Source organism: Bufo bufo, chromosome 1 (genome assembly GCF_905171765.1).
Source record: "Bufo bufo chromosome 1, aBufBuf1.1, whole genome shotgun sequence".
Classification (NCBI taxonomy): Eukaryota; Metazoa; Chordata; class Amphibia; order Anura; family Bufonidae; genus Bufo; species Bufo bufo.
The window spans coordinates 333,189,503-333,333,681 of record NC_053389.1 but is presented as its reverse complement, the minus strand read 5'-3'; the positions used below and the strand labels follow the sequence as shown (position 1 = coordinate 333,333,681).

The 144,179-nt window shown below is 42.9% G+C and overlaps 1 protein-coding gene and 1 long non-coding RNA gene across 2 annotated transcripts; one reads left to right on the top strand and one right to left on the bottom strand.

Moving 5' to 3' along the window:
* The first annotated feature begins 27,455 nt into the window (after positions 1-27,455).
* PCBD2 (pterin-4 alpha-carbinolamine dehydratase 2) lies at positions 27,456-142,596 on the top strand. Its single transcript, XM_040415665.1, has 4 exons — positions 27,456-27,663; positions 41,914-42,045; positions 137,677-137,757; positions 142,474-142,596. Exons 1-4 carry the CDS (start codon positions 27,550-27,552, stop codon positions 142,564-142,566), a joined length of 420 nt encoding a protein of 139 aa, XP_040271599.1. The 5' UTR covers positions 27,456-27,549; the 3' UTR covers positions 142,567-142,596.
* LOC120986999 lies at positions 72,990-91,528 on the bottom strand. The gene is made up of 3 exons (XR_005775870.1): positions 91,518-91,528; positions 76,271-76,273; positions 72,990-73,126 (listed from the first exon to the last, which is right to left on the bottom strand). It is a non-coding gene; the product is annotated as an uncharacterized LOC120986999 (long non-coding RNA).
* Positions 142,597-144,179: the final 1,583 nt, after the last annotated feature.

The following is a 144,179-nucleotide window of genomic DNA, read 5'->3' as shown; positions in this document are numbered from 1 at the left end:
GAGAATCTTTGGGATGTGGTGGAACGGGAGCTTCGTGCCCTGGATGTGCATCCCTCAAATCTCCATCAACTGCAAGATGCTATCCTATCAATATGGGCCAACATTTCTAAAGAATGCTATCAGCACCATGTTGAATCAATGCCACGTAGAATTAAAGCAGTTCTGAAGGCAAAAGGGGGTCCAACACTGTATTAGTACAGGGAGTGCAGAATTATTAGGCAAGTTGTATTTTTGAGGATTAATTTTATTATTGAACAACAACCATGTTCTCAATGAACCCAAAAAACTCATTAATATCAAAGCTGAATATTTTTGGAAGTAGTTTTTAGTTTGTTTTTAGTTTTAGCTATTTTAGGGGGATATCTGTGTGTGCAGGTGACTATTACTGTGCATAATTATTAGGCAACTTAACAAAAAACAAATATATACCCATTTCAATTATTTATTTTTACCAGTGAAACCAATATAACATCTCAACATTCACAAATATACATTTCTGACATTCAAAAACAAAACAAAAACAAATCAGTGACCAATATAGCCACCTTTCTTTGCAAGGACACTCAAAAGCCTGCCATCCATGGATTCTGTCAGTGTTTTGATCTGTTCACCATCAACATTGTGTGCAGCAGCAACCACAGCCTCCCAGACACTGTTCAGAGAGGTGTACTGTTTTCCCTCCTTGTAAATCTCACATTTGATGATGGACCACAGGTTCTCAATGGGGTTCAGATCAGGTGAACAAGGAGGCCATGTCATTAGATTTTCTTCTTTTATACCCTTTCTTGCCAGCCACGCTGTGGAGTACTTGGACGCGTGTGATGGAGCATTGTCCTGCATGAAAATCATGTTTTTCTTGAAGGATGCAGACTTCTTCCTGTACCACTGCTTGAAGAAGGTGTCTTCCAGAAACTGGCAGTAGGACTGGGAGTTGAGCTTGACTCCATCCTCAACCCGAAAAGGCCCCACAAGCTCATCTTTGATGATACCAGCCCAAACCAGTACTCCACCTCCACCTTGCTGGCGTCTGAGTCGGACTGGAGCTCTCTGCCCTTTACCAATCCAGCCACGGGCCCATCCATCTGGCCCATCAAGACTCACTCTCATTTCATCAGTCCATAAAACCTTAGAAAAATCAGTCTTGAGATATTTCTTGGCCCAGTCTTGACGTTTCAGCTTGTGTGTCTTGTTCAGTGGTGGTCGTCTTTCAGCCTTTCTTACCTTGGCCATGTCTCTGAGTATTGCACACCTTGTGCTTTTGGGCACTCCAGTGATGTTGCAGCTCTGAAATATGGCCAAACTGGTGGCAAGTGGCATCTTGGCAGCTGCACGCTTGACTTTTCTCAGTTCATGGGCAGTTATTTTGCGCCTTGGTTTTTCCACACGCTTCTTGCGACCCTGTTGACTATTTTGAATGAAACGCTTGATTGTTCGATGATCACGCTTCAGAAGCTTTGCAATTTTAAGAGTGCTGCATCCCTCTGCAAGATATCTCACTATTTTTGACTTTTCTGAGCCTGTCAAGTCCTTCTTTTGACCCATTTTGCCAAAGGAAAGGAAGTTGCCTAATAATTATGCACACCTAATATAGGGTGTTGATGTCATTAGACCACACCCCTTCTCATTACAGAGATGCACATCACCTAATATGCTTAATTGGTAGTAGGCTTTCGAGCCTATACAGCTTGGAGTAAGACAACATGCATAAAGAGGATGATGTGGTCAAAATACTCATTTGCCTAATAATTCTGCACGCAGTGTATGGTGTTCCTAATAATTATTTAGGTGAGTGTATATCGCCCATTCCCTGTATTGGTGATAAAAACTTTTCATTGTATAATTCCTTTAAGTGTGTGTGTGTATGTGTATATATTATATATATATATATATATATATATATATATATTACACACACACATACAGTGGATATAAAGTCTACACACTCCTGTTAAAATGTCAGGTTTCTGTGATGTAAAAAAATGATACAAAGATAAATCATTTCAGAACTTTTTCCACCTTTAATGTGACCTATAAACTGTACAACTCAATTGAAAAATAAACTGAAATCTTTTAGGTAGAGGGAAGAAAAAATATAAAAATAAAATAATATGGTTGCATAAGTGTGTACACCCTTAGGCCTCATGCACACGACCGTATTTTTTCACGGTCCGCAAAACGGGGTTCCGTTGGTCCGTGATCCGTGACCGTTTTTTCGTCCGTGGGTCTTCCTTGATTTTTGGAGGATCCACGGACATGAAAAAAAAGTCGTTTTGGTGTCCGCCTGGCCGTGCGGAGCCAAACGGATCCGTCCTGAATTACAATGCAAGTCAATGGGGATGCATCCGTTGGACGTTGACACAATATGGTGCAATTTCAAACGGATCTGTCCCCCATTGACTTTCAATGTAAAGTCAGGAGTTAATATACCATAGGATCGGAGTTTTCTCCAATCCGATGGTATTTTTTAACTTGAAGCGTCCCCATCACCATGGGAACGCCTCTATGTTAGAATATACCATCGGATTTGAGTTACATCGTGAAACTCAGATCCGAAAGTATATTCTAACACAGAGGCGTTCCCATAGTGATGGGGACGCTTCTAGTTAGAATATACTACGAACTGTGTACATGACTGCCCCCTGCTGCCTGGCAGCACCCGATCTTTTACAGGGGGCTGTGATCAGCACAATTAACCTTCAGGTGCCGCACCTGAAGGGGTTAATTGTGGGTATCATAGCCCCCTGTAAGAGATCAGGGGCTGCCAGGCAGCAGGGGGCAGACCCCCCTCTATTGTAATATCATTGGTGGCCAGTGTGCGGCCTCTGTCGGCCCCCCCTCCCTCCCTTTATTGTAATATCATTGGTGGCCACCGTGCGACCCCCCCCCTCTATTGTAATATCATTGGTGGCCAGTGTGCGGCCTCCCCCGGCCCCCCCTCCCTCCCTTTATTGTAATATCATTGGTGGTCAGCGTGCTCCCCCCCTCCCTCTATTGTAATATCATTGGTGGCCAGTGTGCAGCCCCCCCGGCCCCTCCTCTATTGTATTAATATCATTGGTGGCCAGTGTGCGGCCTCCCCTCTCCACCCCCCCCCCCCCCCGATCATTGGTGGCAGCGGAGAGTTCATACTTACCTGCTGCGCTGTCTGTGACCGGCAGGGAGCTCCTCCTACTGGTAAGTGACAGGTCTGTGCGGCGCATTGCTTAATCAGGGCCGGATTAAGAGCATCATGGATTAAGAGCCTGGTGCTGAGGATTTTGCTGGGCCTTTTTATGGAACTGCACTCAGTGTCTTAATTACATATATATTTTATCGATACTATTAAAGTATTTTGTTCCTGCAACTACCCCTTCATTTGGAGTCTATCTTGGCAACATGGAGGGGGACCACGGGAGGGGGACCCTGAGGGTGGGGGCACCCTCAGGGCACTATAGTGTCAGCAAAACCGCTTTGTTTTCCTGACACTATAGTGATCATTTAACATGACTATGAAGATTACTGTTTTCTAGCGGCTGTGGACTGTGGACTGTGGACAACAGCAGCTAGAAACAGTAATTTTCATAGAGCTGTGTTATGATTTATGGACACAGCACTCAGCATGCTTAGCCAGTCAGATAGAAGGCTGGCTAAGCATGCTGAGAGCTGTGTCTAAATAACATAACACATTAAAGGGATTCTGTCACCAGGTTTCACCCCTGTCAGCTAAAAATATGCTAATGTTCAGGGCGTCTTCACGATTCCTAATGTGGGCTTATAAATGTCATCTGTGGGCTTATTTAGCTAAAAAACAGCTATTACTAACCTGTCAGTCAAACAAATAAGGTGCCCAAGGGGATGTTAATGGATGCAAGGTGCCGGCCGCACCCACCGCCGTTCGTGCCCAGCGCCGCCTTTCCAGACTTCTGCGCCGCCTCCTAATCCTCTGTGCTGCCTCTCGCTCTCCCTCCCTCCCCCCTCCTCCTGTTGTAAGATCTCGCGCATACAGGGGTTGAGCGAAGTGCCGGCGCATGCGCACTTCGCTGTAAGAAGCCAAATGGAGAAGTCCGCACGGGCGCATCAGGCAGAGCCCTGTGCGCAAGTGCGAGATCTTACAGCAGAAGGAGGGGGGGAGGGAGAACAAGAGGCGGCACAATAGATTAGGAGGCGGCGCAGAAGTCTGGAAAGGCGGCACTGGGCACGAACGGCGGCGGGTGTGGCCGGCACCTTGCATCCATTAACATCCCCTTGGGCACCTTATTTGTTTGACTGACAGGTTAGTAATAGCTGTTTTTTAGCTAAATAAGCCCACAGATGACATTTATAAGCCCACATTAGGAATCATGAAGACGCCCTGAACATCAGCATATTTTTAGCTGACAGGGGTGAAACCTGGTGACAGAATCCCTTTAAAGAAAGTACTGTTTCTAGCTGCTGTGGACTAGCAGCTAGAAACAGTAATTTCTTTAATGTGTTATGTTATTTAGACTGAGCTCTCAGCATGCTTAGCCAGTCAGTAATTTTCATAGTGCTGTTATGATTTATGGACACAGCTCTCAGCATGCTTAGCCAGCCTTCTATCTGGCTGTGCTTCTTGAGAGTCACAGTCCACAGGCTCAGAAACAGTCAGATAGAAGGCTGGCTAAGCATGCTGAGAGCTGTGTCCATAAATCATAACAGCACTATGATTGCCCTCCCTTCCAACTGGATGAGTTTATCTGATACCTGCCCTGCTCCAGAAGCTCCTGCTGTCTCGCGGGCTGGTGTTGCTAAGCGCTGTGGGCCGTGTGCTGGTCGAAACTGCTGAGCAGGTTGTACACAGCGCAGTGTGCAGGAGGGATAACCGCGGGCGCACTGAGGTCATATCCAGCGGGCCGGCATTACAGGAACCGCGCCAGCTGCTCTGACGTCCTGCCGCCGGATATCCTGTGACGTACATCCGGCGGCAGGACGTCAGAGCAGCTGGTGCTGTTCCTGTAATGCCGCGGCCCGCCGGATATGACCTCAGTGCGCCCGCGGTTATCCCTCCGGCACGCTGCGCTGTGTACAATAGTGATGGGAAGTTCGGATCTTTCAGATGAATCGGTTCATGAATCGGATCTTCGGTTCACTTGCTGAGTCACTGACTGCTGAGCTGACTCGCAAGTGAACCGAAGACTCTAGGTGCCGGTGTGCATGCGCAGATGCTGTCCATTCGATTCACTTGCTGCTGCTGACTCAGTCGGCTCTTCAGCTCTCTAATGAGTGAGTCAGGATCAGGAAGAGGGATTGATTATAGTGATAGTGAAGGGAAGCTGAGGCTGACGCCGGACAGGAGGACTCAGGACAGGAGTCAGGAGCTGTCACTGTGGTGTGCATTGTTGTCTGTTGTGCATTGTTACCCACAGTGACAACAGTCTGACACTGACAGTAGTACAACAAACCAAGCGAAGTGAAATGTGAATGCACGCACAGGGAAAACTATGTGCTGAATTGATAACAGTATTACAGTAACACAGTCACTGGCTGATAATAAAATAGTCCCCACTTAACGGAATCCATAAAGGAGATGTGAACCCACCCTTAGTTATATAGCTACTGAACGAGATGCCTTTAACATATATATCTCCTGAGAAGCCAATTTGATCCTAAAGGGTTAATTCAACCTGTAATCTAAACTCTGTGTCATCTGTCACTTCTCTTATCTCTCTGCTCCTGTCCCTTAATCTTATCACTGCTGCAACAAAAGCAGCTGAGAGCCACAGCCTCAGTGTAACCTGTTCTAGACTCTGACAGCCTCAGTGTAACCTGTTCTAGACTCTGACTCACAGCCTCAGTGTAACCTGTTCTAGTGACTCACGGTTCTTTTAACTCAAAGAATCGAATGAGTCTCTAACTAATCGGATCTTCAGATTCTTTTAACTTGTGACTCATTCGATTCATTTCTATTCTTAGACTCCCTGCACTACTCAGAGGACTCAGAGCTGCTAGTGCTTGCCTTGCCTCAGCTCTGATTGGTTGGTGGGCGGGGAGGGGAGGGGCTGGCAGAAGCAGCTTCCACTCTAGGATCATATTACGCTCCTCCCGAGTCCCTCCCTCAGGCTCCTCCCTGCTGCCAGCGTGAGGTGAGCGTCTCTGCATTGTCTGTGTGCTATGTGACAGCTGACAACAGAGGACTTTTAGCGCGGGCCGCTCCCGATGGCCTTTTGGCTGGCGGATGGGCCTATTTTATGGTAGGGGCCTGGAGCTGCAGCTCCATCAGCCCCTACGTTAATCCGGCCCTGTGCTTAATGATCTGTCACTTACCAGTAGGAGGAGCTCCCGGCCTGTCACAGACAGCGCAGCAGGTAAGTATGATGCTTCTAATATTGTAATATTGCTAAGTAACCATGGCAACCAGGCCTGCAATAGCGTCCTGGTTGCCATGGTTTCCGATCGCAGCCCCAGCGATTAAACTGGGACTCCGATCGGAACTCTCCGCTGCCACCAATGATCGGGGGGGAGAGAGGGGAGGCCGCACACTGGCCAACAATGATATTAATACAATAGGGGGGGGCCGCACACTGGCCACCAATGATATTACATTAAAGGGAGGGAGGGGGGCCGACGGAGGCCGCACACTGGCCACCAATGATATTACAATAAAGGGAGGGAGGGGGGGCGACAGAGGCCACACACAGGCCACCAATGATATTACAATAGAGGGAGGGAGGGGGGGCCGGGGGAGGCCGCACACTGGCCACCAATGATATTACAATAGAGGGCGGGGGGGGCGCACACTGGCCACCAATGATATTCAAACTGGGGAGGGAGGGGGGTCTGCCCCCTGCTGCCTGGCAGCCCCTGATCTCTTATAGGGGGCTATGATATGCACAATTAACCCACAGTTAACCCACAGTTAATTGTGCGGATCACAGCCCCCTGTAAAAGATCAGGTGCTGCCAGGCAGCAGGGGGCAGTCATGTACACAGTTCGTAGGATATTCTAACTAGAAGCGTCCCTATCACTATGGGAATGCCTCTGTGTTAGAATATACTGTCGGATATGAGTTTTCACGAAGTGAAAACTCATCTCTGAAAAAGATTTTATGCAGACGGATCTTCGGATCCGTCTGTATGAAAGTAACCTACGGCCACGGATCACGGACGCGGATGCCAATCTTGTGTGCATCCGTGTTCTTTCACGGACCCATTGACTTGAATGGGTCCGTGAACCGTTGTCCGTCCAAAAAAAATTGGACAGGTCATATTTTTTTGACGGACAGGAAACACGGATCACGGATGCGGCTGCAAAACGGTGCATTTTCCGATTTTTCCATGGACCCATTGAAAGTCAATGGGTCCGCGAAAAAAACCTGAAAACGGCACAACGGCCACGGATGCACACAACGGTCGTGTGCATGAGGCCTTAAACTAATACTTTGTTCAAGCACCTTTTGATTTTATTACAGCACTCAGTCTGTTTGAGTATGAGTCTAACAGCATGGCACATTTTGACTTAGAAAGATTTGCCCACTCTTCTTTTGCAAAAACACTCCAAATCTGTCAGATTGCGAGGGCATCTCCTGTGCACAGCCCTCTTCAGATCACCCCACAGATTTTCAATCGGATTCAGGTCTGGGCTCTGGCTGGGCCATTCCAAAACTTTAATCTTCTTCTGGTGAAGCCATTCCTTTGCTGATTTGGTTATATGCTTTGGGTCGTTGTCATGCTGGAAGATGAAGTTCCTCTTCATGTTCAGCTTTCTAGCAGAAGTCTGAAGATTTTGTGCCAATATTGACTGGTATTTTGAACTGTTCATAATTCTTAACTAAGGCCCCAGTTCCAGCTGAAGAAAAACAGCCCCAAAGCATGATGCTGCCACCACCATGCTTCACTGTGGGTATGGTGTTCTTTTGGTGATGTGCAGTGTTGTTTTTGCGCCAAACATATCTTTTGGAATTATGGCAAAAAAATGTCAACCTTGGTTTCATCAGACCATAACACCTTTTCCCACATGTCTTTGGGAGACTTCAGATGTGTTTTTGCAAAATGTAGCCTGGCTTGGATGTTTTTCTTCGTAAGAAAAGGCTTTAGTCTTGCCACTCTTCTCCATAGCCCAGACATATGAAGAATACGGGAGATTGTTGTCACATGTACCACACAGCCAGTACTTGCCAGATATTCCTGCAGCTCCTTTAATGTTGCTGTAGGCCTCTTGGTAGCCTCCCAGACCAGTTTTCTTCTCGTCTTTTCATCAATTTTGGAGGGACGTCCAGTTCTTGGTTGATGCGGAGCTTAACGGTATACCCTCAATATGTTCACTTAAATCTCCGTGTAGCTAAAGAAGCAGGTTAATATCCAAGAGACAATTTCCCCAGTGACTGGACGACACACAGTTTGGGAGTCAACTGACTTTACTAGGCATGCGCACCTGGTTTCAAACTGCCAACAGCCTCATTTACATACAATACATAGATTACTATGGTACAAGGAGAAGTGGGGTCAGACAATAGCAAGGGCTGATGGGAGGTTGAGGGGAGACACTGCAGTTAGTTTAAACTGGTCTCCCAGTGTCCCTGAGACAACACCCTGCTGGGGAAACAATGGGACAGGAAAAGGGGGGAGGTGAAGAGGTACAGACAAGAAAGACATTCTGTAAGTGGCTAGGTTTGCCACAATGCTCCCCCAGAACCAAGCCGGCATACACAGTCTGATCCCAACGGATCGGCTTGGGGATGTCCGGAGGAGCGCTCACAGATCACTTTTCAAGTTCAGTTTGTCTGGATAACCCGTCGGCGTTGCCATTTTGCTTCCCAGGGCGGTAGTGGATGGTAAAGTCAAAAGGCTGCAGCGCCAAACTCCAGCGCAGCAGCCGGGCATTGTCTCCTGACACCCTGTTCAGCCACACCAACGGGTTGTGATCTGTGAGTAAGGAAAAGGGTTGTCCATACAAATAGGGCTGCAGCTTTTTAAGGGCCCACACCACGGCCAGGCATTCTTTTTCTATGGCGGCGTAGCTTACTTCCCTTGGTAAAAGTTTTCTGCTTAAGTAAGCCACTGGATGTTCGCTGCCATCTTCTCCGACTTGGCTCAGTACTGCCCCCAATCCAAACATAGAAGCGTCTGTATGGACGAGAAAGTGTTTAGTTGGATCAGGGGCGGCAAGTACAGGTGAATTCACAAGAGCCGTTTTTAGTTACTGGAATGCCTGCTCACACTCTGGGGTCCAGACTACTATCTGAGGGAGATTCTTGCGGGTCAAATCGGTGAGGGGTTTGGCCAGGGTACTGTAGTTGGGTACAAATTTACGGTAGTATCCTGCGGTACCTAGGAATGCCAGTACTTGAGTTTTGGTACGAGGTGTTGGCCATTTGGCTACAGCCTCTACCTTAGCCGGTTCAGGTTTTTGTTGGCCGCTCCCTACCCGGTGTCCTAGGTATTGGACTTCTGCCATCCCTATATGGCACTTACTGGGTTTCAGAGTTAATCCTGCCTCCCTAATACGGTCTAGTATGGCTCCTATGTGGGTCAGGTGTTCAGTCCAGGAGTGGCTGAAGATCGCTATATCATCTAGATAGGCGCAAGCGTACTCCTGGAACCCATCCAATAGCCGATCCACCATCCTCTGAAAAGTAGCCGGAGCGTTTTTCATCCCGAATGGCATGACCTTAAACTGGTACAGGCCAAACGGGGTGACAAACGCCGACTTAGGGATGGCGTCTTCGGCTAGGGGAATCTGCCAATACCCCTTACAAAGATCTATTGTGGTGAGGTATTGGCCCCTGGCCATTTTGTCCAGGAGCTCGTCTATCCGTGGCATAGGGTAGGCATCGGATACGGTCTTATCATTAAGCCTCCGGTAGTCTACGCAGAAGCGGGTAGTCCCATCCCGCTTCGGCACCAGAACTATTGGGGAGGCCCAAGGGCTTTCAGAGTGCTCTATGACTCCTAGTTGTAGCATTTCTTCTATTTCCTTGCGCATATTATCCTTTACGGATTCAGGTATGCGGTGAGGAGGTTGGCGGAGAGGGGTCTGCCCTGGTGTTTCTACTCTGTGGGTGGCTAACGGGGTGTACCCGGGGAGATTAGAAAAAGTGGTTCCTTTTTCCCTTATTAGACTATGAGCCTGCGCCCTTTCCTGGGGACTCAGCCGTTCACCTAACTGAACCTCTTCCAGTTCCTCTTTCTGGCCCTCTTTCTCTAGGAGGTCTGGGAGAGGTAAATTGTCAAAGTCCTCTGCGTCAGAGGCGCAAATAGCGGTCACCTCTTCTATGCGCTCGTAGTAGGGCTTCAGCATGTTCACATGGAGCATGCGTCTGCCCCCTGCTCCAGCGCACGGGCCGATCACATAGGTAGTATCGCAGATTTTCTCCACCACCTTGTATGGGCCCTGCCAGGAGGCCTGCAGCTTGTCATTAGGGACTGGCCGTAGGATTAACACCTTCTGCCCAAACTGAAAGCTGCGGTCCCTGGCCCCCTTATCATACCATCTGTGCTGTCGTTGTTGGGCCGCTAAACTCCAGCACGTATGGGACAAGAGGGGTACCATTCGTAGTTACCCCTCCCTCCCAGTGTTCTCTGATAAGGTCTAAGGGACTCCTCACTCTCCTCCCGAACAATAATTCAAAAGGGGAGAATCCCGTGGATCCTTGGGGTACTTCCCTATAGGCAAAGAGCAAGTGGGGCAAAAACCGTTCCCAGTCTTTTTGAGTGTCTATGAATGTGCGGATCATCTGTTTAAGTGTTCCGTTAAACCGTTCACAGAGCCCGTTGGACTGGGGGTGGTAGGCGGAGTTTAAGATCGGTTTCACCCCACACACTTTCCAGAGTTGGTGGGTGACCTCTGCAGTGAACTGGGTGCCCCTATCCGAAATAATCTCCTGGGGAAATCTCATACGGGAGAATATTCGCATAAGGGCATCGGCTATAGTCTCTGCATGTACGTTGGTCAACGCCACTGCCTCTGAGTATCTAGTGGCGTAGTCCACTACGGTCAAGATGTATTTCTTGCCGGAGGGACTGGGTTTCGCTAGGGGTCCTATTATGTCTACAGCTACTCGACTGAAGGGTTCTTCAATTATGGACAGGGATCTGAGTTTGGCTTTATAGCGATCCCCTCTCTTCCCTACCCTCTGGCAGGTATCGCACGTTTGACAGTATTGTCTAATATCCTTTGAGATACCTGGCCAGAAGAAGTTCTGCGTCAGCCGATGTTTCGTTCGGCTGATTCCTAAATGTCCTGATAATGGTATATCGTGCGCGATGCGCAGCAACTCTTGCCTATACTTTCGGGGTACCACTAACTGCTTAGTGGGCACGGGTATGGACCCTGCTACTACCTTCTCTGCATAGCGGTATATGAGACCTTTGTCCCAAGCATATCTCTCTCCCTCCAACCCTCCTTGGTCCTTATTTATCCTATCTTTATATACCTGCAGGGAGGGATCTAGGGCTACCTCACTGCCAAATTCCAGGGCGGCATCCCAGGGTAGAATAGGAGGGGTGTGTGGCATATTGTTTACCTGAGCATCAGAGTGATCGGCTGGAGCCGTGGTGTGTGCTTGCTGCCGGGTAACAACCGGTTAGGCCTCTTGGATAGTTGGTTGAGGGACAAAAGCAGAGGTGAGCTCCCCCAAGTCGTTGCCCAAAATAACATCAGCGGGCAAATCCTGCATAATTCCCACCTCCACGTTTCCATGCCCTGCCCCCCAATTCAAATGCACCTTGGCAGTGGGAACTTTGTAAATTGCTCCCCCTGCCACCCGTACAGCTACACAGTCTCCGGTGAGGGTGTGCTTAGGCACCAAATGATTTCGGACCAGGGTTAACGTGGCCCCAGAGTCATGTAATCCTTGTATACTCTTCCCCTCCATGTGTACCACCTGGCGGTGCCCCTGGCGGTTGTCTGAGGCAGCTTGTATGGGGTTTACCTCGTGTAGGATCCCCAGAGGCTCTTCTATTGAGGTGACTGTGGATGTTGGGAGCACAGATTCTCTTTGGCAGCAGTGTACTGCAGCCCGATTGGGAGGAGGAGGACCCTGGTGGTTCCAGTTCTGGCGAGGTCGGTTACGTGGGCAGTCTCTCTGGATGGGCCCCTGTTGGTTGCAGGTGTGGCAGCGGATCGGTGGTCGGGTATTGTACCTAGGAGGGTACGTGTTGTGGCTCGTGGCTGGTCGTGGGTGAGCCAAGGTAGTCACTGCTGGCAGAGGGGTGGTAGATCCATACGTGGTCCGGTGTGGTGTGCGTTGATCTCGCCTGGTGTCTTGGAACTCGTCAGCTAGCTTGGCTGCCTCTGATAGGGTACGGGGTTTGCGATCTCGTACCCAATTTTGCAGTTCTGTGGTTAGTCTATTAAAAAACTGCTCCATTACTATTACCTGGAAAATCTCTTCCATAGTGGTGACCCGTGTCGCTTCCATCCACCCCTTGGCGGCTCGCTGTAGTCGGTGTGCCCATTCAGTGTGTGAGTCTTTTGTTTGTTTCTTGATGTCCCGGAATTTGAGTCGGTATGCCTCAGAGGTAATGGCATACCGTGCTAGGATGGCTTGTTTGACTTTGGGATAATTCCTGATGTCTTCGTCTGGGACGGTCCGGTATGCCTCTGCGGCACGGCCTGACAATCTACCTGCCAGCAGGGGTACTTGGTCGGCTGGGCTGATGTCGTGTAGCTGGCACAACCTTTCGAAATCCTGTAGGTATTCGTCAATATCCCTTTCTCCTTCTGTGTAATTTTTAAAAGCTTGGTAGGGAATCTTAGCTTTTCCCTGGGTAGTGCTGGTGGGCGCTGGGGCTCCTTCCCAAGCTCGCTGAATAGCGTTTTGCTTCGCTACAATGTACTCGTGTACATCTGCTATCAGTCTTTCTAGTGTCTCCACGGAGGGGGTGTTTGGGTAAAAAGCTAACCTGCTATTGAGCTCTCTTGTAAATTCCGTTGGCTCTGTCTCCTGTGGAGTTGCCGCAGTGGTCGCTCTGTCCCCCTCCATGAGTTCGGCCACAAGAGTAGCTTTAGTTTTGTTGCTGGCTTTTCTTCCTCTTGCTTCCAATAATTCCTTTAACGTAGTTCGTTTCAATGTTGCATAATTCGTCTCCATTCACCGTTCGTTCGAATGACTGCACATATTCTCGGACTCCAGTATATCCGAATAGCTGTTTCAACAAACTGCTGCTTTGCTGTGCTGCAAGGCTTGTATCCCGCCGCTTGCCACCAATTGTTGCGGAGCTTAACGGTATACCCTCAATATCTTCACTTAAATCTCCGTGTAGCTGAAGAAGCAGGTCAATATCCAAGAGACAATTTCCCCAGTGACTGGACGACACACAGTTTGGGAGTCAACTGACTTTACTAGGCATGCGCACCTGGTTTCAAACTGCCAACAGCCTCATTTACATACAATACATAGATTACTATGGTACAAGGAGAAGTAGGGTCAGACAATAGCAAGGGCTGATGGGAGGTTGAGGGGGGACACTGCAGTTAGTTTAAACTGGTCTCCCAGTGTCCCTGAGACAACGCCCTGCTGGGGAAACAATGGGACAGGAAAAGGGGGGAGGTGAAGAAGTACAGACAAGAAAGACATTCTGTAAGTGGCTAGGTTTGCCACATTGGTAATGTCACTGTTGTGCCATATTTTCTCCACTTGATGATGATTGTCTTCACTGTGTTCCATGGTATATCTTATGCCTTGGAAATTCTTTTGTACCCTTCTCCTGACTGATACCTTTTAACAATGAGATCACTCTGATGCTTTGGAAGCTCGCTGTGGGATGCAACTAAGAAAATTTAATGAAAGACCAACTAGAGCAGCTAAACTTTATTTGGGGTTAATCAGAGGCACTTTAAATGATGGCAGGTGTATGCTGACTCCTATTTAACATGATTTTGAATGTGATTGCTTAATTCTGAACACAGCTACATCCCCAGTTATAAGGGTTATGCAGCCACATTACTTTAGTTATTTTTGTTTTCTTCCCTCCACCTAAAAGATTTCAGTGTGTTTTTCAATTGAGTGGTACAGTTTATAGGTCACATTTAAAGGTGGAAAAAGTTCTGAAATGATTTATCTCATTTTTTTACATCACAGAAACCTGACATTTTCACAGGGGTGTGTAGACTTTTTATATCCACTGTATGTATGTATATATATATATATATATATATATATTCAGTCAGGTCCATAAATATTGGGACTTCGACACAATTCTAATATTTTTAGCTCTATACACCACCACAATGGATTTGAAATGAAACTAACAAGATGTGCTTTAACTGCAGACTGTAAGCTTTAACCGCCTCCGGACCGCCTAACGCAGGATCGCGTTCCGGAGGCGGCAGCCCTGCACAGAGTCACGCATATATGCGTCATCTCGCGAGACGCGAGATTTCCTGTGAACGCGCGCACACAGGCGCGCGCGTTCACAGGATCGGAAGGTAAGCGAGTGGATCTCCAGCCTGCCAGCGGCGATCGTTCGCTGGCAGGCTGGAGATGAATTTTTTTTAACCCCTAACAGGTATATTAGATGCTGTTTTGGTCCTCTGGTGGTCCCTTTTGTTTGGATCGACCACCAGAGGACACAGGCAGCTCAGTAATATGTAGCACCAAACACCACTACACTACACCCCCTCCCCCGTCACTTATTAACCCCTGATCACCCCATATAGACTCCCTGATCACCCCCCTGTCATTGATCACCCCCTTGTAAGGCTCCATTCAGACGTCCGTATAATTTTTACGGATACATGGATCGGATCCGCAAAACACATACAGACGTCTGAATGGAGCCTTACAGGGGGGTGATCACCCCATATAGACTCACTGATCACCCCCCCCTGTCATTGATCACCCCCCTGTAAGGCTCCATTCAGACGTCCGTATGTTTTTTACGGATCCACGGATACATGGATCGGATCCGCAAAACACATACAGACGTCTGAATGGAGCCTTACAGGGGGGTGATCACCCCATATAGACTCCCTGATCACCCCCCTGTCATTGATCACCCCCCTGTAAGGCTCCATTCAGATGTCCGTATGTTTTTTACGGGTCCACGGATACATGGATCGGATCCGCAAAACACATACGGACATCTGAATGGAGCCTTATAGGGGGGTGATCAATGACAGGGGGGTGATCACCCCATATAGACTCCCTGATCACCCCCCTGTCATTGATCACCCCCCTGTCATTGATCACCCCCCTGTAAGGCTCCATTCAGACATTTTTTTGGCCCAAGTTAGCTGAATTTTTTTTTTCTTTCTTACAAAGTCTCATATTCCACTAACTTGTGTCAAAAAATAAAATCTCACATGAACTCACCATACCCCTCACGGAATCCAAATGCGTAAAATGTTTTAGACATTTATATTCCAGACTTCTTCTCACGCTTTAGGACCCCTAGAATGCCAGGACAGTATAAATACCCCACATGTGACCCCATTTCGGAAAGAAGACACCCCAAGGTATTCCGTTAGGGGCATATTGAGTCCATGAAAGATTGAAATTTTTGTCCCAAGTTAGCGGAAAGGGAGACTTTGTGAGAAAAAAAAGAAAAAAATCAATTTCCGCTAACTTGTGCCAAAAAATATAAATTTCTATGAACTCGCCAAGCCCCTTATGAATACCTTGGGGTGTCTTCTTTCCAAAATGGGGTCACATGTGGGGTATTTATACTGCCCTGGCTTTTTAGGGGCCCTAAAGCGTGAGAAGTCTGGGATCCAAATGTCTAAAAATGCCCTCCTAAAAGGAATTTGGGCACCTTTGCGCATCTAGGCTGCAAAAAAGTGTCACACATGTGGTATCGCCGTACTCAGGAGAAGTTGGGCAATGTGTTTTGGGGTGTCATTTTACATATACCCATGCTGGATGAGAGAAATATCTTGGTCAAATGCCAACTTTGTATAAAAAAAATGGGAAAAGTTGTCTTTTGCCAAGATATTTATCTCACCCAGCATGGGTATATGTAAAATGACACCCCAAAACACATTGCCCAACTTCTCCTGAGTACGGCAATACCACATGTGTGACACTTTTTTGCACATTCCAAAGAGCACCTTTAGGATTTCACCGGCCATTTTTTACACATTTTGATTTCAAACTACTTCCCACACATTAGGGCCCCTAAATTGCCAGGGCAGTATAACTACCCCACAAGTGACCCCATTTTGGAAAGAAGACACCCCAAGGTATTTCGTGATGGGCATAGTGAGTTCATCGAAGTTTTTATTTTTTGTCACAAGTTAGTGGAATATGAGACTTTGTAAGGAAAAAAATAAAACAAATAAATCATCATTTTCCGCTAACTTGTGACAAAAAATAAAAAGTTCTATGAACTCACTATGCCCATCAGCGAATACCTTAGGGTGTCTACTTTCCGAAATGGGGTCATTTGTTGGGTGTTTGTACTGTCTGGGCATTGTAGAACCTCAGGAAACATGACAGGTGCTCAGAAAGTCAGAGCTGCTTCAAAAAGCGGAAATTCACATTTTTGTACCATAGTTTTTAACCACTTAAGGACCACAGGTTTATACCCCCCTAAAGACCAGGCCCTTTTTTACAATTCTGCACTACACTACTTTCACCGTTTATTGCTCGGTCATGCAACTTACCACCCAAATGAATTTTACCTCCTTTTCTTCTCACTAATAGAGCTTTCATTTGGTGGTATTTCATTGCTGCTGACATTTTTACTTTTTTTGTTATTAATCGAAATTTAACGATTTTTTTGCAAAAAAATGACATTTTTCACTTTCAGTTGTAAAATTTTGCAAAAAAAACGAGATCCATATAGAAATTTTGCTCTAAATTTATAGTTCTACATGTCTTTGATAAAAAAAAAATGTTTGGGTAAAAAAAAAATGGTTTGGGTAAAAGTTATAGCGTTTACAAACTATGGTACAAAAATGTGAATTTCCGCTTTTTGAAGCAGCTCTGACTTTCTGAGCACCTGTCATGTTTCCTGAGGTTCTACAATGCCCAGACAGTACAAACACAACACAAATGACCCCATTTCGGAAAGTACACACCCTAAGGTATTCGCTGATGGGCATAGTGAGTTCATAGAACTTTTTATTTTTTGTCACAAGTTAGCGGAAAATGATGATTTTTTTTTTTTTTTTTTTCCTTACAAAGTCTCATATTCCACTAACTTGTGACAAAAAATAAAAACTTCTATGAACTCACTATGCCCATCACGAAATACCTTGGGGTCTCTTCTTTCCAAAATGGGGTCACTTGTGGGGTAGTTATACTGCCCTGGCATTCTAGGGGCCCAAATGTGTGGTAAGGAGTTTGAAATCAAATTCTGTAAAAAATGACCTGTGAAATCCGAAAGGTGCTCTTTGGAATATGGGCCCCTTTGCCCACCTAGGCTGCAAAAAGTGTCACACATCTGGTATCTCTGTATTCAGGAGAAGTTGAGGAATGTGTTTTGGGGTGTCTTTTTACATATACCCATGCTGGGTGAGATAAATATCTTGGTCAAATGCCAACTTTGTATAAAAAAATGGGAAAAGTTGTCTTTTGCCAAGATATTTCTCTCACCCAGCATGGGTATATGTAAAATGACACCCCAAAACACATTCCCCACCTTCTCCTGAGTACGGCGATACCAGATGTGTGACACTTTTTTGCAGCCTAGGTGGGCAAAGGGGCCCATATTCCAAAGAGCACCTTTCGGATTTCACAGGTCATTTTTTACAGAATTTGATTTCAAACTCCTTACCACACATTCGGGCCCCTAGAATGCCAGGGCAGTATAACTACCCCACAAGTGACCCCATTTTGGAAAGAAGACACCCCAAGGTATTTCGTGAGGGGCATGGCAAGTTCCTAGAATTTTTTATTTTTTGTCACAAGTTAGTGGAAAATGATGATTATTTTATTTTTTATTTTTTTCATACAAAGTCTCATATTCCACTAACTTGTGACAAAAAATAGAAACTTCCATGAACTCACTATGCCCATCAGCGAATACCTTGGGGTCTCTTCTTTCCAAAATGGGGTCACTTGTGGGGTAGTTATACTGCCCTGGCATTCTAGGGGCCCGAATGTGTGGTAAGGAGTTTGAAATCAAATTCTGTAAAAAATGACCTGTGAAATCCGAAAGGTGCTCTTTGGAATATGGGCCCCTTTGCCCACCTAGGCTGCAAAAAAGTGTCACACATCTGGTATCGCCGTACTCAGGAAAAGTTGAGGAATGTGTTTTGGGGTGTCTTTTTACATATACCCATGCTGGGTGAGATAAATATCTTGGTCAAATGCCAACTTTGTATAAAAAAATGGGAAAAGTTGTCTTTTGCCAAGATATTTCTCTCACCCAGCATGGGTATATGTAAAATGACACCCCAAAACACATTCCCCACCTTCTCCTGAGTACGGGGATACCAGATGTGTGACACTTTTTTGCAGCCTAGGTGGGCAAAGGGGCCCATATTCCAAAGAGCACCTTTCGGATTTCACAGGTCATTTTTTACAGAATTTGATTTCAAACTCCTTACCACACATTTGGGCCCCTAGAATGCCAGGGCAGTATAACTACCCCACAAGTGACCCCATTTTGGAAAGAAGAGACCCCAAGGTATTCGTTGATGGGCATAGTGAGTTCATGGAAGTTTTTATTTTTTGTCACAAGTTAGTGGAATATGAGACTTTGTATGAAAAAAAAACAAAAACAAAAAAAAAACAACAGCATTTTCCACTAACTTGGGACAAAAAATAAAAAATTCTAGGAACTCGCCATGCCCCTCACGGAATACCTTGGGGTGTCTTCTTTCCAAAATGGGGTCACTTGTGGGGTAGTTATACTGCCCTGGCATTTTCCAGGGGCCCTAATGTGTGGTAAGTAGGTAAATGACCTGTGAAATCCTAAAGGTGCTCTTTGGAATATGGGCCCCTTTGCCCACCTAGGCTGCAAAAAAGTGTCACACATGTGGTATCGCCGTATTCAGGAGAAGTTGGGGAATGTGTTTTGGGGTGTCATTTTACATATACCCTTGCTGGGTGAGAGAAATATCTTGGCAAAAGACAACTTTTCCCATTTCTTTTATACAAAGTTGGCATTTGACCAAGATATTTCTCTCACCCAGCATGGGTATATGTAAAATGACACCCCAAAACACATTCCCCAACTTCTCCTGAGTATGGCGATACCAGATGTGTGACACTTTTTTGAAGCCTAGATGCGCAAAGGTGCCCAAATTCCTTTTAGGAGGGCATTTTTAGACATATGGATACCAGACTTCTTCTCACGCTTTGGGGCCCCTAGAATGCCAGGGCAGTATAAATACCCCACATGTGACCCCATTTTGGAAAGAAGACACCCCAAGGTATTCAATGAGGGGCATGGCGAGTTCATCGAAATTTTTTTTTTTTGGCACAAGTTAGCGGAAATTGATATTTTTAATTTTTTTCTCACAAAGTCTCCCGTTCCGCTAACTTGGGACAAAAATTTCAATCTTTCATGGACTCAATATGCCCCTCACGGAATACCTGGGGGTGTCTTCTTTCCGAAATGGGGTCACATGTGGGGTATTTATACTGCCCTGGCATTCTAGGGGCCCTAAAGCGTGAGAAGAAGTCTGGAATATAAATGTCTAAAAAATTTTACGCATTTGGTTTCCGTGAGGGGTATGGTGAGTTCATGTGAGATTTTATTTTTTGACACAAGTTAGTGGAATATGAGACTTTGTAAGAAAAAAAAAAAAATAATTCCGCTAACTTGGGCCAAAAAAATGTCTGAATGGAGCCTTACAGGGGGGTGATCAATGACAGGGGGGTGATCAATGACAGGGGGAGTGATCAATGACAGGGGGGTGATCAATGACAGGGGGGTGATCAATGACAGGGGGGTGATCAATGACAGGGGGGTGATCAATGACAGGGGGGGTGATCAATGACAGGGGGGGTGATCAATGACAGGGGGGTGATCAGGGAGTCTATATGGGGTGATAACCAAAGTCATTGATCACGCCCGTGTAAGGCTTCATTCAGACGTCCGTATGCGTTTTGCGGATCCGATCCATCTATCAGTGGATCCGTAAAAATCATGCGGACGTCTGAATGGAGCTTTACAGGGGGGTAATCAATGACAGGGGGGTGATCAGGGAGTCTATATGGGGTGATCACCACAGTCATTGATCACGCCCCTGTAAGGCTTCATTCAGACGTCCGAATGCGTTTTGCGGATCCGATCCATCTATCAGTGCATCCGTAAAAATCATATGGACATCTGAATGCAGCCTTACAGGGGGGTGATCAATGACAGGGGGGTGATCAGGGAGTCTATATGGGGTGATCACCACAGTCATTGATCATGCCCCTGTAAGGCTTCATTCAGACGTCCGGATGCGTTTTGCGGATCCGATCCATCTATCAGTGCATCCGTAAAAATCATGCGGACATCTGAATGGAGCTTTACAGGGGGGTGATCAGGGAGTCTATATGGGGTGATCACCACAGTCATTGATCATGCCCCTGTAAGGCTTCATTCAGACATCCGGATGCGTTTTGCGGATCCGATCCATCTATCAGTGCATCCGTAAAAATCATGCGGACATCTGAATGGAGCTTTACAGGGGGGTGATCAGGGAGTCTATATGGGGTGATCACCACAGTCATTGATCATGCCCCTGTAAGGCTTCAATCAGACGTCCGGATGCTTTTTGCGGATCCGATCCATCTATCAGTGGATCCGTAAAAATCATGCGGACATCTGAATGGAGCTTTACAGGGGGTTGATCAATGACAGGGGGGTAATCAATGACAGGGGGGTGATCAGGGAGTCTATATGGGGTGATCACCACAGTCATTGATCATGCCCCTGTAAGGCTTCAATCAGACGTCCGGATGCGTTTTGCGGATCCGATCCATCTATCAGTGGATCCGTAAAAATCATGCGGACGTCTGAATGGAGCTTTACAGGGGGGTAATCAATGACAGGGGGGTGATCAGGGAGTCTATATGGGGTGATCACCACAGTCATTGATCACGCCCCTGTAAGGCTTCATTCAGACGTCCGAATGCGTTTTGCGGATCCGATCCATCTATCAGTGCATCCGTAAAAATCATATGGACATCTGAATGAAGCCTTACAGGGGGGTGATCAATGACAGGGGGGTGATCAGGGAGTCTATATGGGGTGATCACCACAGTCATTGATCATGCCCCTGTAAGGCTTCATTCAGACGTCCGGATGCGTTTTGCGGATCCGATCCATCTATCAGTGCATCCGTAAAAATCATGCGGACATCTGAATGGAGCTTTACAGGGGGGTGATCAGGGAGTCTATATGGGGTGATCACCACAGTCATTGATCATGCCCCTGTAAGGCTTCATTCAGACATCCGGATGTGTTTTGCGGATCCGATCCATCTATCAGTGCATCCGTAAAAATCATGCGGACATCTGAATGGAGCTTTACAGGGGGGTGATCAGGGAGTCTATATGGGGTGATCACCACAGTCATTGATCATGCCCCTGTAAGGCTTCAATCAGACGTCCGGATGCTTTTTGCGGATCCGATCCATCTATCAGTGGATCCGTAAAAATCATGCGGACATCTGAATGGAGCTTTACAGGGGGTTGATCAATGACAGGGGGGTAATCAATGACAGGGGGGTGATCAGGGAGTCTATATGGGGTGATCACCACAGTCATTGATCATGCCCCTGTAAGGCTTCAATCAGACGTCCGGATGCGTTTTGCGGATCCGATCCATCTATCAGTGGATCCGTAAAAATCATGCGGACGTCTGAATGGAGCTTTACAGGGGGGTAATCAATGACAGGGGGGTGATCAGGGAGTCTATATGGGGTGATCACCACAGTCATTGATCACGCCCCTGTAAGGCTTCATTCAGACGTCCGTATGCGTTTTGCGGATCCGATCCATCTATCAGTGCATCCGTAAAAATCATATGGACATCTGAATGAAGCCTTACAGGGGCATGATCAATGACAGGGGGGTGATCAGGGAGTCTATATGGGGTGATCACCACAGTCATTGATCATGCCCCTGTAAGGCTTCATTCAGACGTCCGGATGCGTTTTGCGGATCCGATCCATCTATCAGTGCATCCGTAAAAATCATGCGGACATCTGAATGGAGCTTTACAGGGGGGTGATCAGGGAGTCTATATGGGGTGATCACCACAGTCATTGATCATGCCCCTGTAAGGCTTCATTCAGACATCCGGATGCGTTTTGCGGATCCGATCCATCTATCAGTGCATCCGTAAAAATCATGCGGACATCTGAATGGAGCTTTACAGGGGGGTGATCAGGGAGTCTATATGGGGTGATCACCACAGTCATTGATCATGCCCCTGTAAGGCTTCAATCAGACGTCCGGATGCTTTTTGCGGATCCGATCCATCTATCAGTGGATCCGTAAAAATCATGCGGACATCTGAATGGAGCTTTACAGGGGGTTGATCAATGACAGGGGGGTAATCAATGACAGGGGGGTGATCAGGGAGTCTATATGGGGTGATCACCACAGTCATTGATCATGCCCCTGTAAGGCTTCAATCAGACGTCCGGATGCGTTTTGCGGATCCGATCCATCTATCAGTGGATCCGTAAAAATCATGCGGACATCTGAATGGAGCTTTACAGGGGGTTGATCAATGACAGGGGGGTAATCAATGACAGGGGGGTGATCAGGGAGTCTATATGGGGTGATCACCACAGTCATTGATCACGCCCCTGTAAGGCTTCATTCAGACGTCCGGATGCGTTTTGCGGATCCGATCCATCTATCAGTGGATCCGTAAAAATCATGCGGACATCTGAATGGAGCTTTACAGGGGGTTGATCAATGACAGGGGGGTAATCAATGACAGGGGGGTGATCAGGGAGTCTATATGGGGTGATCACCACAGTCATTGATCACGCCCCTGTAAGGCTTCATTCAGACGTCCGGATGCGTTCTGCGGATCCGATCCATCTATCAGTGGATCCGTAAAAATCATGCGGACGTCTGAATGGAGCTTTACAGGGGGGTAATCAATGACAGGGGGGTAATCAATGACAGGGGGGTGATCAGGGAGTCTATATGGGGTGATCAGGGGTGATCAGGGGCTAATAAGGGGTTAATAAGTGACGGGGGGGGGGTGTAGTGTAGTGTAGTGGTGCTTGGTGCTACTTTACTGAGCTACCTGTGTCCTCTGGTGGTCGATCCAAACAAAGGGGACCACCAGAGGACCAGGTAGCAGGTATATTAGACGCTGTTATCAAAACAGCGTCTAATATACCTGTTAGGGGTTAAAAAAAACACATCTCCAGCCTGCCAGCGAACGATCGCCGCTGGCAGGCTGGAGATCAACTCTCTTACCTTCCGTTTCTGTGAGCGCGCGCGCCTGTGTGCGCGCGTTCACAGGAAATCTCGGCTCACGCGAGATGACGCCTATTGGCGTTAGTGTGACCTGGGAGCGCCGCAGAAATGACGCCTTTCGGCGTTAGCGTCACGGTAAGTGGTTAAACGCTATAACTTTTACCCAAACATTTTTTTTTATCAAAGACATGTAGAACAATAAATTTCGAGAAAAATTTATATATGGATGTCGTTTTTTTTGCAAAATTTTACAACTGAAAGTGAAAAATTTCATTTTTTTGCAAAAAAATCGTTAAATTTTGATTAATAACAAAAAAAGTAAAAATGTCAGCAGCAATGAAATACCACCAAATGAAAGCTCTATTAGTGAGAAGAAAAGTAGGTAAAATTCATTTGGGTGGTAAGTTGCATGACCGAGCAATAAACGGTGAAAGTAGTGTAGTGCAGAAGTGTAAAAAGTGGCCTGGTCATTAAGGGTGTTTAAGCTAGGGGGGCTGAAGTGGTTAATTTAAGGGTATTTACATCCAAATCAGGTAAACGGTGTAGGAATTACAACAGTTTGTATATGTGCCTCCCACTTGCTAAGGGACCAAAAGTAATGGGACAATTGGCTTCTCAGCTGTTCCATGGCCAGGTGTGTGTTATTCCCTCATTATCCCAATTACAATAAACAGATAAAAGGTCCAGAGTTCATTTCAAGTGTGCTATTTACATTTGGAATCTGTTGCTATCAACTTTTAAGATAGGATCCAAAGAGCTGTCACTATCAGTGAAGAAAGCCATCATTAGGCTGAAAAAAACAAAACAAAACCATCAAAAAGATAGCAAAAACATTAGGCGTGGCCAAAACAACTGTTTGGAACATTCTTAAAAAGAAGGAATGCATCGGTGAGCTTAGCAACACCAAAATACCAGGAAGACCACGGAAAACAACTGTGGTGGATGACCGAAGAATTCTTTCCCTGGTGAAGAAAACACCCTTCACAACAGTTGGTCAGATCAAGAACACTCTCCAGGAGGTAGGTGTATGTGCGTCAAAGTCAACAATCAAGAGAAGACTTCACCAGAGTGAATACAGAGGGTTCACCACAAGATATAAACCATTGGTGAGCCTCAAAAACAGGAAGGCCAGATTAGAGTTTGCCAAACGACATCTAAAAAAGCCTTCACAGTTCTGGAACAACATTCTATGGACAGATGAGACCAAGATCAACTTGTACCAGAGTGATGGAAAGAGAAGATTATGGAGAAGGAAAGGAACTGCTCATGATCCTAAGCATACCACCTCATCAGTGAAGCATCGTGGTGGTAGTGTCATGGCGTGGGCATGTATGGCTGCCAATGGAACTGGTTCTCTTGTATTTATTGATGATGTGACTGCTGACAAAAGCAGCACGATGAATTCTGAAGTGTTTCGGGCAATATTATCTGCTCATATTCAGCCAAATGCTTCAGAACTCATTGGACGGTGCTTCACAGTGCAGATGGACAATGACCCAAAGCATACTGCAACAGCAACCAAAGAGTTTTTTAAGGGAAAGAATTAGAAGTTATGCAATGGCCAAATCGATCACCTGACCTGAATCCGATTGAGCATGCATTTCACTTGCTGAAGACAAAACTGAAGGGAAAATGCCCCAAGAACAAGCAGGAACTGAAGACAGTTGCAGTAGAGGCCTGGCAGAGCATCACCAGGGATAAAACCCAGCGTCTGGTAATGTCTGTGCGTTCCAGACTTCAGGCTGTAATTGACTGCAAAGGATTTGCAACCAAGTATTAAAAATTGAAAGTTTGATTTATGATTATTATTATGTCCCATTACTTTTGGTCCCTTAACAAGTGGGAGGCACATATGCAAACTGTTGTAATGCCTACACCGTTCGCTCAAATTAAAGCTGACAGTCTGCAGTTAAAGCACATCTTGTTCGTTTAATTTCAAATCCATTGTGGTGGTGTATAGAGCCAAAAATGTTAGAATTGTGTCCATGTCCCAATATTTATATATATACTGCCACCCCACTGGGAATAAACCTGCAGAGGCAAGGACATAATAGTCCTGCCAGAAGTATTTAGGATAGCGCCACATGGTGATTTCAGTCCCTGAAGACCTGATATGGTAGTGGGACAGTCAGATGTTTTTTGCTTGTCCTATGATGCCGTGGATCACTGAAGCTGCCCTTCATTACCCAATTATGCAATTCTATCAGTTTGCATATAGATGAGACAAAATGGTATGGCTAGATGTGTTGTTACTCCAGCATGATTATCTGTTATCTTATATCTTATACAAATAAGAACAGTACATATATTTTAGTTGCTTTCCATTCTCAAGATCTTTGTTTGCTGTCAGTGAATGTAACCGATATTTTTTTTAACCTCCGGTAGGTGAAAACCTCTCCTCACCTAATTATTTCTAGACAACCCTCTGTGAGGTAGACGTATCATCAACAAAAAATGTCTCCTGGCCGGTTTCCTACAATATGTAATTGTAGGTCAGTTGTGCCAACCCAGATTCCAGACTGTTTTAGTGGATTGCTTTCAGAAAACCTTAAGGCTTCGTTCACATCACTGTTCAGCCTTTCTGTTCTCTTACTCCGTTTAGGAGAAGGAGAACGGAAAGGACGGATACGGCACATAACTAAGCCGAACGGTACTGAAGGACCCCATAGATTATAATGGGGTCCGTTAGGTTTCCGCTCAGAGGAAGATTTTTGAAGCGGAGACAAAAGTCCTGCATGCACAACTTTTGTCTCCGCTCCAAAATCATCTTCTGAGCAGAAACCTAACGGACCCCATTATAGTCTATGGGGTCCTTAGGTTTCGTTCGGCTCCTAGACGGAGCAGGAGAACGGAAAGGCTGAACGATGATGTGAACGAAGCCTAAGGCTTGGGTCACGTGACTGATTAGCTGCAGATTTGCCATTGCAGATTTTGTGCGGCAAATCCGCAGCTTTGTTAAGAATTCTCAACCACACACTGCTGCGGTATTGCGGATTTGAAATCTGCAGCATGTCAGTTTATATAGCGGGTTTTACGTGTGGATTTTACCCTTCTCAATGGAGATAGTGAAATCATTGGATGTTTTGTGGTCTGCAAATGGCGGATCCACAAAAGACAAATACCGGCCGTGTGCATTCCACATTTTGCGGAACGGAACATCTGGCCCCAATAGAACAGTCCTATTGTCCATAATGCGGACAATAATAGGACATGTTTTATTTTTTTTGAGAACGAACATGTAGCAATACAGACACAAAATACACACCCAGTTTTTTGCTGCCCCATTGAAGTGAATAGTTCCGCATGAGCCAATACATTTGTGTGAATGAGCCCTAAGAGAGTTAAAGGGGTTGTCTGGTTGATCAGCTGTTTGAGGAGGAGGAGGCAGCGCTCCATGCGCCACTCCCTCATCATTACACTACACTACATCTGTAGCGGCAGCGTAGTGTAATTACAAGCACTTCTTCCGTTCACGTGAATGGAGTGAGTACTTGAATTACACCGCACTTATGTGATTCAAATAGCTGTTTGATGGGGGTGCCGAGTCTCGGACTCCCGCTGATCTGATATTGACGAGCTATCCTGATATATAAAATCGTTTTTTTTAAAACAATAAAAGCACACAGAGCTATGGGGACTGGATATTGCGAATGTGCTAGCGGCGATCTAGCAGCCCATGTCCTCAGCTCTATACCTAAAATCCAGGTGACAGGTTCCCTTTAAAGGTAAATCCAGGGTGGATTTAAGAAAAAAGTAGCATCTGTCCATAACACTTTCTCACCTGCTAATACTGTAGATTCTATTAGAAACTGTATATAAAACTTGACCAACACCTGATCAAAACCTGCACATGTGAATATAAGTTACTGTCAGGACAGGTTTACAGCGCAGATTTCTGTTGCAGAAACTCATCCTACAGATCTGCATGCCCAGGCTATAAGCATTCAGATTTATGCAATAAAAACCTGCAGCTGAAAGTTATGCGACAAATCTGCCACCTGTGAACACCCTTTTTTTTTTATTATTATTATTATTATTGAAGTCAATGGGAGATGAGATGAACACAGAAGTGTGATCCTAGCTGCAGTATTGTAGATTCTTCATTCTTTCACAGAGAGCTGGGGGTGGGTACTTCCTGCAGCCTCTGCCACACCTCCTGGTGGGTACAAGGCCTTGTGAATGGCTACAAGTGTGAACACATAGAGGTTCTGGGCAGGAACTGTGAGTGCAGCGTGCAAGCCTGGGATCAGGCTCTCAGTACAGGGAGGAGGTGATGAGGCTCAGCCATGAGAAGCTTCCTGTGTACTAGAGGCACCGGCAGACTTGTAGCCTGGCTCCTCCAGCCTGTGTGTAGCAAGGAAGTGATCTCATCAGTCCTGACCAAACATTACTCCAGGATGGTGAGTACGTGCAGGCCTCCATCCCTGGTGCCGTGTGCCTGGCCTGTGACATAACCTTCTGCTGATAAACACCAATAACTACCTCATCTGCATTAAAAAAAATCACATCAGTCTGAGCTGACAAATGCAACACATTCATGCGTAGTGCAGCGTTCAGCTGAAATAATAATGGAAGTGAAATCACCTATTGTAAAAGACTAGTATCAGGAAACCTTAACGTGTGGCCATATGCTTAGGCTGAGGTCACATTTGACTGAATAACTGCGGATTTGTCTTCGTGGGTTTTTGTGCTGCAAATCTGTAGCGTTTTACAGCACTGGCAAAGTGGATGAGATTTCAAGAAATCTCGTCCACACACTGGGGGAGATTTATCAAACTGGTGTAAGGGAAAACTGGCTAAGGCTACTTTCACACTTGCGTTCGGAGTTCCGCTTGTGAGTTCCGTTTGAAGGCTCTCACAAGCGGCCCCGAACAGATCCATACAGCCCCAATGCATTCTGAGTGGATGCGGATCCGCTCAGAATGCATCAGTCTGGCAGCGTTCAGCCTCCGCTCCGCTCAGCAGGCGGACACCCGAACGCAGCTTGCAGCGTTCGGGTGTCCGCCTGGCCGTGCGGAGGCAAATGGATCCGTCCAGACTTACAATGTAAGTCAATGGGGATGGATCCGTTTGAAGATGACACAATATAGTGCAATTTCAAACGGATCCGTCCCCCATTGACTTTCAATGCAAAGTCAGGACGGATCCGTCTGACTAACTTTCACACTTAGTTTTTTTTCTGAAATATAATGCAGACGGATCCGTTCTGAACGGATACCATTGTTTGCATTATAGGAGCTGATCCGTCTGTGCAGACACCAGACGGATCCGCTCCGAACGCAAGTGTGCAAGTAGCCTTAGTTGCCCATAGCAACCAATCATTCCACCTTTCAAAGGAGCTCTGAAAAATGAAAGGTGGAATCCTATTGTTTGCCATAGGCAGCTAAGCCAGTTTTTCCTTTACACCAAAAATTGACCTGTAGTGTGGATTTGAAATCTGTGGAGTGTCATTTTATGCTTCTCCCCCTCAGATTTTGCAGTTTTTAATGGAGAGGGTGAAGTCCACTGAAGTCCATCAAAAACTACATGTAGTAAATGTACACCATTAGGCCTCCTGCACACGACCGTTGTGTGCACCCGTGGCCGTTGTGCCGTTTTCCGCTTTTTTTCGCGGACCCATTGACTTTCAATGGGTCCGTGGAAAAATCGGAAAATGCACCGTTTTGCAGCCGCATCCGTGATCCGTGTTTCCTGGCCAACGGTTCACGGACCCATTCAAGTCAATGGGTCCGTGAAAGAACACGGATGCACACAAGATTGGCATCCGTGGCCGTAGGTTAGTTTTTATACAGACGGATCCGAAGATCCGTCTGTATTAAGCTTTTTCAAAGCTGAGTTTTCACTTCGTGAAAACTCAGAACCGACAGTATATTCTAACACAGAAGCGTTCCCATGGTGATGGGGACGCTTCTAGTTAGAATACACTACAAACTTTGTACAAGACTGCCCCCTGCTGCCTGGCAGCACCCGATCTCTTACAGGGGGCCGTGATCAGCACAATTAACCCCTTCAGGTGCGGCACCTGAAGGGGTTAATTGTGCTGATCACGGCCCCCTGTAAGAGATCAGGGCTGCCAGGCAGCAGGGGGCAGACCCTCCCCCCCCTCCCCAGTTTAAATATCATTGGTGGCCAGTGCGGCCCCCCCCCCCCTCCCTCTATTGTAATTATTCGTTGGTGGCACAGTGTGCGCCCCCCATCGGCCCCCCCTCCCTCTATAGCATTAACAACATTGGTGGCCATTGTGCGGCCTCCCATCTCCCCCCCCCCCCATCATTGGTGGCAGCGGAGTTCCGATCGGAGTCCCAGTTTAATCGCTGGGGCTCCGATCGGTAACCATGGAGCTCCACCTACTGGTAAGTGTCATTGCTAAATGAACTGTCACTTACCAGTAAGAGGAGCTCCCGGCCGGAAGCAGACATCGCAGCTCCCAGGTAAGTATGAATCTTTTACTATTGTACTATTGCTAGTAACCCGCTGCCACCAATGATGGGGGGGGGGGGGTAGATGGGAGGCCGCACACTGGCCACCAATGTTGTTAATGCTATAGAGGGAGGGGGGCCAATGGGGGGCGCACACTGTGCCACCAACGATTACAATAGAGGGAGGAAGGGGGGGGGGGGCGCACACTGTGCCACCAACGAATTATTACAATAGAGGGAGGAAGGGGGGGGGGCGGGGGGGCGCACACTGTGCCACCAAGGAATTATTACAATAGAGGGAGGAAGGGGGGGGGGGGCCGCACTGGCCACCAATGATATTCAAACTGGGGAGGGGGGAGGGGGGGTCTGCCCCCTGCTGCCTGGCAGCCCTGATCTCTTACAGGGGGATATGATAGCACAATTAACCCCTTCAGGTGCGGCACCTGAAGGGTTAATTGTGCTGATCACGGCCCCCTGTAAGAGATCGGATGCTGCTAGGCAGCAGGGGGCAGTCATGTACACAGTTTGTAGTATATTCTAACTAGAAGCGTCCCCATCACCATGGGAACGCCTCTGTGTTAGAATATACTGTCGGAAATGAGGTTTCACAATCTAACTCATATCCGACAGTATATTCTAACATAGAGGCGTTCCCATGGTGATGGGGACGCTTCAAGTTAAAATATACCATCGGATTGGAGAAAACTCCGATCCGATGGTATAAAAGGGACTCCAGACTTTACATTGAAAGTCAATGGGGACGGATCCGTTTGAAATGGCACCATATTGTGTCAACGTCAAACGGATCCGTCCCCATTGACTTGCATTGTAATTCAGGACGGATCCGTTTGGCTCCGCACGGCCAGGCGGACACCAAAATGATTTTTTTTCATGTCCGTGGATCCTCCAAAAATCAAGGAAGACCCACGGACGAAAAAACGGTCACGGAAAAACGGGACCCGTTTTTGCGGACCGCAAAAAAATACGTTCGTGTGCAGGAGGCCTTAGAGTGCCCACACACGATGAGGATTTTCGTGCTGAAAAACCACAGCATAATACGGTACCAGCAAAGTGTACAAATCTCATGCACACTTTGATTTTTAATTTGGTATGGAAACTGACCTCCTGTGTGGATTTTGAAATTTGCAGCATGTCAATTGTTGCTTCACTTTTCCTGTGTGGATTTCACCATTATCAATGGAATGGTGAGATCTGCACAAAATCTGCATCAAATCCGCACCAAAACTGCAATAAATAGAGCAGATTTATGTGCTTTTTTTTGTCAGTTTTTTTGTGCGGATTACATGCAGATTTCCATTATATAAATCTGCACCATATGCAGCCATTCTCATGATATGGTCACGCGACCCCTACAAAATTCAGCATGGAATCCTCAGTTCATGTCGTCGTGCGTGTGCTTCATGAGTAGGGATGAGCGAATCGACTTCGGATGCTTCATCTAAAGTAGATTCGCATAAAACTTTGTTGTAATACAGTATTAGAATGTATTGGCTCCAATGAGCCAAAGTTATTACTTTGTGAAGTCTTGCGAGACCTTGTGTAATAAGTTTGTGAATTAATTATTAATGTAAAAAAAACTTGATACCGAACTCGGGTTCGGTTCCAAGTGGTACCTTGCTTCATCAGAAGTCGATTTGCCTATCCCTATTTATAAGTAAAGTGTTTTAATAGAGGAAGGAAAGTAAAAGACGCTGGGGGTCATTTTCAAAGAGCAGCTTTTTACACCGATCTTTTACTCCCTTTTTGTCCTAGGTGGAGTAGTTTTTTGCTAACATTTGCACCTTTAAATGAAGCTGTCCACCTAATAAAAAGTGTGCATTGTGAGCACAATATCACTGTAAGCGGGGGTGGACTGGCCATAGAGCCTACAGGGATATCCAGGGGGGACGTCCAAGTCCTCCTCACGGTCGCCAGCTGGGTACATACTGATCTGATACAGCGCAGCACAAAATACTGCTGCCCCCACAACAGTATTGAACTGTATCAGAGTTCAGGAGGGCACCTGCGGCCGTTGGCCAGGTGCATAAGTGCCTGATGTTCTCAGCATTAATAAATGCCAACGGCCGCAGGTGCCCTCCTGAACTCTGATACAGTTCAATACTGTTGTGGGGGCAGCAGTATTTTCTGCTGCGCTGTAGTATTTGGTTCTGCTGAGGCAATATTTTGTGCCGCACTATGGTATTGCTGCCCTACTTTTGTTGGTACTGCCTATTTGTGTTGCCATGTCTTGTGTCAATTTGGACCTGCCTACAACATGGAGGCCACCTTTTTTTTTTTTTTTTTCCAGGGCCACTTTAAGTTCTCAGTTCACCCCTAACTGTAAGATTGGTAAAGTAACCTGGGCCATGGTTTATTATAAACTGGTGGTGTACGCTGGCCTATGATAACCTCGCACGCTGACAGAGGTTGCCCCTAATTCATGACTAGGTGTACGTCTTGTCACTTGTCATAAAGTCTACGCAACTAAGAGCAGATTGAGTGCATCATAGGCCCGGGGCTGTCTACCCAATGATGCCCCCCCCCCCCTCCATTTTCCCCTGACCTCCCCCTTCCATATGCCACCCAATAGATATTTTTTTTCCAGTATGGAGCGGCTGCTGCGCGCTGTGAGTGCTTATGCCTCTTCCTAGGCCTTGTAACATCACATTCATCAGTCACGTGGCCTAGGTGGAGCTCAGTCCTATCCAAGTGAATAGGGCTGAGTTGCGATACCAAGTACCCCCCTATCAAATGGACAGCGCTGTGCTTGGTACAGGAGGCCGCAGTGCTCACTGGAGCGCTGTGGTCTCATCAAACAGAAGTCTCTGAGTACAGATAATGTAGTAGATGTTACCTGCAGTCCTGTGTAACACTACAGATAAAGCTGGTGCGTCAAGAGGGAGGAGAAAAGGACTGTAGTGGAGAGTAGGCCAGCAGAGCGGCCCTGAGTGCAGCTGCAGCTCAGCACTGCTGAATATACTTTGTAATGTGGGTGTTTGGGAAATGTCGGGCTCAGGCCTGCCATCCCAAATGCCCCTATTATGATACGCCATTGGGCGCAACCTTCGGCAATCCATGCACCTAAACCGAAATCTACTCCAGCTGCTGTCCCTGCCCTGGCTACGCCTCCTTTTGGGAAAGGGGCAAAGGTGGAGGAGAAGCGCCACTTGTACAAAAATGTTTGCATAAGTGCTGTTCAAAAAGTCTGAAAACTAGCAAAGCTATATGATGAATTATGCCCCTGTTCTCAGATCCACCGCTGCACAGCCCAATCAGTAACAGAATATATCTATGTAATAAGTAATGAGGAAATGAAAACTTGGGGGTCACCTCTGGTGCCGATGGATACAGATGCATCGACACTATAACAGTTTATCATAGTTATCATAGGAGCAACACTAGACACATTTTCTTAGAAATGTTTCTCTTCTAAAATGAAAAAGCAAGTATTTGCATGCAGGTAGGCAGTGTTTATTCACAGCAGTAATAGGGACTCTGTGAATATGTCACTATGCAGATTGGTGCCGTTTTTCTCTCTCCAAAGAATGGATCCTAAAGTGAGGAAAAGTAGGAAAGAAACTCCACTCCTGTTTTTGACAAAACAAAAAGGTCTGTGAGAATCATCCTGCATTTCTGCTAGTCTAGGCTAAGGAAAAATCTATTCTTTGTGATATAGCATCATCTAGTGGTCATGTACAATGTCTGCTTCTTGCAAAAATCTTTATCTTCCATATTAGGCCCCTTTTAGACTTCCTCAAATTGGTGTTTTCTTTACCACCAAAAATGCCATAAAAAAGTTTTTTTTTTCCGCGTACCATTTATGTGAGACATGTTTTGAGGGGATGGGTCATTTTTGTGGTTTGTAAAAAAGAGGTTATTGGGGTGGAATTTTTTAGTCCCACAATCTTTTGCTTTCATTTTTTTTCTATAGAAAAATCACACTCTGAGCACAAAGGGGCAAAAAAAGGAAACCATCTTAAAATATCATTACAAAAAATTGCACTCTTTAAAAGGAATTTTATAATTTCCTAAATAAATAAATAAAATTGTGCATGACCACGTGTGTGTTGGGCCAAGGCTGGACATGGACTGAAAATCGGCCCTGGCACACAAACCCCTCCAGCCCAAATACAAAGTTTTAGCATTAAAGTGTATCAGCCGTGTCAAACTGTCTATTACAGTTGTTTTAAAGAATATGCTATCAATGTCAAGAATATGTGGGGGATACAGTCAGCACAACCCTATATGCAGGTGCACATTGCTATGGCGAAATACATATACAAAGAAAAAAACACAAATGCAATAGCACTCTGCAACCAGCACTCCGCCCTGCCTCCATGCTGGATGTTGAATGAGGCATTGGTGTACATTTTGGCCAAAGCGTAATAAGCCACTCACCACGTCAAGGTCGCCTCTATGAGTGGTCCCTAACACTAGTTCCTACCTGTTTATGGGCCATGACAGCCACACAAAGTCCAGGGAGGGCAGGTGCAGCATGCACGCCAAGCACACTCTGCTTTTAACCCCGTCCGGTGCCATTACAGCTTTCATCGGATCCAGGGATGCAAGTACCAACATGCATGCTGAGCCCACTATATACTTCTCCTGGAGCCAAATGACTACTGGTAGGCCCTGTAGAAGTAGACTCAGTTTTATACTGACTTTAAAACCAGCCTCCAGGGCAGATTAACTGGTCAGGTGTGCATGACTGCATGGAGATCGCCACGCCTCCAATATATACTACAAAGAAAAAATGTGGGGGATACAGTCAGCACAACCCTATATGCAGGTGCACATCGCTATGGCGAAATACATATACAAAGAAAAAGACACAAATGCAATAGCACTCTGCAACCAGCACTCCGCCCTGCCTCCATGCTGGATGTTGAATGAGGCATTGGTGTACATTTTGGCCAAAGCATAATAAGCCACTCACCACGTCAAGGTCGCCTCTATGAGTGGTCCCTAACACTAGTTCCTACCTGTTTATGGGCCATGACAGCCACACAAAGTCCAGGGAGCTATTGCATTTGTGTCTTTATCTTTGTATATGTATTTCGCCATAGCGATGTGCACCTGCATATAGGGTTGTGCTGACTGTATCCCCCACATTTTTTCTTTGTAGTATATATTGGAGGCGTGGTGATCTCCATGCAGTCATGCACACCTGACCAGTTAATCTGCCCTGGAGGCTGGTTTTAAAGTCAGTATAAAACTGAGTCTACTTCTACAGGGCCTACCAGTAGCCATTTGGTTCCAGGAGAAGTATATAGTGGGCTCAGCATGCATGTTGGTACTTGCATCCCTGGATCCGATGAAAGCTGTAATGGCACCGGACGGGGTTAAAAGCAGAGTGTGCTTGGCGTGCATGCTGTACCTGCGCTCCCTGGACTTTGTGTGGCTGTCATGGCCCATAAACAGGTAGGAACTAGTGTTAGGGACCACTCATAGAGGCGACCTTGACGTGGTGAGTGGCTTATTACGCTTTGGCCAAAATATACACCAATGCCTCATCCAGCATAGAGGCAGGGCAGAATGGTGGTTGCAGAGTGCTATTGCATTTGTGTCTTTTTCAATGTCAAGAATATGCCATCAATGTCAGATAGTTGCAGCTTCCACCTCTGAGACCTGCTCCTGTCTTGAGAATGAGGCTCCCGAAGTGAAAGATACCGTGTGCATGGCGTGTTCTCCTTTCACTACTCTGAGACTTCTTAATATAGCCGAGTGAGTGCGCTCAGTTATTTTTGAAGGTCCCATAGTATAGAATGTAGAGCAAGGTATGCAAGCTCGGCCACCACTTTGTGATTGCTGGAAATAGCCAACCCAATGATCTGCTGTTTTTGAAACTCATGGTGGTGAATGGAGGGTGGTCACATTTGCATGGTTGCTCTCCTTTCCCTTTGTGGGCCCTGTTGTCGAGGTAGGTGCTGGTTATACCTCTGGGACTCTCTCCCATCTAACATATGTGGCATATGTATCCTAGCGCTTTGCCACAAATGTTTAGATGGGCAAACCCGTTGAAAACATAACTGTTCCACAGAAGCCCTGCCAATCAAGTATTAGAAATTTAAATCTCGAGTGAATCATAAAAGAAAAGTATTAAGGGTAGATGCTACTTCTTTTTTGAATTCACACCTGATTTTGGCTTCCAGAACAGCATCAGGAAACCTGAACGTATGTTCAGATCCAAAAACCTAAATGGTTTGTCCAGTCTCATTTGAATTTTTAAAACCACCCTCTACCCAGCAAGACCTGTCAGGTGAAGCGTAATTACCTGCTCCCTAAAGTTTGGTTTCAGGTCCCTGGATCCACCACTGTCTTCTTTCAACGCCACAGGTAAACATCTGGCATAGACAGGGTAATGTGCGGCTGCAGCAAGTTACTAACCAACAGTACATAGCTACTGCAATAAGAAATATGACTATGACCGTCAGTATTTTTTAGGACAGTGGGCAGTTGCCTGGAGTACGTGGAATGACATCAGTACTTGGAAGGGGGAGTGATGACTTGCCAGCCACAGATCCAAAATGGTAGCCAGAAGTGAATTCAGCAGACCAGAGTGTAAGTCCTTCCTTTATAACTCTCATTCCCTTCCAACCCTAATCTGGCTTGGGCTCAAAGAAAAAGCTCCATCAAAAACTGCCACAGAAATTGCCCCAACATCAGGGCAGATTTTGCAAGGCAAATGCTCTGTGGCAGAAACCCCTCCATTATTTCAGTGTGAATGCCATGGACCTGCTTGTGGTAGAATGGAACTAAACTTCGACAGGACAACTGCTGCGGTTTGCGATGGTGTCTGTCCAAACACCGCACCGTTGGAGAGGTTGCAGGTATAAACTGGGGCTGCGTGAACTGCATCATGACCTTCCATTGAAAACAATGGGAGGTGGATACCTTGCAGCTGTTGGCAGTTTTTTGACACAGCATCCACACTGCACTGGCAAAAGACTCCATGTGTTCAGGCCCTTACACAGCACACATCTATAAGCAAAAACCAAGATTGAGTCCAAAATACAGAAGTATAGTTCATTCCACTCCTTCTCTGTAGGTTTAATCCTAGTTTTTACAAAAGCCCCTCGTACACAGAATGATATATCAGGCCAGGATTCAGCAACCTTCGACACGGCAGCTCCTTTGAAACTACAACTTCCAGCATGCACTCTTGCTCAGCTGGTCTTGTAACTCCCACAGAAGTGTAAGGAGAGTTGTAGTTTCAGAACAGCAGTAGTGCCGGAGGTCGCTGATCCCTGTATCAGGCAATTATTGGGAATTAACTAAACATCATTGTTGTAATGAGGGCTGGATTTACATGCAGAAATAGGCTCCGCTGTTTAGGGACAAGCGATTTCTAAAGCAGGACTCATCTCGGGTTAAATTTACATATGTATCAAATCGTTTTTTTTACACAATAAAAGCACACAGAGCTATGGGGCCTGGGTATTGCGGATGTGCTAGCGGCCATCTAGCAACCCATATCCTCAGCTCTATACACAAAATCCCGGTGACAGGTTCCCTTTAATGAAAAGGAAGTGGAAGGTTCCAGACAGGAAAATTTTCATTTCCAAGGCTGAAAAAGGTAGGTTGCCTTTTATTAAAGAGGATGAAGCAGTGCTAACGGATTGCTATAAGGTAGACATGTCTCTGCCTAAACTAGTAAAAAAACACTAATGCTCTTCTGTTTGAGGATATGGGTTTCTTAAAAAATCCATGGATAAAAAGGTAGATGCCTGTCTTCAAAGATCCTGGGAAGTGTCATCTGTCATAATCCAAATTTGGCATCCACCTCAGTAGCTAGATCCCTCAAGAGGTGGTTTATATAGCTAGAGTCTTTATTGAAAGAGAATACATGCTACACCTTGAAGGATTCCTTTCCTCTTTTACTAAAGGCAGTAGATTTTCTTTCAGATGGTACCATAAGGGTAAGAATGGCTGCTGGGACCACAGCCTTTATGGTTACTGACAGAAGTGCTTGATGGACTGGTGATGTTAGTTCCAAAATGAAATTGTGTAGTGTTCCCTTTCATGGTGGTATGCTGTTCAGGCAGGACAAAAAATTCTGGAAAATGCCTCGGATTCCAAGTGTTTTCTAGTTAAGTCTGGGAAGAGAAAATTTTGTTTTAGTAAATATAGGAAGGGAATTTGTTTCATTCCAAAAAAAATTAGGGAAATCCCAAAAGCCTTGAAGGGGTACCCTGACCTACTTCATCCTGGTTATCGGGTGGGTTCAGTTTAATTCTCGGGTCCTTAAACAGTCGTTCTTGGGGAATTGAAACAGAGAAAAGGAATCATTCGAAGACAGGTTAATCATTTCCCCGATTGTGGCCCAGTCTCTAGATTGGTGGCAGAATCCAAGTAATTTACGGAAAGGGTTTCCTTGGGGGTTCAAGGATCTTCAAGTAGTCTCTACACACACAAGTCTGTGGGGCTGGGGATGCATTGGTCTCAGCTCTCTCAAGGGCAGTGGTCCCCTTAAGCAGGTCGGTATGTCCTCACTGCTGGCGGTTTGGGAATCTTTGAGGACTCTAACCTCACATCTTGTGGAAAAAGACATTTAAGTAGGATCAGACAACACAACAGTAGTTGCATATTTAAATCATCAGGGAGGCAGCACGAGGAGTGTAGCCTTACAGCAGATTTCAGATTTTTTTTGGGGGGGAAGAAGGACATCTGAAATACCTCTCGGTAGCTTATCTAAAAGGACATTTAAATGTAAAGACATAATTTTTAACAGCAAGGGTCACGCGGCAGCCGGCAGCACTACAGCTAGAGAACATATAGGTATTTTTTATTTGGAGAAATGATTCTGATTTATGTGAATGTGCCAACAGTGCCATGGGGGATGGGGGGACGGGACAGAGATGTGCTGATGCTGCCCAAGTGGAGGGGACAGGGAGAAGTGTGCCAATGCCATGGTGACTGGGGGGGGGGGGACAGAGTCTCTGTTGCCCCCCCCCCCAGTCACCATGGCATTGGCACATTTCTCCCTGTCCCCTCCAGATGGGCAGCATCAGCACATCTCTGTCCCGTCCCCCCCACCCGCGTCACCATGGCATTGGCACATTTCTCCTCCAGATGGGCAGCATCAGCACATCTCAGACTCTGTCCCCCCCCCACCCCCCCAGTCACCATGGCATTGCCACATTTCTCCCTGTCCCCTCCAGATAGGCAGCATCAGCACATCTCTGTCCCGTCCCCCCCACCCGCGTCACCATGGCATTGGCACATTTCTCCTCCAGATGGGCAGCATCAACACATCTCAGACTCTGTCCCCCCCACCCCCACCCCCCCAGTCACCATGGCATTGCCACATTTCTCCCTGTCCCCTCCAGATGGGCAGCATCAGCACATCTCTGTCCCCACCCCTGCGTCACCATGGCATTGGCACATTTTTCCTCCAGATGGGCAGCTTCAGAACATCTCTGTCCCAACCCCGCCCCCGCGTCACCATGGCATTGGCACATTTCTCCTCCAGATGGGCAGCATCAGCACATCCCTGTCCCCCCCCCCCCCCCCCGCATCACCATGGCATTGGGACATTTCTCCTCCAGATGGGCAGCATCAGCACATCTCTGTCCCACCCCCGCGTCACCATGGCACTGGCACATTTCTCCTCCAGATGGGCAGCATCAGCACATCTCTGTCACAGAGATGTGCTGATGCTGCCCATCTGGAGGGGACAGGGAGAAATGTGCCAATGCCATGGTGACGCGGGGGCTTGGGTGGGACAGAGATGTGCTGATGCTGCCCATCTGGAGGAGAAATGTGTGACCACTGAAGGGGTGTGGTTACTGAGGGGGCGTGGTTACTGAGGGGGCGTGGTCACTATGGGGCGCTGTAAAGCTTTCTCGCACAGGGCGCCTAAAGGCCTAAGGCCGGCCCTGCGTATGCATTCTCTCCTTTGTCCCTCTTACCAATGCTATTGAAGAAAATTTATGAGGAGAGAGCTCATGTCATCTTAATTGGTGTTCTGTGGCCCAAAAAGTCATGGTTCCCGCTTTTCAAACTCTTTTCGTTACATGGTTCTTTGATTCTTCCATAAGTATAAGATCTGCTCTCCCAGGGATCAGCGTTTCACTGAAAAGTAGAAAATCTACATTTAGCAGCCTGGCATCTGAACGGTTAACCTTTAAATGCCCTTCAGATAAAGTGATACCATACTGGCTAGCAGGAAAAAACAAATTAAAAAAATGTATTCTAAAATTTGCCGTAGCTTTTGGTGTACTCAGTCCCAGATTCCTTCATAAGTTTTTTTTTTTTTCCATTCAAGCAATCTTGAATTTTCTTATGGCAGGGTTTTAAAATTAGCTCTGCCCTAATACCTTAAGTTCACTATTTGAAGTACAGAATTGCTGGCCATCCCTGGGTAGTCAGGTTCCTAAAAGGGGCAGATAGGTTGAGGCTCACGATTAAGATAGTGGTTTCCTTGTGGGATCTATACTGGGTTCTATCATGTCTTACAGGTCCTCCCTTTGAACCTTTGACAGAAATATCTCTTAAGTAAAACTGTTTTTTTGCACCTAGTGAGTGAGATTCAGGCACTTAGGATTGTTGAACCTTTTTTTCAAGTTTTTAAAGACAGGGTTGTGTTCAGAGTCAATAATTTTTTTGCCTAAAGTAGTTTCTGATTTTCACAGACAAGTGGAGAACTTTTTGTGAAAATCCAAAATCTGAAAGAGAAGAAACCTTTCACAAATTGGATGTAAAACTTTGTATTCTATAACATCTAGAGACCACCAAGTTGTTCAGAAAATCTGATTATTTGCACAGTTCCAGGGAGTTAAGTGTCTCAGAGAAACTAAAAATTCTGTGGTGCGTTTGATAAAATTATCTATTGGTGAGGCTTACAAAGTGATGAGTAAGGAACCACCAATAAAATGTAGTGCTTATTCTACAAGGGAGCTATTGCCCTCCTGGGCTCAGAGGGCTGATTCTTCTATAGAGCAAATTTGCAAGGCTGTAATGTGTTCAAGCCCTCATATGTTTATAAAACATTACAAGATTGAGGTTAATTCTCTATGGGTATGCATGATATTAGGGAATTACCAGTAAGTGTAATCCATTATTTTTTTTTGTGCCAGCTGAAAGACACAATTACTCAATGAATGCTGGCATCTTTTACAAAGGCCAATTATTGGGATGAGCATTTCTATAAATGCTAATTTCTGATAATTGTTTTGATTATCGGTCCATGTGAAAGGACCTTTACTGATGTGCGCAGTAGCGGTGGTGAAAAATTATACAAAAACACATGTGGACACCCTGGATGTATTATATGATATGTCCTTATAACTTGCATGTGTCATGGCCTAATTATTGGTTTAAATGACCCGAACTAACAGCGTCATAGGGATCTGTGATGCTGTGAGTTCATAGTTACATAGGTTGAAGAGACACTGGTCCATCGAGCTCAACTTTTCTCAAGTCAATATTGATTGTTACTCATATTAATCCTCAATGCGGTTTGCTATTAGATTTTAGTTGCTGACATAGTAACCTTTTGAGGTAGGGCATTCCATAGTTTGACTACTTTAACTGTAAAGAATCCTATCCTGTTTTGATGTCCAAACTGCCTTTCCTCCACACATAATGAATGTCTCCTGGTCTTTTGTAAAATCCTTGGAACAAATAAATCATTTGTCAGTTCAGGTATGGCTACTTTCACACTCGTGTTTGGTGCGGATCAGTCATGGATCTGCACAGACGGATCCGTTCAAATAATACAAACGTCTGCGTTAGTTCAGAACGGATCCGTTTGTATTATCTTTAACATAGCCATGACGGATCTGTCTTGAACACCATTGTAAGTCAATGGAGGACGGATCTGTTTTCTATTGTGTCATAGAAAAGGGATCCGTCCCCATTGACTTACATTGTGTTTTGACTTACATCAGTTTCGTCAGACGGACACCAAAACGCTGCAAGCAGCGTTTTGGTGTCCGCCTCCAAAGCGGAATGGAGACAGAACGGAGGCAAACTGATGCATTCTGAGCGGATCCTTTTCTATTCAGAATGCATTAGGGCCAAACTGATCTGTTTTGGACCGCTTGTGAGAGCCCTGAACGGAAAGCCAAAAGGCCAGTGGGAAAGTGGCCTAAGTTAAACCCGCTTTTGGGCCCTGACCTGACATGTGAGAAATAAGAATGTATGAATCCAGCCTTGGTCTGTCAATCAGTGTTTCAATCCTGTGTGAACACAACCTCACAACCACATTTTTTTTCTTGTTATCTGCAGACTTCAGAGGCTCACTTATTGACTCTAGAGGAAAGAACACAGGCAGTCCAGGAACTCCAGTCTTTGGGATGGGCAGAAATCACAGCCAGAGATGCCATTTACAAAGAGTTTGTCTTCAAAACTTTTAACCAGGTGACTTTTAATAATTTTTAAAGTGACACTCCACTTTTGATCAACATTACTAATAGAGTATGTTCACTGAATGTGAAATGTCTCGTCTTTATAACAGATTTTAGACTGCCTGCAGTGCATAGTAATATACAGTTGCAAGAAAAAGTATGTGAACCCTTTGGAATGATATGGATTTTTGCACAAATTGGTCATAAAATGTGATCTGATCTTCATCTAAGGCTACTTTCACACTTGCGTTCGGGGTTCCGCTTGTGAGTTCAGTTTGAAGGCTCCCACAAGCGGCCCCGAACGCATCTGTCCAGCCCCAATGCATTCTGAGTGGATGCGGATCCACTCAGAATGCATCAGGATGGCACCGCTTGGCCTCCGTTCCGCTCAGCAGGCGGACATCCGAACGCAGCTTGCAGCGTTCGGGTGTCCGCCTGGCCGTGCGGAGACAAACGGATCCGTCCAGACTTACAATGTAAGTCAATGGGGATGGATCAGTTTGAAGTTGACACAATATGGTGCAATTTCAAACGGATCCGTCCCCCATTGACTTTCAATGTAATGTCTGGATGGGTCCGTCTGAATAACTTTCACACTTTTTTCTGAACTATAATGCAGACGGATCCGTTCTGAACGGATCCCAACGTCTGCATTATAGGAGCGGATCCGTCTGTGCAGATACCAGACGGATCTGCTCCGAACGCAAGTGTGAAAGTAGCCTAAGTCACAACAAATAGACAATCACAGTCTGCTTAAACTAATAACACAGAAAGAATTAAATGTTACCATGTTTTTATTGAACACACCATGTAAACATTCACCGTGCAGGTGGAAAAAGTATGTGAACCCATGGATTTAATAACTGGTTGAACCTCCTTTGGCAGCAATAACTTCAACCAAACGTTTCCTGTAATTGCAGATCAGACGTGCACAGCAGTCAGGAGTAATTCTTGACCATTCCTCTTTACAGAACTGTTTCAGTTCAGCAATATTTTTGGGATGTCTGGTGTGAATCGCTTTCTTGAGGTCATGCCACAGCATCTCAATCGGGCTGAGGTCAGGACTCTGACTGGGCCACTCCAGCCCCCCCCCATGTCAGCCATCATGCCCCCCCCCATGTCAGACATCATGCCCCCCCCCCATGTCAGCCATCAGCACAAATAAAAAAATTAAATAAATAACTTACCTCTCCTGCTCCTGGACACCTCTGCTCCTCACCACCAGCGCTCTCTCTCTACTTCCTGGTTCTCGTCTGTCAGGTGTGAAGTCTGCGCACAGTGAGGTCACATGGTGCGCAGCCCTTTACAGCAGACAGCCGAGCGGTGGACCAGGAAGCGGTGAGTACAGATCCTTCACCGCTTCCGGGTCCTCTGGTACTAATGAAGCGCCTCAGGGGGGCTGCCTGGGTGAAAATAAGGGTATGTCCGGGTTCAGCTCTGATGCGTGTTATCTCTGCTGACAAATCATATTGTTGCATGAGTGATTGTTGTCATCTGCTGCTGACAAATCATCTGCTGCTGACATGTTATCTGCTGCTGACAAATCATGTTATTGTTGCTGACAAATCATCTTATTGTTGCATGAGTTCAGAGACTGTTTACATAGTAAAATAGTTTGTAAGGCTGAAAAGACATCTGTCCATCCAGTTCAGCCTGTTATCCTGCAAGTTGATCCATAGGAAGGCAAAAAAAACTGTGAAGTAAAAGCCAATTTTCCTCACTTTAGGGGAAAAAAAACTCCTTTTCGACTCCAATCAGGCAATTAGAATAACTCCCTGGATCCACGACCCATCTCTAGTAACTTTAACCGGAAATATTATTACACTTCAGAAATACATACAGGTCCCTCTTGAACTCTTTTAGTGAATTCACCATCACCACCTCCTCAGGCAGAGAGTTCCATAGTCTCACTGCTCTTACCGTAAAGAATCCTCTTCTGTTTGTGTACAAACCTTCTTTCCTCCAGACGCAGAGGATGTCCCCTCGTCACAGTCACTGTCATGGGGATAAATAGATGATGGGAGAGATCTCTGTACTGACCCCTGATATATTTAAACATAGTTATTAGATCTCTCCTTAGTCGTCTTTTTTCTAAAGTGAATAACCCTAATTTCCCCGGCACCTCCACAACGACACTGACAGGAGGGTGTCCCTGCCCCCAGAACAGGAAACAACGCAGGAGCACATGATTTATAAGGCCTTCTCCCCCTTACCTATCCAGTCATTGTTTCATGTCCTCGGGATACGTAGGAGCCGCTCCTGCAGTGCCAGGAAGATTCTCATCTCGCTCAGCCTGTTTTCGTTCCCCATGCTGTGGGAGGGCTGGTGCAGGGGACGGGTCTCCCGGGGACGCGCGTGCCTCCCTTTCCCGTCCCTTGGAGTAAGACCTGCGTGCAGGCATCCCCGGGCTCGCGATTTTTCCCATGAGAAGAGGGAAATATTGCGGGATCTATGTCGTCACCAAGCGAGATTCTCCTTGGGCAAGAGAATCTCGCGAGATTTTGGCGTACTTCCGGGAATAAGAGTGGGGCTGAGATGCCGGCATTTGCGATGAAGCCGGCCATCCAGCTCATGCTCACCGCTTGCTGCCATGCTCGCTCCAGTAGAGGACGCCGCTAGAAAGCCTGGTGATCCCGCTGCCTCTGCCCTCAGCCCGGTAAGCCTCCTCCCCTGGGGGATGATTATGCTACCTGCTACTGTACAATCTAACCCTGTTGTTTGAATCACTATTGGGGAAGTATTGTTATGGGGAAGAATTTTCACTTTGGTGAGGTGGTGGCCCTAAGTGCAAGTTTTGGGTTATTGGTCCTACTGCCCTTTATTTTCTCTTTTAGGGCACTGAGACCATGACTTCCAAGCCAGCCAGTGGGGAAGCAGGACGCAGAAAATGCGCCATTTGCAAGAAATCCTTTACCTAAAAAAATAGAAAACCCTTGTGCCAGAAATGCACAGAAAAGGTTGTTTCTGAGGAGTCGCCCTCCCTCTTAGAGTCCATGAGAGCAATTTATTAAGGAGGAGGTTAATACGGCTGTGGACTTAAAAATTGTGTCTCAATCTCCACGACCATCCACATCTCAGAGATCCCATACCTCTGAATTGCCCTTTGATCTTGATGAGGGAGAGTTGGTTTCTGAATCCGATTCGGCCTCTTCTGATGATGGCTCAGGCAGGCTCTTATTTCTCCCAGAATAAACTGACGGTCTCCTAAAAACCATCCGTGCTACTATGCACATAGAAGATGTTAAAGAGTCACATTCAATTCCAGACCATATGTTTCAGGGTCTGGGAGAAAGGTGTAGAAGGGTATTCCCAATCCATAACAACATAAAATCTCTAATATCAAAGGAGTGGAAAGACCCGGAAAAAAGGACGGTCACAAACTCTTTTAAAAGGAAATACACCTTTAAAGAGTCCGAAACTAATTTATGGGACAAAACATCTAAAGTAGATGCACCGGTTGCCCGCATCTCCAAAAAATCTTCTCTCCCGTTTGAAGATATGGGCCTTTTACGGGATCCCATGGGTTAAAAATCATAGTGTGTACTGAAAAAGGCTTGGGAAACTAACACGGCCATGCTACGCCCTAGCATTGCCTCTACTTGTACGGCCAGAACTCTATCGATCTGGCTTAATCAGCTAGAAGAACACATTGCTGCGGGTACCCCTAGGAAAGAAATCCTTGCATCCCTACCCATGTTAAAAAAAGCTTCAAACTTTCTAGCGGACGCCTCTGCCGACTTAGTGAAACTTTCCGCTACATCAGCTGCACTTTCAAACGCGGCCCGAAGAACAATTTGGCTTCGATTCTGGTCAGGGGACGCAGGCTCAAAAAGTCGCCTGTGTTCCATCCCCTGTGAGGGGGACAGATTATTTGGTTCTGGTTCAGATGACATCCTTGAAAAGGCGTCTGATAAAAAGAAAGGATTCCCCCTAAAAAATAGGTACTTTCATCAGAGACGATCCTTTCAGAACCAAAGTAAGTGGCAATTTTCCAAAGGCAGGGGTAGAGGGTTCTTACTTAACCCCGAAAGTTCTTCTCGCCCCACCCAATTACGCCAGAAGTCGGGTAGGAGGCAGGTTAACGGCATTCATTCCTGCTTGGGAACAAATCCTTGCCTCCCCGTGGGTAATAAACACCCTAAAGGAAGGATTAAAACTGGAGTTTTTATCCCCTCCGTTAAATCAGTTCACAATAAACAAAAAGCTGTCTCCTCTACAAAAACTACTTTGTACTCCTTCCTGTCCCAAAAGATCAATATGGAAGGGGGTCCTATTCTCCAGTCTTTTTAGTGCCAAAACCAAACGGGTCCTTTTGGTTGATAATAAATCTAAAATCCCTAAACAGGTCGATTTATATATAAAAAGTTCGAGATGGAAACCATAAAATCTATCGTAAATCTGCTCCCTCAAGATTGTTTCATGGCAACAATAGATTTACAGGACGCCTACTACCATGTTCCAATATATCCACCCCATCAAAAATATTTACGAATCGCTGTTTTCATGGGAGAAAATTTGTGCCACTTCCAATTCAGAGCCCTTCCGTTCGGTCTCTCTTCAGCCCCAAGAGTGTTTTCCAAAATCATGTCCGACGTAATAAAACACCTACATCTCCAAAAAATTCTAATAATACCGTATCTGGACGACTTCTTAATAGCATCTCGCTCAGAATAACTCCTCAGACTCCATCTCTCCCTGGTTCAGGACTGTTTCACCACCCTGGGGTAGATCATAAACTTCAAAAAATCTGATCTGTCCCCAGACTAGATCTTCCTTGGGGTTCTATTGGACTCTCATCTACTAATGTCCTTTCTACCCACAGAAAAGAGGACCAAGTTGTTACTGGAGATCTCCCGTTTCTGCAGTATAAGGACTGCCTCTCTCAGGAACAGTTCTGGGCCTTCTCACTTCCACAATTCCGTCAGTCAAATGGACTCAGAGCCTTACTCGAGTGCTTCAGTCCTTCCTTCTTTCCTTGTGGGACAAAACAATCTCTGCCCTAGAAAAGAAGATTTACATCCCAAATTCTGTAAAGAAAATCCCTCATGTGGTGGAAAGTAGGAAAAAACCTAAACACAGGGGTTTATTGGAAACAAAAATATCAAATGGTAATCACCACAGAATACAGCGGATCAGGATGGGGAGGCCATGCAAATGGGAAGATAGTACAGGGCAGATGGGGCCCGGATATGTTAAAAGCCTCTTTAAATCTAAAAGACCTTATGGCCATTTACAAAGTCATCACTTCTCTACACACGCCCTCATCCTCAAAACACGTAAAAGTGTTATCGGACAACACCACATCGGTCGCTTACCTCAACAGGCAGGGGGGAACCAGAAGCCGCTCTAGCAGCCGTAGCTCGCGACATATTTCGCTGGGCAGAGAGAAATCTTCTGTCCTTATCCGCAGTCCATGTCAAGGGAGAACAACATTTTGTAGCCGATTTCCTCAGTCAAACAACCTTGAAGGAAGGGGAATGGTCTTTAAATCCCCAGGTGTTCCGCAAGATCTGCGAAAAGTGGGGAAATCCGGACTTGGATCTGTTCGCCACAGGGGACAACAGGCAGATCTAAAAATTTAGCTCCCTCTTCCGGCAAGATCAGCTACTTTGGATAGATGCCCTATTCAAGCCTTGGCCAAACACTCTTCTGTATGCATTCCCTCCTTTCAGTCTAATACCATGGACGCTTATGAAAATAGAGGAGGAACAGTCTCAGGTGATCCTCATTACACCGTTTTGGCGAAGGAGGGCCTGGTTTCCCATGCTCCTCAAACTATCTGCAGGGGTGTTCTAGACCTTGCCACAAATCCCAGACCTTCTCCATCAGGGTCCGATTTATCATCCAGGACTAAAACAGCCCAACCTGACGGCCTGGAAGTTGAACGGTCAGCCTTAAAAAAGAAAGGATTGTCAGATGAGGTCATTTCCACTCTTATGCTGAGTTGTAAACCAATTACCTCAAAAATTTATTTAAGAACCTGGAAAGCCTTCCTGTCCTTCTCTAAAAATTCTCTTTTTCCCGACATACCTCAAATACTTGAATACTTACCATCGGGTTTCAATAAAGATCTTCGACCCGCCACTCTAAAAGTGCAAATATCTGCCCTCGGCGCCTTCTTAGATAAAAAATTGTCTGACTCGCCCCTTATTAAGCGCTTCATTAAAGGGGTTCTGTAATCCCACCATGGGATCTAAACTTGGTCCTCTCAGTATTGATGGAGCATCTGTTCGAACCAGTGGACAAAATTTCCTTGAAGCTACTAACCTATAAAACTGTATTTTTAGTGGCAATAACCACCACAAGAAGGATTGGGGAAATGCAAGCTTTTTCCTGTAGACCACCTTACCTAACTATACTGGACGACCGTATAATCCTAAGACATTGCCCTTCATTCCTTCCCAAGTGGTCTCTAGATTTCACTGTGATCAGGAAGTCTCGTTGCCTTCATTTTGTCCACACCCAACTACCGAAAAAGAGAAGAACTTCCACAACCTGGAAGCCACAGAGTCCTTCAGACTCTCAGATCACCTTTTCCTTCAATACCAAGGTGCCAAAAAGGGAAACGGGGCAAGCAAGTCATCTATAGCAAGATGGATTAGAGATGTCATTGCAACAGCTTATATCAAAAAGGATCTCCTTCCTCCTACAGGAATAAGAGCTCACTCTACGAGGGCAGAGTTGGCCTCGGTCTTCTTAGACCAGATCTGCAAAGCGGCACGTGGGCAAGCCCTATGAACTTCTACAACCATTATAGACTTGATGTTCAAAAAAATCAAGACTTATCCTTTGGTCGTAGAATTCTTGCTGCTGTTGTCCCTCCCTAGTGGATTACTCTGTTAATCCTCCTGTCAGTGCCGTTGTGGAGGTGTCGGGGAAAAGTAGAAATTACTCTTACCGGTAATTGGTTTTTCCAATAACCTCCACAACAGCACTGTTTTTTTCCCTCCCTTGTGAATTTATATTATGTGATGTTATGCTTATATTATGTTATCCTTTTGTCAAATGATGTATTTTGATATTTAATAAAAAAATTCTTTTTGCATCACTTCCGAGTACTCTCTTACTGACTGGATAGGTAAGGGTGCCGAGGCATTTTAAATCATGTGTTCCTGCGTTGTTTCCTGTCCTGGGGGCGGGGGACACCCTCCTGTCAGTGCCGTTGTGGAGGTTATTGGAAAAACCAATTACCGGTAAGAGTAATTTCTACTTTTGATAATCTTTCTGAGTACTGTAGTCCCCCCCATTCCAGTTATTACTTTTGTTGCTCTCCTCTGAACCCTCAAGCTGTGCTATGTCAGTCTTGTTCATAGCAACCCAGGACTGTGCACAGTACTCCATGTGTGGTCTGACTAGTTATTTGTAAAGTGGAATGACTATGTTCTCATCACGGGCATCTATGACCCTTTTGATGCAACCCATTTTCTTATTGGCTTTGGCAGCAGCTGCCGGATACTACAGTTTAGGCTACTTTCACACTGGCGTTTTGGCTTTCCATTTGTGAGATCCGTTTCAGGGCTCTCACAAGCGGGCCAAAACGGATCAGTTTTGCCCTAATGCATTCTGAATGGATAAGGATCCACTCAGAATGTATCAGTTTGGCTCCATTCCGCCTCCATTCCGCTGTGGAGGCGGAGACCAAAACGCTGCTTGCAGAGTTTTGGTGTCCGTCTGACGAAACTGAGCCAAACTGGTCCGTCCTGACACAAAATGTAAGTCAATGGGGACTAATCAGTTTTCTATGACACAATCTGGCACAATAGAAAACGGATCCATCCTCCATTGACTTGCAATGGTGTTCAAGACGGATCAGTTTTCGCAATGTTAAAGATAATACAAACGGATCCGTTCTGAACAGATGCATGCGGTTGTATTATCGGTGCGGATCCATCTGTGCAGATCCATGACTGATCCGCACAAAACGACAGTGTGAAAGTAGCCTTAGTTTGCTGTTCACTAAAATTCCTAAATCGTTTTCCATGTCAGTGTTACCCAGGGTTTTACCATTTTGTATGTTTGGGTGACTTGCATTATTCCTTCCCATGTGGATAACCTTATATTTGTCAGTGTTGAACCTCATCTGCCACTTCTCTGACTAAGCCTCCATCATCTTTAGAAGAGAGGGCTTAATTTTGCAGTAGCGACAGAACAAAACAGACGCAACATAGGGTAAGTACATCCTAGGCACTGGGCCTAGGGCAGGAAACTCCAAAATGGAGGCTCACCTTGTAGAGTTTTGCAAATGATAGGTACAACACTATTGTAGGCTTGTAGAAGCTCTGATCCGGGATGCCAGGTATGCTGCCGCAGCTGAAGGGGCCTTTACTGGAGGAACCCAATCTCTCATAGGGTTGGTACAGTCACAAGAAACTCGTTGCTTGGCACAAAAAAAAACGGTACCACTCGGATCAGAGATACATCTTCTTTATGATATTTGCATCAGCATAAAATAACAGCACGTTTCAGGGATACCAAGCTCCCCTTTATCAGGTTAAGCTTGCTTGTATTCACGCTGGTTGTTTTGCCCTAAGCAGCAAATTTTTTGCAACAAGCCTCCACCATAGCCAGATCCATCTGTAGCAGTATACTGTCCTCTTCCATGTTAATTACTTTACACAGTTTAGTGTCATCTGCAAAAATTGATACTTTACTATGCAAGCCTTCTACAAGATCATTAATAAATATATTGAAGAGAATAGGGCCCAATACTGACCCCTGAGGTACCCTACTAGTGACAGTGACCCAATCTGTGTGTGTACTGTTAATAACCACCCTCTGTTTTCTATCATTGAGCCAGTTACTTACCCACATAGAGACATTTTCTCCTAGTCCAAGCATTCTCATTTTATATACTAACCTTTTATGCGGTACAGTGTCAAATGCTTTGGAGAAGTCCAGATATATGACATCCATTGATTCGCCGCTGTCAAGTCTAGAACTTACCTCCTCATAGAAACTGATTAAATTAGTCTGACATGACCGGTCCCTCATGAAGCCATGCTGATATTGTGTTATTTGCTTATTTTAATTGAGGTGCTCCAAGATAGCATCTCTTAGGCCTCTTTCACACGGGCGAGTATTCCGCGCGGGTGCAATGCGGGAGGTGAACGCATTGCACCCGCACTGAATCCGGACCCATTCATTTCAATGGGGCTGTGCACACGAGCTGTGATTTTCACGCATCACTTGTGCGTTGTGTGAAAATCGCAGCATGCTCTATATTGTGCGTTTTTCACGCAACGCAGGCCCCATAGAAGTGAATGGGGTTGCGTGAAAATCGCAAGCATCCGCAAGCAAGTGCTAGGTGACTATTGGGATGGGGACCCGATCTTTATTATTTTCCCTTATAACATGGTTATAAGGGAAAATAATATCATTCTTAATACAGAATGTTTAGTACAATAGGGATGGAGAGTTAAAAAAATAAAATAAAAAAATTTAACTCACCTCATCCACTTGTTCACGCAGCCCGGCTTCTCTTCTTTCTTCTTCTTTGATAACTTGGGAGGAAAAGGACCTTTGGTGACGTCACTGCGCTCATCACATGAGTTACATTTTATTTTATTTTTTTAACCCCTCCATCCCTATTTTACTAAGCATTCTGTATTAAGAATGCTATTATTTTCCCTTATAACCATGTTATAAGGGAAAAAAATAAAATCTACACAACACCTAACCCAAACCTGAACTTCTGTTAAGAAGTCCGTGTTCGGGTCTGGGTACCAAACATGCCGATTTTTCTCATGCGCGTGCAAAACGCATTAAAACGCTTTGCACTCGCGCGGAAAATTTGTTCATTTTCCCGCGACACACTCACCCTATCCAGCCCTCACACGCGAAGCCCGTGTGAAAGAGGCCTTAAAAAACTATCAAACTGTTTACCCGCGACTGGCCTATAGCTCTGTTTTTTACCCCCTTTTGAATATTGGCACCACATTTGCTATGCGCCAATCCTGTGGAACACTCCCTGTCAAAATAGAGTCCTTAAATATCAGAAATAAGGGTCTGTCTATGACATTACTTAATTCCCTTAAGATATGGGGTGTATGCCATCCGGTCCTGGCGATTTTTCTATTTTAATCTTTTTAAATCGCTGATATACTTCTTCCTGGGTCAGACAGGCCACTTTTAATGGGGAATTTACTTTTACATTCTGCATTTCATCTGACCCTTTTTGCTTCCTTTACATTTCTATTTATCCACATTTATTTATTTATTTATATTCTGATAAGGTATATACTTCTCACAATTAGAGTTTAGGACGCTCTTAAAAATATCTCATTTTGTGGTTGTATTTTTTATTTTTGAGGACATTGTCCCAATTAGTAAAGCTAAGGCCTCTCTTAGCTGGTCAAATTTAGCTTTTTTGAAGTCTGGTATTTTTGTGCCACCCTGATGAAACACTATTTTGAATGACAATTGGAAGGTTATTATTTTGTTGTCACTATTTCCCAACCAGCCAGTGGCGACTCTAGGATCAATATATAGGGGGGGCACAAAGATACCACAGTCAAAAATGGGGGGGCAAAAACAAATTAAGTATATATAAATAAGATTACAAAATACCAGAGAATTGCGGTCTGCAGGGATACATTTATACTAAAACTATTTACTTACAAAAGAAGCCATTCAGTCGTCTGCTGTGCCGTCCTCTGCTTGCTTCTGCGGATTCTTTCCCCTTCTTTCTGTCTCTCATCAGTGTGCAGTCGCATTGTTATGGTGGATCTGTGGAAGACACACTGTTATGGGGGCATCTGTGGAAGACACTGTTATTATGCCTCTCATCATTAGCCCCCCAAATGCCTCTCATCATTAGCCCCCCAAATGCCTCTCATCATTAGCCCCCCAAATGCCTCTCATCATTAGCCCCCCCAAATGCCTCTCATCATTAGCCCCCATATGACTCATCATTAGCCCCCCAAATGCCTCTCATCATTAGCCCCCCAAATGCCTCTCATCATTAGCCCCCATATGCCTCATCATTAGCCCCCCAAATGCCTCATCATTAGCCCCCCCAAATGCCTCTAATCAGCCCCCCAAATGCCTCTCATCATTAGCCCCCCTTATGCCCCCAGCAGCCACATAGTTTATAAAATAAAAAATCACTTACCTCTCCTGCTCCTGGACGCCGCGGTCGCCGCCTGCCTCTCCTCAGTCGACTGTGCTCTGAACTGGCGCGCACAGCGTGAGGTCACAGAGCGCCCTCGCGCTGTGCGCGGCCCTGCACAGCCGACAGCCGAGGACCAGGAAGTGGTGAGTACAGAGCGTTCACCACTTCCTGGTCTCTCAGTTCTAATGAGCGCTTCCATAATGGAAGCGCTCATTAGTATTCACGTGGGGGAATCAACGGGGGGGCAACCGGGGGGTCAAAGGACAACATAGGGGGGGCGATTGCCCCCCCCTAGCGACGCCACTACAACCAGCACATCTGTTCTGTCAGGTCTATTGGTTAGTACTAAGTCCAGTATGGTCATTTCTCTAGTTGGGTCCTGAACTAGTTGGCAAAGGTAGTTGTCTTTGGTTATTGCCAAGAAACTGTTTCCTTTATGAGATCTACATCTCTGCGGCAAAATCCCATCAAATCTGCAACAAAATCTACAAGTAACAAGTGTGGATTTTGGTGCAGAACCACACACAATCCTGCATGGCAATTTGTGCAGTATTTCTGCAAGTCTACCCACACCCTTTTGCAGGGATTCTAAAGGTGCTCCCCTGCAGCTGAGCATTGCAGAGGAGTTGAGGCTGGTGGTAGTGGTAGGAAGAAGCCACCTAGCCCATGCATACTGATATCAGGCAAGCCTGTATAGAATACAAGTTTGTGATCCAATCCAGTCAGCTTGCCACCAAATAAACTGTGCAAACGTGTCCAGAACTGTGTGCAATACTGCATAGTTTGCACAGTGGTTGCGGGGATAGAAGTGCTGCACCCTGTGTGTGCCTGTTGGAGATTACCCATGTGGTGTGAGACTGTATCACAGATTGTGGTGCCAACTGCAGCTTAGTCATCTTTACCACTTTTACCTTGACACCTTGAGAAGACTCAAGTCTTTACACCTGGGGATGTTGGGTGCACCACAAGCATCTAAATAAGACTGGGACTACGCTGTCATCTTGTCCACAATACACAGTGTGCTACCAAAAATCACTGTGTAGCAGTGCAGCCATTAAACTGAATAGGGTTGCAGCATGATTTGCCATCACAACCCCAGAATTGCAAAAAAAAAAAAAAAAACACACTACTGTGCCTTTGACAGACATTAACCATATGCTGGTCGCCCTGTGTGAGATTGTAACCTCTAAGTCTTTTGCAAGACTATGGCCCCTTTCACGCGGGCGAGTTTTCAGCGCGGAATCCATTCATTTCAATGGGGCTGTATACATGAGCGATGTTTTTCACGCATCACTTGTGCGTTGCGTGAAAATCGCAACATGTTCTATATTCTGCATTTTTCACGCAACGCAGGCCCCATAGAAATGAATGGGACTGCGTGAAAATCGCATAGCATCTGCAAGCAAGTGCGGATGCGATTTGCACGGATGGTTGCTAAGGAGACGAGGGATGAGCGACCCGGGACCCCATTTACTTTATTATTTTCCATTATAACACGGTTATAATGGAAAATAATAGCATTGTTTAATACAGAATGCAAAGTCAAATGTCAATTGAGGGTTGAAAAATAATAAAAACATTACTCACCCCATCCACTTGATCGCGCAGCTGGGATCCTCCTCTTTGTTTTTCTTGAAGGACCTGCAAAAGGACCTTCGCTGACTTCATCCCACTCACCACATGGTGAGCGCGGTGACGTCAGCAAAGATCCTTTTGCAGGTCCTTCAAGAAAAACAAAGAGGAGGATCCCGGCTGCGCGATCAAGTGGATGGGGCGAGTAATGTTTTTATTTTTCAACCCTCAATTAACATTTGACTTTGCATTCTGTATTAAACAATGCTATTTTTTTTCCATTATTACCGTGTTATAATGGAAAATAATATAATCTACAGAACACCGAACCCAAACCTGAACTTCAGTGAAGAAGTCCGGATTCGGGTCTGGGTACCAAACATTCAGTTTTTTATCACGCACTTGCAAAACGCATTGCACTCGCGCGGAAAAAACTGAAGAACGCAACGATTTTCCTTGTATGCACCTGCATCCTATCCGTACTTCACCCGTGTGAAAAAGGCCTATTACAACCACTAAGCTTGAGTGTGGACCCACTGTGTCTACTGAACAGCTTTGACTTGGGGCTACTCCTGAGCACGTTGTCAAAGTTGACCCATGGTTTTCACACACACTCCCATATGGTTATCAGGGTCACCAAGGGGACAGGCGAGATCATGGTCAGTGGACAAGCCAAGGTTAGGACAGGCACAGTTGTCAGGCAGTTGGTCAGGGCAGGCACAACAGGGTCAATCTAGTCAGGATCAGTCTGGTAAATAGGCAGAGGTCTGGCACAGGAGGACACAACACTATAATAGCAGGACTAGACAAGCTAGACGTTTTTGAGCCTGTTAAAATAATGTACATGTGCATTTAACAGTGTATGTGTAAAGCAATAGCATGTGACTATTTTCTTTGGGCACTGGTTCCACTTAAGGAGATGGCATCGGTTACAATCAGTGATACATGACACTATGATAGTTATCGTACAGTAGGGTGTTCTTCATTTGTGGTTTACATGTGGTGCCAATTAGATTCACCGCTTTCAGCTCATTTCTGACTGCTTATTGATAACACGCATGGAAAATTGTGCTGTTTCTGAAATGCCTGCCAGACGCAGAAGCTCTGTACACTACATCAGCAGATGGGAATCGTGCAGAAGATCAGTGCCTTTTAGATTATTGACATTGGGAGGTATTTGTAGGAAACGTTCACATGTGTGGAGGGCTGTTCTGCTAGATAGAGGAGTATGAGGAATGATTGCATTTTGGTGTAAGCGTTTGTCATAGGCCTGAATGTATGAATGCATTATATTAGGAGAATGGTATCTTGACATGAAATACATTCTGCTGATGTCTGTTGAAAGTTAGGATGCTACATATTACATCATTGCACAGTTTTCACCTAGTGTATTGTCTGACAGACCAGGTGGGGACTATGGACAGGTGATGCAATCTCTATGCCATCGGTTGCAGAACCCAAATTCTTAAAGGCTCTTCCAGAATTGCGTTTTCAGTTATTCCCCATAGTGTGTATGACATATTGAATAATTCATACTTGCCTGCTCCCTGCTGCTACGGTGCTACATCTTGGCTTCTGCTTGGGCATATCGTGGTCGCCGGCTTGTATTTAATTTTTTTTCTGTTTGGGGTTTGGACATGGTAACCTACACCGCTTCAACAGTGACGTGCAACTTGAGGACATGTCCTGGAAAGCCCATTTTTGTTTGCGCAACACACAGTACTTTTTCTAGGTGCCATATTTTTTGTACAAAAATATTTATTTTTAGCAAAAGTAGAAAAGGGAATTGCGGTAAAACTGGCCTGTTCCCTTCATTCTCCAGGTCAGCATGAATACAAAGATATTATACTTATATAATTTTCTTGTGTTTTAATACAAAATAAATAAAAAAAATTGAAAAAATCAAATTTTTTTTCTTTGCATGTTGTGACCCCCCATAACATTTTTATTTTTATGTCTATGGAGCTGTGTGAGGCCTCATTTTTTGCAGGACGATAGTTTTTATTGATGCCATTTTGGGGTGTGTATGACTTTTTGATCACTTTCTTTTTATTTTTCAATTTTATTTTTGAGGAGATGAAGTGACAAAATGGCAAATCTATGATTTTATAATGTTTTCGCATGCGGTAATGCCTATGATGTTTATTTTTTTTTATTGTTTATTTTTATTTTACCCCTTCTGATTTTCTTATTTTTTTTTTAGCATTTTTGTTTTATTTTTCCATTTACGTAGCGGTATGTTGGATTGCTTTTTTTGCGGGACAAGTTGTGCTTTCTAAGGGTACTTTCACACTTGCGTCAGAGGTTTCCGGCAGGCAGTTCCGCAGTTTGGCAATCCGGACGCAAACTGATAGCAAAATGCACAAATGCATTGAAATACTGGATCAGTCTCTCTGGTGTCATCCGGAAAACCATTTTTAAAGGTCTGCGCATGTGCAGACTGGAAGGCTGGATTCGTTTTGCCAGAACACTTAATGTCGGATCCAGCACTAATACACTTCAATGTAAATGAATGCCGAATCCGGCATTCCGGCAAGTGTTCAGTATTTTTGGCCGGAGAGAAAACTGCAGCATGCTGCAGTATTTTCTCCGTCCAAAAAACGTAAGAGGGACTGAACTGATGCATCCTGAACGGAATGCTCTCCATTCAGAATGCATTAGGATAAAACTGATAAGTTTTTTTCTGGTATTGAGCTCCTGTGACGGAACTCAATACCGGAAAACAAAAACACTAGTGTGAAAGTACCTTAATGCATCCATTTAATATTGCATATGATGTAGTTGGAAGGTGGAAACAAAATTACAAATGTGGTGGAATTGAAAAAAAAATGCAATCCCACCAGAGTTTTATGGGTTTTGTTTTTATGGTGTTCACTATGTGGTAAAAGTGACCTATTACAGTACCTCCATTTTCTGTGTCAGTACAATTATGGCGATAGCATAGTCTTATAGTTTTTCTTATGTTTTAATACTGAAAAAAAAGATTTTGTTTTCAGCACCATATTCTGACTAACATAACTTTTTTTTATAGTTATGTCTACGGAGCTGTGTGGGGGCTCATTTTTTCTGCGACAATCCTTCGTTTTTATTGATACCATTTTGGAGTGTGTCTGACTTTTTGATGGGAGGTGAAGAGATGAATGAACATTAAATCGGCCATATTGTTTTTTTTTTTTCCATTACGCAAAATTATTAGGGAACTTGCTCATGTGATCATTAGATTGTTTCTGTCATAGTCTGAGTATTTCACTATGGGGGAGATTTATCAAACTGGTGTAAAGTAGAACTGGCTAACTTGTCCATACCATACAATCAGATTCCACCTTTCATTTTCCAAAGGAGCTGTGAAAAATGAAAGGTGGAATCTGATTGTTATGGGCAACTAAGCTAGTTCTACTTTACACCAGTTTGATAAATCTCTCCCTTTTTTCTTATGGAGCCTTGCCAGAGGCAGGGTCTCCATAAGAACATGGCTGTGGCAGACGCGGATTTTTCAAGTGGATCGAGGTTGCTGCAGGGAATGAAGGGCTAGTCTGATCGCTGCGCTTCCAGGTTTTTGGCTCTCAAATGCTGTAGTCACATTTGACCATGGCATCCGGAGGGTTAAATGTCTCCGGCTACGGTTATTGACAGGCGCATACATTAGCCCTGGGTGTCTACGGTTTAAAACAGCATGCGCCTGGTGGCTACGGCAACCACTGGAATTCCGAGCAGGCACCATATTTGAATACTCGACTTCTGGCATAAATTTACGGTGGACAGTTAAGAAGGGGTTATTAAGTGTATAATCTGGAGGTGTGGGGAGGGAACAGAACAGTAAAAGCACACATTTAAGTAACCAAGAAGTCAACCAGTTTGGGGACCGTGAAATAGCTATTCCCTCCCTGCACTATTAGGCTCCATTCACACGTCCGCAAAATGTGTCCGCATCCTTTCCGCAATTTTGCGCAAAGGGTGCGGGCCCATTCATTCTCTATGGGGACGGAATGTGCTGTCCGCATCCACATTTGCGGATCTGCACTTCCGCATCCGTGCTTCCGTTTCCGCAAAAAAATAGAACACGTCCTATTCTTGTCCGCATTTGCGGACAAGAACAGGCATATTCTATTATGTCGGCAATGTGCGGTCCGCAAAATGCGGAATGCACATTGCCGCTTTCCGTGTTTTGCGGATCCGTGTCTCCGTGTATCCGCAAAACACATTGCGGACGTGTGAATGGAGCCTTAAGGATTCACAGACGCCTATTCAGATGCCATACAGAACATATCTCAGCAGGGGCTTCTCCCAGAAGTAACCGTTAAAGTCCCAGAGTGCGACAAAAAAAAAAAAAAGGTAAAAAAAAAGTAGCCGGCTCTATAGAAATTTTACATGATTCACCCCCTCACCTGAATGCCGTAGAAAAAAATAAAATAAAAACTGTGCTTAAACAATCATTTTTTTGTCACCTTACATCACACAAAGTGCAACACCAAGCAATCAAAAAGGCTTATGCCCCCCAAAATAGTACCAATCAAACCGTCACCTCATCCCACAAAAAATGAGCCCCTACATAAGACAGTCGACCAAAAAATAAAAAAAACTATGGCTTTCAGAATATGGAGACACTAAAAAATATTTTTTTTTCAAAAATGCTTTATTATGTAAAACTGAAACAAACAACCAAAAACAGTAGTCATATTTGGTATTGTTGCGTCCGTAACAACCTGCTCTATTAAAATAGCACAAAAAGTGTAATATAGAGCAGCCAAAAATCTTACTTGCCCTAAAATAGTGCCAACAAAACTGCCGTCTTATCCCGTAGTTTCTAAAATGGGTTAACTTTTTGGGAGCTTCTATTCTAGGGGTGCATCAGGGGGTCTTCAAATGGGACATGTCAACTTAAAATTATCTGCCACGGTCCCTCCTGTGAGAGAGGTGAGAAGATCGGATAGACTTGCTGCACGTGAGGCTATCTGACAGGTCTCTCTGTTTTCCTCTATGTACGTTGTTGTTTGGCAGGATCTCACCTCTCCTCAGGTGCTGCTCGTTATCAGTGATGAGGCTCTATTTAGATCCGCCTCACACTGCTGACCATGCGGTTGATAGTTTCTGCTTGGAGTTGCTAGTGCTGGTTTGTCTTGGATCTCCTGCTTCTCCATTCATCTCTAAGCTAAGTACTTGTTGCCTTCGCTGTTTCTTATTATCTGGAGTGTGTTGTTTCTAGGCCTCAGGGAGACACAGGTTCCTTCATTCTGGAAGAAACCAGCTGTCTCATCCCCTGCTACCTATCCTAGGGCTCGTCAGTTTTAGCAGGGCTTTAGGTATGAGTATTTCCACCATCAGGATCTGCTCATACTGGCAGGAGTTAGGGAAAGGTCTAGTGGTTACTAGGAGGTCCCTCTTCCTTAGCTTTTGAGGCCTAGATTGTTGTCTACTCGATGTGGTGTGTATTTGGTGTTTTCCCTTCCCCTTAACCTGTGACATTATCAACTGCCTAAACCGTTATCCTTTGTTTTATTAGTGCAGTTATGGATACTGTTTCTGCACTGGTTGATCATATGCAGGGGCTGTCTTTGGAGTTGGCTGACCTCCGCATGGCCGTTGCACAGTTTCATAGACCACAGGCGGTGGGTTCCGGCAGCGGGAACCAGGCCTGCCCTCAACCAAAGGTTGCTGTCCCAGATAGGTTTTCCGGGGGAAGTGACAACTTTGTTCGGTTCAGGGAATCGTGCAAATTATATTTCAGACTGCGTCCTAGCTCTTCTGGGGACGAGAATCAGAGAGTGGGGATTTCGTTGCTAAAAGGTGATGCTCAGTCTTGGGCTTTCTTTGCCAACTGGTTCACAATCCCTCCGGTCGGTAGATGAATTTTTCAGAGCTCTGGGACTTATCTACGATGACCCAGATTGGGTTTCCCTGGCTGAATCTAAGTTGCGTTGCTTGTGGCAGGGAGAGCGTTCAGCCGAGTCCTATTGCTCTAAATTTAGAAGGTGGGCAACGGATATGGAGTGGAATTACCCAGCTCTCCGTAGTCAATTTTGTCAAGGACTGTCTGAGAACCTGAAGGATGCCTTGGCATTTCACGCAAATCCATAGTCATTGGAGGCGGCCATGTCTCTGGCGGTGCATATTGATAGACACCTGAGGGAGAGATCTAAAGTTCTTCTCGTTCGGGACGTATCATACAGGGAAGTGGTCTCTAATGACACTCTGGGTAAAAAGACACTCGAGCTCGTGTCTGGTGATGAGCCAATGCAATTGGGTCAGGTCACACCTGGACCAGGTGTTTAAAAACTGCCACAGTGGCGCTAGATTCCAAAACGGTGGAAATGGAAGTATTTATTGACAGTGGGGCAGGGGTTAACTTAGTGGATGGCCAGTTTGTACGTATGCATGGTTTGACCACAAGCGCATTTGACAAAAATATTTCTGTGTTTGCGATTGATTCCGCCCCTCTCTCTCAAAAGTGTCTGTCTCAAATGGTGCAGGACATTCGCCTAAAGGTGGGAGATTATCATATTGAATCCATTTCATGTTTTGTGCTGGAGGTTTTGCCTGCTTCTCTGGTGTTAGGTTTACCATGGTTAATCAAACATAACCCTACTATCGATTAGCAATTGGATTTCTGTCTTGACAACTGTCTTAGCACGTCGCTTTCTGTTGTAACTACTAAAATGTTACCTCCTTTCCTTTCAGATTTTTCTGATGTATTCTCTAAGGGTGGAGACCAGGAGTTGCCTCCTGTGGTAGCCCAGAGGGGAGAATCGTGGATGGTCGGTACGTCTCACTGAGAATGTATGCCTCAGTGATATAATTCCCGGAAATAAGTATACCAGTAACATTAGGTTGCTGGGAGGTTTTCATTAAAGTGGATTTTGGGTCCGGGTTTTAGGAGTGACCACAGAGATTGGATGGGACAGGTCACTCCCGTACTTCATCCAGGGTTTTCCTACTGTGTGGTTAAAAAGGATGTGGGAATCTCAGCTGGGGAGATCAAGTGTGCACAGGCTAACTAAAGCTGAACAAGCTAAGAGGGAGGATTTGGTCTCTCAAAGAGATCATATTGTTTTGTTACCTGATTTGGACTGAACACAAAATGTGGGACTTTATGTTATGCAATATTTGTGGGCTGAAGAAAGCTTAAAGCTAAAGTTTGGACATGTTTACTTTTGTTTGCTGAAATAAACACTGCCTGTGGTGAAGACTGAACTGACACGTGTGTATGTGTGCACAGTGACAGAGTTAAAACCCCCACACTCCTCATCAGGAGTATGATTGCCCCGTCAACCTTATTCCTGGAGCTAGATTGCCAAAGTCTCTGTTGTATAATCTTTCTGCACCCGAAAGAGTAGCCATGCGAGAGTATATCACCGAGAGTTTTGCTAAAGGTCATATTAGACCATCCAAATCACCAATGGGAGCGGGGTTCTTCTTGGTTTAAAAAAAGGATGGAACTCTTAGGCCGTGAGCTTAATTGCATCACTATCCGTGATCCCTATCCCCTTCCTTTGATCCCAGATTTATTCAGATTGTTGGCGCCAAGGTGTTTTCTAAGTTGGATTTGAGGGGGGCATATAATCTGATAAGAGTCAAGGAAGGGGACGAATGGAAAATGGCCTTTAATACTCCTGAGGGTCATTTTGAGAAGCTGGTCATGCCTTTTGGTTTGTCCAATGCTCCTGCGGTTTTTCAACACTTCATTAATGACATCTTTCATCATCTGGTGGGCAGGTTTGTGGTGGTTTATCTGGATGATATTTTAATTTATTACCCTGATACGGAGACGCAAAAGGATCATGTAAGACAGGTCTTACAGATCCTAAGAGAGAATAAATTGTATGCCAAAATGGAGAAGTGTGTGTTTGCGGTCCCTGTAGTGCAATTCCTACTCTCATCTTAGGGTTTTCGTATGGATCCGGAAAAAGTCAGTGATGTGTTGAACTAGGATCGACCCGAAGATCTGAAGGCACTCATGCGATTTTTGGGGTTCACCAACTACTACCGTAAATTTATCTTGAATTACTCAACTGTTGTTAAAACATTAACTGACATGACTAAGAAAGGCACGGATTTCTCAGTCTGGTCTGAAGAAGCATTGCATGCTTTTTTAGCAATAAAGGAATGTTTTGCTACTGCTTCTATTCTGGTGCAACCGGATGTGTCACAACCATTTATTGTGGAAGTTGACGCATCAGAGGTAGGGGTGGGAGCAGTCTTATCGCAGGGTTCTTCTCCTAGCAAATGGCGCCCTTGTGCTTTTTTTCTCAAAAAAAACTTTCTTCTGCTGAAAGAAATTATAATGTAGGTAATAGAGAGTTGTTGGGCATTTAAATTGGCTTTTGAAGAGTGGTGACATTGTTTGGAAGGAGCGATTCATCCCGTTACGGTAATTACTGATCACAAAAATCTGGCCTACCTGCAGTCGGCTAAACGTCTGAACCCAAGGCAGGACAGATGATCGTTGTTTTTTTTCGTCCTGGGGGGGGTGTTGTGTGTAATTAGGAGGATCCTGCTCCGATGTTGGCTGATGGGGTGGTTGTATCCGCCCTTTATCATGAACTTGAGGTAGAGGTGTTGGTGGCCCAGGGAGAGACACCCGATTTCTGTCCTCCAGGGAAGTTGTTTGTCCCTTCGGAATTACGACACAAGGTGTTTAAGGAACATAACGATACTGTTCTTACGGGACACCCTGGGAGCAGATCCACTGTGGATTTCATTTCTCGAAGATTCTGGTGGCCAGGGTTACGTAAATGTGTGGCAGCTATGTGGCAGCTTATGAGACTTGTGCGCGTGCTAAGGTGGCTCATACTCGGCCTTCCGGATCTCTACTTCCCTTGTCTATCCCATCCTGACCCTGGACTCATTTGGACTTTGTCACAGATTTGCCTAATTCTTCTGGGAAAACTGCGATTCTGGTGGTTGTTGATCGCTTCAGCAAGATGGCACACTTTTTACCATTATCAGGTTTACCTAATGCCAAAACTCCTGCTCAAGTGTTTGTCGATAACATTGTGAAACTACACTGCATTCCCTCTGATGTGGTGTCTGATAGAGGGACTCAATTTGTTTCCAAATTCTGGAAGGCGTTCTGTACTCGTCTGGGGGTCCAATTGTCCTTCTCTTCGGCCTTTCATCCTCAGTCAAACGAGCAGACTGAGCGCACTAACCAGAATCTGTAGGCTTATTTGAGATGTTTTGTCTCTGAGAATCAAAAGGAGTGGTCTTCATTTTTGTCGTTGGCCGAGTTTGCCATAAATAACCGTAGACAGGAGTCCACTGATAAGTTGCCGTGTTTTGGTGCATATGGGTTCCATCCGCAGCTTGGCATATTTTCTGGTACTGAGACATCTTGTATGCCTGAAGAGAAAAGATTCTCCTCTTTGTTGTCATCTATTTGGAGGAAGATTCAAAACAATTAAAATAAAATTGGCAAAAGTATAAATGTATGGCTGACAAGAGACGTGTGAGTGGTCCTGACCTGAGAGTGGGTGATTCTGTGTGGCTGTCCACAAGAAATATTAAGTTGAAGGTACCTTCTTGGAAGTTGGGGCAGAGGTTTATTGGGCCATACAAGATCTCTGTCATTATTAATCCTGTTGCTTTTCGTCTTGAGCTTCCACAGGCTTTGAAGATTTATAATGTGTTTCACAAGTCATTGCTGAAAAGATATGTAGAACCTGCTGAACCGTCCTCTCTGCCACCACCTCCTGTCATGGTGGATGGTAATCTTGAGTTTCAGATTGCCAGGATAGTGAACTCACGTATTCTTTGTGGATCTCTTCAGTACCTCGTGCACTGGAAGGGTTATGGTCCAGAGGAAAGAATGTGGGTTCCTGCGACCGACGTGAATGCCAGTCGCCTTGTGAGGGCCTTTCACAGGGCGCATCCTAATAAAGTCGGTCCTCGGTGTCCGGAGGCCACCTGTAGAAGGGGGATTACTGTCACGGTCCTTCCTGTGAGAGGTGAGAAGATCGTATAGACATGCTGCACGCGAGGCTGACAGGTCTCTCTGTTTTCCTCTATGTATGTTGTTTGGCATGATCTCACCTCTCCTCAGGTGCAGCTCGTTATCAGTGATGAGGCTCTATTTAGATCCGCCTCACACTGCTGACCATGTGTTTGATAGTTTCTGCTTGGAGTTGCTAGTGCTGGTTTGTCTTGGATCTCCTGCTTCTCCATTCATCTCTAAGCTAAGTACTTGTTGCCTTCGCTGTTTCTTATTATCTGGAGTGTGTTGTTTCTAGGCCTCAGGGAGACGCAGGTTCCTTCATTCTGGAAGAAACCAGCTGTCTCATCCCATGCTACCTATCCTAAGGCTTGTCAATTTTAGCAGGGCTTTAGATATCCGGTGTATGAGAGTTTCCACCATCAGGATCTGCTTATACTGGCAGGGAAAGGCCTAGGGGTTACTAGGAGGTCACCATCCCTCTTCCTTAGCTTTTAAGGCCTAGATTGTTGTCTATTTGTTGTGGTGTGTATTTAGTGTTTTCCCTTCCCCTTAGGCCTCATGCACACGACAGTATTTTTTCACGGTCTGCAAAACGGGGTTCCGTTGTTCCATGATCCGTTTCCGTTTTTTTTTTCGTGTGTCTTCCTTGATTTTTGGAGGATCACCAGACATGAAAAGTGAAAAAAAAAATCTAAGTCAAGTTTGCCTTGAAAATTATAGGAAAAAAACGGACACGGATCACGGACGCGGTTGACAATCTTGTGTGCCTCCGTATTTTTTCACGGACCCATTGACTTGAATGGGTCCACGAACCGTTGTCTGTGAAAAAAATAGGACAGGTCATATTTTTTTGACGGACTGGAAACACAGATCACGGACGCGGATGACAAACGGTGCATTTTCCGAGTTTTCAACGGATACTTTGAAAGTCAATGGGTCCGCAGAAAATCACGGAAAACGGAACGGACACAGAACCCAACAACGGTCGTGTGCATGAGGCCTTAACCTGTGACATTATCCCAGTGAAATCTGCTCTCCAAAAACCATATGGCAATCCTTTCCTTCTGCGCCCTGCTGTGTGCCGGTACAGCAGTTTACAATCACAAATGGGGTGTTTCTGTAAACTACAGAATCAGGGTAATAAATATTGTTTTCTTTGGCTCTTAACCCTTGCTTTGTTACTGTAAAACATTGATTAAAATGGAAAATATGCCAAAAAAGTGAAATTCTGAAACTTAATCTGCATTTTCCTTTAATTATTGTAGAACACCTAAAGCGTTAACAAAGTTGTAAAGTCGGTTTTGAATACCTTGAGGGGTTTAGTTTCTAAAATGGGGCAATTTATGGGTGGTTTCTATTATGTAAGCCCCACAAAATGACTTGAGACCTGAACTGGTCCTTAAAAAGTGGGTTTTGGAAATTCTCTGAAAGATTTCAAGATTTGCTTCTAAGCCTTCTACGTCCCCAAAAAAATAAAATGACATTCACAAACTGATCCAAGCATAAAGTAGACATATTGGAAATGTAAAGTAATAACTATTATATGAGATATCACTATCTGTTTTAAAAGCAAAGAAATTGAAATTTGGATTAAAAAAATTAATAAAATATTGACTGAAATTTACGACTATCATGAAGTACAATGTGTCGCGAGAAAACAATCTCAGAATGGCTTGGCTAAGTTAAAGCGTTCCAAAGTTATTATCACATAAAGTGACACATGTCAAATTTCCAAAAAACGGCCCAGTCCTTAAGGTGAAAAATGGCAGGGTCCTGAAGGGGTTAAACTTTCTGGCTTCTAGACTACATGTATATTTGGTTCCTTCCTGCAATTCTTTAATGGAGTACATATGCTGTAGCAGCAGCACATGCTAGACTGCTACTCCATTTTAATGGGGGTCCCCCATTCTCATGATTAGTGGGGGTACCTTTTGATAAATAGTAAGACCTGTTAAGTAATGAATGGGACTGGGATTATTTTAGTCTGTTTTGCCTGTAACAGGCTGTCACCCATACTAAACCATACCTTTAAATTGTTTATACATGGCTCAGTACAGGGCCGTGATAAGGGGAAAATTATCGACTGGGGGGGCACTAGGCATAGACCGTACAGGGAAACTTTATGGAGGGCCGAAGAGGAGGGCCTGCCCTGGGGTACGAATGGCACTGGTAATGGCTAAGTGATGACTTCATTACAATCACCGGCGCCAGGACACAGATGGTGCAATGATGTTATCATGACCGCCTGGTGGTACACAAGCATCACAGGCCAAAGGCTGGAAGAGACCTGCATCAGAGATGTCGGCATGGACGTGGCTTTTCTAAGCCACTTGAGGAGCATACTACTGGGGGTACTATAGTAGGGCATTTTTATTATTACTGGGAGCACAAAAGGGAAATTTTTTTTATACTGAGGGCATTATATTTACGTTACTGGGGGCACTGTGGTTGCATTATTCCTACTGGGGGCACTAAAGGGGCATTATTTATACTGGGGGCACTATGGAGGCATTATTATTGCTGTAGGCAATATAGGGAGCATTATTAATACTATGGCACTATGGGGACCTTTATCACTACATGGGCACTGTAGGGGTCTACTGGGCTCACTATAAGGGAGAACTATAACTGCTTAGAGGGCACTCCGGTTGGGACTGTTATTTTTGTATGGTACTAGTTTTCTCAGGGGGACTATCTGTATGACACAATTTCTTCTGCTGTATATTATTTTGAGATATTGGGGAAAGCAGCGGGCACAGTAGTGGGGCTGGCAGAAGAATGACACTGTTTGGGCACCACGATGGGGAGTTCATGTTGAGAAGGTTTTGGAAAATGATGAAAAAGTCAGGCCCCTCCACCATTTTTTAAAATTAGAGAGAACTGCAGTAGTAAGAGGACAGTATATGACAGCTAGTATTTGCCAATACAGAGAGCAGCTTTTGAGGAGGCAATTTGTGTTGTCACTTGGTTCTGCTGGGGCAGTATTTTGTACTGCACAATGGTATTGCTGCCCCGCCTACTTGTGTTGGCCCAACCTTCTAACAAATTGGAGCTGCCTACAACATTGGGGGGGGGGCTAATGATCGTTACTACATTCGTTTGGCCCCTATGCAATTTACATCATGTCAACAACGTATATCCTGTTTACATGAGCTGCTGTTGAGGCAAGCATTTTTCCAGTCACACAAAAGATAACTGACAAATGAGTTAATCATATTTATTCCCTTTATCCCTAAACCTTCAAGGAGACCCCCTCTCAGTAACTTTTTTTTTTCCTAGGGGATTGTAATGCGATCTGAAGGAAATTTGTAATTATGATGTGTTGCTAGTTATTTTTTTTTCATATTTTAATGTCCCTTTAAGGCAGTTATGTGCCATGTATATATGGCTTCTCAGATCATATTTTAGAGGACCAGTTTAATGTGCCCTGGTATTAATAGCTACTTTTATTATGATCATTATTATATAATATTAAATATTTTTATTCTAGGTAAAATGCATAAGATGTGTTAAAAGATATACATTCCAAAGCAGTGGTAAATCTATAAAATGAACCGACCACTGGTCTGCGTGCCAAAGAAAAGAAACCCATTCTGAATCGCTATATTATTAGACCTCTTTTTCAAGGTGTCATTTTTGCAGCATATTATAGCAGCAACAATTTTTATTACATGGTGGCCTTGTAGTGATTTCATGAATATATGCATTACAGCTGACGCGGAAGTTTACAGTGCACTGTGTATATCTGTGGGCTTTATGAATCAATAATTCGGCATTTTGCAGGTACAGGAATATAGTCCTGTGTCACTGGAAACAATCTCTCACATTAGTTTTATCACTCTATATGTTGGTTTACATGTACATTATATGTGGTGTTCACATGTTGAAGTAATAGTCACAGTAAAATTTCTTCAGCCTTTTATAGTCCAGCTATTAATATGCAAAGAGGTATCTCCCAAGAAAGAGAACCATCTCGTCAGCGCCACCTTTTGGAAGTGGCTCTCTGAGTCAAAATCCAACTTTCCAAAAAGCCTTGGGATTTGACAATACAATATAGCCAGGCCAGATATTCATCTGTAGACAGCTGTTTTGGGGTGCTTGCCCCTCATCAGTACAGAGTAGGATTCTCGCTAGCGCCTTGGAAGTGGCTTAGGCAGGGTGCTGAATCTCATTAAAGGAGTTATCAGTGACTATGAAATGCCCCCTATATCCCTGGGCCCCTGACACTGAATCTACTTACCTGTCTCCCCGCTCCCTGCAGCGCTCTTGGTCCCCGCACAGCCGCTGCTGCTTCTCCCTGTGCTAGAGGATGAAAACATCCGGTGTCAAGTATAAGCAGCCAATGGGGACAAGCCTCCCTACCGTCACCTGCGACGTGGGGAGCCTGGTAAGTAGATTCTGTGTGGGGGGACATTTTTTAGTCTCGGATAACCCCTTTTAAAGAGACCAGTCCTGCATGGAGATGTACTTTAAGTACTCCATCGTATGGAGACTTATTGGCAATGCTCCATAGGAAACGAAGATGCAAAAACTGTCGATGGTTGTATTTTTTGGAAGATACCTCTTTGCATATTAGTTTCCCATGGAGCATTGTCAGCAAGTCTACATACCATGCAGTGCTTTCAGTAAGTCTCCATACAAGAATGGTCACTTTAAGGAGATTCAGACCCCTGCCGGAGTCCAGAAATTAGGAATTTCACGAAAAATTATTGTTTTATGAGCAATTCCCATGGCATCTTTCACATAATTGGATAATTCAATTAATAAGTAATAGCAGCCACCACTATTATGATATTATCAACCCATACTCCAACCTATGTCTCCTTATGACTGTTCTACTATTACTCCAATCGGTTCCACTTTTCAAGGGAGCATTTACCTTAGCAACCAATTTTTTGTGTTTCTCCAATGCATTTCAAATATCCCTGATGTGTGTCCATGGCAACAGACAACACACAAGCATTGTGTAGTCTGGTCCTGCAATCTAGTCGGTCCATTTTATATGCAATTGATAGGTTACAAGTAGAAGATAGATGGATGGCAATATGAATTTAGGATCAGATTACACTGTGTAGTTTATTACCATGGAAAAATACTTCTGTAAAACATCTGTAAATAAATTTTAAGACTATTTGCCACATGTATCATATATATATATATATATATATATATATATATATATATATATATATATATATATATATAGTATATTTTTTTTTCTATCTTTCATGTCTGATAGTGATGTAATTCTCAGTCTTGTGTGAACTGATATTCCCAGCCAGCTGCACCCCATATATTAAAAGCAACACCTGTGGCTGATATTGCAGCCGTTTACCATAAATTTACATGGTAAGGAGGATTATGCTTGTCATGACTGTTCAAAAAAAGTCTACATTTAATTTGATTTCCAGTTTTGTGAGAGGCATCTAGTCCTGTGCTGGGTGACTATGAAGTTGAAAGGTAAAAAAAAACTACTTTATTGTGTTTTATGATCCTCTGAATAGCCATAAACCTATCAGTGGCACTGAAGTGACGGGTAGACCATTGTTTAGCACTTTAGAATTTTTTTCTTTTATGAGCAGGTTGCTATTCTATGTCCTTTACTACAACTCTTTTATATGAAAGCAGTTCAGTATATAAATGGTTTCTTGTAAATATTTTTACCTTATTCAGGTGGCTACCTAAAAAAAATGACCATGCATTGTCTCATATCCATTTCTGAGTTATATCTGCTACTTCTACAAGGGATTCCCATCCATCTCTTCACTGTTCTACCGTAGTTTTTCCAGAATTTGAAAAGGACAAAACCTTACAGGTAGAATGATAACTCCTATAAGATCTAAAATGGTAAGCTTATTTATGGTAGCCCAGTGGATGGAGTCTGATTACGAAACCCTAAGAATGTCTTTTTTAGGCTCTTAGGGGCACATTTATTAAGACTGGAGTTTTAAACGCCGGTCTTAATAAAGCCCTGCACTGCCGGTGGATCCGGCGAAGTTATGCAGAGGGGCCGGCCTCTTCATAACTTCGGCGGATCCACCACCGCTTCTAAATGTAAGACAGCTTCCTTGCTGTCTTACATTTCAACCATATTCTACGCCTAAGTCAGGCGTAGAAAATGGTAAATGAGACCGGCCCGCCACGTCCACTTTTTTAGACCTGGCATGAGCGGGGAGAAGTCGCAGATTGCGGTGCAAAGGACCTAAATTTAGGCATATTTCTGTTTTAATAAATGGCCCCCTTACTCTTTAAAGTTGGAGTGGATAAAACCTATTAATTTTGTAGGATTAATTTAGAGAAGAATGGTCGCTATAATGCCAAGATCAAGAACTCTATCTTAAGTTTCTTTTAGTCAGACAGCAAGCCATAAAAAGGGATTATAGTAGCAATTGTTTAAGGTGATTGCTGCATGTAAAAATTGGTGGCAGAAGGCGGAGGGGTTAAAAACACTTAGGCCCCTTTCACACGGGCGAGTATTCCGCGCGGATGCGATGGGTGAGTTGAACGCATTGCACCTGCACTGAATCATGACCCATTCATTTCTATGGGGCTGTGCACACTAGCGGTGATTTTCACGCATCACTTGTGCGTTGCGTGAAAATCGCAGCATGCTCCTCTTTGTGCGTTTTTCACGTAACGCAGGCCCCATAGAAATGAATGGGGTTGCGTGAAAATCGCAAGCAAGTGCGGATGCGGTGCGATTTTCACGCACGGTTGCTAGGAGACGATCGGGATGGAGACCCGATCATTATTATTTTCTCTTATAACATGGTTATAAGGGAAAATAATAGCATTCTGAATACAGAATGCATAGTACAATAGGGCTGGAGGGGTTAAAAAAAAATAAAAAATAATTAAACTCACCTTAATCCACTTGCTCGCGCAGCCCGGCTTCTCTTCTGTCTCCTTCTTTGCTGATTGCAGGAAAAGGACCTGTGGTGACGTCACTCCGGTCATCACATGTTCCATCACATGATCTTTTACCATGGTGATGGATCATGTGATGGACCATGTGATGAACAGAGTGACGTCACCACAGGTCCTTTTCTTGCAATCAGCAAAGAAGGAGACAGAAGAGATGCCGGCTGCGCGATCAAGTGGACTAAGGTGAGTTTAATTATTTTTTATTTTATTTTAACCCCTCCAGCGCTATTTTACTATGCATTCTGTATTCAGAATGTATTATTTTCCCTTATAACATGGTTATAAGGGAAAATAATAGCAATCTACAGAACACCGATCCCAAGCCCGAACTTCTGTAAAAGAAGTTCGGGTTTGGGTACCAAACATGCGTGATTTTTCTCACGCGGGTGCAAAACGCATTACAATGTTTTGCACTCGGGCGGAAAAATCGTGCATGTTCCCGCAACGCACCAGCACCTTTTCCCGCAACGCCCGTGGGAAAGAGGCCTTAAGAAAAATATATTCACCCCAATCTCCCACTGCTGCAATTACTATGCCCCTCCTGTCCCTGTGGCTCTCCACTTCCTGTCCCTGCTTAAAGAGGACCTTTCATCTGTTTTACTTATAGGAGCTAAATACCTGTACTTGCGGGGTACCCCCCCGCTGATGCTGTTTTTTTTTGTTTGTTTTTTAAAACATCGCCTCTACGCCCTGCTGTGCCCGCCTGAAGTTTTTGTGCTCAGTATGCTATTACTGAGCATCGGAACAGGGAGGATGCATTAGCATACTGAGCGCGAATACTTCAGGGGGGCGTAGGGGCAATGTTTAAAAAAGCTGGGTGGCAGCATCAGCGGGGGGTATACCACAAGTAAAGGTATTTAGCTCCTGTAAGTAAAACAGATGAAAGGTCCTCTTTAACGCCCCAAAAATGCCAGGAAAGGCCTGCTCAACTAATTACTGGCCATTCAGGGTGGTGAAATCGGTGAGGATATTTGTTCTTTTGTTTTTTGAAGCCCATCTCGGCTCACTGCCACCATTTTTTATTCAGCTGGAAAATCCATTTAACTGGACAGGACTGGACAGGATAGCGAATACTGCTATTTTACATGTGAGTTGGAGGAGCTGTTCACATTATTTTGAAGAGGGAGGGCTTTATGTTTTTATTTTTTATTATTATTATAATTTTTTTTTTTACTTATAGGGGCACATGTTTGTAGGAAGCACAAATGTGTGTGTTTCCTGCTGTCGCCTTATACAGATTGCTATTACATTTCCATTGGACAGAGATACTGTGTATTTTCCTGTGTGGACATGCGGACAGAAAATCGTCAGCATTTACAGAAGCAGTATAGTGATTGGGATTTTACAGACTGTTTGAAAATCCACTTGTACTTATTATCTCCACTGGTATACCTTCTGTGGAAAAATACCCTAATGGTAAGGGCTCATGCACACGAACGTATTTTGTTTCCGTGTCCGTTCCGTTTTTTTTTTTGCGGACTGTATGCGGAACCATTCACTTCAATGGGTCCGCAAAAACAACGGAAATTACTCTGTTTGCAGTCTGTTTCCGTATGTACGCTTGGTCGTTCCTCAAATAAGTAGTGCATGTCCTATTATTGTCTGCAAATCACGGTCCGTGGCTCTATTCAAGTCAATGGGTCTGCCAAAAAATGTATGTCATCCGCATTTTGCCCATGTGTTTACTGTTTACAAACATTACAGTACATTACAGTAATGATAACAAAGTTACTGTTCCCGTTTGCGATCCGCAAAAAACGGATCGCATGCGGAAACCATACGGATATGTTTTGTGGCATAACGGAACGGATGCGGCCACAAAACCCCCCACAAAAACCTCACATACGGAACAACAGATCCATTAAAAACGGACCGCAAAACTACAATGGTCGTGTGCATGAGCCCTAACAGCGCAGTAGATCACTATTACCAATGAATACTATGTCCAGACTGGCAGAAAAGATGCAGGTCATTGTGTCATCTGCGCTAGAGAAAGGGAAAGTGAATTAGGTCTATATGGGTTTTTAAATTTTTGTTAGCTTTTATGAACAAGACCTCCTGTTGTCAGATAAGCCTCTTTCACATCATCACACTTTTAACAGTGTACAACTGTCCTTATAACTGTTGTAGCCAATTTTTTTATTTAATATGCAGTAATGAGGATCTTTTTAAAATTACTGTTATTCAGTGTCCTAGTAGATCTCTTTATTCTGTCTTTTCAACTTTTTACTTTGATTTGTACTGCATTATCTATCTATCTCGCTTAGTCACTTTAATGTGATGCAGATACTATTATTTACCAAGAAACATAAAGGCAACCCGTGTTATAAAAATGTGAACGTCATGAAAATACCCGCATGTTGACTATTTACAGGTCATAGTTCAGCCCAGCAATGCAATTACATGTCGGAAGACATAAAAATGGATTGGGATAATGCCTAAATCTGCTGAATATTTTACTGCTGAAGGGTCTCCTATGACCTTTTATGCAGACCGCTTTTTTCTTACCACTGTCCTTATTTAAACCTCAAAGGGCTTTGATCGGCTTAATACGTCTACACTGTAACGTCACCATCCTATCATCTTTTATATGCAACAGAAATGTGGTAAATTATGACAATCACTAAAGGAAATTGTATCTTAAGTATATTTCATAAATTTGCACTAAAACATATGGTGTTCGGTTATTCCACACAGATGAACTTATTTCCTTGCATACTTTCATTTATAAGTCTTAACAGGAGTGGCATGATACTTTAATATTTTAGGTTTAAATAAAATTCAACGCATAATACATATGGTGGGCAGTGCCACCTAGTGACCAAATGATTAACATACTACCAGGATCTTTCTTCAAATAAATGTAGGTTTACTATGATGAAATATTCAATATATCTGTGTGTGTGTGTGTGTGTGTGTGTATACAGTACAGACCAAAAGTTTGGACACACCTTCTTATTCAAAGAGTTTTCTTTATTTTCATGACTATGAAAATTGTAGATTCACACTGAAGGCATCAAAACTATTAACACATGTGGAATTATATACATAACAAACAAGTGTGAAACAACTGAAAATATGTCATATTCTAGGTTCTTCAAAGTAGCCACCTTTTGCTTTGATTACTGCTTTGCACACTCTTGGCATTCTCTTGATGAGCTTCAAGAGGAAGTCTCCTGAAATGGTTTTCACTTCACAGGTGTGCCCTGTCAGGTTTAATAAGTGGGATTTCTTGCCTTATAAATGGAGTTGGGACCATCAGTTGCGTTGAGGAGAAGTCAGGTGGATACACAGCTGATAGTCCTACTGAGTAGACTGTTAGAATTTGTATTATGGCAAGAAAAAAGCAGCTAAGTAAAGAAAAACGAGTGGCCATCATTACTTTAAGAAATGAAGGTCAGTCAGTCAGCCGAAAAATTGGGAAAACTTTGAAAGTAAGGGCTATTTGACCATGAAGGAGAGTGATGGGGTGCTGCGCCAGATGACCTGGCCTCCACAGTCACCGGACATGAACCCAATCGAGATGGTTTGGGGTGAGCTGGACCGCAGAGTGAAGGCAAAAGGGCCAACAAGTGCTAAGCATCTCTGGGAACTCCTTCAAGACTGTTGGAAGACCATTTCAGGGGACTACCTCTTGAAGCTCATCAAGAGAATGCCAAGAGTGTGCAAAGCAGTAATCAAAGCAAAAGGTGGCTACTTTGAAGAACCTAGAATATGACATATTTTCAGTTGTTTCACACTTGTTTGTTATGTATATAATTCCACATGTGTTAATTCATAGTTTTGATGCCTTCATAGTCATGAAAATAAAGAAAACTCTTTGAATGAGAAGGTGTCCAAACTTTTGGTCTGTACTGTGTGTGTGTGTATATATATATATATATATATATATATATATATATATATATATATATATATAGTGTGTGTGTATGTTAAGAAAATTTAAGGATTTGTGCAGGATTCAAAAATGAATTTATTATCAAGGAATCCCATTATGGGGGCTGTCAATGGGGGTGACAGATGGAGCCACCATTCTCTATCTATCCACATAGATGCTGAGGTCAGTATATTGAAGCTGACACCTGCTTCTCATAGCACAGACTGGGCACCTGAGTGGTCAGTGGGTTGCCATCTCAGCCAAGGCCTAACCACTTTTCCCAGTTCTGTCATGTACATATGCCAGTTTGGCATTGCCTGAGGCAGGACCTAATTGGTTACCTGATGCAGTTTTGGGAACCAAAAGAGAACATGTGGTGTGGTATTATCTTCTTTTTTATGATTTGCTCCTGATTTTGGCTTCCAAAACTGCATCAGGAACATTGAACATGTGGCTGTATCCTGGCATGGTGAGCAGTGTAAAAAATAAATAAATCGCAATGCCAAAATAGCTTTTTTTTTTGTTCACTCTGCCTCCAAAAAAAAAGAAAGGAATAAAAAATTATCAAAAAATATACTCCAAAATGTTGCCAATGACTACAAAGTAGTCCTTAAAAAAGTCTTCATACAGCTCAGTTGACGGAAAATAAAAAAAATTGATGAATTAAGTAACACAAAACAAATTACTTTGTGAAATGTTTTTTATTGCACAAAAGTTAAATAAAAAAACATATAAAACTATTTGTTATTGGCATAATTATGTTAAACTATAGAATCAAGTTATCAGGTCATTTTTAGCAGACAATGAACCCTGTAAAAAACAAAGACTATCTTCAAAAAGTAGCAGATTTTGTGTCGCCACCCTCTCCCAAAAATAATTAAATAAGAATTTGATAAAAGTTTTACAATACCACTAAGTAGTGCCATAAATGTCTGGTACATGAAGATCTCTCCTCTGGAAAAATAAGTTATGGTTTTCGAAATACAGAGGTTAAAAAAAAGGCTCATCATTGTATTTTGGATAATAAAATTACAGCTGGATATAGATGAAAAATATTTTTATTTTTCTTGATTTATAAAAGATTATAATTATAAAAGACAAATGGTTCAGCTACATGTAGCAAAATAGATTAAACTGGCTTAGTTGCCCATAGCAATCAATGGGATCCAATTTTCCAAAGGAGGCCTAAAAAATGAAAGGCGAAATGGTTGCTATGGCCAGTTTTCTTTTACACCAGTTTTGATAAATCTACAATCTAAAATTTGGAGGAAAGAGACCATCCTTCTTAGGAAAGCTTATATATTTCTGCTTCATTTTAGGTTTATCTTTCCACATTACTTCTTTTATATCCCATTTAATAATTTGAAATCTAGGTATGTTTTATTAATTGATACCATAATAAACACAACTCTGGTAGATAGATGAACAGGAAGTCTCTTTACAATCTTAGCTTTTTGTCACATATTCTACATACAGGTGAAACTCGAAAAATTTGAATATCGTGCAAAGTTCATTTATTTCAGTAATGCAACTTAAAAGGTGAAACTAACATATGAGATAGACTCATTACATGCAAAGCAAGATATTTCAAGCCTTTATTTGTTATAATTTGGATGATTATGGTTTACAGCTTATGAAACCCCAAAGTCACAATCTCAGGTACCCTAAGCTCAGGGGGTATGGATTAATTAGCTGATTAGAGTGTGACACTTTGAGCCTAGAATATTGAACCTTTTCACTAATTCTAATTTTAAGCTGCATTAATTTAATTTCTTTTAATTTGCATTTCTCAAATGGACTTTTGCACGATAGTCTAATTTTTTGAGTTTCACCTGTAAGTGATTACGGAACCACTTGTGCTGCCACATGGTTTGCGTAGCTCCCATTTACTACAATGGGAATTATTTGGACAGCATAGCACCGGCCCATTTGGCTTTTTCTGTAAGCGTGGCCATGTGGGCCCTGGAAACGGGGAGATGGGAAAACCCCTTTAAATTTACCTATTGTATTTTTCATTTGATGTGAGGGAATCCAACAGTGAGTATCTAATCTGAACATTCCCCTAATGTTTTCTGTAAATTTGTATGTTTTTTCTATCGTGTCTTTTGTGTATTAACTCGCGGACCTTCTACCGAATGATTAGTCTGATAAATTTATCAAGTGGGACATGTATAAAATATACCATAACCAGTGCTAATGGCAAATTGCTGATTTCCTGAGTATTAGTTTTCTTTATTTCTTGGGCAATGTTGGGACATTAACCTCTTTTTTTCTCTTTTTAGTTTTCTTTTGCGTCTTTTCGTTTTTCTTCCAGTAAAGCTGCGGTGTTCTTTCTTAAAAAGGAACTGGAATGTTTTGCCTTCATCCGATTACAATGTAATTAGAACTTGTTGAGGCTCATCTGCCCTGTCTGTAATCAGCACCACCAACCAAAATTCTCCCTCTTGCTGGAGTAATCTGACTGGTCTTCCCTGCAGTTTTGGGGGGAAATGAGTCTAATCTGCAGTCTGCCTTCCCAAAATATCTTGATTTGCAGCAATTTAGAACCATTTTAAGGAACACTCTTGCCTTTCAAGCAATTTGGGGGTGGTTGTTAGCTTTCCGTAATCAGCTATGACATCCTTGAGGTCTGTAAGGTATTTTTGGCATACGGATCTACAAAGCACCATGTTGCTTCCCATATAATGCTATTTCCATCTGTTTTCTTCTGGAAAGGCCGACCTCTAGAAATGCCTTCATTATACAAAAATAAAAATAGGAAAAAACATAAACAATTGTGTCCAAGCCTCAAATAGAATATTTAACTTTTTTAACTCATTAGTTGCAGCCTGATCCTTATTTAGGCAGCTGGAAAAGGTGATTTTCTGTAGTAGAGGCAAACAATAATTTAAAAAAGAAATGTATTTATTACAACTATATTCCAAAGCACATTAATGCCTGTAATGGCCATCCGCTAATCCATCAAGTGGCTGTTTTAGACCTTAATGCATACTGTTTTTACACATTAACAGTGTGATGCTTCAGTCTGACGCTGACCCTTCACATCTGCTCTCTTCACAGTAGGAATCTCCACTTACTGTGACCTGTCAGAACAGATTACAAGTGACATAACGCAGGACCTGCATTGGCTTCGTTTTACTTCTTGATCAGAATTATTCCTTCCACAAACAATCATATTGGCTAAAATGTTACATCTGCTCCTTAGGAAAAGAAATTGCTGGCAGAGCCACAGTTCATCAGTAAAAGTTAAATGTAATTCTTCATTTGCTTTTTATAAAAATGTAATTGCTGTAGATATTTAATATATCTCATCTAGTCGGGCATATTTGTGCTTTGAAAGATTGTAGATCCACATTGTCATATCAAAACTTGCTATAAAAAAACATTAGTATAAAAATTCTGGTCCAAATTCATTACCGGCTATAGTGCCACATTTTATTTAGATTTAGTTTCGGAATGTTCTTTTTTTTATTTCTTTTTAAGTGCATTATATGTGAACCTTTGCCGAATAGGAATATATTGAACTGAATGAAGAATGAATTATTAGAACATCAAGATACCTGTGAAAAGTTACAGGTAGTTTGAGTTGTACAGCACAACTGGTGTAAGGATAATTTTGGCATGCCAATATTTTGCCATATTTATTTGAGTATGCTATTCCCACTGTCTTTCTGTATTTCAACCATTTTACCGGACATTTATACCTTTGCAATTTTTGTAATGATCCATTAGTAACAGTCTTAACAGAACTGCTGCCTTAATGTGCATTGTACTCCTATAATGTTTACTCTAGCAGATGGAAACATTTTGGGGGTCTATACGTCTATATTAGGTGTCTTTCTGGCACAGATTTTTGGCACAAAGGTTATTTGGTCTAAAAAAGTTGGCGTGGTGTGGACAGGGAAAGGGACGGGTCGGTAGGCCCATCTCATTCATCATTTTCTATGCCTGTTTTAGGTGCAGAAAATGGTCTAAATGTAAAACAGCAAGGAAGCTGGCTTACATTTAGACTGGCACTGGATGCACCGAAGTTATGTAGAGGCCGCGGCTTATTAAGACCGGAGTCTAAAACTACGTTCTTAATAAATGACCCCCTTTAAGTCTGTCTTCTTATACTTGCCTATTCATAGGGATCTATAGGGCTTGTGTGCATCTTGCTTTGGCTTCATAACGTCTATATGTTCTATATAGTTTCAAAGGAAGCCATAAATAAGTTATATAAAAAAGTTTACACAGTTGAAAAAAGACATAAGTCCATCAAGTTCAACCGAATAGATGCCTGGTTTTGTATGTAAGGGGAAAAAACTATAATTCCAGATATTGCAATCAGAATAATTTCTCATGTGAGGCAGTCTTGGGCCCAGGCTATACACAGATTTATTTTTTTCCACAGAGTAATCAGAACATTAACAAATGATTTCCAAGAGTGATTTTCATATTATTCTGTGAAGGGAAAAAGTAACTTTGACTTTTTAAAATTGCATAGAGGTCCCATTAAGTAACAAAAAGAAAAAAAAAAAAAAAGGAAAAAAGAAGCATCATTTGCAACTAACTTCTCCGGAGAGACTTTGAAGAGATTTTCAAGCCCATTCCTATAGACATAATTTGTGTATGATTTTATTGTGTAGTGCTATAGAAAGTGCCAGTGGATTTCTGGAGAAAAATCATCATGTTCTCAAAAACAGGAACTGATCAATTCTCAAATATTTTTTCAGGTAACATTTCCATTCTCATTTGTGTTGGACTTTATTCCTGTTTTTGATAAAAAAAATGATGGACAGGAGAAACCTTCTAAAAAGTCTGAATTAAGCCTACTATATAAAACATCCATATCCATAACTTTACTTCTCCATCAGCATAAGGGCTCATGCACACAAATGTATTTTCTTTCCGTGTCGTTCTGGTTTTTTTTTGTGGACCGTATGCGGAACCATTCCCTTCAATGGGTCCGCAAAAAAACAACTAAGTTACTCTGTGTGCATACCATTTCTGTTTGTCCTGTTATTGTCTGCATTACGGACCAGGATAGTACTGTTCTATTAGGGGCCAGCTATTCCGTTCCGCAAAATACGGAATGCACACGGATGTCATCCGTGTTTTTTGCGGATCCGCGTTTTGCGGACCACAAAATACGTACGGTCGTGTGCATGAGGCCTAACATAGAGGAGGAGATATATGGCTTTTTATTATGTTCACATGCTGCCAGGACAACCTTGTGAGTCCTGCTTTCCCCACCCACAAAGTGTGATTGACAGCTCCCATTGGGTTTTTGTATGGTGATCACTATATCCCGAAGACCAGAGCTGCCCTCATGTAGAACAAGTTTATATCCTAATATAATTTCAGAGACCATTTTTTATTGGTGGATTGGTTTGCATATTTTTTGTAGGTTGTATTATCTGATACTTTCTAAGGGGGCATTCACCATTATTTCACCATTCTGTATTATCGAAATTTACTGAACTATATAGGATAAATAGGATAATCAAAGAAAAGGAGAAAATACTTCAATTTATTTTAGGAAAAAATTGTGTTGGACAAAGTGTGGGTAGATATGTGGTTGTTTACTCGGATGTCCTAATGACAGATTGAATGGGATACATTTGGCTGAAGCAGATGGGGCAAATAACTGTAAATAATTTAATCAATTTGTCACTTGTTAATGGTAACTTGCTATACTTTCTAGTCTAAGGGGCAACTGTAATAAAAAAATATACGAACAACCCCAGTGAAAGCATATATTGGATTCAAGTTGATAAAGGGTGGCATATTATTGTGACAGATCTGCCTATGGCCACCTGCACACGTAGCGGGATATGTGCAGTTTTTCATTGCAGATTCAAGTGCAGAAAAACTGAGCGTATTACAGTACCAGCAAAGTGTATGAGACTACACAAATCTCATGTACACTTTGTGGATTGTTTCCGTGCGGAAATTGACCTACCGTGCAGATTTCCAAATCTGCAGCTGTCAATTAGGTTTGCGGTTTTAGCTGCGGATTTCAACTTTTTCAATGACAGGGTGAGATCTGTGGCAAAACCACATCTAATCCATACCAAATTTTGTGGATCTTATGTGCGCTCACCTGTGTGCAGGTGGCCTAAAAGAGAACGTGTCCTCAGAAAATTACCAATTAGTTTTTATTTGTTAAAAATGGATTTGTTCCATGGCATTACATTAAAATAAAATGTTAACATCCTTCTGTTTTCATACTGGCCACAATGCCTAATAATGTACTGCCACTTTCGGTAGAGATCATTAGTCATCTCATTACTTTCACAAGCATGACTACAATGTAATTTAACACCTATATATAACTTAGGCTACTTTCACACTGGCGTTTTGGCTTTCCGTTTGTGAGATCCGTTCAGTGCTCTCAAAAGCGGTCCAAAACGGATCAGTTTTGCCCTAATGCATTCTGAATTGAAAAGGATCCGCTCAGAATGCATCAGTTTGCCTCCCTTCTGTCTCCATTCCGCTTTGGAGACTGACATTAAAACACTGCTTGCAGTGTTTTGGTGTCCGTCTGATGAAACTAAGCCAAAAGGATCCGTCCTGGCACACAATGTAAGTCAATAGGGACGGATCAGTTTTCACTGACACAATCTGGCACAATAGAAAACGGATTCATACTCCATTGACTTTCAACGGTTTGCAAGATGGATCCGTCTTGGCTATGTTAAGGATAATACAAACGGATGCAGACGGTTGTATTATCTGAACGGATCTGCACCAAACGCGAGTGTGAAAGTAGCCTAACGTGATTACACCATTAACAATAGGTGTTGACAAACCTTCTCTCCATCCCTGTACAATGACCTCTGCACAGGTCACAGAGCAGGTCTAGAAAACTTTCCCATAAAAGTAAATGAGTTGTGTTCAGACTATTGTGCCTATGGCCCATGTAGCTGCTATAAAACATTTCACAACCGATTAGGTAAGATGGCTGCCTCCATACAAATGTAGATAATACAGAAAAAATCAGCAAAGTGAAAACCGATCAGAACTTTTTTTAATATTGGTTAAAAAAAAGGTGGCACATTACCATCAATCTGAAGAAAAAAGCAATAAACGATAAGCTAGACTGAGTTCTTCATAGGCATTGACTCCATTATTTATTCATACATTTAAGGTCAATTCAGAGATTTGTCTAATTTTTTTTTTTCTTTCTGTAGCATCTAGAGCCTTAGGCCCCTTTTTCACATGAGCGAGTTTTCCGCACGGGTGCAATGCGTGATGCGAACGCATTGCGCCCGCACGAAATCCGGACCTATTCATTTCAATGGGGCTGTGTACATGTGCGTTGGTTTTCATGCATCACTTGTGCATTGGGTGAAAATCGCAGCATGTTCTATAATCCATGGGCCAGCGTTGTGTGAAAATCTCAGAAGTGAATGGAGCTGCGTGAAAATCGCATCCGCAAGCAAGTGCAGATGCGATGCGTTTTTCACGGATGGTTGCTAAGAGATGGATGTTGTTTGCATACCTTCAGTTTTTTATCACGCGCGTGCAAAATGCATTAAATCGCATTGCACCCCAGCGATAAAAACTGAACGCGACTGCAGACAAAACTCAATGACTTTGCCTGCAAAATCGCGCATTTTACACTGAACGCATCTGGACCTAATCCGGACACGCTCGTCTGCAAGGGGCCTTACTGGAATACTGCTCCTCTGGGTGCATTCAAACCGCAGATCTGCAAAACACGGGTATCAGCCATGTGCACACTGCATCACGGTGCGGACCCACTGACTTCAGTGGTGAAGTATAGGACATGGCTTTTTTTGTGTGGTTCAGCCACATGGGTGCAAAAGCACATATCCTATACTTTTCCGGTATCTGTGTTTTGCGGCTCTGCGGTTTGCAGTCATGTGAATGCACCTGAGAACGGCAGGTTCGGCAGACACACTAATGCTCCCAACTCCCCCATTAGATGTATATTAGAAATAAATACATGGAATTATTGAAACCAGAATGAAGGTCTTTAGCATATAAACTTCCGAGGAAGCAAACGGGAGGCCAGCCGAACAGCTGCAGTTTACAATGCAGTGTAAGTTCCTCTCCCTCACATATAAGAGAAATCATTACCACAGTGCTGACAGGACCTGCGATAATGTCAGATGCAGGAGGCGGAGCTCAGCAGAGAAGAGGGGATAAAGGACCTGCAATGACCTCACCATCATGTGACTAGAACAGGAGACGGAGCTCAGCAGTGCAGTAAAGTAATGAAGAAGAAGACCAGTGATGCATGTGAAGAAGTATGGATTCAATATAAGTGCCAGGAGGTATGAGGAGAGGACTACAACTCCCAGCATGTCCAGCTTGTTATGTAATATCGGGGTACATTACAACACCCTGAATATGCTGGGAGTTGTATACCTCCTCTTGTAATGTACTCTTATATTACATAACGGCTTGGACATGCTGTTAGTTGTAGTCCCACCCTCTTGTACGTACCCCTGTAATGTGCTCTGATATTAAATAATAATGGCTTAGGGTACTTTCACACTAGCGTTAAAGTTTTCTGGTATTGAGTTCCGTCCTAGGGGCTCAATACTGGAAAAACGCATCAATTTTATCCTAATGCATTCTGAATGGAAATCAATCCGTATACATCAGGATGTCTTCAGTTCAGTCACTTGTACGATATTTGGCCGGAGAAAATACCGCAGCATGCCAAAATCTTCGGCCAAAATTCCGGAACACTTGCCTGAATGACGGATCTGGCATTATTTTCCATTCAAAGTGTATTAATGCCGGATCCAGTACCAGTGTTCTGGAAAAACGCATGTGCAGACCTTTTTAAAAAAGTGAAAAAAATAAATACTGGATCTGTTTTTCCGGATGACACCGGAGAGACGGAGCCAGTATTTCAATGTATTTGTCAAACTGATCCGGATCCCCAAAGAAATGGTATCCGTTTGCACACGGATTTCCGGATCCGGCAGGCGGTTCCGGCAATGGAACTGCCTGCCGGATTCCTCTAACGCTAGTGTGAAAGTACCCTTAGACATGCTGGGAGTTATAGTCCTCTCCTGTTAAACCTCCTGCTGTAATGTGCTCTGAATTAGGGCCGGGACGATGGATAGGGGAGGGTAGTCATCCACCTAGGGCATCACTTCACCCCATAAAGGGGGGTGCACTCATGGCGGTCCAACTTCACAAGCCTCAGCTACTTTCACACTAGCGTTACCATTTTCCGGTATTGAGATCCGTCTTAGGGTCTCAATACCGGAAAAAAAGGTTGAGTTTTATCCCCATTCGTTGTCAATGGGGACAAAACGTAACTGAACAGAACGAAATGCTCCAAAATGCATTCCGTTCCGTTCTCATACCGTTGAGCAAACCGCAGGATGCTGCAGTTTGCTTTCCGTCCTGGGATGCGGAGCAAAATGGATCCGTCATGACCCACAATGCAAGTCAATGGGGACAGATCCGTTTTCTCTGACACAATAGAAAACTGATCCGTCCCCCATTGACTTTCAATGGAGTTCATGACGGATCCATTTTGGCTATGTTACAGATAATACAACCGGATCGGTTCATAACGGATGCAGACGGTTGTATTATCAGTAACGGAAGCATTTTTTTTGAACCCTGCCGTATCCAGTAAAACGCAGGTGTGAAAGTAGCCGAGGCCTCAAGCCTGTGAGACATTACAACAGAGCAAGAATGACGTCACTCATGATGACGTTATCACGTGAGACCCGGAGCAGGATTGGTGATGTCATTGACCGCATGCATCGGGACGCAGCAACACAAGCCACAGAAACTGGGTGGGGAGATAGGAGGGAGGCAGTTTAAAAAAAAAAGACTAAATGTCCACACTGCTGAGGGCACCAAGGATGGGGGAAGGAGATCATTATATATGCTTGGCACTACTAGGGAGGAATGGAGGAGCAATATATACTGGCGCTACAGGGGAACATTATATATATTGGCACTATGCTGGGGAGCATTATATATTGGAACTAGTGGGGGGCACTACAGGGGGACATTAGAGCCACTCAGAGCATTATGGTTATATTATTACTACTCGAGTACTGTACGGCCGTTATTATTATTTGACGCAATATGGAGGGCATTGCTACTAATGGGGGTTATCTAGGGGAGTATTATCACTATTGGGGGCACCATTACTAATGAGGGCAGTCTGGATGCATAGTATAGTGTTTGGGGACATGGGGGGGGGGAGCACAACAGGCACAGTATTGGGAGTAGCTTCAAGAGGTTCTCTGGGTTTTTTCATATTGATGACCTATCCTTAGGATAGGTAATCAGAATTAGATTGGCGGGGGTCTGACACCCGGAACTCCCGATGATCAGCTGTTTGAGGAGACGGCGTGCACTGTTTGCACGTGCTGTATCCCTTCTCTCTTCCTGCTCTGCTGCTGTATGTCTATGGGACAGCAGCAGCGAACAGCACGCGCTGTCTCCTCAAACAGCTGATCGGCGGGGGTGTCGGACGTGGGACTATGTTTTTAGCACATTGACAGATGTGGGTCCCCTCTTTTGATTTTTGCCCAGGGCCACATTTGGTCTAAAACCGGCCCTGCATATGAATATTAATAGGCCTCATTTCCTGTCATTGGCTCTAATAGGTGGAGCTCATGCTTTGTTTCTTCTCAGCATTTAAGCATACTGTTGCTTTGGAAACTCTGGGAGACAACCCCTTCATTTCTAAGGTAAATTCACTAATTTATGTTTACATAAGAGAATCTTACAGCTGTGTGGCTGTATAATGCCAACATTTTTTTGAAATATCAGAAAAATGGGTTCCTTAACCCCTTAAGGACCGGGCTCATTTTCACCTTAAGGACCAGGCCATTTTTTGGAAATCTGACCAGTGTCACTTTAAGTGCTAATAACTTTAAAACGCTTTGACTTATCCAGGCCATTCTGAGATTGTTTTTTGTCACATATTGTACTTCATGACACTGGTAAAATGAAGTAAAAAAAATTATTTTTTTTGCACAAAAAAAATACCTAATTTACCAAAAATTTGGAAAAATTTGCAAATTTCAAAGTTTCAGTTTCTCTACTTCTGTAATACATAGTAATACCCCAAAAAATTGTGATGACTTTACATTCCCCATATGTCTACTTCATGTGTGAATTGTTTTGGGAATGATATTTTATTTTTTGGGGATGTTATAAGGCTTAGAAGTTTAGAAGTAAATCTTGAAATTTTTCAGAAATTTACAAAAACTAAATTTTTAGGGACCAGTTCAGGTCTGAAGTCGATTTGCGAGGCTTACATAATATAAACCACCCAAAAATGACCCCATCTAAGAAACTACACCCCTCAAGGTATTCAAAACTGATTTTGCATACATTATTAACCCTTTAGGTGTTGCACAAGAGTTATTGGCAAATGGGGAGGAAATTTGAGAATTTATTTTTTTTGTCTAATTTTTCATTTTAACCCATTTTTTCCACTAACAAAGCAAGGGTTAACAGCCAAACAAGATTGTATCTTTATTGCCCTGACTCTGCCGTTTACAGAAACACCCAATATGTGGCCGTAAACTACTGTACGGCCACACAGCGGGGCGTAGAGGGAAAGGTGCGCCGTATGGTTTTTGGAAGGCTGATTTTTATGGACTGGTTTTTTGACACCATGTCCCATTTGAAGCCCCCTGATGCACCCCTAGAGGAGAAACTCCCTAAAAGTGACCCCATCTAAGAAACTACACCCCTCAAGGTATTCAAAACTGATTTTACATACGTCGTTAACCCTTTAGGTGTTGCACAAGAGTTATTGGCAAATGGGGATGGGGATGAAATTTGAGAATTTCATTTTTTTGCTTAATTTTCAATTTTAACCCATTTTTTCCACTAACAAAGCAAGGGTTAACAGCCAAACAAGACTGTATCTTTATTGTCCTGACTCTGCTGTTTACAGAAACACCCGTTATGTGGCCGTAAACTACTGTACGGGCACACAGTAGGGCGTAGAGTGAAAGGTGCGCCGTTTGGTTTTTGGAAGGCTGATTTTGCTGGACTGTTTTTTTGACACCATGTCCCATTTGAAGCCCCCCTGATGCACCCCTAGAGTAGAAACTCCATAAAAGTGACCCCATCTAAGAAACTACACCCTTCAAGGTATTCAAAACTGATTTTACAAACGTTGTTAACCCTTTAGGTGTTGCACAAGATTTAATGGAAAATAGAGACACAATTTCAAAATTTCAAATTTTTGGCAGATTTTCCATTTTAATATTTTTTTCCAGTTACAAAGCAAGGGTTAACAGCCAAACAAAACTCATTATTTATGGCCCTGATTCTGTAGTTTACAGAAACACCCCATATGTGGTCGTAAACAGCTGTACAGGCACACGGCAGGGCGCAGAAGGAAAGGAATGCCATACGGTTTTTGGAAGGCAGATTTTGCTGGACTGGTTTTTTTGACACCATGTCCCATTTGAAGCCCCCCTGATGCACCCCTAGAGTGGAAACTCCAAAAAAGTGACTCCATTTTAGAAACTACGGGATAGGGTGGCAGTTTTGTTGGTACTAGTTTAGGGTACATATGATTTTTGGTTGCTCTATATTACACTTTTTGTGCAGCAAGGTAACAAGAAATAGCTTTTTTGGCACGTTTTTTTTTTTTTGTTATTTACAACATTCATCTGACAGGTTAGATCATGGGGTAATTTTATAGAGCAGGTTGTCACGGGGCGATACCTAATATGTATACATTTTTTTTTATTTATGTAAGTTTTATACAATAACTTCATTTTTAAAACCAAAAAAATGTTTTAGTGTCTCCATAGTCTAAGAGCCATAGTTTTTTCAGTTTTTAGGCGATTATCTTGAGTAGGGTCTCATTTTTTGCGGGATGAGATGACTGTTTGATTGGCACTATTTTGGGGTGCATATGACTTTTTGATCGCTTGCTATTACACTTTTTGTGACGTAAGATGGCAAAAAATGGCTTTTTTTACACTGTTTTTATTTTTATTTTTTTACGGTGGTCATCTGAGGGGTTAGGTCATGTGATATTTTTATAGAGCCGGTCGATACGGACGCGGCGATACCTAATATGTATACTTTTTTTTTTATTTATGTAAGTTTTACACAATGATTTCATTTTTGAAACAAAAAAAAAATCATGTTTTAGTGTTTCCATAGTCTAAGAGCCATAGTTTTTTCAGCTTTTGGGCGATTATCTTGAGTAGGGTCTCATTTTTTTGCGGGATGAGATGACGGTTTGATTGGTACTATTTTGGCGTACATGCGACTTTTTTGATCACTTTTATTACCTTTTTTGGGAAGTAAGGTGGGCAAAATTTCAATTTTCTCATAGTTTTTATTTTTTTATTTTTATGGCGTTCACCGTGCGGGGAAAGTAACATGACCATTTTATAGATCAGGTCGTTACGGACGCGGCGATACCTAATATGTGTAGTTTATTTTATTTTTTTAATTTTTATTCAGTGATAAATGTTTTTTTTTTTATCTTAACTTTTTTCACTTTTTTTTTTACATTTTTTTGACCCAGACCCGCTTGATTCTTGAAGATCCAGTTGGTCTTATGTCTGTATAATACAGTACAGTACAATATATATTGTTCTGTACTCTATTTTACATACACTGAATAGATCTATGCTTTCAGCATAGATCTGTTCAGCACCATGGACAGCAGGACGCCAGAGCAGGCGTCCTGTTGCCATGGGAACCCTCCCCGTCTGCTCAGAACTCCGCAGACGGGGAAGGGTAAGCACGGGGCTGAGGGGGGCTCTCTGGGGGCTCTCTCCCTCTCCATCGGGGGGCTGCAAAGGCACAGCAGCCCCCCGATGGAGAGGGAGGGAGCTCCCTGACCGATGACAGTTAACTTTTTCCATACAGCGGTCCGTACGGATTAAACGGCTGACATCTGCACAGATGTCAGCCGTTTATACCAGGGTGCCAGCAATGTTCTGGCACCCTGGTATAACCACTAGAAGCCAACGATCATTCATGGGGAGGCGGGCGGGGGATCGCGATCCCGCCTGCCGCACCGCCCGCCTCCCGCAACGCCCCCACCGCCTGCGACACCCCCCCCGCACCACCCGCCGACATCAAATCATGCAGGGGTGCAGGGGGGGGGGTGAAAAATATAGATTTTAGCCACTCTAAAGTTTCTGATCCCCGCGGTCAGGGACCGCGGGCATCAGAAACTGCAAAAAGCGCAGCAAACCGCAGGTCTGAATTGACCTGCGGTTTGCTGCGATCGCCGACACGGGGGGGTCACATCACCCCCCCTGGCGTTGTCACAGGATGCCGGCTGAAGGATTTCAGCCGAAATCCCGTTCCGTTTAACCCCTCGGGCGCCGGAATCCCGATTTAAAAGTTAGGACGTACCGGTACGTCCTTGGTCCTTAAGGACTCGGGAAATAGGGCGTACCGGTACGTCCTATGTCCTTAAGGGGTTAAAGGGGTTGTCTCACTTCAGCAAATGGCATTTGTCATGTAGAGAAAGTTAATACAAACCACTTACTAATGCATTGTTGGCAGTTGGCAGGGAGACAGATATAAACTTTTCTACAGTATATAGGGACAGCATTTATATAATAGAAAACTATGCAATATTCAAATATACATACAGTGGATCTAAAAATTTCCTGAAATTTTCTTAGTCGCATCCCACAGCAAAGGCCATGGTCCACAGAGAGCTTCCAAAGCATCAGAGGGATCTCATTGTTAAAAGGTGTCAGTCAGGAGAAGGGCATCATGAAGTGGAGAAAATATGGCACAACAGTGACATTACCAAGAACTGGACGTTTCTCCAAAATTGATGAAAAGACGAGAAGAAAACTGGTCTGGGAGGCTACCAAGAGGCCTACAGCAACATTAAAGGAGCTGCAGGAATATCTGGCAAGTACTGGCTATGTGGTACATGTGACAACAATCTCCCGTATTCTTCATATGTCTGGGCTATGGGGTAGAGTGGCAAGACGAAAGCCTTTTCTTACGAAGAAAAACATCCAAGCCAGGCTACATTTTGCAAAAACACATCTGAAGTCTCCCAGAAGCATGTGGGAAAAGGTGTTATGGTCTGATGAAACCAAGGTTGAACTTTTTGGCCATGATTCCAAAAGATATGTTTGGCGCAAAAACAACACTGCACATCACCAAAAGAACACCATACCCACAGTGAAGCATGGTGGTGGCAGCATCATGCTTTGGGGCTGTTTTTCTTCAGCTGGAACTGGGGCCTTAGTTAAGCTAGAGGGAATTATGAACAGTTCCAAATACCAGTCAATATTGGCACAAAACCTTCAGGCTTCTGCTAGAAAGCTGAACATGAAGAGGAACTTCATCTTTCAGCATGACAACGACCCAAAGCATATATTCAAATCAACAAAGAAATGGCTTCACCAGAAGAAGATTAAAGTTTTGGAATGGCCCAGCCAGAGCCCGGACCTGAATCCGATTGAAAATCTGTGGGGTGATCTGAAGAGGGCTGTGCACAGGAGATGCCCTGGCAATCTGACAGATTTGGAGTGTTTTTGCAAAGAACAGTGGGCAAATCTTGCAAAGTCAAAATGTGCCATGCTGATAAACTCCTACCCAAACAGACTGAGTGCTGTAATAAAATCAAAAGATGCTATAACAAAGTATTAGTTTAAGGGAGTGCACACTTATGCAACCATATTATTTTATTTTTATATTTTTTTCTACCCTCTACCTAAAAGATTTCAGTTTGTTTTTCAATTGAGTGGTACAGTTTATAGGTCACATTAAAGGTGGAAAAAGTTCTGAAATGACTTATTTTTGTCTCATTTGTTTTACATCACAGAAACCTGACATTTTAACAGGGGTGTGTAGACTTTTTATATCCACTGTATATTTAAAATGTTACTTACATACTTTTGTTATCAGGTTATTGACCCCCTGTCTGCATAGCAGAATGGTATAGCTCATGAATTGGTCCTGTGCAATGCATCTACGGCCTAAGGCTCTATTCAGATGTCCGTATAAATAGTCCGGATCCGTTCTGCAATTATACGAAACAGGTGCTGACCCATTCATTTTCAATGGGGCCGGAAAAGATGCGGACAGCACACAGTGTGCTGTCCGCATCCGCACTTCCGTTCCGCGGCTCCGCCAAAAAAAAGAACATGTCCTATTCTTGTCCGCATTAGCGGACAAGACTAGGCATTTTCTATTATTGTGCAGGCCATGTGCACATGGCCGGTGTCAGTGTTTTGCGGATCCACAAAACACTTACGGATGTGTGAATGGACCCTAACTGAAACATGGCATCAGTCATGTCACACCCCACTTCCACTAGATAACTTCATAGAACTAATGGTGGAAACCATTGTGGCTACTAGAACAACTACTTCACTGTATGTGTGTTTACGTGGTTGCTTGTTTTCAGAGGATCAGTAATATGGCTGTCTCTAGGTAATGTGTTCATTTTTAATAAAATTAACTGAAAAAATTAAATTACAAACACAACACATACAGGGAAGAAAGGGAGAACAATTAGATATGCTTCTACACTTTTCTTTTGAAAGCCTGAGGTACGTGCTTTCTACGCATGCACAAAAAAATCGTGCAGCATGCCACACCAAAAAATGTATTCTTGGGGCCCGCTGTACAGCTACATGCAAATATTACCTGGCCCCCTTTGCAGATCCCTAAAACTGCGGCAAACACATTTTTTTCAGTAGTAGCCCCCTGCCTTGCCTGTACCTGAGACTATTCTGTCCTGGAGACACTTGAGGTCATTTACCAAACTGGTGTAAACTAGAACTGGCTTAGCTGCCCATAGCAACCAATCAGATTCCATCTTTCATTTTCAAAAGGCGCAGTCAAAAATGAAGGGTGGAATCTGGCCCACCGGGGGATTCACCTGTTCCCCTTTGGGTCAGTCCAAGCCTGGCGCTTGTCTGAAACTAGCCTAAGAGTATAAAGTGGTTATGCCACATATTAAAAAATAAAAGTATCTGGAGTAATGCATACCATTATTTTAACACTAGCAAGATAAAATACTGCTCTCTAGTGTAATTTTTTTCTTCTTTTTTTTACTCACATTATCTGGAGGGCTTTTCTTTCCACTTTCTGTGGGTGGCTTACAATCACATGAAACCCCAGGAGTCCATCGCAGTCAGATGTTGTTCACTGCTTTGCGTAGAAAGCAGTCCCTCACAAGTGCTAACGGCGATCCCAGTAATGAATATTACTATGGTATGAAAAGCTATTTCCTCAGGTGTCCTCAGGTGTCTAGAGCAATGATCCCCAACTCGTGGCTCGCAAGTTGCATGTGGCTCACGCACTGCATCCTCCTACGCTTGCTTGAATGATCCAAGTAAATGTAGGAGACAGGCCCGCTGCTGTTCTGTGCCTAATGACGGAACACGGTAATCAATGGTTCCCTGCCCCGCCATTTATTCTGATATGCCACAGGCCACTAGGCCTGAGGCCTATGAGACAGTAGACCAGCGCAGGCAGTTGTGAAATGATAACATCAACGCGGTCTCCTGTGCTGGGTCTCAGGCGGCATGATGATGTCATCATTTGCACCTGTGCCAAGATGCAGGTGGCACATTGATTTCATCATGTGCACCTGGACAAAGAAGTCGGCAACTCGGGCCACAGGCCAGAAGAGGCCAGTGCCTGCATTGCAGATGCCTAGAAAGAGGCAGATTTTTTTTTTTAACTCGCACTAGGGGGAAGGTGTCACGATGGGGCACCACGAAATGGGAGGAGGGGATATAACTACAAGGGGCAGTTACCATATAAACTGAGGGGCACTTTAAATTCTGGGGCGATTAAGGGGGAATTATACCTACTGGGGACACTTCTGAGGGGTATCATACCTACTGGGGGCATTGAAAGTGGAATTAAACCTATTTGGGGCTGTTCTGAGGGGCCTTATACCTACTAGGGGCACTACAGGAGGCCCCTACTGGTGCACTATAGGGAAAATAATAACTACTGGGGGCAATAGGGGAGCATTTTACCTACAGGGGGCATTATAGTTGTTAGAGGCATTGCAGGGTGCATTATATCTACTGGTGGTACTAGAGGGTTATTAAAAATAGTGGACACACTATAGGGGGCATTTTAACTACTGGGGGTACTACATCTGGATGTTCAGCAATGATAATATTAAAGTCTAAATCTAGAACCTGCTTGACAGATGCCCACCTGGGTGACTGTATGCGCAGGGAAGCTACTGAGCATATTAGTCTTCCACCGAATGCAGGAAAAAGTGGACCATCATTTTGGCCACATGATAAACAGTAGGGGGCACTCTCAGAGAATAAAATTCAATGTACATAAAAAACCAAACCGTATTTTTATTGAATGTATGTAGCGATAATTCATTTGAAATTCCCAATTCATTGCATAGGAATATGTTTTATTGTATAACCTCTTTAACGTCTCCTTTTATATAGGCATAGCATAGTGTTATGTGTATGTCACAGTTTGTTAATTTGAAAATGTTTAATATGTCATATAGTACTTTTCTGTTTTTTTCTATTCATAGAAAATTTTAAGAAATCTAATTGTATTTTGTCAGCGCTGTTCCATTAAAATGCGAAAATGCTGTCCTTTTGTAACAGTGATCACAAAGAGATAAAAGTTCTCAATGACCTTGCTGTGCAGGGAATGATTATCTACAAGGTAATCTCAAAATGGAAGGTGGAAGAATGGAATGACCAACAAAATGGCAGCACTACTGTTCTCTTGATAGTCCTATATAAACATACAGAGAAACACTGCATTGATTACTATAATGTGAGAAACCCTGACCAGGAACACTAGTTGGATAGCATAGGGAACATGTGGTGCTCTAAATGAGTCCCTCTGATCTGACAGAGAGCATTGAAAGGGTTACCCCACAAAAGTACATGATAAATATTGGATGGCAGGGTGTCCGACCTCTGGGACCTTTTCTATCCTGGGAACGAGGGATCCCCGAGTCTCCTCCATGAATGAAGCAGTAGTGCACGTGTTGGTCCACCACTCCATTTTTGTTCTACTTACTGTACATGGGTTTTAGCTAAAATCACAACAGCCTATAAACCTCTTACCAATAGTTGTGTGTTATATTGTGAAACGGTGGCGGACTCCAATATGTTTTCTTACTTTTATCAAGTGAGGTTACATATAAACCATATTTTGACTGTAATACAGTAACTTACTGATGCCCTGTTTTTTCTGTAAGTTTCTCGGGGTACATGTAGCTGCTGTCAGAGCACTGATAATGAAGTGTTAGGAATTTACCGGCATGCCCTTTATAGGTCTATTAAATAAATATAGCCATGGGTCAAACAGTACGCTAACACCAGGTATTTCCATTAACATGGAATTTGGCACCATTTCAGCTTGTATGCTGCAGATCTGACAATTCTTGTTATTGCCATTTCATTGCAAGATACCTTTTGAAAATGATTGTCTGCATTGAATTTTGCAGTCACACAGCTTTATCTTTATTTTGTAAAAAAATAACTAACATTGGCTTATATCAATAATTATTCAAGAAGTATTAAACTTAAGGCTTCATGCATATGGCCATATTATAGCTACAAGTTTCAAGTTGTGTAGAGCTATAATGCAGCAGCAGTATAAGTCTATGGGTCCCTATTGTACCTCTGTATGGCAACTTTTTCATATGAAGGTTATTATATGGTATCCAAAAAAAAATGTTCCATTTGATGCAGTCTTGGAAATATTTTTACAGTAGAAACATTTTATACTTTATACTGGGTTCTGTCTAGGCTTTGTTCACAGCCAATCGCTTCATGATATCTACAGTGGGAAATTCACAGCCAGTCACTTCATGGCATTTTCATTGGGAGATAGTCCTGATGTGAGAGAAGGCAATATGTGAACAGAGCTTTAGTTTGACGGTCAGTTCTCGCTTTGTGCTTTAGAAGTGACAGCCATGTCTCAGGGAAGCTGTTGTACAGGAGAAAACACAGTCTACAGTAAGAACTTGACATCACTGGTCCACCCCGAGGCATGGATGTGAAATTTAAAATAGTAAAGTGTGAGTATAAAGAAGTTTGAGGTTATGCTTATAACGAAAACTAGTTTTTATTTGTAAAAATCTGTTTTAGTACTCTTAACATCTGACGTTTTGCTTGAATTGTGATTTTATTAAATCGTATTAAACCATTAAAGGGCTTTTCCTATCCTCCGGATAGGTCATCAGTATTTGACCGGTGGGGAATGACACCTGGGATACCCGACGATAAGCTGTTTGAGAAGGTCTCGGCACTAGCAGTAGAACTGCAGCCTTATCTCTGTTTACCAAGCACATCGCCGTACATTGTATAGCAGCTGTGCTTGGAATCGCAGCTCAGCCCCAGGAGGAGAAGGCTGCGGCGGTACTGATCTGCAGGATTCCCGGGTGTCGGAGCCCTACTGGTCAGATACTGCGTACCTATCCAGAGGGTAGGTAATCAGTAAAAAAAACACTTGGAAAACCTCTTTAGGGAATGTATAATCACAAAATAACATATTGTTTAATCAGGATTTTGAAAAACCGAAAAGAAATTATAAAAAATGACATAACATTACAAAAAGTAAATTACAGTTCATTAACCCTTTCGCTACCATTGCATGGACCTGCGGCTAATGACCGCGACTAGCAATAATATAGATCGTGTCCATTAAAGCCTTTGAAGCCGGTATCTCAAAAATCCTGAAGTTCGTGCTTCTTACCAGCATGATTATGCTGGTAATTGAAGAGACCCATGGTATTGAAGCTGCAATTCTTTTTTTGTCCAGCAGGTGGCGCGCATCATGGATCTATAAGAACCATGATGGTTCAGAATGAAAAAAAAAGTTTTGTACCTTCAAACAATGATGAGCTACAATGCCATAAAAAAGTAAAAAAAAAAACTGTTAATATAAAAAATATAAATATAAACCTCATGGGCACCACTGCGTCTAAAAACACCTGTACTATTAAAATCTAAAATATTTTTCCAATACGGTGACTGGCTTAATGAAAAAAAAAACTGTGAAAAATGGCCGATTGTCCATTTTTTCATTGATTCTCTTACCCCCAAAAAATGTAATAAAATGTGATCAAAAAGTCACACACACTCTAAAATGGTATCAATAAATACTACAGATCATTCCACCAAAAATCATACAGCTCAGTAGATATAACTATAAAAAAGCTATGGAGGTCAGAATATAGTGATTTAAAAAATAAAGTTTTAATTTATTTTTACACTGTTTAGACATAAAAAAAAAACGTATAAATATGTGGTATCATTGTAATCGTACTGACCCAGCGAATGAAGGGCAAATTTAAGTTTTTCCACAAAGGGAGCACCATAGGAACAAAACCTGTAAAACAGTGGAGGAATTGCGTTTTTTTCCAATTCCACCAGACTACATTTTATGCATATTAAAAGGTGGTATTAGAAAGTACAACTTGTCCCACAAAAAATAAGCCCATATATAGATATGTGAACGGAAAAATAAAAAAGTTAGGGCTCAAGGAAGATGGGGAAGAAAAATGAAAATGCAAAAACTTCCGGTATCCTAAGGGTTAAAGAAGCTAAAAATAAATGAGATCTTTTTTTATTTTATAGCAAAATATTCCTGATGTTTGATGATTGGCCCAATAAATCATTACCCTGAATAGGTGCTATTTAAAAAGGCAATTGGGCAGTTTATGACTTTCTCAGAAGCGGCATTTCTACAAGAAAACTTATAAATACATTTTGTGCGTGGAATTTCCTTTTAAGTACCCTAAAACTAACAACTCTTTGATAAAGACTCTCTGCTCTTCCATGCTGCCTGATTTTTGATTTTGGTATTAAATGAGCTTGTTATAGGCTGGGTTGTCAATTTAACTATTGCCATAAAAGCTAAAGGTTGAAAAGGCAAATATTCAATAGTCCTTGATTAGATTTTATAGCTATGTTTAGAAAAATGGCAATATAAATCCATCCAAGGAAAAATGATATTCAGCTGCAAAGCCTTTTCTAAAAAATGATGCTGAGATATATGGAAACCATTTATAAAATGAGTCTATAACCAACCATGTTGCTCCGAAAAAATTAGGAATGTTGTTAGCTGGGCATTGAAAACATAGTTACATCATGATTTATTGTGCAGAGCTGCCCATATTCCAGACAAATTGGTTCCTAAACTGTAGCTTTGCATTTTTTTTGCATCCCTAGTCCTGACAGGCCTCAAACCAGTGGTTGAAAACCTGACCCGCTGCTTCTATTAAAATTCCCCAAGCAAGCTTTAGGAATGATAGTCACAGGTTCTCATGTAATGAAGCTAAAAATATTAAAAGCTGCACATTTCATTAGGAAATATCTACAAGCCACTGGTGGTGCTGCCCAATAAAACAGCCCTTTTCCATAGGCCAGTGTCGGTGCTATTCATTTGACGTTAACTTGAGGATTTGAACGAGGAGATCTTGCTTATTTCATATTTTCAGCAAGAGGTCAACATGCAAGAGAATTGGCTTCATTTAAAGGGGTTACCTCCTAACTAATTTAAAAAATGAAAATCAAACATCATATAGTACATGACTATCTCTTTCTAACAAAGCTCGAACCTGCCCTGTACCTCACATTGAACCAGAGATCTCTTCAGTCATTGTTCTGCTCAGGAGGCGTGTCCATGCTCTCCCTATCACAGCTCAGGAGGCGTGTCCATGCTCCCCCTATCACAGCTCAGGAGGCATGTCCATACTCCCCCTATCACAGCTCAGGAGGCGTGTCCATGCCCCCCCTATCACAGCTCAGGAGGCATGTCCATACTCCCCCTATCACAGCTCAGGAGGCGTGTCCATGCCCCCCCTATCACAGCTCAGGAGGCGTGTCCATGCTCTCCCTATCACAGCTCAGGAGGCAGTTGAAGGATAAAACTGAGCATGTGCGGCCTTGTCAGTGACCAGCAAAAAGAAAATAAAAAAAAAGCAAACAGCCGGTGGCTACATCAGTACAAAATGTCATTATTTAATTCAGATTTTCTTTCTAAAAATGTACTGTATTAATAGTTTGCTGTTTTTATTTTAATGTACTTTGTACTTTGGCATCTAAAGAAAATACAATAGACTGATACATCTTGTCTTATGCAGCTCACATGTCAGCTTTACTGTGTAGACTGGGGTTATGTCAAAGGGCAAGAAATGTAATTATAGTTGTTCAGCTGTACTGGTATGTTGAGGCCGAGATAGGATAGCTTCACGGTGCACACAAAGCTCTGGATGCATCTCCCCTGTCCTTCCCTAGTCTTTGAAGAAGGAGGCTGTTCTCAATGACTTCCTTGCATCTGCAACCATAAAGCACACACACACACACACACACACACACACACACAGCCTACTGAGGGTATGTTCACACAGCTAAAACCTGCCTCTGGTTCAACAGCGAGAATTTTTAGTTTTAAGCTGCAAAATCAACATTCAGAACTCACCAAAGGTTTCCCCATTGACTTTAGTGTTAAAAATACTGCCTTGTACACACAGTATAAACTGGCAGACATTTTTTCAGTAGCTTATTTGAAAAACGCTTGAGAAGTGACTTGTTACTTCTTGGAAGAAGATTTTATTGTACATTTCATAGAAGTCAATGTGGAAGGAGAGGAACCTCAAACAATATTCTTGTAAAAACTCTTCTAAAACCACCAAATTACAAATCTACCACCAAAATGACCTATTTTCAGCTAGTAATGTGCTACTAATCTGCCACTGATTATACTGTGTGAACTTAGCCTCAACTTTCTGTACAGACCATACAGAAAAGGAATGTGTACCTGCCTTAGGGTACTTTCACACTAGCGTTAAAGTTTTCCGGGATTGAGTTCCGTCATAGGGGCTCAATACCAGAAAAAAACGCATCCGTTTTATCCTAATGCATTCTGAATAGAAAGCAATCCGTTCAGTATGCATCGGGATGTGGTCCCTTTTACGGTATTTGGCCAGAGAAAATACCGCAGCCTGCACTTGCCAGAATGCTAGATCCAGCATTAATTATCAACACTCTCTCTCTCTCTCTCTCTCTCTCTGTATCCCCCTCTCCTTTTGTAACCTATATCCTCCATCTTTCCCACATCTTGTCAAACTTCAGCAGTCCTTTCTCTGACTTTATATGGAATCTTTCACAGGCTAAAGAGTATTTAACGTAGTATTCCCACATTTGAATCGATGGTGCTCTTTTATTTACCCATGGCGTAACTATACATCTTCTTGCCTGGAATAATAGTTTAGCGACTGGATCTTGATGTCGGGCAGGTCCTACACTTCTCATATCGCCCAAGATACATACTTGAAACCTTCATGGGATCTCTGCTTGCTGATAATTTTGAATTTGAGCGATCACTTTGCTCCAAAACGCTTGAATAAATTTACAATGCCATAAAAGATGTACATCGTTTACCCCTATCTCATCACACTTCTGGCATTTAAATATCTTATTTTTATAATACTTCATAAGTTTTTTAGGGGTATAGTAGAGTCGATGGTCAACAAAATATTGCATAAGTCTATGAGAGGGATTTGTGGTAACTTTTTTTAACCCCCTCAAAATCATCCCCCAACTTTCGGTGTCCATCGAGTCAACCACTCCTTCCCATTTTTTCTTTCCCATCGATCCACCCACCTTATTTAACTTTTGCTGTATCAAAGCATTATAAACCGGAGATATTTTCATTTTTTTCGAGTTGATTTTGCAATTTTGGCTAACAACTTCGGGAGTCCCTTAATATCTTTCTCATCATGCAAACAGGATTTTATGGCATGTCTTAACTGATAATAATAAAATTCTTTATCGGGAATTCCATATCTCTTTCAATTCTTGAAACCCTATTAGCTCCCCATTCTTCCTGATCTGCCCCAATCTCTCTCTCTCTATATATATCTATATATATATATATATATATATATATATATATATATATTACAGACCAAAAGTTTGGACACACCTTCTCATTCAAAGAGTTTTCTTTATTTTCATGACTATGAAGGCATCAAAACTATGAATTAACACATGTGGAATTATATACTGTACATAACAAACAAGTGTGAAACAACTGAAAATATGTAATATTCTAGGTTCTTCAAAGTAGCCACCTTTTGCTTTGATTACTGCTTTGCACACTCTTGGCATTTTCTTGATGAGCTTCAAGAGGTAGTCCCCTGAAATGGTCTTCCAACAGTCTTGAAGGAGTTCCCAGAGATGCTTAGCACTTGTTGGCCCTTTTGCCTTCACTCTGCGGTCCAACTCACCCCAAACCATCTTGATTGGGTTCAGGTCCAGGGACTGTAGAGGCCAGGTCATCTGGCGCAGCACCCCATCACTCTCCTTCATGGTCAAATAGCCCTTACTTTCAAAGTTTTCCAAATTTTTCGGCTGACTGACTGACGTTCATTTCTTAAAGTAATGATGGCCACTCGTTTTTCTTTACTTAGCTGCTTTTTTCTTGCCATAATACAAATTCTAACAGTCTATTCAGTAGGACTATCAGCTGTGTATCCACCTGACTTCTCCTCAACGCCACTGATGGTCCCAACCCCATTTATAAGGCAAGAAATTCCACTTATTAAACCTGACAGGGCACACCTTTGAAGTGAAAACCATTTCAGGGGACTACCTCTTGGAGCTCATCAAGAGAATGCCAAGAGTGTGCAAAGCAGTAATCAAAGCAAAAGGTGGCTACTTCGAAGAACCTAGAATATGACATATTTTCAGTTGTTTCACACTTGTTTGTTATGTATATAATTCCACATGTGTTAATTCATAGTTTTGATGCCTTTAGTGTGAATCTACAATTTTCATAGTCATGAAAATAAAGAAAACTCTTTGAATGAGAAGGTGTGTCCAAACTTTTGGTCTGTACTGTGTGTGTATATATATATATATATATATATATATATATATATATATAAGAAAAAAAATCCGCAGCACTCCTTGAAAAATAAAATGTGCTCTTTATTCACACATATCAAATATTGACAACGTTTCGGTTCTCTCACAGAACCTTTCTCAAGTTGAGAAAGGTTCTGTGAGAGAACCGAAACGTTGTCAATATTTGATGTGTGAATAAAGAGCACATTTTATTTTTCAAGGAGTGCTGCAGATCTTTTTTCTTGTCTTCCGTCCTGAATCGAGGGACTACCGCCTGCACCCTGTGACACTGCTGAAGGGAGTGCTGCCAGATTTTCCTTATGGATATATATATATATATATATATATATATATATATATATATATATAATCCCTTGCTTCCACCATATGTTGTTTTCTATTGAACCTAGTTCTCTTAAGTTAATATTTTTCCATAAGAGTGTCCTCATGGAGCTCTGTATTATTCCAAAAGGATTTAACTTCCATCCATACTTTATGCCATAAATGTATTAACGAAGACTCCGTAAAAACTTCTTGTGTATGAAAACCGGCCTCTAGTATCTGACAGATATTACATCCTGGTACTTTTTTATCAATTGTACTCATTATTGATTTATACATACGAGTATCCCCCCAGGCCACCAAATTCCTTACTTGACCAGCTAAGAAATATAATTTTAGGTCAGGAACAGACAGACCCCCCCCTTCCCTCTTTCTCAGGTTATTGTATCATTTGCATTTTTATTCTGGGTCCCCTCCATATTGGGTCACTTAGGGTCACTTATTGGTTCTCTATAGTATAAAAAAAATTGGGGGGGGGGGGGGGGATATTTACTTGTGTGAGTTCCATAGGGGGTAATTAATCATTGGAAGTAAACTCATTTTTTTAGAGAGATTCTCCCTGCCATTGACAGTCGGAACTTTTTCCATATTGATATCTTACTTCTCGTTTTATTTATCAATAATGTTACGTTCAGTCTAATATAATCCTGTGGGTTATTTGTAATATGAATGCCCAAGTATTTTACACTCTCCCCTTTTATAATCTCTAAAGGTTCTGGATTAAATCCTAGTAAGGGGTCTAAGGGGATACATGCAGACTTGCTCCAGTTCATCTTTAAACACGCAGACCTTTAAATCTGTGAAAAAAATTAATACTGGATCTGGTTTTCTGGATGACACCGGAGAGACGGATCCGGTATTGCAATGCATTTGTCAGACGGATTCGGATCCGGAGACAAATGATATCCGTTTGTATATGGATTTCTGGATACAGCAGGCATTTCCGGCAACGGAACTCCCTGACGGATTCTTCTAACGCTAGTGTGAAAGTACCCTTAATCGCGGTCTGTGCATTGTTTTTCTGACACAAAGTATACAATAGCCATTTTACATGTAAGGCCATGATCAAGCATTAGAAAATGCAAAACAGATGCTGCCATATTATACATTCCACACCTGTGCCATGTTTTTAATTTTGAAGGACTCTTCTGTAAATACTTTTTAATGCTGCAATTTTTTATTTTTTTTTATTAATTTATATTGGACTTTGCTGTAGTTGTTGAGCACCACTGTAGTTTGAGTCATGGGTGTATGAGGAGTGTAAATAGAACTACATGTACAGTATAAGCTGTCTATTATGTTGTTGGCCTGTGCCCGCCACCGTCCTGCTCCCCCGGACGGGCACAAGCACCGATTCTATCACCCTGCTGCAGCAGTCCTGCAGGTCCTCCTCTGCTAACCAGCAGCGAGCCTGACCCACCAGAGTTCCACATGCCTCTTACTGGCAGGCTTCAGACTGCCTCTTGCTGGCAAATGCCTCTCCTTCTTGTCTATAGGGCACGCACGCCTTCTGACTCTTAAAGGGCCAGCGTGCCCACACTTGTTATTCCTAAGCCTATGGCTGGCCCCTTCTAGGTATTTAAGGCACCTTCCCCTGAAGGTGAATAAGATTAGAGGGAAAACCTTTTTGATAGAATGGAAAGGTTTTGACTTTTGAGAACATTGATGCCCCTCCCATACTGAATAAATACCTGCAAATGTCTGGACCAAAGAAGAGAGAGCATAAGGAAAGGTACTTAAGCTGTGATCCACTTACGTTGCTGCTACTGTTCCAGTAGTATGGACCATCTGGCCTTCCTTTTGCCCTCCAGCAGTGGGACCAGCTGCCAAAGTCCTTGCTGGCAAAGGCGTCTCCTTTCTTTTTGCAGGGCACGTGTGCCTTCTGGCTTTTAAAGGGCCAGCACACATCCTAATTCTTCCCTAGTCTATGGCTGGCCTATTTTAGGTATTTAAGGCACATTACCATGTAAGAAGATGCCTAAGCAACAGGTTCCTTATCTTAAGTGTCCGGCAAAGGCATTCTGTTCAATTTCCCTGCCCATGTAACAACTTCTGTTTGATTCCTGATTCTGATTCTCTATTGCCTAAACTGACCTGTGTCTATTTACCAAATTGACCCTAAGCTGCCTGCACCAACCTTAGGATTGTTTTATGGATTTGCATGTACTCCTCATGCCCTGATCTGAGCCTGTAACGGACTACATGTTTTGCCTGTCCCTTTGGTGTTAAGCGCCAGTGTCTTTTAATACCCATGAGTTAGCAGCCAACCACATGGAACCTACTCTAAGGGTAGGAATTGGTAGACTTGTGCATTACCTGCAGTGAAGTCCAGATCCCGGTATAGGGATTAAAAGGTGAATGCCAGGGAAACACAAGTTTAATGCTCTTAGGTTTAGCCCTAAGTCAACTCCTTTGATTGGTGGTTCCACTTCCTCTGTGTCACTGTTTTCTTATGCCATGGAACCCCAGATGGATCTGCTTGAGGTAATCAAGTTGCTGGAAAACCAGTGTGGATGCTAGGAGCAACTCCTTTCTTATCTCTATAACATTTGAGCCTGCTTAGACTCCTTATCCACAGCCACTCTGTCCACCAGCTCCACCTGCAGCATCTGCTTTGTCACCTACCCCTTTTGTATCCCCCGGCAGCTCTGGTCTGTATCTGCTGCTTCTCCCATCCTATAAAGGGGACCCCAAGCTATGCTGAGGTTTTCTGAATCAGTGTCCGATAAATTTTGAGCTGCAGGCTCACTAGTTCCCTAAAGACAGCTCAAAAGTATCCTTTCTGGTCTCACTACTCTCTGGAGAAACACTCACCAAGGCCACTCCTCTCTGGGAGCACAGTGAACCTTTGACCAACAACCTGAAGGAATTCTTGGTTTATTTTTGCAAGGTATTTGAGAAACCATGCTGTGCCATTTCTGCTGCCTCTTCCTTACTGCACATCCATCAGGGAATCTCACACTTGAACAGTACACCATCCAATTCCATATGCTTGCCACAGAACAATGAGGGCCTGGTGGCAGCTTTCTGGGAGGGTCTGTCTGGATGTGTTAAAGACCAACTGGCAGGTCATGACATCCCATCGACATTTGGACGATCTGATCTCCCTTGCCACCTGCGTATATCTCACCTTCAGGGGAATGACTTGGAGTTTGTATGGGAAAAGAGAACGCTGAGACTGGCATCATAGCTCCACCTTCCTCAAAGGTGTTTGTCTTGCTGTGAGACTCTGTTTACCAGGAAGGCCTTCTTGGATTCTGGCTTGGCTGGAAACTTCCTGCAAGCCTTCCAGGCCTTGGTTACCCAATACCCTACGTCTAGACCGTGCCCAAGGAGCTTCAAGTGGCAATACTTCACATACAGAAAATCTAATTTTATGTACGGTTTATGTCCCCCAGTCCTCTTCTGCTGGGATTCCCCTTGCACTGTCCTGTCCTTGATTGGAACTCCACAAAACTATGGGCCTGATCTCTGAACAATGAACATTGCTGGTGGCCTATAATCATTAAGGACATTAAGGATTATGTGGCTTCCTGTGTCACCTGTGCCCAGAACAAGAGTCCTAAATAAAGACTACTACTTCCTTTACCCATACTGGAAGCACCTTGGCAACACATTGCTATGGACTTTATCACTGTTCTTCTTCTCTCTTCGGGATGTACTGTAATCTGGGTAGTGACTAATTGATTTTCTAAAATAGCCCAATTCATTCCCCTGTCCGGCCTACCTACCTCCAGTCAACTGGTGAACTTGTTTTGTGGAACACATTTTTCTTCTTCATGGATAACCTTTACACATCATGTCTAACCGGGGTGTGCAGTTCACTCAAAAGAGCCTTTTGCAAATTTCTAGAAGTCGAACTGGACTTAGCCTATCACTGCCAGTCCAGTGGACATGTGGAACATATTGATCAGTTTCTGGTCAATTACCTGCGTCTCTTCATGTGGCACATCATGATGATTGGGCCACTTTGCTTCCCATGGCAAAGTTTTCATACAACAATAATTCCACTGACTTCTCTGGTAAAACTCTTTTTCATACAAGTTGGCACCTCATTTCATTGGCCCTTTCGGGGTGTTGAAGCAATTGAACCCGGTTTGTTTCAAGTTATACCTTTCTGCCTCCTTAGTGTTCCTAACTCCTTTCATGTGTCCCTCCTCAAGACTTTGGGGGTCAGTTTATATTCCAGGCAATCTACTCCTGCTTCTTCTCTTGTCATATCAGAAGATCTGTATGAAGTTAAGCACATTCTGGATATTGGGAAGATTAGAGGTAAAACCTTCCTCTTGATAGACTGGAAAGGTTTTGGTCATGAGGAGAGGAGAGATCCTGAGCACATCGATGCTCCTGCCCTAATGTTATGTCTGCAGCTCGTGCCCACCATCCTGGTCCCCAGGGCAGGCACAGGTGCCGATCCACTTACCCTGCTGCTGTCGCTGCTACTGTTCAGACCTGCTGGCACTCCTCTGCCCTCCAGCAGCTAGTCCAGGTGCTGGAGTCTCATGTGCCTCCCGCTGGCAGGCTTCAGTCTTCCTCTTGCCAACAAATGCTGCTTCTTCCTGCCTACAGGGCTCTTAATGTGCCAGTGAGTGCATCCTAATTTTTCCCCAGCCTATGTCTGGCCACTTCTGAATATTTAAGGCACCTTCACCTGTGGGAAGGTGCCTGAGCAATAGGTTCCTTTTCCTAGATGTCCTTCAAAGGTGTGCTGTTCCGTTTGTCTGACCATATACTGACGTCTGCTCAATTTCTGACCCTAATTCTCCATTGCCTGAACCAATCTGTGCCTCGTTACTATTTTGACCCTGAGCTGTGTGCCATGACATTGACTGTTTTGCATATTCTGCCTGCCCTGACTTTGACCTGTTGGTGTCACACATTGATGTCGTCTCTTGATCCCCCATGGGTCAGCAGCCAACCACAAGGAGAGTATTCCAGGAGGTAGCGACCTGTTGGGTTCCCTGCAATGAAGTCTAGATCCTTGTATAGGGGTTAAAGGGTGAATACCAGGGAACTGCCAATTTAATGCCCTTAGGTTACACCCTAACTCAAATCCATTGGGATCTTTGTTGTAAAAAAAAAAAAAGATCCACTGTATCTAGCTTGCCAAGGGGCATGGCCTAAGGTGTGAGAGATTATGTAGTGCAAAATTCTGTAGCAAAGTAAGCCAACCAATAGGTGGTATAAAGTTAGACATAAGTGTTGTCTGCCACTGTTCTGTCTCATCATCGGTTGTACCTGCACAAGCTTCTTGTAGACCCAGTCTGTAAGGATGTGTGCAGCAGGTTGAATGATCACCTTAACAGATAGTTTACTCAATCTATAAAGACTCCAGAGGTGTTTTCCAATGCTTCTTTATGCTTCAAGGTAGCAAGGGTATAAACATAGAGGCTTTTTCATAGATAAATTTCCAATGAAGTTACACAGCTCCCACACTCTGCAGTCTCTTCATAACAACTATACAAAATGGAGTTACAGCAGGAAATGGAGGGTGGGAGCAACCAACTAGCCAGAAACAGCAGGGGTATAAGGATGATACCAAATAATATAGTAACATAACATGTAATAACAACTGCTTGACAGTAACAGAACAGCCACTGTCATAAATATGCTTTTTTAAGACTGCCTTATGGTGTCCCCATTTTAGTAAATCTGCTCCTTTGCATCCCTTTTGCGTCTTCCTTTCCAGCTGCTTATCATTGTGGCGGATAGCCTTCAATCTGGGTCCAGTCCATGCTCACTATTCTTTGTCGCACCATTCAAACCACCAGCTGCACATTGCTCTGTATGAGAAAAAGATCTCTTACATTTTCTATATCCTACTGGGATCCGCTGACGGTATACCATTGAGCCGTGTGGTGCTATTAATAGAATGCACTCATATGGGATGGACATCATTGTCCTCCAGACCTTAGTGATGTAACAAATGCTTGCTAGACAGGACAATGGATAATATATAAGCTTTGTATACATATGTGAGTCACTTGTGTCTATCTACATAGCATGAGGAAAACCAAGTCAACAATTTTTGGGAGTTTTATGTTCAAGGAAATAATTTCTTGGCTGCAGACTTGCAATGCCTTGTCAGATTTCATGCATCGAATTAGTATATTCTGTTCTGAATTCAAAGGAGGTCAATGTAAATTTTCTTGAAGGACACGGGATAAAAAGAAGTTCTGTTGAACTGCTGCATGATGAACCAGGGTCAGATCTATACGCGGATGAAATCCTGTTTTAACACATTTCTGGATAGCTGCTCCCCATTCAACATTTGTTTGCCATATACATTAAATATTTATATGCATGTCAGTTTGTTACTTCATAACTTCTTTTCAAAATGTGCTGCCATAGTGTCAGCAGAAATATGTAGTTTATGACACTGCACCTGGACTAAATTGCAGAGGATGAACTTAAGATTTACCCTCAACCGCAAAAGATTTTGGAGATGAGATTGGCTGAGCTGAGAGAGCCTTGGGTAGACTCGCTGGTAGCTGAGCACATACAGTACATGCCTTCCTGGGCTACACACAGCGAGAGAAGGAACCCTGAGCCTATCGACTAGTGGTTTGACAGCAATTATTGGCAAGATTCTTCAAATTAACAAATGACACGACAATAAACAGAAATACCGTCTGCAGAAAGAAAAGGGAAACTTTTGTTTATCTGGTCAGGTGGTTTAGATTAACTGTGATGCTGGTCTGTATTATGTTACTTTAAATCATTGTGTCCCAGCAGGACATAAATTATGAAGATTGCTACAATATGTTTCATCCAATGTAGAAACAACAAATTGGAATATTTTTTACGGGCATATCACAGCATTTTGGCAGCAGATCTGTCCTGCATTAACTTTAACACGAGCTTTGGCTCATATGTTATTCCATAATACACACACTGTTATTTGCATACACCCAGTTGTAAAATCAGAACAGTTTGACTGAAGATCTGTTTGTTTGAATGAAAGAGAAGAATCACACAGAGGATGAACATGAAGGAGAGGCTACACCACCGATAAGCTATGTGCGGAAACCTAAGAATGTTTTGTAATATTCAGCTGTCAGTCAAGGTACTGTAATTATATCAATGATTTTTTTTATACACATTGAATATAAAAAAAAATCCTAGCAGTCACTTCAGATTGCTATCTTACAAGTAATTTCTCAAATGGCATTCAAGGGGTTGTCCCACGAAAAATATTCTACTGTTTTCAAACACGCACCTGGATCTGAACTCTTTTGTAATTGCATGTAATTTTGTATAGCCAATAAAATGTACCTGTATAGCATCACCTGCTGTTTGTTTTCTTATTTCTTTGTCCGGCTCACTGAGATGGCCGCACATGCTCAGTCTCATCCTTTCACTGCCTCCTGAGCTGTGATAATGAGAGAGCAGAAAAGACACACCGCCTGAGCAGCAGCAGAAAAGACACACCGCCTGAGCAGCAGCAGAAAAGACACACCGCCTGAGCAGCAGCAGAAAAGACACACCGCCTGAGCAGCAGCAGAAAAGACACACCGCCTGAGCAGCAGCAGAAAAGACACCCCGCCTGAGCAGCAGCAGAAAAGACACCCCGCCTGAGCAGCAGCAGAAAAGACACCCCGCCTGAGCAGCAGCAGAAAAGACACCCCGCCTGAGCAGCAGCAGAAAAGACACCCCGCCTGAGCAGCAGCAGAAAAGACACCCCGCCTGAGCAGCAGCAGAAAAGACACCCCGCCTGAGCAGCAGCAGAAAAGACACCCCGCCTGAGCAGCAGCAGAAAAGACACCCCGCCTGAGCAGCAGCAGAAAAGACACCCCGCCTGAGCAGCAGCAGAAAAGACACCCCGCCTGAGCAGCAGCAGAAAAGACACCCCGCCTGAGCAGCAGCAGAAAAGACACCCCGCCTGAGCAGCAGCAGAAAAGACACCCCGCCTGAGCAGCAGCAGAAAAGACACCCCGCCTGAGCAGCAGCAGAAAAGACACCCCGCCTGAGCAGCAGCAGAAAAGACACCCCGCCTGAGCAGCAGCAGAAAAGACACCCCGCCTGAGCAGCAGCAGAAAAGACACCCCGCCTGAGCAGCAGCAGAAAAGACACCCCGCCTGAGCAGCAGCAGAAAAGACACCCCGCCTGAGCAGCAGCAGAAAAGACACCCCGCCTGAGCAGCAGCAGAAAAGACACCCCGCCTGAGCAGCAGCAGAAAAGACACCCCGCCTGAGCAGCAGCAGAAAAGACACCCCGCCTGAGCAGCAGCAGAAAAGACACCCCGCCTGAGCAGCAGCAGAAAAGACACCCCGCCTGAGCAGCAGCAGAAAAGACACCCCGCCTGAGCAGCAGCAGAAAAGACACCCCGCCTGAGCAGCAGCAGAAAAGACACCCCGCCTGAGCAGCAGCAGAAAAGACACCCCGCCTGAGCAGCAGCAGAAAAGACACCCCGCCTGAGCAGCAGCAGAAAAGACACCCCGCCTGAGCAGCAGCAGAAAAGACACCCCGCCTGAGCAGCAGCAGAAAAGACACCCCGCCTGAGCAGCAGCAGAAAAGACACCCCGCCTGAGCAGCAGCAGAAAAGACACCCCGCCTGAGCAGCAGCAGAAAAGACACCCCGCCTGAGCAGCAGCAGAAAAGACACCCCGCCTGAGCAGCAGCAGAAAAGACACCCCGCCTGAGCAGCAGCAGAAAAGACACCCCGCCTGAGCAGCAGCAGAAAAGACACCCCGCCTGAGCAGCAGCAGAAAAGACACCCCGCCTGAGCAGCAGCAGAAAAGACACCCCGCCTGAGCAGCAGCAGAAAAGACACCCCGCCTGAGCAGCAGCAGAAAAGACACCCCGCCTGAGCAGCAGCAGAAAAGACACCCCGCCTGAGCAGCAGCAGAAAAGACACCCCGCCTGAGCAGCAGCAGAAAAGACACCCCGCCTGAGCAGCAGCAGAAAAGACACCCCGCCTGAGCAGCAGCAGAAAAGACACCCCGCCTGAGCAGCAGCAGAAAAGACACCCCGCCTGAGCAGCAGCAGAAAAGACACCCCGCCTGAGCAGCAGCAGAAAAGACACCCCGCCTGAGCAGCAGCAGAAAAGACACCCCGCCTGAGCAGCAGCAGAAAAGACACCCCGCCTGAGCAGCAGCAGAAAAGACACCCCGCCTGAGCAGCAGCAGAAAAGACACCCCGCCTGAGCAGCAGCAGAAAAGACACACCCCTTGAGATGTCAGCTTGATATAAATCTAGCAGAGCAATGAATGGGGAGATCTCTGGATCCATGTGAGGTACAGGGCTGGTTCTAGCTTTGTTAGAAAGAGATTCTCATGTGCTATATGATGACTGATTCTTATTTTTTACATTAATCATGGGATAACCCCTAAAAGTCTTATCAAAATTGTTTCTGAGAAGCTGTGGCCTTGTGGTCAATACCAACTAATCATGAAAATGGTTGAAAGAGTTACAGCATCAATTGAAGTAAAATGAAAGAAATATTTATTCCTCCAGCATATACAGGGATGTTTTGACCCTCCTTTGCGGTCTTTCTCAACCAATGCCAACCAATCAAATAATTTCATTGCTCTAGTGCAGTTTGTAAAATGTACGTTTATAGGGGTTTACCAGGATATTTGATTGATGATGATTATTTTTTTGTATCTTTATGTTTGGCTATTAGTGTGTTTCTTTCAGTGCCCAACCTCTCCCCCGTCACACATCAGCAAAATACTCTAGACGCTGCAGCACTTATTGGATACCCTAAGTACCTAACAAAAAAAAATCTTATCTGTAATAAAATAAAAATAATAAAATCCTGTTTTTTTCACTCTGGCCATTTCCTGTTATCTATGGATCAATTTTTAGTAGTCATCTCATCATTACAGACAGGCAGTATATAAAAAGCACAAGGTCCACCACTGACAAACAATCACAGCGTATCTACTCCCCCTCCCTGCACGATGACCTCTGCACAGGTCACAGAGCATGTCTAGAAACTCCCCCATAGAAGTGGTTGAACATTTTTGGCCTATTGTTACTATGGGCCATGAGGCTACAGTAACTCAGGTGTGGCACTGTTTTTGAAACAAAGCCACAGTTGCTAATAATGTGGAAGTGATCAATTTATACAGACATGAATGAAAAACCAAAAACAGAATAAGCATTTCCACAGGATATGCCATGAATGTCCGATAGACACACCCTTCCCCTATATCTGAAATGTGGGTTCCTGGACCTACAAAAATAGAAAGGTGGACAAACAAGCTCCCTGTGCCATGCAGTTTCTGTAATTCCCATAGATGTGAAGGGAAGTTGCGCAAACAACGTAGCACATAAATATAACAGTGCTATGTTGATTTTCCATTATAAAAAAAAATATATATTTTCTCCATGTTACATTCAAGTGTTCAGCCAAGTCTATTAGGTACTTAGGCTCTCAAGAATAGTAGGTTGCTGAATAGTTTTTGGCTTGCTGGTTAAGATACTGCTTCCATACAATGCATTTTAATAGGATTATTATGCAGATGCATTACTTAATAAGATGTATGTTTCAAGCATCATATCTTTTACTGGGCATGGAATAGTTTTTGGCTTAGTATTTAAAAAAGTGTGAGACCATATATATTATGGGATTAGTTAAAAGACTTTGCAAGTTGCCTTAAGCTTTTTCAGGATATTTGATCTGAGGGGTAGTGTGTGGTTTGTCACACCTATTCCTGAAAAAACGCAGAGCTTCAGCAGAGCATGGTCAGTTTCTGAAGTTACAATTCCATTTAGGATGTCAAAGCCAGCCCTGGGTTAATGGTTTAAAATATGGTAATGAATAAAAGATTAGAAGTGGTTGGTGTGCACATGGCTGTCGGGTGTACACATACACATCAGTGGGTAAAGAGTATATGTCACATTGTTGCCAAATGTTTTTGGTTTATGTTACAAATAAAAATACAAAGATATATTAAACTAGACCGTTAGTGGCCTCAATGGTCATGTGGCATATACTGCTGAGGCCAGTGATTGGCTGTAGCGGTATCCGTTGTATATGAGCAAATTATTTCTGAAGCCAAGTGGCACTGGAAGTGGGGTGGAAAAAATAGTTAAGTATACATAGTTTCGGGGCCGGACTAAATGTGGCCCTGGGCAAAATCAAAAGTGGGACCAAATCTTGTAATAATGTACTAACAACACAGTGACATTCTATAAATTCCGGCCCTCCCTCACAGATATACACCCCATAAAGGTCCTCACACAGTTCTTCACCCTCATGGCCCTAGGTTACGCCACATGCCCCCTTCCCATCACAGCAATGAGTTCCCCTCACTCACAGCATCTGAGAGAGTTAAAAATCGGAAGTGCGGGCTTCCTCTTCAAAAGCTCTTTCCCTCAGTGGAGACTGGGGAAAGCACCCTGTTCTATAAATAAGCCACAGCCTGTACTAGGCTTCCAGGCTCATTGTTTGTTTGTATATCCCAGTTCAGGCCACTAGATAGCAGCACTGAATTGTGATATAGTGATTTCTATACAGAATAATGGAGCAATTTACATCTGATAAAAGTTGTGGTCCACTTGGGGGACTTGACAAAAAGTAAAAAAAAAAAAAAAAAAGTTTTGAAAATATAAAAAAACGTACAAATGAAAATTTCCCCCATTCCCAAAATAAAAAAAATATATAAAAAAATAGCATTATGGGCATCACCGCATGTGAAAAAACGCCCATCTATTAACAAATATGTTGAATGGCGTAACAGAAGAAAAATAAAAAAAAGGCCGATTTATGTTTTTTTAATCACTTTATTTCCCAAAAAAATTGAATAAAAAGTATTCGTCATACACAACCCAAAATGGTGCTGTCAAAAACAGGTCGTCCCGCAAAAAATGAGCCCCCCACACATCTTCGTGGACATAACTATAAAAATGTTATGAGGGTCAGAATATCGCGATGAAAATATATATATATATTATTTTTTTATGAAGTGAGTCCTGATGAGGCTTAGCTTACTGTAGTGAGCAGGCCTATAGATGTCCTGAGCGGGAGTGATGTTAGGGTTGCCACCTTTCCCAACAAAAAATACTGGTTACACAAGTTAACCACCTCAGCCCCCAGTGCTTAAATACCCTGAAAGACCAGGCCACTTTTTACACTTCTGACCTACACTACTTTCACCGTTTATTGCTCGGTCATGCAACTTACCACCCAAACGAATTTTACCTCCTTTTCTTCTCACTAATAGAGCTTTCATTTGGTGGTATTTCATTGCTGCTGACATTTTTACTTTTTTTGTTATTAATTGAAATTTAACGATTTTTTTGCAAAAAAATTACATTTTTCACTTTCAGTTGTAAAATTTTGCAAAAAAAACGACATCCATATATAAATTTTGCTCTAAATTTATTGTTCTACATGTCTTTGATAAAAAAAAATGTTTGGGTAAAAAAAAAATGGTTTGGGTAAAAGTTATAGCGTTTACAAACTATGGAACAAAAATGTGAATTTCCGCTTTTTGAAGCAGCTCTGACTTTCTGAGCACCTGTCATGTTTCCTGAGGTTCTACAATGGCCAGACAGTACAAACACCCCACAAATGACCCCATTTCGGAAAGTAGACACCCTAAGGTATTCACTGATGGGCATAGTGAGTTCATAGAACTTTTTATTTTTTGTCACAAGTTAGCGGAAAATGATGATTTTTTATTTATTTTTTCTTACAAAGTCTCATATTCCACTAACTTGTGACAAAAAATAAAAACTTCCATGAACTCACTATGCCCATCAGCGAATACCTTGGGGTGTCTTCTTTCCAAAATGGGGTCACTTGTGGGCTAGTTATACTGCCCTGGCATTCTAGGGGCCCAAATGTGTGGTAAGGAGTTTGAAATCAAATTCTGTAAAAAATGACCAGTGAAATCCGAAAGGTGCTCTTTGGAATATGGGCCCCTTTGCCCACCTAGGCTGCAAAAAAGTGTCACACATCTGGTATCTCCATACTCAGGAGAAGTTGGGGAATGTGTTTTGGGGTGTCATTTTACATATACCCATGCTGGGTGAGAGAAATATCTTGGTCAAATGCCAACTTTGTATAAAAAAATGGGAAAAGTTGTCTTTTGCCAAGATATTTCTCTCACCCAGCATGGGTATATGTAAAATGACACCCCAAAACACATTCCCCAACTTCTCCTGAGTACGGAGATACCACATGTGTGGCACTTTTTTGCAGCATAGATGCGCAAAGGGGCCCACATTCCTTTTATGAGGGCATTTTTAGACATTTGGATCCCAGACTTCTTCTCACGCTTTAGGGCCCCTAGAATGCCAGGGCAGTATAAATACCCCACATGTGACCCCATTTTGGAAAGAAGACACCCCAAGGTATTCAATGAGGGGCATGGCGAGTTCATAGGAATTTTTTTTTTTTGGCACAAGTTAGCGGAAATTGATTTTATTTATTTTTTTCTCACAAAGTCTCCCTTTCCGCTAACTTGGGACAAAAATTTCAATCTTTCATGGACTCAATATGCCCCTCACGGAATACCTTGGGGTGTCTTCTTTCCGAAATGGGGTCACATGTGGGGTATTTATACTGCCCTGGCATTCTAGGGGCCCTAAAGCGTGAGAAGAAGTCTGGAATATAAATGTCTAAAAATTTTTACGCATTTGGATTCCGTGAGGGGTATGGTGAGTTCATGTGAGATTTTATTTTTTGACACAAGTTAGTGGAATATGAAAAATTTTTCCGCTAACTTGGGCCAAAAAAATGTCTGAATGGAGCCTTACAGGGGGGTGATCAATGACAGGGGGGTGATCAATGACAGGGGGGTGATCAGGGAGTCTATATGGGGTGATCACCCCCCTGTCATTGATCACCCCCTATAAGGCTCCATTCAGATGTCCGTATGTGTTTTGCGGATCCGATCCATGTATCCGTGGATCCGTAAAAATCATACGGACATCTGAATGCAGCCTTACAGGGGGGGTGATCAATGACAGGGGGGGTGATCAATGACAGGGGGGGTGATCAATGACAGGGGGGGTGATCAGGGAGTCTATATGGGGTGATCACCACAGTCATTGATCACGCCCCGTTAAGGCTCCATTCAGATGTCCGTATGCGTTTTGCGGATCCGATCCATCTATCAGTGGATCCGTAAAAATCATGCGGACGTCTGAATGGAGCTTTACAGGGGGGTAATCAATGACAGGGGGGTGATCAGGGAGTCTATATGGGGTGATCACCACAGTCATTGATCACGCCCCTGTAAGGCTTTATTCAGACGTCCGTATGCGTTTTGCGGATCCGATCCATCTATCAGTGGATCCGTAAAAATCATGCGGACATCTGAATGGAGCTTTACAGGGGTGTGATCAATGACAGGGGGGTAATCAATGACAGGGGGGTGATCAGGGAGTCTATATGGGGTGATCAGGGGCTAATAAGGGGTTAATAAGTGACAGGGGGGGTGTAGTGTAGTGGTGCTTGGTGCTACTTTACTGAGCTGCCTGTGTCCTCTGGTGGTCGATCCAAACAAAGGGGACCACCAGAGGACCAGGTAGCAGGTATATTAGACGCTGTTATCAAAACAGCGTCTAATATACCTGTTAGGGGTTAAAAAAATCACATCTCCAGCCTGCCAGCGAACGATCGCCGCTGGCAGGCTGAAGATCAACTCTCTTACCTTCCGTTCCTGTGTGCGCGCGTTCACAGGAAATCCCGGCTCGCGCGAGATGACGCATATATGCGTGACTCTGCGCAGGGCTGCCACCTCCGGAACGCGAATCTGCGTTAGGCGGTCCGGAGGTAGTTAAAAAGGTTGATATGGGTTAATATGGGTGTTATTTGATCATATTTTACGTTTTGCTCCATTGTTTTTTTTTCTCAATAAAATAAAAATTTTCACTGTTGCGGACACCGTGTGTATTAAAGTTTTATTTAGCCTCTATTTTAATTGGTAAAAAATTTCTGTGGCGGTTAGAACTCAAAACCGTCTACATTAAAGGCAAGAATCTTAACCCCTGGGCTATAGAGCTCAATGCTAAGTGATTGCTGAAAAACCGCCTAGAAGTTTCTCTCATATTATACAGAAACATATCAAAAATATAATCTAAATTAGATTTATATAAACAGGGTGTCCCCAAGCATAATGACCATGCTTGGGAATACCCCTTTCATGTTTATATGGACACATCCATATATGGAGTCAGAGCAGGGACTCCTAAGCCCGGAAATTACCCACTCTGGAGTCCAGACTGATCAAACTTCGGAGAGCTGCCTGACTGAAGCAGGGGGCCCTGGGCAATTGCCCAGTTTGCACCCCCCTCCAACCCCGACCCTGCATAGTTTTATTCTTTTATCACCATTCCTAAAGATAGGAATCCCTTTCCTGCCCATGCAATGATGCCAAAAGAGCATAGGTTTTTGATACAGTATTACAAGATTTAAATATTGCTGCAAATGCAATGCTTTGTGTAATATAGTACTGTATATCATATCTAACTTTATGCAGTTCCATTGTGTATACCACGAAATATGCATAACTAGAAATATTGTAGCAGATAAATATCACTATATATTCAGCACCTGATGGAGCCTGTATGTAGAGCTGTGTACAAGGTGGCCATTTAACCTCTTTGCTCTACTGGCCCTGCTGTGTGCATGAGGCCTTAGAGAAGGTTTAAAAATAATAACAATCATAAATCAGGTATAAGTGATTATAGGAAACTTTGTAATAAATGTTATTGGAGAAAACATTTTATCTGCTTAACAAACTCTTCTACTGCTTCCCCCTTGTTTCGTTAAAGGTGCCCATATACCTTCATTAACTGTCAGCTGAATGATCGTTTATTCAACATCTGTCTCTATGTTCACTCTGAGTGCTCATAGCAGCAAGTCTACACCCACGAGCTCAGGGAAGACTGAGAATAAGAGAGAGAGACTGTAGAGGCGAAAACTACTACAGAAGGCAGGATATATGTCATATGCGGTTATTCCTCATAGCAGCTTATTCTGAAAAGTTAACTAAAATAACAATTACACTAAATATATTTTATAGTTATAGCAATGAAAGGTTATTTATTTTGTATTGAAAAGTTGCACAGTATTTCAGTATATGTGATCTGCGTTCCCTGTTTTTGAAAGACAACCTTCACTGTTTAGTTCCAGGGGCAAAAATGTATCTTGGTTATGTGATGGACATTCCAGGCATGTAATGTTCCAATGAGCACCAGTTGTATCCACTGGTAGGAATCAAAAAAGATCTTGAAAACTGAAGAATTATGTAAGATATAATTATTTAAGATATATGAGAATTGAATGGAAAAGGCTGCAATGAGATTAAAGCCTGACAAAATGGCTGATTTCAGTTAAAGGGTTATTCTGGTTGAAGTTATTCTCTATCCACAGGAAAAGGTTTAACTATCGGATCAGCAGGAGTCCTACCCTTGGGACCCACACTGATCACGAAAACAGGGGCCCTGGACCCCCTGCAGCTCCTTTTGAGGTGACCAGAGCAGCTGCCGCTCAACCCATTTCTATGAGATTTCCAGAGACAGACAGTTCAGAGTACAGCTCTCCACTATCTCTGGAACAGCTATAAAAATTTATGGAGCGACCGCCCTGGTCATTCACAGGGGTACGGGGCCCCCGCTATCATGATCAATGGGGATCCCAGCAGTAGTTAATGGGGATAGGGGATAACTTTAACCAATTGGAATACCCCTTTAACCAACGTTTGAAAAACTAGCATGTACGACCGTTCACAGTGGTAACTAGCAGATTTCTGTCTACCAAAAATGTTATTGGTCAGGTTGGAAAATTGTGTCTGTTCTCTGCAGGGGCGGATTGGTGGCATATTTCACCGGGAAAATTCCTGTTGGGCCGACTGTCTTTTTATATTCAGTGGGCTGGTGGAGCCCAGCTACTGTTTAAACACTTGCAGTGCCAATACAAATCCTTGTTGCACCCACTGACACCTTCTGGCTGAGAACAATCCTGCCTGCTGCACTGCTGCTTGCCTGACACTTCCGGCTGAGTACGTGGGGAGGGACAGTATATGGCGTGCGCAATGTATCACAGTGACACTGCACATCGCCGGCCCTGCTTGGCTAGCCTAGAGACTATGGGGCTTGGGCGTGTGAGATGTCAAATCGCAAGCCGTTGGCCCTGCCGCCCCTAGCCTGCATGACATTTCCTTACAGTGCATAATAATGAGAATATGGGGCTGCGGCGTGTGCAATGTCGGACCTCCGGCACGCCCTGGGACTTGTGGCGGCACAGTGAGCTAGCGTTAGCACGGATCAGGCAGGCTGTTTCCACGCCGGAACAGCCTGCCGGACCCGGCTGCCGCAAGTGTGAAAGTAGCCTTAGAGATAAAAAACCTATACATATGTGGTATCATTGTAATCGAACTGACCCACAGAATGAAAGGCACAGTTCGGTTTTGCCACAAAGGGAACGCTGTGGGGGAATTAAGTTTTTTTTTTTTTTTTTTCCAATTCCACCCCATTTAGATCCCCCCCCCCCACTACATTGTATGCCATATTAAATGGTGGCATTAGAAAGTACAACTTATCCCGAAAAAAATAAGCCCTCATACAGCTTTGAATAGAAAAATAAAGAATTTATGTCTCAAGGAAGATCGGGAAGAAAAATAAAAGCGCAAAAACCTAAGGGTTAAGCATTTTTTCTTGGCCAAATCTTTTCCATCATTTTTTTGTTTTGTTTTTATTCTAATAGTCTATGGGCCTAGTGATCAGACAATTGCATGTACAAGTTCCCTAACTAAACATTTGGTGTAAAAACAAACCACAAACATATTTGTAAGGCAAAGATATGTTTTTTTTCTTTTTTTTAAGTCTGTAAAACATAATTCATGATAAATGCAAATTTACTACTGCTGTAATTGTTCTGACACGCAGTATATTGTTTTTCAGACCCCGCTTACTTTCTTTGATCATGCTTTCTACTGGTTTGGCTCTGTCTACAATATACTGCCAATTCAAACTTTTTTTTCCAGGGCCACTTTGAGTTCCCAATCCGCCCCCGGTTGTCTGCAAAAACTTCATATATATGGCATGAGTGGCCACTGAGTTTTTTTATTTTTATTTTTAAACATTGACTCCCTGGTCAACCAGTTTAACCTGTGTTGTTGCTGGTGGGTTTGTTCATAAAAATGTTCCCTTGGACGACCTACAGTATCTGCTGCAATGCAGCTGATCATTGCAGGTGTATGGAGCAATCTAACCACGTGTCGACCAATTTGATAGATAGTGTATCCTAAGGAAAAACCCTTTCATTTGTGGAGTCTTTAGCAAAATGAGTTTATTACACTATTGTATGTACTGTAGGTACAAATCTGACTCATTTAGGTATTTGGAAGGTCAGACACAAAGCTTATGTAACTGTTAAGCTCCACAATGACTATTATATTATCAGATAGTGAACATAAGCCTTTTATGAGGCTATCATACCCACTGACAGATGTTACATAGTTGCCAGTAACAGAATATTTCATCCACAGACAAGTATCTGCTTGGTTTTTTTGTGGCATTAAAATATTTTTTTTGTTGTCCATAAGACCCTGCAAACGCTATAAAAGAAACCTGTGGGATACCGCAAGATGATCAAATTGAACACTTGCCTGCCAGCAGCGAAACACATCTCCCAGCTTTTAGTAGCTGACTGGCTAAATCCACCCATAGACTAAGTCTACCAAGTAACCTAGAATCTGTGAAAATGATTATACTGAAGCATGAAGGAGACAGAGCAAAGTTTGCTGTAATCTTAGATGGGATTTCCAGCAAACTCTGGGCTGTCAAGTGCTTCTACAACTCCATATTGTGTGTCTCTCGGCATAAACACCACATATGGGCCTACCCATCAGAAAATGACCTACTGTTAGAATAAAGTTTTTACATTAAAGAGTAACTAAACTTTTGTTTACATTTTTGTTAAAATGTCCCTAATGCCATAACAATTTTTGTAACATATTTTGTAATATACTTCAGGGATGCACCTTTCTCATTGGTGTGCGAAGTACAGGCTCTACAGTTTATGAATGGGGCAGCAGCGCAGGGAGTACAATGTGCGCTCCTCCCCGTGCCCCTTGGAGGTTTACTAAATAGCTGGCATAGCACACTCTATAACCATGTGCTATGCCAGGATTAGCAGAGTGGGCTCCTGCCTCACTAAACTAAGAGCTGACCTGCAGGATTCTTATCTTAGCGAAGCAGGCACAGGCAGGAGTGCTCTCCGCTCTGCTACTCCTGGCATAGCACATGGTTATAGGGTGTGCTATGCCAACCTTTAGTAAACCTCCGGGGGGCACAGGGAGGAGAAGCAATATTCGCTCCCGCCCGTACTCCCTGCGCTGCTGTCCCATTCATAAACTGTAGAGCCTGTACTCTGTACAGAAAACTCAATTTTAAGTGCACAGGGAAAGGCTTGGGGCGGGGGAATCTATTAAAAATACAAAAAGCATTAATAAAGTATATTACAAAGTTTTATTATGGCATTAGGGACATTTTAATAAAATGTAATCAAAAGTTTATTAAATGGGGCTATCCAGAATTAGAAAAATATTGTACATTCCTGTGTTCTTCCTAAAAGAGTGCCGCATCCGGTCATTGCTTTTGTTTGGTATTGCAGTTCAGCCCTATTCAATTGTCCTGAGCTGCCATACCAGACACAAAGTATGGTCAGCTGTGTTACTGTATCTATAAACCAGGCTGTTACATATCTGTTACATGCCAGGCTCATGATTAGCAGTGAATAAGAGTCATTGCCAGTTTGGAGACTCATATTTTTAAAGATCTCTGTTAGTTAATATTGTTTCTGTCTATAGCAATTTGCAATGAATATTGCTGATAAGTTTGCCCTGATGTGCTGAGTATTCAGAAAAGTAAATTGAAATCTCTCTGATTTATGTTGCATAACTTCAATGATATAATGAACTTTGACAGCTCTTCTACTTGCCAGTTCCCACACTATACACATTGTATAGGCTAATCTGGGATTATTTATTTATCAATTTATCACGTTTCATTTCTATTCATTCATTGAGCTGTGAATAACCTAAAAAGAGCAGAGATGTGTATTTGACCATATTGAATGTCTCCGTTAGTGAAAGAAGGTTGAACCGTGCACTAAAAGGGAAATGGGTAAGAGAAGGAAATAAGTAATCTAACTAATGGCCATACAGTAAATAGTAGAGACGTGAAAGTAAATGCCAGGAGATGTCAACGACAAGTCAGATGGCCTTTAATTGCCTTCCACACTAATAATGTTTTGCTTGAAACCTGAAGAAGGATGTGTCACTGAAACTGCATATTAATATGGACAAGTCAGTGCGTGGAATCTTTTCTACTTCAGAAGAAAGTAATGCCTAGGAGATGCTGAAGGAGGATACAACGTACAACATGTGGGCAACTGAGCTAAATGTTTACTTTATCTCATATTTTGGTTCTATTTTAATTGTCCACATGTAGAAGTCCAATGTTCCTTCTGGTGCAGCATGCACCAAATCAGTACAAAAGCAAAGTTTCTACCCTACTCAAGATTTATTACTTTTGTTCAAAATGCTGAAACCAGGGCATATTATACGCCTCTGGTTCCCTAAATACAGAGTGAGATTACATTTAAACCATAGAGGTAAAGTTTCCCTACTTCAGTTCACCAAGTTTCTGCTAGTCTATTATTTATGGGACTGAAGTCATGTTCAGTTTTTCCAAAAGAAGAGACATTCAGTGGTCAATTCTTGTCAAAGCACTACTTTGCTAAGTTTCTGCTTGTATATGCTGAGAAAAAAGAAAATAAGCCTAGTCAAAAAAGTGGTCAGATTATTATTCTACCCTGTAGAGATGAGTGAATCAATATGTTGATTCTGCTCAGAAGACGCTTTTTATGGACAGGGCTGAACATATTGCTTTACCTTAACAATCTTGCGCATATTCCACTGTTCCGAGTAGCAGCACAAGAGGCATGCTTTTGCACTGCTTCCTTTTCCAGAGCAGGAGCAAAGGAGCAAGATCCCTAGGGCCGGGATAGATGTTCAGCCCTATCAATCATGTGCCAAGGGGAACTTCTTTAGCAGTGGGGACAGCCCCTTGCAGTTTAAGAACTCTTAATGAGATGAATGGATTTACAATAATCGATTCGCTCTTCACTATTACTCTGTAGATATACAATAGATACATTGTAGATAAGCTGTGACTGTAGCCATTGGTCCATTGTGGTTCATGTGTTTATAGGTTTTTGCCCATTTACTAGAAAAAGCATTTATGAGGTCAGACATGGATGTTGTACAAGAGAGCCTGGATATACAAAATCAAACGCAATGCAACAGCACTCTGCATACACAAAATATATGAACTAATACTATACGCACTATATAAATTAACGTGAGGTACGCAGAAAATGCATTTTGATCATTATCATTTGGACCCATACATCATGGCAAGGTAGCCTCTTTTTTGAACGCAAACCTACATTAAAAGCTACCTCTTAGCTACTTTCACAATAGCGTTTGGGTGTCCGCTTGTGAGCTCCGTTTGAAGGCTCTCACAAGCGGCCCCAAACGGATCCGTCCAGTCCTAATGCATTCTGAGTGGATGCGGATCCGCTCAGAATGCATCAGTCTGGCAGTGTTCAGCCTCCGCTCCGCTCAGCAGACGGACACCTGAACGCTGCTTGCAGCGTTCGGGTGTCCGCCTGGCCGCGCGGAGGCAAACGGATCCGTCCAGACTTACAATGTAAGTCAATGGGGACGGATCCGTTTGAAGTTGACACAGTATGGCTCAATTTTCAAAAGGATCCGTCCCCCATTGACTTTCAATGTAAAGTCAAAACGGATCCGTTTGCATTATCATTAAAATGCAAAATTATTATTTTTTTTGTTCATGGCAATGCAAACGGATCCGTTCTGAACGGATCTAAGCGTTTGCATTGTAGGAGCGGATCCGTCTGTGCAGATACCCGACGGACCCGCTCTGAACGCAAGTGTGAAAGTAGCCAATAGCATCCAATAAATTTTTGGAAGGCAGGTTCCACTCTGGAATCCTTCTGTATGCTACCTTTCCTGGGGCAGCAGACGTCCAATGAATACAGGGAGAGCAAGCTTCCGCTTAATACTACATTAAGTAAAATCAGCCTGGATTAGTCAGCAGTGCGAGGCCAAAATGCAGACAGCCGCAAGAGTCTGGATTGCAGTAACCCTTCTAGTTCATCCCAAAGTTGTTTGAGGCGGTTGAGGTCAAGGCTCTATGTTGAACAGTCAAGATATTCCACACCAAACTCACGCAACCATACGTTTATGGTCCTTGCTTTGTGCACTGGTTTGGGACACAGTCGTACTGGAATAGAAAAGGGCCTTCCCCAAGCTATTTCCACAAAGTTGGAAGCATACAATTGTCCAAAATGACTTGACATGCTGAAGCCTTCACATTTCCCTTCACTGGAATTAGGCTGCATAGGCCTACGTCTGAAAAACTACCCCATAGCAGTATGCCTTCTCCAACAAACATTACATTTGGCACTATGCAATCGGGCATAGCTTTCTCCAAAAGAATATTTATTTCTTGCCAGATCCAAAAATCCATTCATCATGTTTATTCAGCATGCCACAGCTATGTTCTATGTGAAGTAGATGGAAACTGGTGATGAAATGAGTATTTTGTAGACGATTTTTAAGTCTAGAAAAACGCTGTTTTTCTTAATGGACAACACAAATGAAAATGACTCTTTAAATGCTTTAAAGTAAAGACAGCATTTGTAAATGTAATACACTTTATTACACTGTTTGAACTATTGGAATATTACTGATAATTATCAAATATGATCTGATTCTCATAGTAATACATGTTATCATGCGGATGACGGGGAATTCAGATCTCTCAAGACGCTTCTCGTATTTTCAGAACAGCCCGCTTACCTTATTTTTTTTTTTAATGTAATTAACTAGCATATAAGACCACAAACAAACGTGATCTTACTAAACCTTGGGCTGATGCTGTGTGACATAAATGTGTTTGACAATAATATTACTCTGCAAAACTGTTTGATAATTTTCATTATTCCTAATTAAACTTGAAGAAGCACAGACGTCTGCCAAAATTAACATAGGTTTTGCAGCCGGAAGATCAAAATTACTTTAATTGATAGTAAGATAGTTTCCCTGATCACCAATTAGACCAAATTAGTGATCAGATTTCAAGACGTGAATAAATACCCTGCCTGATGAGGAATATAAAGAAGATTACATAGTGTAACACAAATATCATTTCCTTTTATCACCAGTTGTATCATAGCAAGTAAGAAGGTTGCAGACCTTTAAATACATAAGGCTGGTCAGATACAATACTTTTCAATTAATGTAATGACAGGGGAAGTATTTAGGAGTTTAATGGAGATTGCACTGCAGAAATTGCTTCCAAGTCCTGTGTATTTTTTTCCAAACCTGGACTCATGTTCTTTTTTTTAATATTTGAGTAATACATTTTTTGAAACCCTTCACAGAACACCCAATGTTCCTCAAGTTCACTGTTTTAACTGCCGTGTTCTCTGAAGCTTTCACGCTGTACAAGATGTTCCTTTCCTATTTACTATATAAATATGCATGAGTGGTTCAAGGTGAAAACAAATTTTTTAATCCAGAATTGACGTTATTTTCTTAGTCCTGTTTTATTTTGGTCTACAAATTTTGTACTAATACGTTAAACAAGGTGAGTTCAGGAAGGAGAAGACTTAGCTTCCAAATCTGCCTATTAAAGCCGAATGCACACAGCCGTGAGAGCAGGAGTGCACTGCGTCATTGGTTCCTATGACGCCGTGGGCTTCATGCCGCCGCTGCACTACAGTAATACACTCGTATAGATCCTACGAGTGTATTACTGTAGTGCAGCGGCGGCATGAAGCGCACGGCGTCATAGCAACCAATGACGCCGTGCGCTCCTGCTCTGAGCAGGAATCCAGACCGGTTTACCATGGACCGCTCACGGGCGTGAAACACGGCCGTGTGCATTCGGCTTAAGACTTTTGAACTTCGTATAAAGATTTTGATAAGATGTAGCAGATAGCTTTGACAACCATGTGTTACATGACTGTAAAGTGAAATAAGAGACAAGAAGTGTGATGCGATTGTGGACATTGCTTGGTGTAAATCAGAACGGTCTCATTTAAAGAGAACCTTTCATCAGTTTAGCCCTAGTCTAATTATGGTCTTGCCTTTATAAAGGCGGCCCTCACTGATGCCATGGCAGAATGAACTCCTCCCTGGCTAAGAGCAGTGTGCTCTGATTGGATGCGCTCACAGCCATGGAGAAGAGAACTGCCCCCAGCGAAACTGCGAGTCTCCGCCTAGTATAAGCGAGTCGGCTTATAATATAAGGTGCCGAAATCAACGCAGCCAACAGTGCACGAACGGGGGGGTCTTTGGAAAAAAAAAGTGCCATGGCATCATTGGGGGCTGCCCTATAAGGTAAGGCCATAATTAGACTAGGGATTAACTGATGAAAGGTCCTGTTTAAGTACATAACAGATCATTTATTTTTGTTTTTATGCCACTTTTTGGAATATTTTTGTCACAGATTTTGTTGCAAAAGGGTTTTGCAGCATAATCTTTGACTTTTCCCTGCTCACGCCACTTTTGCAAGGTGGCAGAAAAAGGGGCTTGGCAGGGAAGAGGGCGGGCCGGCCTGACCATCTCATTCCCATTTTCCATGCCAGTTAATGGGAGCTAGAGTAGGTTTAATGCATGACGCATGGCCAATGGCACCAAATGGCAAAGTTGTGTAGCGGCCTGCGCCAACGCAGGGCATTAATACCAGTGTCTAAATCGCCAGTATTAATAAATGACCCCCATAGTGCACACTTGGCTGGATTAATAAATGAACCTTAAAGAGGACCTTTCACCACTCCTGACATGCCTGTTTTAATAACTTCTTCCACCCCCCAATTAATAACAATTCTGGAACATCTATTCTTATGTCTGTATGTTGTGCCATTCCTTTATTATTTCTACTAGAATTTATGAATGCATTGCTATTAGTCTTCAGTAAGGGTACAGAGGGGAGGTAACAGGTTGGGGAGTGTACCTGCACAGTCTGAAAATGGCAGCACAGATTGGATAGAGGGAGACTGTGCAGGTACACCCCCCCCCCCCCCCCAACTGGTTACCACCCCTCTGCACCCTTTCTGAAGGCTAATAGCAATTCATTAATAACTTCTAGTAGAAATAATAAAGGAATGGCACAACATACAGACATAAGAATAGATGTTTCAGATTTGCTATTACGTGGGGAAAGCATGAAGCTATTAAAACAGACATGTCAGGAGTGGTGAAAGGTCCTCTTTGAAGGGGTTATATTTATTGTGGCCCCCAGCAGCGCCTGTGAAGTGAGCTATACTTGCCTTGTGGCACATGGGACATCTTCTCCATCACTACTGGGTAGATGTCACTGCAGAGTCATGTACTGCTTGGGAAGAAGTCACTACTGGGGGCAGCCATTTGTGTAGAGAGTTTATATGCGGGAAGACAGCCGATGGAGCCTGATAGGAGTGGCAGGGAGCAGGTAAGCATAGCTCATGTCACAGGTTCCACTGGGAAGGGTGTAAAAAAACATGGGCAGCCCCTTTAAGCAAGTAAACAGGAAGTGCTACCTTCTGTCGCACTATTACTGTATGTTAACCTTCTGATAAGACAGGATTAGAGATAAGTACCTATAAAAGCTGTTGGTTGAGTACTGTTGCTCATTGAAGTACAAAGAGGGACATTTTTCAAGACTGGTGTACCCATACTCCAGTCTTGATCTCCCTGCACTGGCGTGAGTTGCGCCTAGTTTATTAAGAGGCAGATGCGCCAGATACTGAAGTCAACGGCAGCTGTAACTTATAACACTTTCCGGCGGGTGGTATGATGCCTTGCGCCCTCCCACGAAGCCCTGCTCCTTTTCTCAGCACTTCAGAAAAGTGTTGAGAACTAGCTTAAAAAGTCCGAAATTATGGTGCACGTATGGTGTGCATCATATTTTGTGACTTTTTAATGCCACAATAGTGGTGAAATGACCTTAGTAAATGTCCCTCAATATGTTTTACAGATTGCTCATTCATTTCGGTGGCACTGCGTGATTCCACATTTCCCCTTTAGGGAATTAACGGTGATCACTCAGGGAGATAGAAAAGCAGGACAAGCACTTATCAGCTGATTACTTTGGGGCTTCCAGTTTGGGATGGATTATCTGGTTGAGAGAAACCCTTTAATTGCCACTTATTAGTACTGCGTTCACGCTATTGTTTGCTTTTGACAGTGCTGCAGCTAGAAGGTGGACCGTCAGCTGGAAGAGCCTGACATCCCCTCTCCCACTCGGAGAGGACAAGATCTGTATTTGTCAGTAAATTGCTTTAATATTCAAACCATGAATGAGAGTGACGTGCATGAAGTGACACAACTGTGCCTTGGTGGTGATGTCACTAATCCTCACCTAGCGTCCATCCCTGGTAACTTGCCTGCACATTATATTACATTATTTCATAAATCTGAAACAAACACAAGTAGCCTATCCATATTCTTTTTATGCTTATTTTCTTGATTATTCATCATTTTTATATAATTCAATACTGCCTTTTACAATGAAAACAAAATATTGGGTTTGGTTGCTTTGTTTAATTTCCGAAAAATAGTCATTTTTGATTCATGACAATACATCTATATTTTATGGTTTTCTCTGGCTTCATTGTGTACTTTATTAGTAACTTTACATGTTATGTATGATGTCCAGCTATGACTCTTTAGACCATATTCAGACTTCTAGTACACTTTTGAACACCTATCTCCATCATACGGCATTAGGGCTCATGCACGCGGCTGTTGCTGTTTTTGCGGTCCACAAATTGTGCCTTTGCAAAACATGGATACCGGCCATGTGTGAACGTCCGTCATCTATAGAACAGTTCTATCCTTGTCCATAAAATGGACTAATATAGTACATGTTCAATTTTTTTTACGGGGCCACAGAACAGACATATGGATATGGATACGGGTGTGCTGTCTGCATCTTTTGTGGCCCCATTGAAGTCAATCTGTCCACATATGACCCACAAAAAATGCGGATCGGATCTGGCCCAAAAATCTACTTGTGCACAGTGAGCACTTACACAGGGTCTACACTACAGATCCAGAGGGCTGTCGAACAGTTTCCTGTACTTCCATGAGGCCTAAATGCAAGTAAACAAAATATTAATATATATTTAATTGATCAAGGGGGATTTTCATCATAGTACCTTTCAAACATCTGTATATTGTAATACTGTGGTATATAGTTAGAATAGAGTGAGTCTAGTTATTGGCTTCACATTCTCCATTTCTTTGTATAAAAATCTGAAATAAATCACTGGCACGTATGAGTTAATTGATTAATTTAATTCTTTCTTCCTTTTTAAATTTCCTTTTTATTATTTTATTTAACACCACAAAAAAACTCAAATTTATTCATTCATTTATTTCTTGATCAGCATATAGCTCACTATTTTGTAATAGTCGTCTAATATATTTCTCTGCCTGTTCAACAAAAACAATAATGGATCAGTTCTTTTGAAGCATCCTAGCCAGAAACTGAATGTCGTGCTCAGTGAATGAGCAGCCTGTACTCCCCTGTGGCCTATGGATCGGTTTTGTCTCATTGAGGAAAACATTTGAATTGCTGACACAAATGACAAACTTCATTGGGATCAATTCTGACCTCCCCCCCCTTTCTCTTCTCTTGGCAAATTGGCTCTTGATTCATTCCTGCTCAAAGTGTTTGTGAGTTCTCTACACGCAGAGGCATGAAATCATTATCTGCCATTACACACTATTTGCTCGTGGTTATCATGTGGGAAAAGACTCATTTTCAATAAAGAACCAATTAAATGTGCGCGGCGGTATTGAGCAGCTGCACAAATGTAAACAAACAGGCAGGCACTGGGTAGACTTAATAGCCTATCCCTAGTCTCCGAAGGTTTGTGTCCGTCATGTATACATACTTTATTTTTATTTCAGATAGATTTTGTTTTAAAGCAAAATAGTGTGACAGTTTATATACATAATTATGCACTCATCAATCAGCCACAACATTAACTCTTTCAGGGCATGGCCTTTTATTATTTTTCTTTTTTTTTTCTTTTCTTTTTTTCCCGTCTTGTAAGAGCCATGATTTTTAATTTTTTTTGGTAAAAGAGACACAATAACCTTATTCTGCAACTTAGTATGATTATATGTCGTTTTTAGTATTTTTTTTACTAGTTAAAAAAAATCTTTGAATTGCTGTATTCTGCCCTTTTAAAGGGTCTTCTGCAGACCTCCCCAGTGTGGCCAAATCTGCAGTGGGAATCATACATACCTGATCATCTATCGCTGGGTTCTGACTCCATTACTGCACGTCCTGGGTCTCCCCATGTCAACATCCAATGACTGGCTGCAGGGTTGCCCATGCACCATGCAAGTGTTAACCATGCACCATGTAGCCGGATGTTGATGCAGGGAGACCCGGAAGTTGCAGCGGAGTGAAGGAGCCAGATCATGTAAGTATGATTCCCACTGTGGTTCCACCCATTTAACTTTTATCATATTTCTATCTACATAGCTGTGTGAGGGCTCTTTTTTTTTTTTTGCAGAATGAGCTGTAGTTTTTATTGCTATTATTTTGCAGTACATAGAAATTTTGACGTTTTTTAAATCCCTTTTTATTCAATTTTTCGGAGGGTTGAGGTGATCAAAAAATAGCAAGACTTTTTTTTCCACGTTATTGCATTCCTCGCCTGTGATAAATGTTTTTATATGTAAAATTAGGAAAGGGGGTGATTTTGAATTTTTTATATATTTATTTATTTATTTTTACTGTAATTTTTTGTCTCCTTTAGGGGACTTGAATATGTGATTCCCTGATCACTTATTCCATATACAGCAATAGAATACTATTGCAGTCTATATTAGATTTTTACTGGCTGCTTGTCAGCCCTGCTGCAGGCATGCCTTAGTAGACAGTTTTATATGGCAGGCCTGGGGGCCTCCAAAAGGCACCAGGCTGTCATAGCAACTGGTCTGAGACCCACAATTTAGCCGCAGGGGCTCTGATTGGAGACCAGAGAGAGCCTCCTTCCTCTATCTAACCGCTCATATGCCGGCTGGGGGCCTGTTCCATACATTTAGGGCACACCAATATCAAACAGTTATGGTGTTGTATAGGTAACAGTTAAAACAATCTTCCTAATATTGTGTAGGCCATGGATTAGCAACCTCTGGCACTACAGCTCCCAGAATCCTTTTACTTATATAGGAGTTACAAGAACAGCCAAGTAAGTGTGCATGCATGGGATTTGTAGTTTCCCAACAGCTGGAGCTGGAGTGCCAAAGGTTGCTGATCCTTGGTGTAGGCCCTCATGGTGCCAAAGCAGATCTGTTCTATTGAGGCATGGACTCCTCAAGATCTGTAATGGTATTGTGTGATATCTGGCACAAAGTTGTTAGCAGCAGATCAAGTCCCATTGAATTAGATTTCATTTTCCATCAAATACCACAGATGCACGAAATATGAGTCTGGTATTGTTTGAAAGATGGCATTCCAAGCTTTCAAACAATACTAGAATGAGTATCAGCAAATCGAGTCAAGATTGAAATCAGTGAAACATGTTTTTACTTTCACTTTCAACTTCCACCATCCTGATTTCTATCCGCTCTATCAGCTCTATCTTCTGATGTAATGGATATAATGCTGTGATTCTGGTATTGTGTGAAAGCTTGTAATGCCAAGACCAGTCCTCCCCTCTTAAGGCTGGTTTGCTTTGGGCACTTGGAACAGCAAACCCTGCTGACCTGCATGCATGTCTTCTGTTTATGATCCACTTCTGGCATTCACTTCCAATACTACTCAGGGGGCATCTGCAAATTGATGGTCTCAATCCTATCCTCCTGCCGCAAGTTTTGGACATGTGAATTTTGGGGTTAACAGCTATATTACCTTCAAATTTGTGCATTTAATTAATAACCCCCTGAATGAGGAATTATAACGGGTGCCCTCATTTTTTCCCCACGAGGTTTCTGAATTTTGGTTTGCTTATTCGTCACTCTGCACTTCTGTGCTTTATGAAATGAAATGTGATATGATATGGCAGGGCCTAACTGAGGACAGAAGGGAGCCAGGGCAAGGGAGAAAGCTACCTGTTTTGAAGGTGTTTTGAATCCTCCTTCACTGCTTTCACTTCTTACTTGAAAGGGAATCGTCATCTGTATGAGCTGCAGCCTGACATTGCCTGTTGAGGAATGAGCTGTTTGGAGGAAAAAAGTTGGCCAACATGTGTAGAATGAAATGGGAGACTAGGGATTGAGGAGTAGCAAGCCATCTTGAGGACTGAGAAGCTGGTTAGTCATCCTGGAGACTGACAAGAAGTAAGGGTTTATTCTGTGGATTAAAAAAAGAGAATGAGGCCATGATGGGGACTGAGACTCATGCTGTACAGTACTATGCTTTACTGCTGTGCTCTTCAGCCAGTAGCTTTGCACCTGTTAAGAAACTGCCAACCTGCACAAGTATCTCAAAGGGTAAACTGGAAAGCTCGCAGGTAGAAGACCATTGCAGAATGCTGTTAGGATATTTAGTTTACATGTTGCACATAAGTTCCAAGGCTAGATAACAGAGCAGGACATTATTTCTCAGATGCATGGAATTAATAGACAATTTCATAATGCAATACTTCTGTATATACTCTATGCAAACTGTGTCTTTGACATACTTTTAGTGTGTTTCATCTTTTTGTATATTTATTTATGTTCTGGGCGTGTTTGCTAACTCCGTCAAGGTAGTTGTCTGGGAGCATAAAAAATGGAGGAAAAGGCAATGGTATAAAAAAGGTAAACGAAGAATGGATTGCCTGTTAAAACCTCCAGGTCTCCCTGAGGTTCTTTGTTTACTGGGCTGCAGCAGTGATTTCATGTTGACAACATATGACTGCTATGTGGCCTCAGTGGAGTACTGTCCTGCAGCCCAGTAAACAACGAATGGCAGGAAGTGTCGGAGCGGTGACACTGGTGCAGCAGGGGATTCAACAGGTAAGCCAGGCTTCTTTAGTTTATATCCCATTGCCTGACATTGATATTAGACAACCCCTTTCAACACTTTAAGCAGCATTTTACAAACTTTATTCTTTGAGGGGACTACCCCATTAACCATTGTTTTAGCAATTTTGGGTGATCATTTCAGAGGTTTCACTATATGTGAGTTGCATCTAAACTCTGATGCAACTTGCATATACACAAGAACAGAAGTCTGTGATTCACCATTTAAAGGGGTTATCCAAGGCCTATAATGCCCCCCCATATGCCTGGGCCCCTCACACAGATAATACTCGCCTTTCTCCACGGCACCCGCGTAGCTTCTGCTATCCGAGCGGCTACTGCTGCATCTCCGGCATCAGGGGGCAGAGAATAGCAGGCCGCGACGGGGACGAGTCTCCCTAATGTCACCCACTATGCTAGAGAGGCTCGTTCCCATCACTGCCTGCTATTGGCTGTTCACCCCCTCCCATCGCCGGATATTTTCATCCGTGCAGGCATCAGAAGTGCCAGAGAGCGAGGTAAGTACAACCTCTGTGAGGGGCCCGGGCATTATAGGCCTTGGATAACCCCTGTAATATGTAATATAGAAGAATATTTGTACAATATTTGCAAGGTTGCTTTATTATTCTGCAGTAGAACTGTATAAAATATTGCATTAGCACAGCCAATTCACTTTGGCCAGTATCAATAATATCATTAGGGAGGTTCAAATACTTTTCTTTTTCACCGCATAAGTTGAGAAACAGGACTTTGCAACCTATACATACAGTTAACTAATTACTGACTAATAAAGCTGCTGTTCTTCTAAATCTGTTTTATGATTAATAATAGTTAAGGGCACAAACATACAGATAGCATAAAACAGTTCAACATAACTGTAAAAGATATAAAGAGAGTCTTCTCCACAGGAGCTTACAGCCTAGGAAGGTTAAAAAGAGTATTTGCTATATATAGGACCTGTATGCACGTTATGTGACGTGAATGTTAGAGCAGATTATATACTTGTTCAATGAAGTGGGTTTTTTATTCTGTCTGAAGTCAGAATTGAGGAGTTTTGGGTTGTCTGTGGTATAGAATTCCAGAGGAAGGGAGAAGCATGGGAAAACTCTTTAAGACGCGAGTGGGATTAGAACAGAGGAGAGTGTAACAGAGGTTGTGTTTGGGTTGGCATTTGGAGGTTAATGCCGAGATGTATGGAGGAGCTATACTGAAAAGAGATTTGTGTATGAGTATTTGTGTAATGATTCAAAAATATTCACTGGGCAATAGGAGAGAAGACAGAGCAGTGGAGACTCGGGCAGTATAGTTTAGGGTTGGTTAGAAGGATAATTGCATTTCCCTTCTTTAACTTCTCTAACCCTAGTTAATCATCAATTATCACCAGACAGAGCCATGTCTGGCAATACATGAATGGCCAACGATATAATATATGGACAAGCCAGATCCACAGGAGTGGTAACCTCTCTTGGGGCGCATGCACATGACCATAGCTGTTTTTGCCATCCACAAATTGCAGATCCACAAAACACAGATACCAGACGTGTACTCTGCATTTTGCAGAACGGAACATCCGGCCCATAGTAGAACAGTCGTATCCTTGTCCATAATGTGGACAAGACTAGGACATGTTCTATATTTTTGCGGATGCCACGGAATGAACATACGGATGAGGACAGCATCTTTTGCGACACCACTGAAGTGAATGGGTCCGCATCCGACCCCCAAACAAAATCCAGATTGAAAAAATATGCTTGTGTGCATGAGCCCTTACAGAGCAGCTCTCTGTTTTGTCATATAGAGGAGGGCCTTAAGCTTTGGATTTGAAGACAGTATTCTGTGACTAGGTGTGCTGATTGCAGTCCCCCTGTAGCGCCCATTAGTGGTATATAGGAGAAGTTGAAGCCTCTGTAAAAAGAATGATTCAGTTTCTATAAATACCTGTCAATGTGACTCCACAGTTGGAATTTCTAAACTCACAGAGAAAAATTAGACCCTAAATGTTTAAACACTTAACCCCTTAATGACAATGCGATTTTCCTTTTTTTTCCTTTCATTTCTTTATTCCCAGCCTTCCCAAAGCCATTACTTTTTTAATTTTTAATTCACATAGCTGTGTGAAGGCTTGATTTTTGCAGGACAAGTTGTACTTTTTTATGGCATCATATATGGTTGCATACAATGTAATGTAAAGCAAGAAAAAAAAATTCAAAATGGGGTTAAATTATAAAAGAAAGCCCACAAATCCGCCACAGCTTTGTTTGTTTTTTGTTTAGTTTGTTTTTTACAGCGTTTCCTATGCAGTAAAACTGACCTGTTATTTTCATTCTCCACGTCAGTACAATTAAATATATGTAGTTTTCAGTATTAAAATGCAAAAAAAAACACATAATATTTTCTTTCGCATCACCATATTCTGACCCCCATAACTTTTTTACTCTTATGTGTACGGATCTGTGTGAGGCTTCATTTTTTGGGGGTGATCTGTACTTTTTATTGCTACCATTAGGGGTGTGTATGACTTTTTGATCAGTTTTTATTAAATTTTTTCTCGGCCACGAAGCAAGCAAAAAATGGCGAATCGTCTATTTTAACTCTTTTTCCCGATTGCCATTTGCCGTATGGTATAATATTTTTAGATTTTACTAGTATGGGCATTTTTGCATGTGGCGATGCCAATAATGTTTATTTTATTTTTTTAATACCTCATGTATTTATATTTGAAGTTTGAGGAAAAAGGGAAGTGATTTGAATTTTTTGCGCTTTTTTCTTTTTCTTTTTTTTTTCAACACTTTTTAATAGTTCCCCTAGGCAACTATAACAAACAGTCATTTACACTGCTTCTCTCCTAGACTCCAGTTGATTAGCATTGGAGTCTATGAGAATTACACAAAGTTCCTATGGAGCCCGGAAACAGGCCGGCTCTCTATAAGAACTAATGTGCAGCAGCCTCATGTCACTCAGGAGGACCGAGGCTGCCGCACACTACATCCGGCTCCCCTAATCCTCGCTAGGGGGAGCCGATGCATGGCAGGTGCATACGCTCCGGTTTTTATCTTAACAGATACCATGGTCATATTTGACCACAGCATCTGAGGGCTTAAATGTATATGATTGACCTTATCATTAATCTCATACATTAGCCCCAGGTGCCTGTTGGTGTCGGGTGCATTTGCAAGTGGGTTCCATATTTCAAGTCCCGACTGCTGACATATATAGTCATAAGTAGGGCTGCAGTAAACGATAATTTTAGCAATTCAGTATTCTACCGATTTATTTTTACGATTAATCGAGTAATTTAATAAGAAAAAATGAATTAATAGACTGCCATCAGCTCTCCCTCGTGCCTTCAGCTCCTTTCTCCCAGTGCCTTCAGCTCTCCCCCACCCCAGTGCCATCAGCTTGCCCTCCTAAGTGCCAGTACTTACCTTTCCTGCAGGGGCGCCGCTCCACAGCTCTTCTGTCGTCTTCTCCCCGCGCTGCACTGCCATCCTGACGTCACACACCGATGTGTCAGGGCTGAAAGTGCAACGCGGTAAGTAATAGCAAGAGCTTCACTCCTGCTCTGTGGTCACATGACACAAACGAATCCTTGATGCAAAAAATTTGCATCAAGGATTTTTTTGCGTTGAGTAATCATTTCAGCCCTAGTCGTAAGGCTGTGGGGAACAGGTTAAAAGCAATATGTTGGTACTAATATGTTAAGGGTTGAAGGATGAAACAGAATCACGGACAGTGTTGTGGGCCAGCATAGTCCATTCAGGGTTGTGATGTCATGCACATCAAGTTTCTATCCTGTGCATGGGGTATAGCTATAGGGTGCAGAGGTAGCAGTGCCACCAGCACCAGGTGCCGCAAATATTATATAAAGCACATGGTATAGTGGAGGAGGGGATGCTGTCACAAATCTTGCACTGGGACCCAGGATGCTTTTGATCCAATTGGGAGGTACTGGCACCTCACTCTGGGTAACTTTACACTGTCTCTTGATAGAGCTGCCACTATGAAAGGGTGACCCAATATGAAATAAACCCAACTGAATCCAGAGATATCATATTCCATCCCAAATGCTTTTCAGCCATTCAGTCAGCTAGTATTTCACTGGGAACATGGAAGGTCCAAACAGAGCTGTTTGCTGACAAGACATTTTTGGCAAAGATCAGATGGGCAATGTATCATTATGGCAGAATCAGGTGCCTGTGGTGATAACTAAAGAAATTAACTGACCAACTGGTTGAAAGGCATTTGGGATAGAATGTGAGGATTATTTCAATAGGTTATTCACACAGGATTGCCCTTTCTGGATGAGCACATTATCAACTGACAAGATGTAAGTACCTGCCAACTGGACCATATACCAGAATAGAAACTTGTGGGGTCATTTATATAACTGGTGTAAAGTATAACTGGCGTAGTTGCCCATAGCAACCAGTCAGATTCCACCTTTCATTTTCCAAAGGAGCTGTCAAAAATGAAAGGTGGGATCTGATTGGTTGCTATGGGCAACTACGCCAGTTATACTTTACACCAGTTTGATAAATAACCCCATTGATGTTTATCCCAATCGTGCGACACCCTGTATGGCATTGTGAATCTGGCCACTGGACCCCACAGCCTCTTACTCTTTGTATGTCTGACCATTGAATAAGTGTTGATGTATTGTGTTTAAATGAAAATTCCATGTTTTTTTCCATTTTTTTTCTTTATTATTATTATTATACGCTGTAGCTCTAACACAAGGTGTTACATTTAGTGATTCAGTGTTGTACCTTTTCTTTAATTCTTTGACAGTATTGTATATTTTAATATACTTTCAATGTGCTGTGCTGAATATATTACGTCTTTAGGTATACAATACAGGCCTAAACTCCTTTCAGCGCTGCATGTGAAAACCATCCATCTTACGTAACTTACATATTCTAGCTTGCGAGGTCAGAACAGCCCTCACATTTGAAAAACTCTGCATGCATATCAGTTATACAAGAAAACCCTTCCTTAACAGTGTTTCTATGTTAGCCTAATGTCTGTATAATTTTTGTTTCTTTCCTAAAGGCCTTTGGATTTATGACTCGTGTGGCCCTGCAAGCAGAGAAAATGAATCACCACCCAGAATGGTTTAATGTGTACAACAAGGTAATTCATTACATTTTTATTCCATCACCTGAGCTTAAACCACTGGTGCATTTTTTCAGGGTATCACTTTACTGTGTTTAGTTGCTCAGATGGGAATAAGGCTTCCTGCTAAGATTTTCACTGCTCAGACCTACAAGGTCCCGTGCTGGCACAGGCAAAATTACAACACAGGAATAGTTGTCAAGTGTCAGAATGAATTTGTCACCTCTGCACTATCAGTATGTTCAATCACACGGCATAGGAACAGCGCCTATCCGTTCATACACTGGCACAGTGTTCACTGCTTGCAACTAGACCTCCTTGAGGACAGTACTATAGTCAGCCAGGAGGCAGTATTTCTGACTATATCCTGGAAATACGACAGCAACGGTGTCATGCCGAACTGGACAGATTGTCAACCACTGCCATTGTTCCTCATAGTAAAATAGTTGTGATGTCATTGCGTATCACTTAGTCTTAGTTTAATTCATTGACTTTGATAAATATCATTTTATACTGAAATATAATTCAAAATATGGTTCCAGACTGCTGGTTAGATAAAATGTTGCTGGAGTGTATATGACTCCATAGACACTGCAATAATATGGGCAATGTGACCAATAACTAATCTGTACCACCCATTCAGATGTTGTAGTGCTGGTGGTGCGCCAAATTTAGAGTAGGTTCCCATTCAAAGAGGCAACCTTGTCGTGGTGAGTGGGCCTATGCCGTATGATCAATACCTCATGTACAGCATGCTACATAGGGGTAGGTATACGATAAATTGTGCTGAGAAGTGATGTTAATTATGCTGAGAAGCAGTTATTAGATAAAAGCATAGTATTGAGGATGTGCGATCCAGTTTCACTCTTATATTTTACACATTCAGATGTTTATTGGGCCACCTTCATTTTTTTATGTTAGGGCCTGACTTATTAAAACTAGGGGAAAATGTGTTTGTTGCCAAAAACAACCAGATCTCTGCTTTCTAATCTCCTCTGGAGAAATGAAATCTGCAACAAGGCCCCAGGTAAATGGCAAATAAATTGCCCTTTAGGACAGTGCAGATGGTAGATGAAGATTTTTTGGTAAATATTTGTACATTGTTGTGTAAACCTCAGGATAGGTCATTAATATCTGATCATCAGTGTTTGACTCCTGCTACCCCCACAATCTGTTTGAAAAAGCTACAGTGTGCTCTGGTGAGAGCTGCGGTCTCTTCCTAGGCCATTGATGCCATGTTTATGTGTTACGTGGCCTATGTGCAAGCTAACCAAGTGAATGGGAATGGACTGCAACAGCCTCTATGTGATGTATGGAGCTGTGCTTTAAAGCCTAGCTAGTATATTTGTTACTTGCCTACATTTTATTGGTTTTGATTTATTTTTGACTACACATTTGTAACCTCTTAACAAAATATATGAAACACATTTTTTATCATAAAAATTATTTGCAGAAACAAAGTATGAGACTATATATTAGGGCTCATATACATCACAAAATTGTGTGCATGAAGAATGTGCAGCAGTACACAGGACCAGGTGGCTCCCCAGTCTAGAGTCTAAAGGCCTCCATGTGTTGCCGTACAGTCTTCGTCAGGTGTCATACGCATGGAGATGATCTCGTGTAGAGATCAGAGACCTAAATATATAGGTTAATGATAAGTAGCCTTAAACAGTCATTTTGCTACTAGTTATGCAAAACTTCTCTGATCATAACTAAAGTCATTATCTGAATTTCAATCTTAATTATCCTGCTACTTTACTGGGATTGTACAGTACTGTATTGCCTAGTTAGGTGTTCACACAGGGTTTGACCTCTAGATTTGAGTGTATGTTGTTTTAGGTCATATCCTACCTATTTGGATTTAGATTGAATTTATAATTTAATGATAATTAAATGAAAAAATAAAAAAATGATGACTTAAAATCCCCATGCTGCCCACTGTTCACAGGGGAATGCAAAATAATTAGAAAAATTTCAGGTATTTAAAAAAATTATATATATATATATATATATATATATATATATATACAGTTGCAAGAAAAAGTATGTGAACCCTTTGGAATTATATGGATTTCTGCACAAATTGGTCATAAAATGTGATCTGATCTTCATCTAAGTTACAACAATAGACAATCACAGTCTGCTTAAACTAATAACACACAAAGAATTAAATGTTACCATGTTTTTATTGAACACACTATGTTAACATTCACAGTGCAGGTGGAAAAAGTATGTGAACCCCTAGACTAATGATATCTCCAAGAGTTAATTGGAGTGAGGTGTCAGCCAACTGGAGTCCAATCAATGAGATGAGATTGGAGGTGTTGGTTACAGCTGCCCTGCCCTATAAAAAACATACACCAGTTCTGGGTTTGCTTTTTACAAGAACCATTGCCTGATGTGAATGATGCCACGCACAAAAGAGCTCTCAGAAGACCTACGATTAAGAATTGTTGACTTGCATAAAGCAGGAAAGGGTTATAAAAGTATCTCCAAAAGCCTTGCTGTTCATCAGTCCACGGTAAGACAAATTGTCTATAAATGGAGAAAGTTCAGCACTGCTGCTACTCTCCCTAGGAGTGGCCGTCCTGTAAAGATGACGATAAGAGCACAGCGCAGACTGCTCAATGAGGTGAAGAAGAATCATAGAGTGTCAGCTAAAGACTTACAAAAGTCTCTGGCATATGCTAACATCCCTGTTAGCGAATCTACGATACATAAAACACTAAACAAGAATGTATTTCATGGAAGGCTATCACAGAGGAAGCCACTGCTGTCCAAAAAAAACATTGCTGCATGTTTACAGTTTGCACAAGAGCACCTGGATGTTCCACAGCAGTACTGGTAAAATATTCTGTGGACAGATGAAACCAAAGTTGAGTTGTTTGGAAGAAACACACAACACTATGTGTGGAGAAAAAGAGACACAGCACACCAACATCAAAACCTCATCCCAACTGTGAAGTATGGTGGTGGGGGCATCATGGTTTGGGGCTACTTTGCTGCGTCAGGGCCTGGACGGATTGCTATCATTGAAGGAAAAATTAATTCCCAAGTTTATCAAGACATTTTGCAGGAGAACTTAAGGCCATCTGTCCACCAGCTGAAGCTCAACAGAAGATGGGTGTTGCAACAGGACAATGACCCAAAGCATAGAAGTAAATCAACAACAGAATGGCTTGAACAGAAGAAAATACGACTTCTGGAGTGGCCCAGTCAGAGTCCTGCCCTCAACCCGATTGAGATGCTGTGTCATGACCTCAAGAAAGTGATTCACACCAGACATCCCAAGAATATTTCTGAATTGAAACAGTTCTGTAAAGAGGAATGGTCAAGAATTACTCCTGACTGCTGTGCACGTCTGATCTGCAACTACAGGAAACATTTGGTTGAAGTTATTGCTGCCAAAAGAGGTTCAACCAGTTATTAAATCCAAGGGTTCACATACTTTTTCCACCTGCACTGTGAATGTTTACATGGTGTGTTCAATAAAAACATGGTAATATTTAATTCTTTGTGTGTTATTAGTTTAAGCAGACTGTGATTGTCTATTGTTGTGACTTAGATGAAGTTAAGATCACATTTTATGATCAATTTGTGCAGAAATCCATATCATTCCAAAGGGTTCACATACTTTTTCTTGCAACTGTATATATATATATACACAGTACAGACCAAAAGTTTGGACACACCTTCTCATTCAAAGAGTTTTCTTTATTTTCATGACTATGAAAATTGTAGATTCACACTAAAGGCATCAAAACTATGAATTAACACATGTGGAATTATATACATAACAAACAAGTGTGAAACAACTGAAAAGATGTCATATTCTAGGTTCTTCAAAGTAGCCACCTTTTGCTTTGATTACTGCTTTGCACACTCTTGGCATTCTCTTGATGAGCTTCAAGAGGTAGTCCCCTGAAATGGTTTTCACTTCACAGGTGTGCCCTGCCAGGTTTAATAAGTGGGATTTCTTGCCTTATAAATGGGGTTGGGACCATCAGTGGCGTTGAGGAGAAGTCAGGTGGATACACAGCTGATAGTCCTACTGAATAGACTGTTAGAATTTGTATTATGGCAAGAAAAAAGCAGCTAAGTAAAGAAAAAAACGAGTGGCCATCATTACTTTAAGAAATGAAGGTCAGTCAGCCGAAAAATTGGGAAAACTTTGAAAGTAAGGGCTATTTGACCATGAAGGAGAGTGATGGGGTGCTGCGCCAGATGACCTGGCCTCCACAGTCACTGGACCTGAACCCAATCGAGATGGTTTGGGGTGAGCTGGACCTCAGAGTGAAGGCAAAAGGGCCAACAAGTGCTAAGCATCTCTGGGAACTCCTTCAAGACTGTTGGAAGACCATTTCAGGGATTACCTCTTGAAGCTCATCAAGAGAATGCCAAGAGTGTGCAAAGCAGTAATCAAATCAAAAGGTGGCTACTTTGAAGAACCTAGAATATGACATATTTTCAGTTGTTTCACACTTGTTTATTATGTATATAATTCCACATGTGTTAATTCATAGTTTTGATGCCTTCATAGTTATGAAAATAACGAAAACTCTTTGAATGAGAAGGTGTGTCCAAACCTTTGGTCTGTACTGTATGTGTATATATATATATATATATATATATATATATATATATATATATATATATATATATATATATACACACACACACACACACATATCTTTGTTGTCATTTGTAATTATGTGCTCTTTGTCCTTACAGGTTCAAATAACTCTGACAACACATGATTGTGGAAAATTGACCAGAAAAGATGTGAAACTTGCTCAGTTCATTGAAAAAGTAGCCACTTCCTAATAAATGAATAAATACTGCTCATTGTTTGTGTATTGCAGCACTTTATTATCTCCATTCTGTAAATAATTTTTATAACTATTAAAATATTTTACTCTGTAACATTTGGTAATGAAATAAGCACAAAGGGGGTCATTTATTAAGATTGGCATTTTAGACGCCAGTCTTAATAAAGTCCTGCAGTGGCAGTGGGTCTGCCATAGTTTTGTAGAGGCGCCGGCCTCTCCATAACTTTGGTGGATCCTCCGCCGCTTCTGAGTGGTTTTACATTTAGACCATTTTCTATGCTTAAGACAGGTGTAGAAAATGGTAAATGAGATGGGTCTGCCGCTCCATCCCCTTCCACGCCAGGCCCACTTTTTTAGACCTGGCGCGAGCGGGGAGAAGTTGCAGATTGCTGGGCAAAGGACCTTTTAGAGTTTTTTCAATATCTATCGTGATTATCAGACCGGTGGATGTGATTTAGATCACCTTAATAGCTATAAATCATTCTATAATAATCATAGCAATTAGGGAAGAGCGAATCTACTTCGGATGAAACATCCAAAGTCGATTTGCATAAAACTTCGTTCCAATACTGTATGGAGCAGAGGCTCGAGTCCGGGAAATGTTTTTTTTACAGTTCAAATTAATTTATGAAGTTATTACGCAAAGTCTCAAAAGTCGCAATAACTTCAGCTCATTGGAGCCAATACATTCTAATACTGTACGGAGCTCCTGCTCCATACAGTATTGGAACAAAGTTTTATGTGAATAGACTTTGGACGTTTCATCTGAAGTAGATTCGCTCATCCCTAATAGCAATACTAAAACTAAATAAATAGCTGGTTCCAGAACACAACAATATGCCAAGCTTAATGTTATCCCACCCACCCCATAGATTTGAGGAGTAGAAAATTTGAAAAAAAAATAACGATTACTAGTAATATATGTTACCAAAAAGAAAAATGGCTTTACCAATTACTTCATAAAAGAGGTAGATTGTAGAACTTCCCCAATAGTCACATATATTTTACTAGACTGGCCAGTAGGAACTTCAGGCTTCACTGGCACAGAAGCCCAGAGACAAACAATAAAAAAAATAGGGTAAGAGGATGATAGCCCCTGCCCATATTTCCATCCCCATAACACCCTTCCACTCCCTGACACCCTCACAGAGGTCATGTGCTACAGCTTGTCCATTACCTCAGTAGCCTTATCACCTGCCCTTCACTTCCCACTTTCTCTCCAGCTGCAACAGACCCCAAGTGCTATTCAGAGGAAGAGAAATTTCAGGGAAAGTCTAGTTGGTAATTCCTCAATAAAGATCGTCAAAGTCTGTGAACATCCACTTCCTGAAGATACGGAGCAGAGGAGCTGGTGGCTGATACTAAAGTAACTACATTCAGGACATTCAATCACATTCACTGACCAGGGTGTCTTTTGCTACTCACAGACACTACAGGCACCAAACAAGAGGATCAGCTCAACCATAATGGTAACTAAAGTGTTGTTTGTTTCCTTTTATCTCCCCTATGGCTTGAAGGGAGTCTGTCACCTAATCTGAGCGTTTTAGCCTGCTCAGATCAGGTTATAGACTCCTTTGCCCACATTACAATGTTACCTTTATTTGTGCT

Bases quoted from the DNA above. Each gene is read 5' to 3' on its own strand.
- PCBD2 (XM_040415665.1), top strand. From the start codon at position 27,550: ATGAGAAGCTTCCTGTGTACTAGAGGCACCGGCAGACTTGTAGCCTGG. The intron at 42,046-137,676 runs GTGACTTTTAAT...TCTTTCCTAAAG, and splicing joins TCTTCAAAACTTTTAACCAG to GCCTTTGGATTTATGACTCG. The intron at 137,758-142,473 runs GTAATTCATTAC...TTGTCCTTACAG, and splicing joins GGTTTAATGTGTACAACAAG to GTTCAAATAACTCTGACAAC.